The sequence below is a fragment of the Gordionus sp. m RMFG-2023 genome, chromosome 1 (assembly GCF_954871325.1).
Source record: "Gordionus sp. m RMFG-2023 chromosome 1, tfGorSpeb1-WG-v2, whole genome shotgun sequence".
NCBI lineage: Eukaryota > Metazoa > Nematomorpha > Gordioida > Chordodea > Parachordodidae > Gordionus > Gordionus sp. m RMFG-2023.
The window spans coordinates 89,528,309-89,672,487 of record NC_088775.1 but is presented as its reverse complement, the minus strand read 5'-3'; the positions used below and the strand labels follow the sequence as shown (position 1 = coordinate 89,672,487).

The window sequence follows — 144,179 nt, the reverse complement described above, 5'->3', positions numbered from 1 at the left end:
TTTAATTTACCCTTCTAATGATTTAACCAATTTAATTCTACTTCTATTCATTAGAATTCTAAATAACTGTCTAAATAGAATGAGATTTTCAAAAATATCTTGAGCCAATTTTTTTTAAATTATCATCTTATCGAAATCTTTTAAGTAAGCTTTACTGTATGTTATACCAATTTTATTTTTTAAGAATTGATGATAAATTTTTCAATCAAAGGATTTAAGCCAAAATTATAAATTTTATATAATAATTTATAATACAATAAATTTGAATATTACAAACAATTTATTTCTAAAACTGATAACTTTTGTAGAGACAGCTATATTTTAAATATTAAATTATGTTTAGGTTGATAAAGAAGCCGAAAGGGCAGCTAAATGGCAATACTGTGCTAGTAGCCAGGAAGAATTAAAACAACCTATTGTAGCTTGTCAGTTAGGAAAGTAAAAAAAATATTATCAAACTATATACAACTTACTTATATTAGATTATACAACAAAGAAATTATCTTAAATCATCTTATTACCAAAACTCTCATTCCAAATGCTCCTCACATTAAAAGTTTAAAGCATGTTAAAAATTTGAATCTAACCTTAAATCCAAAATATTTAATTAATGATGTTGCTGCAACTAGTTCCACATTAGATACAAAAATGGCAACAAAAGGCATTAAAAGTAATTATTCTGCAAGATATATATGCCCAGTCTTAGGTCTAGACATGAATGGCACCCACAAGTAATTCGTTTTTAAAATATTAAAATTAAATTTAAAAAAAATAAATAAACTTGCTTTTGATTGCATTATAGCATTTTTATATTTTTAATTTAAAAAAAATTAGATTTTGCTATATAATAACATGTGGCTGTGTTATATCTGAGAAGGCACTCAAAGAGATCAAGGAAGCAAGATGTCCTAAGGTTAAATCAAAATTTTTGCACTAAAATCATTCATGTATAGTTATAAGGGGCTCAATATTTATTTTGGTTACCAAACTTAATATTCCAAATTTGTTTCTATAAAAAAAACCTTTTGGAAACTATTGTTCCCCAAATAAACCTTTGCCCTTCTCAAATAAAGTTTCCTGGCTATGGGCATGACTAAAGTCCCAAGAAAATTTTTACCCACTTAAATGAGCTGAGAGTGTAAAACTTTAATTATCAAAAAGATAACATTTATTTATTTTGCTTGCTATTGATTATCAAATAAAACAAATTTGCTTGAAATGAATATAACCTTTTGTCATCAAGACCTTGAATATTTGTTTTAAAATATTTTAGAATATAATTTTTTTCTTCTCATAAATATTTTATAATTATAGTGCAATACAGTTTATTCCCGAGATCTAGATATAATTACTTTGAATCCAGATGAAGCTGAGTTGGAAGCCCTGAAAGTGAAAATTGTACAACGGTTAGCCAACACAAAGCTAAAAAATGGTCAAACACTGGTTTGCCAAAATGGAGATGAAATATCGAAACATAAAAAAACAAACGAAATTTCAAAAACCTTTAAAAAAAGTTTTTATGACATTTTTTTTTCTTGCCATTTATCCTCTATTTTTTCTCTTATTATCCTGTATAAAACTGTTAATCCTTCTCTTTTCTGACGCTTTGATTTAAAAATATTCCTGTCAAAATTTAAACCATTTATTTTTGTTTTACCTATAAGAAAAATGTAAAAATTAACGATAAATAGTTACTAAAATGGTCAATGGTGGATCATATAATAATATAGTGTTGTTAAACGACTCGATTTGAGTCGATTTTTATGATTTATTCAGAAAAATATTACGTGAGTCTAAGGATTTTGCTAATAGATGACATGACACAAAGGTTTGGGCATCTATTAGCGAAATCTCAAGGCTTAGGCCATATTGTTATGGCTAAAATATTGAGTTAGCCGTTTAATGATAACAAGGATTACAAATTTGGATGGGCGATCTCTAGCTAATTTGATTTGTAAATCCAATTAATTAAAATGAATAAATTATTTAATTTCATTTATGACCAGTGGTGTTGCTAAACGGTCCGATATGGGTCGATTTTTTAAAGAAGGCCTTATTAATATTTTAGCTAAAATTTCACCAAACCTTTCTGCCATCTATGATGATATTATTTTGGATAAAATCTTAATAGGGCCATTTTTTAAGAATCGACAGGAATCGGGCCGTTTAACAACAGTAATGACCAAAGACCTGGAATTAAACCAGAGACCAACTAAATCGGTTATTTTGTCCTGGTCCTTTATAAAAAAAATAGGGTTAGGGGAAATATATTTAAAGAGCCGCCAAATTTATTTTTCCTCTGGGCAGTCAAAAACCTTTCTACAGCCTATCTAACCAATACTTGTCACATTTATTTGCCCCCAGTTACATTGAGGACAATTATAACATTTATGACCACCATGTTTAAAAACAAATGAAACACGTATTTGATTAAATGGGTTGTAAATTTTACCTGAATCAGCATTTTACAGCTTATAGCTCACTTAGATTCGGAATTAGAGGTCTTCAGGGTAAGATCTTTATTTAACGTATTTATTTATCGAAAATTCGCAAGTAATATAGAATAGTCCCTAAAATTCTCTCTTGGAAAATATAATTTTAAAAGAATATATTATAAATAGGAAAAAAATTTGAGAAGGTTTCTTTTAAAATCTTGCTTGAGTTTTTTTTTACATTTTGAGATTAAAAAAATGCCATATAGATCGCGCTATTTGTTTTAATTTTATTTTTAACCTTAATATGGACAGGGTCGCGATCGCATGTTGGGATCAGACCTCAAATTATGCACCCTCCCCAACAGGCCTAATTAATGTTCTTACTATCAGTATTTCTTCTCCCTTACTTTAAAATTATCGTTCGCGAATTATATAAATTAGTTATTTTCTAACATTATTCTCTCAATAATAAATACGAAATTACTGAATAAATTTGGCCATCTTAAAAGATCTCTCAAAAATGGCTTAAAAAATTCCTTGCATTGACCTTGAATATAGGTTAGTAATTTAGGGAAAAAATTTACTCGTAGTCTGACATTTTATGCTTAAAAAGAAATCTCGAAAAATTTTAAAATAAAGGATGTTTTTTTAGAATGACATGATTTTTGATCAAATTTTTTCTATAATTCCAAATCATTTATAAGTAAAAATTTCGTGATTATTATTCATAAAAAAATCTTTCGTGTGATGAAATCACAAATTTTTTATTTTTACCATAATACGATATTTTTAACTCACTTTTATTAATTGATTTTTATTTTATCTATTAATCTTTTTTTATTATAAAAATATCAATTCTTGATCTTCATTATTTGATTAGCTAGATTTTACGAGTTCTAAATTATGAACAACTAATAAAAAATTATAAATATATTTTTATATTATTTATATAGCCAAAAGATTACTCGCTGAAGCCAATGACGTACCATCGCCTACCTTATCAACATCGGCAAATACAAATAATATAGTGAAAGCAGCTGTTTTAGAGAGCCACAAGAAATTGTGCAGAGAAGATTTTTTTGCTTCTAAAGCTTACAAATCTATATTCAGCTCATCCACCCAGGCCCCTTCTTCTTGATATGGCACCAACATTATTTAGTACAACACTTAAAATTTACGTACAAATGATTTTTCTTATTATATACCATTGGGAATTTCATTAATTTAATATTTTTGAAAATGTATTTTTTTTAAAATTATGTAATATATTTATATATAAATACACAATTATTATATTTGCGACTAAAATTGACACAAATTACTATTTTAGTTAAATATAGTTATTCAAAGCAATATTTCACTGTGATATTTATTTGCCTATAAGAGATGATATGTTAAGATAATAATTATTCATTTGCCCTTTTAATTAAAATATATGCTTGATTTTTTAAAATGAATAAAAGTAAAATCAAGGTATAGCGAAAAATAAATTAAATAAGAACATTAGCATAATATACACATGCATTCTATTTAAAAAAATTAACCCTAAGTCATAAGGATCAAATTGGGTAAATGACTTGCTTTGCTTCCATTTAGTTTAGTAATCTTAACTTCACCTGCCATTTAAATATTAATGATTCGTGAATATATCATAATATTGAGGCCATGTATATATTTATTTACCTTAGAATGCATCGCATCCTATACATTAGAGGTCTGCATTGGGCAGGATTTCGGTCCACTCGCCCGCAAAATTTTTTTTAAGAATGGGCAGACGGGCGGGTGGGTTAAAAAATTTAAAATCATTCAAGTAAATATTTATAAAAAATTGTTCCTATGAACTTTTTTGGACAAATTAAAATGTCCTTTTTTGGTATCATAATAAACACCTTTTTCTTAAAATAAATAAACTTTTTTGTATATTTAAAACTACTTTGGTGCAAACGACAAGAAAGATTTGCCAAAGCTATCAAGATTAGCAAGAAAATTATTGGTAATTCCTGCAACTAGTGCTTCTTCTGAACGAGGATTTAGCATTGCTGGAAGGTTTTTGGAACAAAGAAGAACGCGTTTGAATCCAGAAAATGTCGATTCATTATTATTTTTGCATTATTAATTACATATAATATCAATTATATATTTATATTAATTGCATATATATTATTTGATCAAATAAATTATCCATAATTTAAATTGAATATTTTTTTATGCTTAATATAGTAATTTTCTAAAAACTTTTTGTAGCGGTGTAATATTTTTTTTTAATTAGATGCTTAAAAAATTGATAGAATTGTCATAATTAAATTTTATAATAGCTGGCTTGGGTTAAAAAATTTTTTATAAATAAGTGTTGAGTTTGGACCGATGGGTCCCCCAGTCTGAAGGGGAATAATACAGTCCGTGATCGGGGGTCCGGGATGGTCAATGACTGGATCCAGGGGGCCGGGTTTTATCGATTTAGTCATGGAATCACTTGGACAACGTAAGTTTTAAAGTTTATTCGAATCAGAGAAATTACAATTAAAAAAAAGAAATTCTATTACAAAAAAAAATATTAATAATGGTGTTTTGTTTTCCACCTTTATAATTTTTAAAACAAAGGGGGAAAGAAAAAGTTGTTATTTAATCGCGATATAATCATTCATGAAACTGGTAAGAACCAGTTTCAAATGCAATATAAAAATAAGGTATAATATATTAATTTCATAACAAAATAAAAGAAGATGGGAAAACAAAGAAACAAGGAGAAATAAAAATAAAAGAAATAAGGGGGGGATAGAACATGGGCTGGTAAAAATTTTTAGACTAATGGGCGGGCGGGTTAAATTTAAAACATTAGACGGGCAAATTTATGGTTCAAAAATCCGCCCAATGCGGACCTCTACTATACATTACTAAAATGATTATACAAATTGAAGCAGTTTTTTAATGGCAAATATAGTTCAAAAGTTTTATTTGCTTGTTCATATTAGATCTTGGTTTAATCTTGATCAGTGATCATTTTGAAGAAAACAGATCAATTTAATTTTTTTAAATATTAATTTTTAAAATGTTACATTACCCGATGATCTAGACCGAAACATAGATATGGGTTAGAGAATAGGTATAATAAAGTAAGGGTTAAAAGACAATAGAAGCATCATCACTTGCTATATTGCAGAGAAATTTGCGGATGCCAGCCTCGACACAAAGCAATTAATAACAATATTGCTTATATACCATTAACCTTCGCCAATTGATCTCCTCAATGATAGTTTATATATACCAGATGGTATTGCTTCAATACCCTGTAACGAACTTCCTAACTAAGACTATATTTGTAACATTTCTCGGTTAACGCAAATAATTCGTACTTTGCTTTGGCACATTCCTATATCTAAAAAATATATATTTCTATTTTCAAAATTTAATACGTGCCCATAGTTAATGGCAAACACCCTTGGGAGTCGTAAGTGAAGAAAAATTTATAAATAAAAGCAAAGAGTATAGAAATTTTCTAAAAGATTAGCTAATATTATGAGGGTTAGTTATCTACGACAACAGTAGGATGTTTTTTAGAGATCTGTTCATCTTACTTCCTAATCATCAATTCTTGTATAACCTAACCTAACAAATTTTTAAAAAATATTTATTTAGCTTCTCCTTTTTAGGACAATTTTTCAGTTATCTTCTTTTTTTTTAGCTAATCTTTTAGAAAATTTCTATACTCATTCCTTTTATTTAAAAATTTTTCTTTTGTATACAATATTTAATAATTTTTAATATTAATTTTTCAATCATGTTTTCCAAATTATAATATTTGAAACTTCGTTTAAAAAGGGGTTTGGCTCCGGTTTATAAATTTAACATGGGTCCTAGAATTCCGGGTTTTATTCGATTTTTCCAGACACAGTTGAGGTAATCAATCTTTAAAGTATCTAGACAGAAAATAAACTCCTAAAATTCATCACACAATAACAGAGTCTTATATGCTCTTCAAAATTAAAATAATTTTTGGCCTCTGTAGATAATTTAAATAAAGATTTTTTTCAAGAATGCACACTTAAACAGAATTTTTTTTCAAATAATTTTTTTGAAAAATACCAAATTTTTTTAGAAAAATTTTTATCCTCTGTTAAAAAATAATTTTTAAATTTGTGATCTTCGATGATTTTTAGATTAAAGCTTTGGGTAAAAAAAATATTCAAAAACGATATTTTTTAAAAATTGCACAAAAATATAATCAAACATAAATGATTTGCACTATTGTTATAAAACATTTCTGGAACCAGATTCGATAAATTGTCTTAATCGGTTCTGATTCCGGATACTAAGATTTGTCTTCTATCCGGTTTCAAATTCTGATTAGTAATAATTTTTTACCGATTATATTGTTTTTATACATGTGTTATTATGTTTCTCTTTATTATACATTTTATAAACCATTTGAATTAGCTTCATCATAGCCTTTATTAAACATAAGTTTTATATTGATGTTTATAAATATTATTATTTTTATCATTTTTTGTTTTTATTGTTGAGATTATTACAAATATTTTTGTTAATCATTTCTTTCTCAAGAATTCAGAATTTATTGAAATATCCAAATAAATTAGATTGTTAATTAATTATTTTCTTTGTTAAAACCCTTGGGATAGAGACTTCAAAGATTATTTCCAACCTTGGAACTTACATAACAACCATGAATTAATAAAGTAAACGCTCGTCAATATTTTTAAGCAACGCTTGCTAATTGTCCATTTTTTATCAGCAAATTCATTCATGGTTTTAGTGGTCATTCTGTATTTGAAATATCGAATTTAGGCATAAAAAAAATTGTCATCAGTATTGATATCTTAAGCATATCGACATATCCCTGAAATTTAATGTTTCTGTCAATGTTGATAACATACATTTTTACTTGTTCCATCTTTATTGTACCAAAAAAAGTTAAAGAGAGGTTCTTGTATTTGTATTCGGTGTCACTTTTTTTAAAACGTAAACTGGCTTCTCAAGTAGAAAAGTAGTAATGCGATATAGATCTTTCTCGATCGAAATGATCAAACTCAACAGCTGATAAGTCCGCTTAATTTCTAATATTCTCTTTATTTTTACTTTTATTAGATAATGAGCAAATTATTTTTGAAATATCTGTCGGATCTTTACCAATTATCGTTAAAATTTCTATATAAATATTTTTTTTAAACTATCGCCAATAGAAAGTAAAAATCTTTAAGGATAATATATTTTTTATATTTAAGAAAATCACTAATTTACCAGTTTTTTTCCATCATGGTATAATGTACCTTTTATTTTAACTACATTACCAAAAAAATCAGAGCCATATAAGATCAATCATTGGTCAATTTTATTTTGTGGGCTCTCTATCAACATGTAATAATTTCTTTAGGGATTATATTTTCATATAAACATCTAACATGGAATGAAAATGTTTGAAATATACGTATGAATTCCACTCCAAATGATAGTATATCAGATGCCCTTTATAGCTTAGAAAAAAAAAATAATTTTAGGGTTAATAAGATATTGAGGCAAAATTATATCATCATAAAAATTATTATTGGTTTGTATATAATAGATGAAGTAATTTTATTTATTCTTATCTATATATATTAAGATATAGTAAAATCCAAAAAACCTTTTTTAAAATAAACATTAAATGAACTAAATTTTAGTCTTACAAATATCAATTCAAATTATGAAAATATGAATGTTACTGAGAATAATAAATGCCCAATAATATATTCAATAAAGACTTCTAGCAATAGTGATTTTATAAATAATACATTCAAAAATTCATACAAATTTATTAATCAGAAAATGTTAAAGATACCTCTGACTAATGATATGAACCTTTATAATGACAAGGAGCTATACTCGCATAAGCATATTCATGGATATATTGAACAGGGTGATGATAATGTAATTAATGATAGAAAATTGACATCATTGGTCCTGGAGACTCCTAAAATTAATTTACAAAATGTTTATGATAGTAATAAAACTTTACTAAAAACAAAATTATCAGGATCATCACATGTTACTCGCCATAATAAGAAAAGTTCTAAAGATTTATCATTACTTGATAACTTAAAAAAGGGTATATATATATATGTATAATTTGAAAGAAATTTAAATATAATATATATTTTCAAACATTATTTTTTAATTCACTTATTATAACAAACATATGATATATAGTATTTTTGGAATGATATTTATATTAAAGTCACTTGAAAATAAGTTTATTTTATATTTTTCTTTCTTTCTGATTAAATATCACAATTAAAAGATTTTAAAACATTTTAAATAATTGAGAAAAAGTTCATGTAATTTTTAAGTGTTTCATTTTTATACCCTATTTTGTAATAAATAGAAATAAATAAATATAAACATCATAAATGTATTAAGCTGACTTCTGAATATTTAAAGTAAATGTTCTAGTTGGGCCAATTTTTTTTTTACACCTATGGATTTTATTTAGGACATATTTTAATTTTGTAGGACTCTAATTTACATCTTGATTTATTAGGAGTTTCATCCATATGTTATTTTATTACTATATATATGGATTCAATAAAATTAACTAAATAGGGTTATGCCAATATTAAATATTGTATTCAAATGTTGAAAAAAAACATCCAATCTATTATTATCATGGTTTTTGTTTTATTATTTTAAATTTTATATTGTTATATATTTTACATAATTTCTCAATAAAATAAATGAATAAACCAAAATTTAATTTACAATGTTTTAAAAAAGAAATGGTATTTTAAAAGGAAGTAGCCATAAATTACATTTTTTTAAATGAGATGCTGATTTTTATTTTAGGGATGAAAAAAAAAGTTATGCACATAATCATTCATAATAATTTGCCAAATATCATCTTGACCATAAAAAACACAAAATTTCAAAGTATTTTTTGCTTTGTTCCTAGGATTGCACAGTTAAATATTTTTTTGTGTAGAATTGATTGATTTTTTTAATGTAAATAAATATTGGATTGGATTAGGGAAAAACTTGTGGATTAGCACAACAAATCTTAAGTTAATTATAGGTATTTCTTTGTTGGATGTTTTTTCTTAGAAAACAAACAAAATAAGGTGATGTTCCTATCAGTAATATTATAACTTTGTTGTGTGATTATAATACCAAAGTTATCCATTCAAAAATGGAGAATATGCTATATGAGAAAATGATGTAAATTTTAAAGGATTAGGATATGAAGGAAATCTCCCCCTAAATAGAAATGATTATAGGGGAAAAAAATGTGATAATCTGGAAGTAATTGATTGTTATTTTTTTTTTAAATCATGTTTCAAAAATTCTTTCTTTGGCTGCTACACTGTTTGCATCAAAAAAATTATTTGCCCTTTTTAATTTTTTTTCTCCAAGTTTTTATTAAATTATATTATCGTCTGCCTTTTTTATTTGAGCCACATTCTTATCTTATAAATATAACTGGACGATGTATACGAAATAGTTCAATGACATTTATAACACAAAATATTTAAACTATCAAAATATTTAAATTATCAAAAAATTTAATTATTAAATGACCTTTTATTAACGCTCAGAAAATCGAACCATAATTTTGTAAATTAAAAAGATATTAGTCGTGTATCATAAAGACGGCGCAGAAATTTTTTAAAAGTAAATTCTTATATTCTTATTCCAATGAGATCGCTCAATATCAATATCTTCGCTCCAGTGGCGTATCCAGGATTTTCTTATAGGGGGGAAATAATTTTTCCCGGCCTTCGGCCGGGTCTTATTTAGCTATTCTATTAAATTATGAATAATTTAATAATAATTATATTTCTATTTTTAACTATTATTTACTAATTCGTGCTTATGGATAGGATATTACAAGCCTCTTTTTTATTATTTCAAGTTAGGTATATTATATTTAATAAAGTTTTTTTAAATGTAAAGGTTTTTTTAAATGTAAAGTTGAAATAAAGTGTAATGTCATTTTTTTTATAAAATTTGCTTTAAAAACTAGCCTCAGCTTAAATTCTCATACAATATAAGTAGAATATACTTTTTTTATTGAAAATACTAATAGTAGTTTAAAATATTGACTAGAAAATAATTAAATTAACAAGTTTTTTTAACTTCTTATCAAATACAAGATTTTTAATTATTTCGTTTGTCGTTGGAACCAAATCTCTGTGTATATTTAACAGAGCTAACCCATTTAGCCGAGATTCAGTACTTCGTATATATGTTTTCAACCTTCTCAAGTTAGAAAAAGTCCTTTCATTCGTACATGTTGTAATAGGCAAACATGCAAGAATATAAAACAACTTCGAAATATTAGGAAATTGAGCCAAGGTTTCTTTACACCGATTGAGCGCATCAATAGCATGCTCAGGTAAAATAGCTAAACGTATAAATATTTGTACCACAATTCGAATTCACTGATTAAATTTATTTCAGTATCAATCTCATAGGAATAAAATTTTTCTAAATATTTAATTTTACCAATAGTGGCATTTGAAAATGAAGAAGGATCTTTGGGTAATAAAACTTGAAGATTGCTAAAGACTTGTTTTTTATCTAAAACCCGTACTTTTATTTGCGATAAAAAAGTATCTAAGAATGGGATGAAAATGGATATTTTATAATATTCTTCAGTTGAGCCAATATTTATCTTCATCTCAATAATGGCCTAGGTGCTAGACGAGGTTTAATTAGTATTATATCATAAAATTTAGCCTTCGATTCAACGTCTAGATAAATATTATGAAAATATTTATCTATATTTATCTACATTCAATCTTATTGTATCTACCTGTTCATGTATATTTTCCGCCAAATCAATAACCTGAACCAAATCTAAATTTGGTTTTTGTAAATTTCTACAAAGTAGTGAGCTAAAAATAATTTATTGATGCAACTAGCAGCAATGATAAACTCTGATTGATCAATTGAATTCAATAATGATATTGCTGCTAACGACACATTACTTTTTTTCATGCTCAGCCTTATTTATAAATTATCGTTTGATTTCAATCTCTTTGACTAAATATTTTTCCATTTTATTAATATTTTTGAATAATATGTTGGAAAATTGATATTTAAATATTTGTAAAATTTTGATTGGTGGGGGGGGGGGGTTCTGGAGGGTGGGGGTAAAATTTTTATTAGCTTAAAATGATATTTATAAAAATAGTCAAATTTGCGATGGGGGGGGAAATTTCCCCCTTTCCCCCCCATTGGTTACGCGCCTGCTTCGTTTATTTAAAAATGTCATCAAAGTAAATCCTAAATACAATTGATCTAACATCGGATATTCTAGATATTGATAGCTCACTGTTCCATATTCTGATACCCGTTTTCAAATTGGATTCCAATGATGATACATGCCACTCAAATGAGAACATTTAAATTAAATGTCCCAAATTAATTATGCTCGAGAGCATATCTGGGAGCCAGTCTAATTATCTAATATTTTGAAAATAATTGTAATCTCAAATATGTATTTTGATAATTCTAATGTTCAAATGCACCTCTCGGAGTATGTACGCTTGTGTTTTGCGTTATAATGCATGATTAAGGGGAAAAATATGTCGACGATCAGGTTAGAATCCTGCTAATGATGTATATACTACTTGATGGCTTATGGTTTGACACGCCGACTAATTGTCTTATAGATCATTGTATAAATAAACACTCGTGTCATTTAATCGAACGAAACCGAAAAATGGCACTAAAGCTGAATTCAAATGTATCTAAGACTTAATATATTTCGAGACACCCTGGTATATTTAAAATAACTATTCTTTTTTCTTTTTCTAAAAATTTTTCCACAATAGATTTGCTCGACCCATCTTCCCAAATTCAGCCTTTCATCATCGAAGCGGCGCACGACAAGTTTGATCGCATCAAGAATAGAAAGAGGTCCAAATTACCCCAAGGCGATCTTCCTATCACGGGCACATTAACTCTCGATAAGCTCCCATTAATTAATCGTTCTCCGAAATCCCTCACGAATAAGGTGAGCACGGATAGCAAGGTTATATCCGCGGAGATGATAACCCCTCCTAATCCTCTCCCTCGGTTAAAATCCGTCAATACGAAGCCCAAATGTCGCAACGCCTTGAAAAGACGAGAGCCCGCCAGGTTCAGGAACCTACCGGTGGGCCTTAATTTAAAAGTGAGTTTTTTTTAAAAAATATATAATTTTTCTTCTACTTTGCGTTTAAAAACATCACCAATAAAGGGTAATTTTTAAACGATCCACAACTAATTTTATGTCAGTTCGTATAATGATTGGCATATTATGGTCTCCCGAATTATTGGTGCGATATGAGGATGTTTATAGTAAAAACAATTAAATCGCGAGGCTCATTACATTGATTGAACGTTTAAAGATTGTAAAAGGTTTAGTTTATTTTAACCTTACCTAAGCTAGCTAGGCCCATTTGACAGATGATGTTAAATTGTGCCACAAATTAGAAATTATTGAAAGCAAAATAATATAATTATTTTAACGAATTTTCGATATATTATATTATATATATATTTTTTAAAGTAGTTTCTGATGCGTTGCTACAAACGTCAATTACCCCTTATTCATGGTTAACGCTACTTTGCCGCGAATTTGCGTTAACTGTGAATGCAGGGTTATGCGTTTTTAATTAGGATTTCAGCCAATCAAATATTGCCTAACCTTCGAGGAAATTTCCTAAAATAAGGAAGAAATGTTTGGACTTCTTTCCATCAAATCTCGAGGTTTAGGTAATATCGGTTAATGACAGAACATCTTGTTTTAGCCCATTTTTTTAAAGAGCGCAATGTTTATTAATCAATATATAATCTTAAATATTTTAAGACCCTGATAAACTTGACCACGTGGCACAGACTCGATAGCCTCGGTCACGATATGAATCCGCTTGTATCGTTGCTGCCTCTTTTGGATAGAGCAGCTTTCGAGACGAAAACAGGTTCTAACCGGCGTAACTTGGAACCGGGCTTAAATCCCCCATCGCCACTTTCGGTCTTGAATAACGAGTTTTTGAGTGCATCCTTATCTGAGTACCACAAACGAAGAAGGTTTTTATCACCCTCAGGTTTATATATATATTTAATTACGTTTTTCTATTGTTAAATTTTACGCTTGTAGAACAGCTATAACCTTAACTGTAGGGTTATTAAAGTATATAGTAATATAGTCTAGTAGAGGCCACGTTGCTTCTTTTTAAAAAAATATCGAAATTACTCTAATTCCCTTATTTTTTTTTAAAAAAAAGGTAACTGTAACATTTACTTTTTTGAATGAGATAACTTATAAGTTATAACTCGCATGAAAAAAAATATTTATTATTAATTTGATTTTTTTTACTTAGTCATCAGAAGCCGATCGATCAAAAGGAAACACCCGATATTAGCCACTTCAAAGAATTTGGATCTAGATTCCAATAAGAACCAGGTAACTGCTACCAATAAAGGTCATAAAAATGATGTTGGCTTGGATAGAGCATCATCTAAACATGTCGGAAGGCCTTGTAAGGGAGAAGGGAGGAGTGTGTCACGGGAATTGCTAGATAATCAAATACTTTGTTCTCCCAAAACTGATTTAAAGGTTAAAATTTAATTTAATTTTTCTTTTTTTTTAACTATTCATTTTGATTTAAAAATGACCCGGCACAAGCTGGGAAGAGGAAAATTCCTTCTGTAGAATCCACGGGGTATTGGAATTTGAATTTTGAATCGTTTAGAGAGCTTATAAATGGCTCTCAACAGTATAATTAGATATTTGAATCCTCAATACATTTCCTATCCTAATACGAACTACTATGTATATAAACTTTTATTAAAACGATGAATATTTAGCAATCACACTCTGTCCATGTCTCGTAACATCCCAAAATTATCTGTCTTATGAAGGGATAAATCATAATTATATTTTATTTTTTATATCGCAGGCCCTGATAAACACGCACGCGTGGGAGAAGCTAGAAAAGTGTGGGCAAAATATGACCCATCTGACATCCCTTCTGCCTTCAACGGATCGAGCGCTATTCGCCGCCGCTCAAAAACCCAAAGATACCATAAACAAGTCTTCGGTCCTAAACAACGCATTCCTAAGCTCATCGTTGGTCCAGTGGAAGTCTAATCGCGCAAGTAAAAAAATGGCCGTTAAAAATTTATTATTTACAAAAAAAGATATGTTTTTCCGAATAAATTCTCATCGGGTATTTAATGAGACAAGGTTTTGGAAAAGTTTCAACTTATCGATTAAAAAGTCAAAAAATTATTTGATGGATGAAACATTTCTTCTCTTGTTTAAAAAAGTTATTTAAAAAATGAAAAATATATTTTTTAAAAATCCGGGCTCGACTATAAAAAATAAAATAAATATTCCGGGCTGGGCTATACCGGAAATGATTTTGAATACCTCTGAAGGTCTTTTACAGGCACGGACTGTGAAATCAAATTAGGGTTCAGGCATTTATGATTGTTTGGTTGCACATATAGACCTAAAGTAGGTTCAGACTCCTTTCAGAAAATTGGTCTCGATTTTGCTTTTGTCATCAAACTCCGCTAAATTGAGTTTAAAATTTTGAGCTCAGATTAGGGATCTCAGCTCTGTTGAAAAGTGATGATTACAACACTTATTATATACCTCCTTTTTTAAAATGCCTCCTTCTTGGTTTAGGACTAGAGGACAAGATCAAGATGTCTCCCAACAACAAGGAACGCCGTTGCCATACTACAACTTCTTTTCCTTCTCAAAAAACGAACTTACCTAATGATCACAAAAATATTGTTGCTCAAGTAACATTTAAAAAATTTGATTCCTTTCCGTTATTTTAATTCTCGAAGGCGCCGAGGGGCGGGGTGGGGTTAGGTAGGTAGGATCACTGTGCCTCCGGAAATTTAAATATTTATATTTCTGCTAGTTTGGAATTTCTACTCAAAAAAAGAGATTAGTTTTATATTTCCACGCGGTTTATAGGTTTTTTAATTAGAAAAGAGTAAAAAAATCTAAAATAATCTATGAAATAAAATCAAACAACATTTTGAATGACGTTTCACTTTTATTACAAGCGATTTCGGGTCTTAGAAATTTTAAAATGACTCCCCTATCTTTAGATAATTTAACAGGAAGGGGTTCTGATTCCTAAACCTTTTGTTCCTGTTCCAAAATGATTTCTATGAAGTTTCGTGCGCCTTAATTTAACGGCTCCTAAGATTTATAAACGTTTTTTCTTGGAGGGCAGAAAAGTACATTCTAATTTAAATATTTCATTTTTGAAGCGTTATTTAAGAAAAAAGTTTACATACTTTTTACAATATTGCGTGTCTTAATTAAAGTAATTGCTTGCAAAATGGAAATAAAACGTTTATCATGAACAAAAAAAAATTGATTTTTTTTTAGATCTCTCTTAAAGAAGTGGATACGTTTTGTAGGGTAGTCATAAAGGATTCGGCAGGGGATCAATTCGCCGAAAACAAGACTTTCGAAGGTTTAACGACGGAAAACGCTTCGCCTTTTAAAGGGACTGATTCCATTGGTGAACAGGGAAGAAGCATGTTTACGCGCAGGCTAAAAAAGTTTATCATATATAATATTATTATCTGTTTTACTTTTTATTTACATTCGAGCATCATTATTTCCCTCTTATAATTTTCGGCCATTTTATTATCATGATATAATGACAATCTACTTACAGTAAAGTTGTTAGAAAATGTATTTGTGGTATTATATTTACTCCTTAATTTTTGTTCAAAGTTTATGATAAATATTTACTAGTTGAATTTTCCAAAACTAATTTTTTGTAAAAAAAATAGCTTTCAACACCTATTTTTTTACATCTAGATTTGATTGGTAAAAGAAAAAAAATGAAAAGCCTTAATTAAGTTGGGATAGTTCTATCTTACTGTGTTGGGAATAAAAAAAACCAGGAACAACCGGTATTTTTTATCGAACCCGAACCTGTAAATAATTTTCTACCCAAACCCGAACTGAACCGCTAAAAATGCTTGTAAACCGGTTCGAACCTCATGTTAAGAAAGTTATGATAAGTCCTAATTGTTTGAAAAATTGATTGATAAGTTATCGGTTAAAGTTTTTTATTATTAATGTTTGTATATTGTTATTATGTGACATTTTTTTAAAAATATTTTTAATTTCCATATTTTATAAAAATATTTGATGAAATAAATATTTTAAAAAAATGTGCCGCTTTCTATATACTTCTATATATAAATTTGTATACAAGAGTTCAAACCGACCCCATATTTTATTTTTTAAAACGAATCTTAACCGTTTAATTCTGAATCCGAACCGATATTCGTTTCGGTGTGGACCCCCTGGTAAAAACAAAAAAAGGTCAAATTTGGACGTATTCTTAAAATAAAAATGACCATTAGTACACAAAATATCGATTACAATTTTTTACATTTTTTTTTAAACCTAACTTCGAAAAAAGGAAATACGACGCCGAGAGACAAAAAGGATGCTTACTAGCAACGACAGATCCCTTTGCCGGGAAAGTGGACGGCAATTTAGGGGAAGAAATCAACATTTCAGACAGCGACCAGGAAAAATGTTCGACATTTTTAATAGGAAATTCTGTCCCTGCACAAAATAGTTCCTCCTACGATAACGACATAGCTATTAAACCACCCTCTAAAAAAGTCCACAAGTCCTGCCGCCCCGCTTCTCATCAACGCCACAATTCTCCTCATATTAGACATACCGATCATAATTACAACGTTTTCAAAGTAAAAAAACCGGTCAAAAGTATTAAAACCCCCGTTAAAAAAATTATGAAAGATGATGACAAAAATCTCGACATCGCGGAAAAGTCGGAAGAAGAAAAGGAAATTGAAATTATTGCCCATATAGAACGTAAAGCTATCGACGAAACGCTTCTTCGGCAGACGTCTCTCCTGACTTTCCCCGATAACATAGTGTCTTCCAATAACGAAACCGACACATATTATTGTAATAGTAATACGGTCTGGAATGGACTCCTTACACCCTCCACCATCTTTATTCCCACGATATCTACCGTTCCGAAGGTTGTTATGGCAAAGCCACCCCAAAACGATAATGATAGCACGTTATTTAGCGATAAAATAGCAAATTTTCAATTCATCATTCCCAAAATTTTATTGTCGCACCACCCCGAGTTGGCAGGGCAAAGCGGTGCCTCGATGGTTAAACTGAAACCTATCCCGACAGTTGACAAGGTTGATTTACCATCGTTGACACCTGTTAAAAGTAAAACGACTAAGAAATCGGCCAGCGACGACAAGAACCCTAAGAAATCTAAATCAAAACCTAAACTCAAGGGCAAGGAATTATCGGCGAAACCTATTTCTACGAATCATGCCAACACCACCAAATCGTACGATTTGCTTAGGGCCATCAAACCTAATTTCATAACGAATACGCTAAACCTTCTCGAGCCGATATCACTAGCCCCGGGAGTTACTAGTTCCCATCCGGCCCACAATGTACCCTCTTACGAAACGCTCCCCATACGCTTAGTTTTCGCGCCCAAACAAAACGTCCTAACTACCGCAAACTCATCTCCGTCAATCATTAGCATTAATAATGGTTCCCTCTCCCACAGTGATAATTCCAATACTGTCCACGGTACTAACGACGCTGTTAGCCACGGACCAAGTTTCTGTGCAAACGGCCCTTCTATCATCACCACCTCCGTCTTTTCAGAAAATAATAAGTCCCGACGCTACACCTACAACAGATCTAACACCGTTTCCTCTCGTCGTTAACAGCAGAAAACCGAATTATTTTGAGACCTTCCTGAACAACCTCAGTCCCGAACTAAGGAGTAATTTCCTTTCCTCCGTGTCCAGCACGCTAATGGAGGACCATTGCAAAGTCTTCGAAATTGTAAAGCCCCACGATGTCAAGAAGACGGCTAAACCTTTATCGACCGACAGCCTTATAATACCACCTGGAGGTTTTTTAATGGATGCAAACGAGATGATTGTCATTCCTCCTTTATCTTCAGTAAGCCCGATTAATGTAGTTTCTCGGATGAAATCCGATCCAAAAAAGGATAGCCTCGTCAAGCTCAACAAGATAAATAATACCGCTCCAACTACAAAAGTAAATAATATAGCGCCCAAGCCTTTTGGCCCGAATAACCTTTCTCCCTGCCGCCCGGTTATTCACGCCTCCAGAAATCAATGCGCCACTTTAGCCGCCATGATCAAATGCCGTTCCTGCGGGGCTTTCAACCATTCGTCCTGCCTATTTAGCCAAATCAAAACCGCTAATAATTCTGCCGTATCTGTCAGAAGAATTAACGCGTGCTTGAATTGTTCTCAAAGCGTATGACCCTCGAGTCTTCGAATCAATCTGGAAGATAGCTTCAATTTTTTTTAAAAATAAAAACCCCATTTTTTTTCATTTTTTTTTTAAAAAATAAAAAAAATTATTTATTGATAATATATCTTAAAATGATTTATAATAATATTTAATATTTAAAGAAGATTTACAGAAAAAATAACATGGGTAGATTGTTTTTTTTTAAAAAAAATTAATTTATATTATATTTTTTTTAGAATAAAATATAATGTTATATGAGTAATGATGCATGGCGATAAACTTTATTGATTTTTTACGTGTTACGTCATATTAAGCGCACTAGCCCTAAACGTCATATATATAACAGTTATATATACAACAGAGCAACGTTTGGTTCTCTCATGAAAAGCCCCATCAAACTGGGATAAAAGATAGGAAATAATTAAGAGGACCACCCACTGCGCGCAAGAGGTCAAAACCGCTTGCTTAGACGCCCATGGGAAATGAGAGGGGAGGATAAAAGCCCGTGCCCGATTAGATAAAAATTTGATTATGAAAGGGTTAAATTGGTTATGCTAATTTTTACTTTTAATTTATTGTGCGAGCCTAGAAATGAAGATATGGTTAAATAAAATACCAGTACAAATACAATTGCAAGCGTTTATCAATAATACTAGATCCTTATATCCAACTTTGAAGATAATCCTTCATCATACCGGAAAAACCGAACCCCAAGACTTTGAAATAGACATGATTTTTTTTCCCCAATATTATTAAAATATCGGATAACAATTGTAATTTTATCCTTATATATCTTACAATGTGTTATTTTTTTTTCAACTTTAAATCATTTTTGAGCGCGTTTTTAAGAATTTAAAATTCTGATTTTGCCGGAAATGTATATACCGTTATGTTCGGGATACCTACCCTATGAATTTCTGACAATATTTCTACGAACTTCTAAATTTAACATAATTTTTATATTATATTTTTTTTATATAAATTATAAATGACTCAAAGGTAAACAGCAAAATTGTGTACAATTCATAAGTATCCAAATATGACAGAATATATTTCAGGTAAAATCCGATTTTTTCAAATTTAAAAAAAACGCGCTCAAAAAATGATTTGAAAAAATAACACATTGCCGGTAAGAAGATATTGACGCAAACATATAGGAAAAAATTTGACCATAAGTCGGTTCAGTATTTGTATAACCCAAATGGTTTTGTGTTCGAATCCAGTAAGGGTCATTTTTTTTATTCTTAAGCCAACTTGATGGTTCCATCCTTGGGGGGGGGGGTGATATATAGTAGATCGGACTCAACCACGTGATTCCGTCAATATATATATATATGTATATTAAAATAAAATATTTCTTATCGCATTTTAATAAATTTTGGTCGTTGTTTAGCAAGTGGTCTAGCTTCATATATTGTTTCCCATATTATATCGTTAAAAAACGTCAATCATCTTCTTGCCAATTTCTAATCAAATTTTTCGAAATATTTTCCCATTTCAGTTGCTCCTTTCCTCCAATAATTATAAATATTCCACAATAATATTTATTACATTAATATTTTTGGCATCGGAATTCGATATCGACCGATTCCTTGTTATTACCGGTTTTGGCTTTGGTATTCGATAGAACGATACCGTGCTAGTACCGGTTTTGGTGCATATCTACTCATCTTTTGAGCTAAAATTTTTCTGGCAGCCTCTGACCAGTTTAGGGAAGGTTTAAATAGAATTCATAATTTCATTTGAATAATACCATTTAAAAAAGATTTTATTATCTCACCTGTTTCAACACGTGACTAAGCAATGTCGCTACCACATGTGCTTTAGGTGGGGGAGGGGGGTGGAAGGAATTATTTTGCTAAATAAAGTACAGTAAATACTAATTGAAACTGACGGTACATTTATTAAGCTGTAAGCAATGACATTGGCTTGTTGTAGTGGACGCCATTGTAAATGCCTTAAGATTGGTGGTCTTCAATGTTATGCAAACATTTAAATGCATTTTTGATGAAGTAATCATAAGCTTAGGATAGTATATTATATGTTTTTGACATGATTTAATGATAATTTATTTATGAGGATCTTTTTAATAATGTGCTTTGCATGAAAGGAGTCGAAATTCGGTGTTATAGGGTGAAAATTTCGGACACATAAATTTTTATTTATATTGAAGCTTTTAGTATATTATTTATATATATACCAACTATATATATATATACTATTAATTTATCATTATATGAATGCACATTAATGTCATTAATAGACGTGCAAGCCACAAAATGGCGCTACAGATGACTCCCATCTTATGGACACTTTTATAACTGCATTTAATAAATGCATCGCTAATCTACTAGTAAATATATATATCATTGACATATACACACCGATATAAAAAAAAGTCGTTTATTTTTAATCTATAGTTATTCTGTAACAAAATTTAAGTTAATAAATCTGCATCTCAGGCTTAATTTTACCAGCCTTGGCCCGAAATTTTTTTTAAAAAATTAATTTGACCGGTCTGATCTTGAACGAATTAATTTTTGATTTTGTCCTGGAAAAACCCGACTCGGCCCAAAGTCATATGTCCGACCGGCCCGAATGACGCCTTGTTACTTCCAAAAAATTTAATATTATTATCAATTTATTTGACAAAATTAAATAATATTATATTTTAAAAAAATTTAATCCCGGTCCGAAATTCTGAAAAATATTATGGCCCCGACCTGCTTATCGCAAACATTTTACTCTTATCTACGAAATTTTCCGTAAGTAAGCTATTTTTATTCGCGATTTCTCTTCGTAAAATCATGTTGACAGAGTAGATTTAAGATATATTATATATTCGCACCATACATTAATAGACGAGAATTCTTCCAAATGAATAACAAATACTATAGAAAAACGCTATAAATAGCCGGTTTTTATTCGCGATTTCTCTTCGTAAAATCACGTTGACAGAGTAGATTTAAGATATATTCGCACCATACATTAATAGACGAGAATTCTTCCAAATGAATATCAAATACTATAGAAAAACGCTATAAATTGCCAGCAAAAATAAAACGCTAACACTTAAAATATCTAAATTTATTTTGGAAAATTTCCATTTTTGGCTTGCTAAACGTGCCCTCAAACCCTTGAAACACGAACACTAAAATGCTAAAGATGTGAACCCACTTAAAAAGAATAAAATAATATTTTCATTTTTTAATTAACTTTTTAAAAATTATTTTTTACACAAACTGAACAAATATTTTATTTTCCAAAAAAAAAAAATTTTTTTTTATTTTTTATTTGAGCCTGAAGACGGGCGAGTTATTTGAAAATTAATTTCCATGTATAAAAATAAAAGACCAATGTCTATTAATCCTGCACTCACAGTTAGCGCGAATTCGCAGCGTTTTTCGCGCTTGGAATGCTGAGTAAAGGTTTATTTACTTTTAAGCTATAATGCGTGATTGGATTCTCCGTCGGACAGGTTTTTGTTATATGTATTTATCCCCATTTTAAAATATCTAAACAACACGTGATTTATTTATTCAAGTTTTAATCCCAAAATATTTATCGCTTAAAAGCGTATTGAGTGGCCTAGTTGGGATCAGCTATATCGCCAATTGCATAGATCTGAGTTCGAATGAGCGTCAACATGACAGGATATTCACTGAAAGCAACTCCCCCCCCCCGCCAGAAACCTATACCTACCCTACTCAACACATCTTTCGCCGCCTTAGGCTGCTATACTCCCACATTATTAATAGCAAGTTTTTAATTAGAATGCTCCTACATATATTATAAAAATAATTTAAATTACATATACTCTAAAAGGAATATAAAAAGAGTTATTTTTATAGAAGCATTAATTAAATTCCATTTATAATGAATATAGCATATTGTTTGTCATGAATATGAGTTATCTTATAGAATGTCTACCCTTCTAAGTTACATTTTAAGAAGATAGCAGGAAATTATTCAGGAAAAATTAATGAGTATGTCCAATCGATTTATATAATAATAGGTCTATAATTAATTTATAAATTATTATGGTAATATATTATCCACAAATCATCCAAAATAACACTAAATAATTATACTCTACCCCCCCCCCCCCCCACCAATTATCCCCGACAATCTTTTAAAATATTTTGATGCGAACTGTTCCCCCATCCTCACCCCACTTATGTATGCGCTTAGATTAATTTAAATATGTATAATTGTAATTTTTACTGCTTAATAACTAGTGTTGTTAAACGGCTCTAAGTTAAAAAAAAAGACTAACCCAATATTTTAGTCAAAAATGCTTAAGCATTGAGATTTGACTCATAGATTTCAGAAAGGTTTGAACATCTATTAACAAAATTTTCAGGGCTAAAATTTTAATTTAATTGGTTAAATCAAACCGTTTAACAATCACTATTTATGACAATAATGATGATTTTTTTTATATAATTGTGATTTTCTAAGTTTTTATATTATTTTATTGATTCGAAGTTTCGAACAATTAAAAAAATTAAAAATATTTTTAAAATAAATTTTCTGAGCCGAAGAAAAAGTATTATGGAATAAAAAGGGTAACAGGGCGATGACCATGTGTGCCTACCTTTTATCGATTGTTATATATAAAAACTGTTAAAAGAATTCCTAGATGTGATCAATCTGATAAAATGAGATAATGATCCTTTAATAGGATTTTGGCGGACGAGTGGCCGAATTAATAAAAAGAGTGATCTATAGGTGCCCATAAACTTTATTTAAGGAGAGGGTATTAGAAGTGCTCAGGAACTTAATTTCAGAAGAAGGTGTACAGTGGAGTAGAGTTTTGGGCTCTATTGAAAATATTATAAGAATTACCCTCCTCCTTAGAATCTTCGAATCCTTAATTAATAAGAAAATTTATTTCTTCCATCTTAAAAAGTGGGTGAATAAATTATATGAACCAAATAATACCAAATTCTCTAAATCAAGGCTTTGAGCCTGGGTTTTTAAAATAATTTTTGATGGGCTTGGGCCGGGTTTAGAAATTTAATTTTTACTACGGGTCTAGACCGAGCCTTATCAAAATTCTAGGCCACAAAAATTCCTGATTGGAATATTGGGCCCACCAGGTTTCGGAGTATTTCTGCTTTAAATCATTAGCGCGCCTAATTTAGCATTGATCGAAACATTCTCAGCTCTGTAACAGTGAAGGTTTTCACCCTCTTCACTGCCGATTCTTAAAAAACCGCCATCCACACCACCAAGAAGAGAAATTCAATTATTGCTAGAACTCTCCGCAGCCAATATTCAATCAACTTAGGAATACGTAAGTCTTAATTTCGGGGACAATATCAAGCCTAATGACACTTATTCCAGGGAACAGTGGAATCGCGCTAACCTGTTCATGTGTTGATCGAGACACTTTAACCCTCATTGTTTCTGACTCAATCGGTGAGCCAAGGATTTTCAAAGCAATCGGCCAAATAATGTGCTAGGGTGATCCGCAATAAGGTTTTTACCCATATCAACGAATTTAAATGAATTTTTAGGGCACATAGTAGTATATTAATTCCCGGTGCCATAACCTTGAGGCACCTCCTTACGCTCTTCTAACTTAAAAAAAAAATTCTATGAGGAGGTCAGACAAAATGATTCACTTACTCTCGACATCCTATAGGAAGAACAACGTAAATGAAATGGCCCTTATTTAGCCATCCATTTAAGAGAGTCATTATTAATTTTATTGTATCTGCACATCCTTTCCATATAGTATTATAAAAATTTATCTCATTGAGAAACAAATATATCTTAAAAAAATAATTTCTTTGTAGGGTATTATTTTCTTATTTTATTAATAGTTTTTTTTTTAAAAAAAATGTCTTTTAACCAAAGGTTCATGTTACCCCACCTTCCCTCACCCCATCTTATATTTATCGTTTAGTATAATATTTCTATTATTTTTCTTTATCATATGAGTATATCCCATCCCTTTCCTATGGTTTATCATTTAAGAAATTTTTAAACTATTACCTTGATTTTTAGCTAACTAACACACACACACCAAACACCCCCCACCCCCCTTCCCACCCATAGTTTAGAGTTTAATAATTATTCTCAAAGATAATTAATTTTTTTATGAACTGTTACCCTATTCTCTTCTCTTCTCTTCTCTTCTCTTCTCTTCTCTTCTCTTCTCTTCTCTTCTCTTCTCTTCTCTTCTCTTCTCTTCTCTTCTCTTCTCTTCTCTTCTCTTCTCTTCTCTTCCTCTACCCATAGTTAAGAGTTTAATAATTATTCTCAAAGATAATTAATTTTCTTATTTTTATCTAACTAACATAAACACCTAAAAAAATACATTTAAATTTTCTAAATTAAACCAATGGTTTTCTTTTTTTTAATTTAAAAAAATATATTTTTTTTAAACATTATTTTTGAACGAAAAATTATGAGGAAAAAGATAATTAAAATTCGAAAAATCACCAAAGTCCCAACTGAACAAATAAATTTTTTCTTTTTAAATTGAGGGGTTATTTATTTCTATTCCTCACTTTAAATATTTTTCTTAACTTAATATTTTAAAAATAAAAATTAAATTTATAAATTTATAAATTATTTTTTTTTAAGAAAAGAAATTCCCCAAAAATTGTTCAATTCTGTTTTTTATTTTTTTTGAAAAAAACACATATTTTTATGATAGTATAAAATAAAACAAACAATGTCTAACCCTTTGAAAATGTTATCCTTAGTTGCCATTTTGATAGCTGCTATATGCCATATAGAAAGTAATGGAAATAATCATATATATATGTATGTTAGAGTCAATGTGTTTTTTTCCGACAAGGCGCAATGTGTTATTTTTACAAACTTCAAATCATTTTTTGAGCGCGGTTTTTTTTTTGTAATTTAAAAATTGGATTTTACCGGAAATATATTTTATCATGTTTGGAAATATCTATCTTACGAATTCTAGAACAATTTTGATGTTAACCTTTGAGTTCACATATAATTTATATATATAAAATATAATGGAAAATCGAATATAAATTATATTAAATATAAAAGCTCCTAGAAATATTGTCCGAAATTCATAGGATAGGGTATTCCAAACATGACGGCACACATTGCCGGTAAAATCAGATTTTTATATTAAAAATAACACATTGCTGAAAAAAAACACAGTTGAACTAATTTATTGTGTAATTTCTTTAAAATAATTTTAGGCGGTATTATAGTTGGCTACGTACCAAATTGGCCTACCCTCGATTTGTCATACGTAGATCCAGAATCGGTAACGCATTTACTTTACGCCTTCGTGGGTATCAAACAAGACGGAAGCGTGGATTATAAGAAAGGTAAAGAAAATTTTTTGTACACGTTTGAGGAATTCTAAAAACAAATACGGACATTTTTGATTATAAAAATAAATATTTCAGAGTTATTGAAGGGGTAGAAATTGTACAGCCCAGGCTCGAACCAGCCCCGCCCAGAATAATTTAATAAAGATTTTTTTAACCCCGCCTGGTTAGGGTGTATTTCCTTTAGGTCTTGGAATATATAATCCAGAAATTTCACATTTTTTAAATTATATTACCCTAAAGGGCAATCTTTCAAATTTAAAAAAAAAAGAAATATAATTTGACCGGAAATTCAATTCCAAGCATGGAAAAAAAAACCTTACCCTAGGAATTTAGGCACAATTTTTCGACGGATGAGTTTCTGGCGTTATTTTGTTTTGAAAACTCATAGTGTTCGAGAATTCCTATATAGATGATGAGTATAACGATTTTGGCCAAATCTAATTTTTTTTCGAGTGATTCCGAATTCTTAAATCCTAGTGGTGTTAAACACCCCGATGTGAGCCAATTTTTTTTAAAAACGGCTAACTCAATATTTTGTCACCCCTCAATAAAAATATTACACAAAACGCTGAATATTTTGCTCATAGATGGCGCAAAGATTCATGGGAACATCTATTAGCGAAATCTCGAGGCTTAGGAAAATATTTTATTCTGACATAAAATATAGAGTCAGCTGTTTTTTTTAAAAAAAATTGGCTTAAATTGGGGCCCTTTAGCAACAATATACCCGATAGAGAATAGATAAAAAAAAATTATAATCTAATTTTGGTTTTGATATTATTTATTTAAAATATTTCTTAAGATCACTTTCAGATGTTAATGGAATTCAAAAATAAAAATTTGGGGATCAAAATATTACCCAGCATTGGTGGGGCCACATATACCTGGATGTTTAAGTAAAATTTTGAAATATTTGAATGAACCACCTTTTTATTTTTGTTGAAAGGAAGGAGGGAAGGAAGGAAGGAAGGAAAAAAGAAAGAAACAGAGAAAGAGACAGAGAAAGAAAGAAAGAAAGAAAAACAAACAAACAAACAAAAAATTTACCTATAAAAGATCCTTTTTATATAAATATTTTTTGGGGGAATTTTAGGTAAAAATTTGATCAAAAAATCAAAGATCCGAAATTTCTGAATATTTTTATTTTTTAAGAACATTACAGTGTGTAACAAGAAATAAAATTTTTTGAACTTTACCATTTTCTTGTAAATATGTATACATTGGTTTTTTTTTCTCTTCGATTATCATAATTTCTTCTCTTTTTTGATAGTTCTTTAGCTTCCCTTGGCCAATTGCAGAAATTTGTTAGCAGCTGCGCACAATTAGTTTCCCAGTATAATTTAGACGGCATCGATATAGATTGGGAATACCCACAAGGAACTGCTCAAAGGACCATATATGCTAATATTTTGAAGGTAAAAATAATAAAGATTAGATTTTAGCACACTTCCCTCATGTCGGGGTGGTTCATTAAAAAATTAATATTTATATATCTTATATTTTGGAGGGAAATGCAAATGTAATCATGTTTTATTGTAAACCAATACAGTAATGATATGATTTTTTTTATTACGCCAGGAACTCAGAAAAGCGCTTCCTGATAAACTACTAATGTCCGCAGTGCCTGCTGGGAATCAAAATTTTGGCGGCTTCGATACTGCTGCTATGAATAAGTTATTTTTTTTTTTTTTAAATAAAATATATTATTTATTTATACATATATTTTTCCCTGTTTTATACTAAACTTTCAGTATTCCATACTAAATTTTTAGTATTTTGCACTAATTTATCAGTATTTTATATTAAATTTTCAGTTATTTTATACTAAATTTTCAATATTTTATACTAAATTTATTCAATATTTTATACTAAATTTAAATTTACAATATTTTATACGAAATTTATAGTATTTTTTATAAATATATAAAATATCAGTATAATATCATAGGGCTTTACTATTAGGTAAAAAAAATCGTTCTATAAATATATATCCTCACTTATTTTTCTCAGTGCGGAGGCTAAGTAAATATATCTTCAGAAATATTAAAAATTGTTTGATTGAACATTCTGAGAGAAACTCGGGGTAATATGGACCGGGGAAAAAATGAGTTCAAACCGACCCCTTTTAAAAAATTGGTTCCTCTTATCAAAACTTTCGCCAAATAGAGCTAAAAACTCCTGAACTCATTACTGGTTCCCAGCCCGAAAAAAATTATTTAAAAAGTGTGTAATTTAGATATGTCGTTTTATGTAATCTCAGGTATTTAGATTACGCGGCCATTATGTCGTACGATTACCATGCCGCAAGTTGGGACTCTCGAACTGGTCATAATTCTCCGCTTTATGGATCGGGAGCCTTCACGACTGTAAAACGTTCCGCTTACCCTTATAATTTAGATCATTAATTTTTATGTTTTCCTGCATTTTATAGAAAGGTTCGATTGATGAGTGGGAAAAAGTTGGGTTGAATCGAAATATTATGGTAGTTGGCTTAGCATTTTACGGAAGAACTTGGCGTTTGTCCACTTCCAATTCTGGCGTGGGCGCACCTACCTCAGGAGTGGGTTCTGGTACAGAAGGAATCCTGACTTACGACCAAGTTGAGCTTACAATCTCAAAATTATAATTTATTATCAATATACCCATCTCAAAGATTCTCTCCCCCTCCCCACTCCCTTAACTGTAAAATACCGCCAATCAGTATATAATCTTTAAATATATTGAAAAGAAAACCTTTAAAATAAGGTAAATGAATGTTACTAGCGTAGTTATGTTTTAATCATCAATCTTCATGTTGAGAGCTCAGAGACCATTAAACTATCTAACTTTAGTTTAGGCTAAAACAGCGCAGTTATGACTTGGTCATCAATCTTTAGAGATGAGACTCAAAGGCTATGGTCAATTTAACAACACTAAATAAGAGCCACCTAATAAAAATTTGTTAAACAAAACTCAATGTAGGCCGTACACCCTTGGCTAGTTAATCCCCAATTGAGAATCCATATATCTTCTTTTTTTTATTAAAAAATTATTTGTAATAATTGGTCGATTCATGATAGATACGTGGTAACAAATGGCAAGAGAAGTGGGACGATATAGCGCAAGTACCATATGGCCTCAGGGGATCTGAATGGTTAAGCTACGATAACGAAAAAAGTCTGACCAATAAAGTAAGAATATTCCATCATTTATTGGATATTAGAAAAATCTGAAATTTACACTCTTTAAAAATGAAATTTTAACGGAGGGCCTATGACATATAATATTACCTAGACTGACGAGGCATACATTAAAAGTGTACATCAATGAAAAACAGCTGGGGTCGCCATTTTGGTTATCCGTTCCTTTTAAAAAAATAACATATTTTTCAAATAACATCAATCTGGATCATAGAATTAGGATAATATATTCTTTGTTATAGTAGTTTTTAACATGAGAATAATTACTAAATGGGTTACCAAAATTGCGGGTCCAGCTAATTTGCATTCAACCACGCTATCAAATGCATTATTATGAATGCATCTCAGTCTATGTACATTATTATGCGTTATTGGCTGGGGTAATCGATTATCTATGAGAGTAATTGCTTTATTTTTCTAATTTTTAAACACAAAACAAACTAAGAATTTGAATTTATGAGTGATATCTTATTAACAACACTTGTAAAATTTTGTTTAAATCAAAAAAACAAATGAAAAAGAGACGGATGTTGTAACTAGTATTGTTAAATGGCTCGTTTTGAGCCGATTTTTAAAGACGGCTAACTCAATATTTTATCCAGATATTACGCGAGCAGTAAGATTTTGCTCATAGAAGGTTAGGGGTTTAGACATATATTATCAAAATCTCACGGCTTAAGCAATATTTTTCTGGCTAAAATATTGAGTTAGCCCTTTTGAAAAATCGGCTCAAAACGAGCCGTTTAACAACACTAGTTGTAACGCTTATAAGATATTTTCTTTGAGTTCGAACTTACAACGCATAAAATGGTTTAAAAAAAATGTATAGAATATTATGGGGGAAAAGAGAATTTGATAAAGCATTTGCTACGTATCATCCTTTCCCGTCCCCTTGTAACTGTCTATTATATTTTATTCTGAACAATTTACCCCCAACACATGTATTTTAATCTATTTCATAAAGAGGAATTGCGAAATCTTGATAATATTTCTTTTCCTTTTTTTAAAAAAATAGGTGTGATTTTAAAAAACGCAATTATCCCCGAAGCGTGAAAAAAAAACGCTGCGACCCAATTTAATTTTAGACATTTTTATTATTTTTGTATAAGATTGTCCAAATTAAATCCCTTTTTTTATGTATAATAGGTAAAATGGTCGTGCGATAACAAAATGGCGGGCGTTATGGTATGGGAATTATCTCAAGATAAGAGTAAAACTTTGATCCACGCCATCAGCGATACCATGAAACAATGCGGGGGAGGAAATCCGATTAAACCCTCAAAAGGTACGACACCTCATCCATATTGGGATACTACCACTCCGGATACTGCTCCTCCAGATTACGGCGACAACGGTTGTCTAAGCGATACCAACGAGATTTGCAACCGGTCCGGGCCAGTTTTAGCTGCTTACCCGCCGGATTGCGGGTTTGACCGAATTGGCAATCTTTATAAATATATATATTCTTTAAAATGAATTTTTTTTAAAAAAATATTATTATATACGAAAATCCTGATCAATAATTTATAGCAAATACGTGAATTGCAATCCCGAGGCTAACCAGGCCATCATGCCCTGTCCAGCGACTTTAGTGTTTAACCCCAGTGTCCAAACATGTGATTACGATTACAACTATAATTGTCAATCTTGTTGAGAAGAATCGTTTTCTCCAAATCATTTTTTTATTATTAATCTTCAAATTATTGTTCAAAAAAATAAAATAAAATAAAAATCAATAGCTGTTGTTTATGGGATAAAAGGTTTTTTTTTTATGGGATGTGGATATTAATAATTTTTGTCAATTATATAAATTTACATTTTTTTTTATGTTAAATTTCTTTGAATAATTTAATAAATTTTTAGTTTTGGGATCCAATTTCATCATATTAAACTAAATCGATAAGATTTATAAAAAATAAAATTACGATTATATTTGCTGGTTTATATATATCAGATAGCTGCAGGTCCGGCCCTATGCCTGGGCCAGGTGCAAGGGCTGGGCCGTACTTTAATATTTTTAAATACACACGGGCCGCGCAAATGCGTACCTTTGTAGGTCTCTGTTATATATGTACAAAAAAAATCAAATTTGCAGTTTCCACTAGGAGTGTTCCTGTATCAGCATTTAACAACTGATCGATCTTTGAAGAATCCCAAGTTCTATTTAATTCCCAAACACTAATTATAATATGAATTATATATATGTATATATAAATGGCTTTTCCATTAAAAAAAGTCTTCTCAAAAAATCTATCAGCTGTTAAATCGAATAATTTAGAAACCCCTTATGATTCCGCTCTGCAAACGGATTCGGGTAATTACTTTATCTAAGGTCGCATTCAAAATCTATTTCAAAAATTTTGCGCATGTTTTAGCCACATTTGTTATTTTTTCTATTTAAAAGTCAAAGGGGCTTATTTCGGGTTTATCGATAGAGATTTTTTGGGCTTCTGAATCAAGTTTATCGATGTTTTGGACTCATGCTGAGAAAAAGCAAAAACATTTCTGTTTTTTCTTTTTTTTGCATTTATAATGATTATACTTTCCCAGCGCATGCGCTAAAAGGGGAAAGGCTGTGTTAAAAAAAAGACAAAAAAAAATTAACAATAAAATTATTTATTTGATGTTATTATATTTTAATAATTTCAAATTGTCTCATCAAGCAGTGCTTATATATATTTATAAAAAAGGATAGTATATAAATGATATATCCCATAGAAATATAGAACCCAAATTAATGAAATTAATATTATTCCCATTAAAAAGACTTTTTAATAAAAAGCGATCAGCTTTTAAACGAATCGTATTTAGAAACCCCTTTTGATTCCGGCTTCCAAAAGAATTCGAATAATTTGGCACAATCAACAGTATCATTAGGAAAAGAAAATACCCAAGTTAATCTAGATGTGATACTAAATTTTTTTTTTAAAAAAGCCAATGGATTTAAAACTCTAATCAGAGCGAATGGTTAGAGGGTGGATATGGTCTTCGGGTTAGAGGGGGCATCCGCAGAAATATTTATAAGGGTAGTGTGGTAAAGTGGCCATTGTTGCCAATGGTTTACCGTCTTTGCAGACAGATGCTGATATATTATATTAGAGATGATGAATTTCTGATTTTGGAAGAAATAATATACCTGTTTATTTTGGCGTTCAACAAACCTAAGTGGCAACCTTAGTGAAAAATTGAAACTTGGTCTAGTAGGGCAGAGACAATATTCTCACTGAGCGGAGTGAAGGGGGGTTTAATTGTTGATATATTCCTCGCTCAAAATTTTGCCATCTGCCAGGCCTCTATATATTACTAAGATCGAAGTGGATGGCATCAGAAATTATATCTTTATTATGGTAAACGAAGAAACGCCAATGATACAATTAGGGATTGGTTTTAAGTAATTTGTAGAAGTTTTAAGGCTTTAAACAAAAACAATTGAGTCATAGACTAACATCGTGTTGGCGGTTAGAAGTAATCTATGATAGTGAAAACAACATGAGCACCTCAGTCTCTTTATAAGTGTAAAGGTAAATCTAAGATGAGCTTGGAAAATTTAATTACAGGTGACTGGAATTAGAATTAAATCCTTATACAGATAATGCTAAAAGATTTTGAATTCTATCGGACGAACCGTTCAATGGCAATTAAGCAAAAATAGTTTGCCTACTATAATCGCTACAAAAATTTAACGTGATATTTTATGAGGTTGGTCATAAGATCTCAATTTTTATAAAAGAGGAGAGGATATAGTCGCACTCGCATTAAATATTTTAAAAATTGGAGGGAAGAAAAATTAAACTTGGATGATCAAAAAGAACGATTTAAAAGGGAGTTAAAATTTAAATCTTCACATATTCGAATTGAAAACTATAATACCTCCTTTCTTCAGTCCTATTGGCTAAACGAATGAAAAGAAGAAAAATATTTCTACGTTTAATATTGCATACAATTGTTTTGACCTATGTTATAAATAACCCTTTAAGAAATTATATCAATTATCTAATTGTGTTTTAAACGGGTTTTACAACTTAAGTTAAAGTTATTGCAATTAAAATTGAAAATTATTAGTTGATAAGCTGATATGCTATTGGCATTTGAAGAAATTTATTTATAGGTGTTTTCTAACATATGACTAGTTTTTTGTCTTAATGGGACTCATCATATATGTGTTTGACTGGGGGATTGAATTTGGTACCATTGGCATTTACATTCATAAGGTTGATTGGAATGAGTCGGGGATAAGTGAAGAAGTAGAAAAAAGAGATCATATACAGGCATTCAGAATTGATTGTGTCGGTGAAGCAGATTATTCGATTAATTCTGGAAACAGACATAATGGTTGAGATTGAAACAATTCCATAGCATAAATATAACAGGAATAGATAATTCATATTTATATTAAAAAAATATATATTTCGGAAACCTTGGCATACAAAATAAAAGAGGTCATAGTTCACCCTTTAAGATTACCTTGTTTATATTATAAAATATTATCGTTACTATGCTCTACCAAAGATGATGTAAATAGTATATTTTTAAGAAAAGAGTAGGAAGAGGGGGGGGGGGGGGTGTAAAGTAAACTGGGGCAAAAAGATCTCTTTTATTGGTATTTAAAGCAAATCACATATACTATATATAATTTATTTTTTTTAAACTAAAATTTAATACTTTTATTGTATCAATTACATTTTTAATATATATATTTTTTTAAAACTCATCAATTAGGGTAACGCCTTCCCCATTTCTCTCAACCGGATATTAGCATTCAAGAAATAGAGATTTGAACTACATAGCTCTTAATTTTTTAAAAATATTCACAAAAATAAGGGTATTTTATTTTTTTTTAAATAGGATATTTTGAATATTATGGTTTTTATCATTTTTGCTAATTTTTATATTTTATTTTTTGAATAATTTTTATTTATATGTTATATTCAAATTAGTGAAGAAAGAATATTCATTTTTTTTTCTCAAATAATTATTTTGGGGGGAAATCGCCGTACTATATAAATGTAGGGAGATATCTCCATGTTTATTAGAATCTTAATTTATTTTTTATTAAAAAAAATAATATTAGAACCTTAAAACTATTTTAATGAATTCAATAAACATGATTTTTATATCTTTAGTGGTTTTCATGGCTTCTTGCCTGGTTAACGAAGTCAGGTCTCAGATTACTCTCCCGCCACTTACGATTCCTCCTATAAGTAATTTTATTTCGATATTTTTTATTTAAATACAGATACTTTACCCTTTTTAATTAACATTTAATTATTTTGCTCATAATAAAATACGCCTTTTAGCTACCGCCCCTCCCCCTTCACTCACTTTTTTGATTTTATAATAATTAATGTATATTTCAAAAAAAAATGCGGCTATGAACAGTTTGCGGTATCGTGTGCGGTATTTTTTGCCCATATGGTAACGTGCTCGACGCAAATGGGTGCGCGTTATGCCAATGCAAACCCAATCCAAGTAACACTTATTTGTTAACTGAAATATCTGATTGATTGTCAATCAGCGGAATATATTTATAGGATTCTATTCTATTATATTATTATTTAAACAAATATCCAGTTTGTGGGCCGGTGTGTTTAATATATTGCCCTTACGGAAACGAGATTGATCAAAATGGCTGCCCCACATGTAAATGTAAACCCAAACCAGGTAATTAATATTTTTGGATTTGAATTATCTTTGTTTCTTGAATTATTTTAACAACTCCAAAAAAGATATTCAATTTACACACTTTTTTTGATGAAACGTATAGGTTGTGGACCATTGTGTGCCATGTATTGCCAGTGGGGCAACGCGGTCGATGCTAGCGGTTGCCCAATATGCAAATGTTTGCCTAACCCAGGTATAGGCGCTATAAATATTCCGATATTAGGATTTTTTTTTTCGTTTTTTGCATAATATATTTTATTAATTTGGGCTCTATTTATAATAATTAAGCTTGCATTCCCGTGAGTTGCACATTAAGTTGTCAATACGGTTTTGTCGAAGATGCGAATGGTTGTGCCATTTGTCAATGCAAACCCCGCCCACCTTTCTACTGTTATTGTTACGCAACAGATCCCTTATTAGGGAGCGGTCACGGCCACGGTCACGGTCATGGTCATGGTCATGGTCATGGTCATGGTAACGAGCTTGAGCCCGGCAAATAATTCCATGTTGTATAATTTGAAAAATGTTTTTATTGAACTCGTATTTGTCTTTATATTTTTATGATGATTTATATATATTTTAATAAATAGATAATTTTATTGTAAATGATTTCATCTAATGTATACATATTGATTAAATAATAAAGTAAAATTGACAAAAATTTGTAAATATTATTTCATTTCGCCTCAATTTTGATACTTATTGCTAGTTAACCTACTATTTTGAATTGTTTTTTTTTCGTTTTTTTTAAATTCTAAGCGCATATACTCAACAAAATTAATAATTCCAGATTAAACATAAATTCGAGGCATAATTTTTTTCTTTCTGCGATTCTGCAAAAGTAGGGCTGGCCCGTACCCGGCACGGCCCGAACGGGCCTCGGACCGGGCCGGGCTCGAATATATTTTAAGAAAATTCGGGCCGGGCCGGGTCGGGTCGGGTCGGGCCTTAATTTTTTTTTAAAATATATCTAAATTTATCAATTTTATGTTGAATTTTTTATGTAAAATAAAAATATGTGATTTTATTTATAGAAAGTAGACGCCATATAACATCGTTTATCTTGAGTAATTATAATAATTAATTTCTATATTTAAATAAATTCTAACCGGACCGCTGGCTATTTTAAAAAAAATTTCTGTTTCGGGCAGGGCAAAACTTTATAAAAAAAATTTCGGGCCGAGCTTAAAAAATTAGGCCCGATGTAGATCACTATTTAAAACAATCGCCACACGTAGGTTATTTCTTTTGCAATTACTTATAATCTTTGAAGAAAAATCGGAAAATTTTTCTCGACATCGCTAAGGATTTTTGACACATAAATCATAAGCGATTTACTTTTAAAATATTTTTTTTTTACTACATAATATTTGGAATTTCAGGTAAAATTTGATCAAATAAAATCACTTTAAAAAACATTTCAAACTGGTTTTACCATCTATTTAAAACAAATATGACAATGGCGTAGCTATAAATTTTCAATTTTCCTTGGTGGGGGGGGGGAGCATATCTCAAAATTTGACATTTCATAATGTTTATTTCATAGATTAATAAATTAATTATAAAATATTAAATTTATATAAATGAATCATAAAAATAAATGTCTCAAAAAAAGAACTTCTCTAAAATAAATATAAAATTGTGAGACCTGCAGGCCCAGCCCTTAACCCCTCAAGGGCCGCCCTAATTTTGGGCCGACCTAAAAATCAAAACCTTGGGGGCCGAAGAAAGATTTTGAAAAAAATCCGGGCCTGTCGTTTTAACTATTGTTCCTTTTTAGGAAACTCAATTATGTTTTTTCTTAAAATTAAATTATTATTATTTTTTAAAGATTTACATCTTTTTATAGATATTATATATATAATGGTTTTATTAATAATATACAAAATCGTAAAAATTTGATATATAAATTGAAATTATATGTTTTTTAAACAAAATATACTGGAAATATATAGATTAATGCGCGAAAATATTCTTAAAATATTGCATGTATATAGGTTAGTGGCAATGTGGTGTTTGGATCATCCACCCTATGTAATTTCAGATAATTTTGCCATGAACTCATAAACTTTAATATAATTTATATCAGTTTCTACATATATTTTCTATACAAATTATAAATGAGTCAAAGGTTAACGGGCTATATTGTCTACAATTCGTAAGATAGATATTCTTAACATGCTGGGATGCATTTCCGGTAATATGAGATTTTTAAATTGTAAGAAAGAAAGAAAGAAAGAAAGAAAGAAGAAAGAAAGAAAGAAAGAAAGGAAAGAAAGAAACGCATCGCCGCTAACATATATAAACTTACAAAGTTATTCATGGGAATATATTTTTTAAAAATGACTGGATTAAGATTTTTAACCAAAATAACATTCTTTAAGTTTGGAGACTTTGCTCATAGATGGCCGAAGGGTCTGAACCTCAATTTTCTTAATCTTGGGGGGGTGGGGGAGGCTTACATAATGTGGTTAAGATCTTAATCGGGCCTTTTTTAAAAAACCACCTAAATCGGGTCGTTTAACAACACTAGTTTTAGCTAATTTCTCAATTTATTACCGCTTGGTGGTAACTTCTTATTTATATTAAGAAGGGCTTAGCATTCATTCAATTGCTTGAACTACTCCGATATAATTTTGGGCGATTAGTTATATGTTTATACCCGTAAATTTAGGCACATACAATATAAGAATTAGCATAATAAAGTTATGTTAACCGTTTTATTGTAACAAAAATCTTAATGTATATAAAAGAATATATCAAATTAACTAAAAAAAACATAATAATAAATTAATGCTTAAATATAATAATAAAAAAAATGAATGAATGTCTGTAATTTTCCCAATTCCCATCTCTCTTTTCTTTCTATTTATCACCTCATATACTGTTATATATGACAATTACTTCCATATTTCATTATTTATTTAATAAATTTATTTACAAAAAGGTATCAAAATATAAACCAAATATATCTCAATAATTTTTAGAAATTAATGAAGATTCAATATTAGCATTTTTCACAAAAATATAAAAAGAAAAACATAGCCTATTCGCCATCTTATTTTATATTGTTATTACCGCGATTGTCGTTTATCGCGAAGAAATTTTAGAGCGAAGGAAATATCCCGAAACCGACTCCGTGAATTTTTCCAAAATATTTTCAGCAAGTACAGTATGGAGAACCCATTTTCGAGAATTTATTTTCATAAAACCTGAACAGAAAACATTTTGGAGCAACATTTTAACTAAAATTTTTTCAAGAATCGATTATAGGGGTACCTTTATAACTTAACCCTTTAGTGTGACGTCATTATCACGAGAACATTACCGCTAAACATTGAATATATTGCGAATGCATATTTTAAAAAAAGCTATATAATTAACGGCATAGGTTATAAAATCATAAATGCTAAATGTTTTGAGCTTGGTAAATTTTTAAATAAAAATTATATATGTTATAGCATACATTAAGGTTGTTTAAAATTCAATATATATTCATTTTTGGGCTGATTTTTGAAAAAAATTTACATAAGATTAACAGGTGTATCATTTTTAGCTAACAAAAATATCCCCTACACACCTCCCACACCCTCCCTTAAATGTATGCAATATATAACAATAAATAATAACATTTTAAAACAACGAAAAAAATTCAAAATTTTTAGAAAAAAAAGTCATTTTTATATTATAAAAAAAGGTGAAATCTCAAAATAATTTTTATAAAAATCTAATATAGCCAAAGGCCTACAATAAGCCTAAATAAATCCTATCTACAAAAATTTATAGAGAAAAAATAGTGCCCCCCTCCCACCCCCTTCCCTATAACTAGCTAATCTGGCTACGCCTATGGTTGTTTAAATTAATTTAATATTCTTCTTTTAACTAATCGCATTTTCATTCTGGAAAAAGTGCAAAATCAAAAAGCGAACTTTATACTATTTTTTAACGTTTTGATAAGAATATCGAAAAACTTTTAGAATCGGGTATGAGCCGAATGGTAATCAAATGTGTCTAATGTAGAAGAGATTATAAATATAATAATCTATTCATTGGATATTCCAAATATTTATGGATGGGGGAGGGGGATAAATTATATATAGTTTAAAAAATATAGACAATTTTTTAAAAATATGTAGGCAACTTTTGGCATTCCTTTTTGTAAAAGGTTAACGATGCCCCTGTTTTATATATGTCCCTGCAATAACCTATTTCTAAAATTTGGTCTCAGTAAACAAACATTCTATACGATCGTTTTATGTATGTGATATTATATTGAACAACTAGTAATATTAAACTTAGGAAGTCATCAAAGAAAAATAAAATGATATATATATTAATTAACATATTTAAAAATAACTTAATTTTTAAATATAACATGTTACTTATCAACTATACTTTAGCCGTTGCATTTTAATAATTAAATTTTAACTAGTTACAACAGTGATTTTTCACAAAAATCATAACGTTGTTACTTTAAAAACACTAATCATAATCATAGAAGAGAAGTTTATATTAAATTTATAATATTTATAGAGGTCTATTTATATAATGTAAATTCAACATAGTTATAATAAAAAATAAGATAAATACCATGGATTCTATATAATATTTTAATATAAATTTTTTCTTTTTAAAAAAAACATTTTTTTAAAAAATCATATGTGTACTCATTCGCATTATAGACATTTACAATAATTTTTTTTTAAAAAAATGTGATTCTCTAGTCGTATTTAAAAAAAATCTTATTTTTGTAAACATGAGCCGAATTCTCACATACCTATTTTTATTAATATGCTTCTTGATGTCCAGCTTGCTGAGTATATATTGGCACTTATATTCCCCCCATATTAATGCGCGTAAGAAAAAGATATATAATTTTGACCAATAATATAATTATTATTATCGCTACGGGGGAGAGGGGTTAACCCTCGCTTTAAAAAAAAATACCCTCCACCTCCACCATTTTATATTTATAGAATGAGTCATCCAGAAATATTTTTTTAAAAATTAATATAAGTGTTTAATAGTGTTGTTAAACGGCTCGTTTTGAGCCGTTTTTTAAAAACGGCTAACTCAATATTTTATCCAGAAAAATATTACGTAACTCTGAAGATTCTGCTCATAGAAAGAACAAAGGTCTCTAGACATATATCGTTTATGGCTAAAATTAGCTGTTTTTAAAAATCGGTTCAAAAAGATCTGTTTATTTAATATTCCTTATTTTAAAAAAATATAGTTTTAACTAATATTAGCCTTTATCTACTATAGACAAAACAAAAGTAATGCTAGCCCTAATAATGTCTAAATATGCACACCTTTGACCTCCCCCCAATTAATCATGGGTATGAGCACAAAATAGCTAAAAATTGAGAATCTCGCTTACATCCCCCTAAAAAAATTTTATAGTAAATTTGAAATTGATATTAATAGATGTTAGGGAAGTAAAATACATCTATTTAAATTAACTTTTTAAAAAAAAACATCTCCAAAAATGGACGAAATATTCTCCATTTTCCCAATTTGGGAATCGTCCATTTTATTTACAGATATTTTTTACAATCAGATTTCCCATTTTTTAATAAAAATGGTTTAAATTATTGAGAAACTACTATGCTTTTATCTCTGTCATACATTCTTTTTCCGTTTTTTTGTAGTACATACTAGTGTTGTTAAATGACTCTTTTTGAGCCGATTATTAAAGATGGCTAACTCAATATTTTAGCCAGAAAAATATTGCCTGAGCCTCGAGATGTCGCTAATAGATGTACAAACCTTTGTTTCTTTTACAAGCAAACTCTTCTGGCTTGCGTAATATTATTCTAGATGAAATATTGAGTAATCCGTTTTTGAAAATGACATACAATCTATTTATTTCCATATTTTCGTTTGTAAATGTTTAATGAGTAACAAATTACGAAACAATCATTTTTTTTCCTTTAAAATTGATCAATCAGAAATCCTCTAAACCGGTAGGTACAAAAATTATGTTTTATTTTAAAAAAATTAACAAAAAAACAAACACATGATTCCCAAAAATAGATAGTAAAAAAAATGCCTTTGGGGAAAGCGAAATTATAAAACGTTTTTATCAAAGAAATATAAAGTAAAATTATTTAAATGCATAAATTGGGTTTGGCTTTGGATAAAGCTTTAAAAAAAGTTAAAACAATAAGGTTCTATCTACTTACTAAAATATAAAACGCCAGATCCCCGAGGGAAGGACCGTTAACTTCTCGGTATTTGAAACCGCTCTTAATGTCGCCCTCCTGATTTGAGCAGATTTGCCCTGGCGAGTCTCAAATTAGACAAGTCGGGAAAATGTAATTCGATATTTTTTGAATTTCAAAAAAAAATAATTTCAAGATGTTTATAAATTTTTTTTTAATCCTTTCCTATTTCTTTTACCCAAAAATGTTTTCTTTATAAATAAAATGATCTGATTATTTAAAAAATTATATATATAATATTTAAATGGCGAGGAAAAAAACCTTTTAATTTGAGCAGGATTGATTGATATTTAATTTACCGTTCGCAAAAAAATGCGAAAATTCGTTTAAAAATTTTTTTTAAAAATATTTGTTTCGTGAATTTACAATGGGATTTAGTTAATAAATAATTTAATATTTTATAAGATGAACTCGAATTAAGGCGTACCATTTCGTTCCTCTAAAAAAAATTAATTTTTTTTATTAGAAAATAATAAGATATATACTTGTTAGTTTTTTACAATTAATTTTTTTTTTATTTAAAATAGGAGAAAGCGTTTAAACTATTATTAAACCGGTTTAGGACCCTCGGGGATTTAACCGGCTACATTGGTTTCGTCGCCATAATTTTTTTTTATAAAAGATTGATTGGGTTGGGTATACGGGGCAATATGGTCTGGATTTATATAAAATGCGGTATTTTCTTTGTTTATAATGCCTGACCCATTTTTTCAAGCATTTATTGAAATGAACAAAAATAGAATACCAGACCTATTACCAAAATCGTTAGTCGGATCGGGTCCAAAAACCCGAATCAGGGCATAATATTATATTTTTAAACCAATCCTGGCTTGGTCCAAAAATAGGAGTCCCTTCCCTCCCTCATAAAAACCCTACCGCCGCCCTCTACGACTCCACCCGTATTTCATATGTAGTTACAATATTTTGAAAGTATTAAGCGCATATAATACGGTTCTTCGGCTGTTAGCTTATCGCTTCGGCACTCTGCAAAAGTCGGTCATTGCAAAATCTCTTAAATCACATTTTTCAAAATACGGTTATGTCCTCTATCATTCTCTTAAAATATACTTTACGGAGAATGGGCATAACACATCCATATTATATTTTATTCTTATAATATGTTTATAATAATGATCTCTGAAAACAATTTTAGAAAGATAGACTAACGAGATAAGACAGTGTGACAGATGACACGAGCCAACAGCTGTTTTGGACGATTCTCTTTTAAAATAAGAAACGTGCGACTTATTTATATCGTAACATTAATAAGAATTCAAATTTTAGAGCGGCACTGGCTCAAATTTAAAAAGGTTATGTTTATAAAAATAAGTCAGAAAATTTCCTTATTTCCTGTAAAACTTTCAAAAAAAAGAGGAATTGAGATGGGAATTTTTTTATGCGTGTTGAATCTCTCCGGGAATTATGATCATCTCTTTTTAATTTTTTTTGAATAAAGATATCTAAGATGACACTATTTTTAAAGATAACCTGTAAGTGAGATTTATTTTTAGTAATTCGATTATTGTCTGGACATATTTGAGGCTCTATATCCAACCAATCTCTGATCAGCGCTCGAAACTTTGGCGCCTATTTTTTCAAGTCGGTTCCAAGAATCAATCCGACTCTGACAATCCTAGCCTGACAGAATAAGTTTGAGTCTCACCGGAAATAAAAAATTTAATGTATTTTTGAAAAATATTTCATCGTAATTACAATATGAAGATATAAGCGCAGGCATAAACAAAAAAAAATGAGGAAAATTTAGAAAGCGAACTGAACAATACCAAAACAAAAAGAGTTAATAAATCGGTGTCAATCATGAATTGGACTTTGATGTAGCCGCTAGGTGAGTGGCATTTATCGTCTACAATCCATAGAATAGATTTACGCGATGGTCCTAGCGCTCTCCATTTCAGGAACTCTGTAAAATGTCTGCGATATTTCCTGTGCTTAAGTATTATGAAATCAAAATTATGATCACAATTCGAAGACTTAAATTTGCTCCTTGACGATATCAGGATTTTTCACGGGTATTTATAATAATTTTTTGGTGGTTACTCCGAAGTATTTGATATGTTAATTTTTTTTAACGTGCTTAAATAATAATTATTGAACAATTCTACGGGCTGCTGCCTCCTGAAAAGAATGACAATCTTAGGATGAAAAATCGTATGGGAATAGATATTTTATGATTTCTATTTACGGTATTTGTGGAGGGCGACATTCTTTGAATGTTTGAATATTAAAAATGTCAAGATATTTTTTTGAAGAGAAATTTTAATCAATTTTTTTCTAAAAATGTCAAAATCTTTTCCACATTTTATGCATAAAATTTTTTGAAGATTTTTTTTTTCAAATTCTGAGTCTCATTGGTTACTCAAATATTTAATTTTAATTTTACCGGAAATATAAAAAAAAATGCCACGAATATTTTAATTTTTAAATTAATTTTTTTTATATGTGGAATATTAAGATAAAAAAATGATTATAATATATATTTATTATTTAATGACTCTAGCATATACATATTAGCTTCAAGTATTTTTTCCTGCAATGTGTTATTTTTTCAACTTTAAATCATTTTTTTGAGCGCGTTTTTTCAAAATTTAAAAATCTGAATTTACCGCTAATGTATGCCATCATGTTTAGAGTGCACCTACCATATGAATTTCGGACAATTTTCCCATGAACTTGTAAACTCGAATATAATTTATATTAAATTTTCCATATATTTTTCGTAGTGTTGTTAAATTACCTATCTCTGAGTGGCTCATGAATTAAGCTTCTAAGTTGAGTATCAACTTGAAGATTGATTGGAAGATTTTCGATTCAATACATGGCTACACTGTTATATAGTTGACTAAAGTTAGGTAGTTTAATTGTATAAATAATAATGACTCAAAGGTTTATAACAAAATTGTTTACAGTTCATAAGATAGGTCCGGTAAAATCAGATTTTTAAATTTAAAAAAAACGCGCTCAAAAAAAATGATTTAAAATTTCAAATAATAACACATTACCGGAAAAAATACATTGACGATTTAAATTGGGGTCGTCCGAAAATCTCGTTTTTATTTTTGATTTGCTTTTATCGATGATAATGGCACAAATTTCTCCCTTTTTATCAGCTGATTCAAATTCGAAATTTCGTAACTCCTAATTCTGGCGGAAAATACTTATAGCCAGGGCGCCTCTTACATTATATTTTTTTGAATATAATATTATAATCGGATACACCTTATTTTGACAATGCCACATTTAAAATATAGTTCGTTTTCGTAAAGCGTCTGTGGCCTAGTTTGTAAGAACTTAAAGATCATTAATCCTAAGATCTTCTGAAGCCATAGGTGGTTCCGTGCTAGGTGAAGGGGGGGGGGTGATATATAGAATATCGGAGGCGATCATATGATTCCACCTCTTAATATATATATATAAATCGATTTATTACAATTTATAAAATAATTGGTTGTTGTTTTAGAATTAGGCTATTGTTTAGGAAAATTGCTATAAGTTGACTTGGCAGTAACCAAACATTAACATTTTATTAACTATAATTCGAACATCCAATTTGAAATTTGTTTATATTTCAACTGAATAATCATTTTTTCTTCACGCCATTTTGATTTAATTATATGCTTAATACTTTTACGATTACCAGAAATTTAATAATGTATTTTACTTACTAATAAATTGTCTAAAATAATTATTTGGCTCCACGAAAAAAATAAATTATGAATTTCGATTTTAAAACTATTTAAAAATAATTTTTCGTTAAAAATATAAAAAAAAATAAATAAATTGACCATTCAAGGACAAAGATGGGATGATTCAATTTTTGGAGGTCGCGATTCGTGGACCTTTGTAGACGAGGTAAATGCATAACTTTGTCAGTCACGACATTTGCTTAACATTCATTTATTAAACCCTTATCTACTTTGACACCTAATCGTGTTATAATGGAAAAACATTATTTGATTATTTTTATTTTACCTGACAAAAATCTTTTACACCTCAGTCATCCTTTTGTGTCTTTTGATTTTCTTATTTGACTATAAAATCAGAGTTTGTTTTGATCATTTTTTTAAAAATGTTCAGTTATCCGGATGTAAAGGATGGGATTGAGAAGGAATGAAGATAAAAATATTGTTTCTATAATCACTTTTAGAAAAGAATGAAAGAATGAAAGAAGGAAGGAAGGAAAGAGAAAGAAAGAAAAAAAGGAAATTTTTTTAAATTTTACAATGACAAGGTTAAAAAAAATCGCCATTTTAAAATAAATTATTTTTATAAAAAGAATTTTTTAAATTATTTATCAAATTAATTCAAAAATTATGAGAAAAAAATATTTAAATCAACAAATAAAAAAGGTCCAATAAAAAAAGGGGATTGTTCTATTCGACGAAGTTCGGAGGTGGGGGGGGGAGTTCAAATTGGGCACATATTTTTCAAGGACTAGATTGGACGGATCTATGCTTTGTAATATATTTCAGATCGGGCTTGGACTTGCTTCTAATATAAATCTTGAATAGGATAGGATTCGGATCTTTAACAACACGCAAAATATAATTATTTTTAAATGTCAATGGTAGCTCAGAAGGAACTGAGCCGCGCAAGTTCTTCCTAAAGGCTCATCATGTTAGAGGCATGTTTCACCTAATCGCCTTTATAACTTATGATCTGTCTGTATACCCATGGGAGGAATACACCCAAAGAATCGCCACCTTAATGCGGTTTATACGATTGTATGACGATTCATTGAACCGTTTAACTCCAAATCGCCATTGAGTCATACATTGCCTATATAATTTATTCGCGGCTGTAAAAAACAAATGACAAGATGGTCTAACTGACATTTATATACATGGTGCGGTTTATCATATCAGGTAATGGAATAGAACGTTTCAATGGGGAAAATGATGGGACGCTTATATCGGAAAATATTCTTAATTTATTACATAATTATTATTATAAATATTAAGTTTATAATAGCATTTTTCCCCTTTTCTTTTATTCCAGTTCGCTTTCACGTAAAAATATTCTTATACACGTTAGCGGAAATGTGTTATTTTCTCAACTGTTTAAAATCATTTCTTGAGAGCGTTATTTTTTTTAAAAAAAATTTATAAATCTGATTTTAACAAAAATGTATTCCAACATGTTTGGAATACCTATCCTGCGAATTTCAGACAACGTTGCCCTAGAAACTTTGAACTTATAGCGCGCTCAAATTGAACATTTCAAACGCTGCAACTCGTTTCAAATGGCATCGGGCAAATTAGTAAAATTACCGTTTGGCTTTATCCACCATTTTTTTAAAAACAATTTTTTGTCTACCATTTTGTTATATTATATAAAATTTAAAAATAGAAAAATAACTTACCCTAATCAAATGGAATATTTACAAGCGCAAATTTAATTTCGAAACATTTCCATATTTTTTAATCAGTTTGTAAATAAAATTATTTAACAAATTGCAAGTCAAATAATTTTATTTTCAAATAAATCAATAAATATGGAAATGTTTTGAATTAAATCTGCACAACACTGCAGAAATTTTAAAGAAATAAAAAAGCAGACGATAACCCGGCCCGAACCCGATTATTTTAAATAGAATTAGGCCCGAAACCCGTTCGAGCCGGGTACGGGCCGGGCCTAACTTTGCAGATCTCTAATATTAATATTTAAAAAAGGCAATAAATTATAAGCGACTCAAAGGTTAACTGGCGAAATTATCCAAAATTCCACATTGTAGGCATTCTAAACTTGCTGCTGGAATAACGTTTCCGGCAAAATCAAATTTCAAATCTTTAAATTTTAACAAAACACGCTCGAAAAAAAATGTTTTAAAGAAAATAACACAATTGCTACTAAAAAACACATTCCTGCTAACGTACTCATTAAAGATTTATTATGTAATTTTAATTCTTTCATTTTTTTTAAGGAATATAAATTAAATTTGAAAAATAATTTTAATTGTTATGAAATTTGAATTAAATATAAATATAAGCATAAATTTTAAATTTATAATGGATAATGGATAATTTAGTTAGTAAGTGTTGAAAGATGTTTTTTTTTAAAAAATTTATATAAATAAATCATAGTTGTTAAAAGATACTTTATCAAATGGATGGATCCAGATATATTGAATACATTTTTTAACGAATGTATTTAGATACCGATACAATTTTTATTATACTCATTTAAGGTGTGCGTAATGCTTAATTTAGGATTCTATTGCTAAAATTCAAATTTTGAAGTGAGCTTAAAAAAAATTTAAATATATAGAATATATAATTAAATTGCTAAATTTTGATTTAAAAAAAGAAGACATCTCATATTATGAGTAAGGAACCTCTATATCTGTGAAGAAATTTTTAGCCACATGGCTGAATGATTGTTAAATTTTAATGAATAAGATCAAATTAAAATACTATAAAAACTATATAATTAAAAATAATTGGTATATCATTAATTATTAGTGCTGTATACCTCTAGAAGAAGGTAACGAATGGCGTTCCTTTTCTTCAAAAAAGTAACGAAGTTAGTAATGACGTTACTTTTCAGCACTATTAAATATATTAAAATGCCGACACTGAAAAAAAATTAGCCAAAATTAATATCCGCTAAGGGGAACCCAAAAAATCTAGCATTCAATAATTTAATTTCTTTTTAGAGATTGTTCAGAGAAATATTGGCCTAAAAATTATGAGATATATATTTTTGAAAGTAAAATATAAATTAAATAAATTATAATCTAGATTGCGTGTCTGGTTTGTTTTTCGGTAATGAATTAAACTTGGACATATTATTAAAATGGAATTTAATTAAATATTCTTATTTTTAATATGTATATTAATTTTGAATATATTTTTTTAATAATTTTTTTTTTATGATAAAATATTATTATTTATGTCATATATCAGTTTAAGTTAAAAAAAAAGAAGATTGATACAAATGTATATTTTTACAAAAAGAAAAAAATATCAAATGGCGAGGTCGGGCCATGATGTTTTAAATAAATATTTGATAATTAGATCGAATTATAGATATGGCCATTTTCTGCTTGAGTTTGTAAAATGGAGAAAGGTATGATTTTTTTATTGATTTGGATATTGTTTTGAATAGATCTAAAGTCCAAAAGAGCAGGTTGATGTAGCTGCTATAGGAACAAAGTGGTTATCACACATTAGGTGTGAGTATTTTATATTTTTTAGAGATTCGGCTCTGTTAAGGGGATCATGGGAATTATTAGATGAAGCCATGGGATCAATGCAGGTAAAATCCCACAGTAAAGGCTTTCCCATGAAAAAAGGTACGACGGTTTTGCCGTCAGGGCTTCTAAAAAGGATGTAGGTTCATATCGGATAAATTGGCTTTATTTAAAAAAGAAGCTATTATTGCATTTATTTTATCATGTCGGCTGATTTTTGATATAAATTTACAGTGGAGAGCGTGTCTCCCATACGCGTCTGCCGATTGATTGCATTAAATGCAAATATAATGGTTTAGGAAAGGTACGCCCAAGCGTAAATTGATTGCATAACGAAAAGCGTCGTTATCTATTAGCTGGTTATTTAAAATACTGGGATATGAATCTAACCATTCATGGCCAGATTTGTTGAAATTAAGAAATCTTAGGAGGGATTTATATTGGTGATCATCGCTCAAGTTGAGGTAAGTTAAGGAACGAGATACCAATCCTTGATCCCAATCTTTTTGTTCCGTTGAATCTGGTGGGGTTGTGTTTGGTAAGACATTAATATTCCAACAACGTAAGGCTTCATCTAATAAATTGTTTTTATCGATGGTAATAATTTGAGAGGTAATATTTTTATCGATAAGGTTGATGAGATGAAGGAAACAATTGGGCTATACTTAATGCCGATCTTAGGCCTAGTCCTCCGGATTTACAAGGGAGAGTTGCTTGAAGTCATGAGTTAAAATCGAGTTTGATGTTTAATAACAATTCTGTCATCATTTGTAGTATCTTTTGTTCATATTCTTTTAAAAGAATTTCAAAAGAGAAGGCACCAGAAGTTTTTAAACAATACTGGATTTGTGGTATTAAAAGGGCGTTTTTGAGAATGTAATATGCTTGATGGATACGTAATTTTTTTAAGTTTATATATAACGTAAAATAAAATTATAAAAAAATTCGTCTGAAACTGAAAAGTAAGCAAAACAGATACAGATCTTTTTTATAAAAGTACATGTATATACAGATACCACATTTTGTATCGGGATACTCTAACTAAAACATTTAGCCAAAAGGATGTGAAACTTTACTTTATTACGTGATACGTACATTATTTAAAATTAATTTTTTCGGGCTTTTTATATTAATATTTGAGGGGGACCTCTAAGAATAATATTTCGGCTTACTCAAATTCGATCAAAAGCAGACACGAAACCCTATAATAATCAAGCAATCTTGTATATATAACAACTCACTTCAAAATATAGTTTGGGGAGTAATCGCCATTTTTTAGCGGGCAATCAAACCGGGCCGCCAAATTATTTCAAATATTTTTACAGAACCGGTTTGAAACTATTCGGGCCCTCGCATCAACTCGATATCGGGTGTAACACCTGTTCCTGCCAATTTATGATTTATTTTATTTCGAATAAAATTCTTCTGTCCCCCATGAATATATAATTTTATCATAATTTTTTTTTTTTAATACATATCAAATAAATTTTATCGATTTATATATAAAATATAATTAATTATTAGAAATTTTTGTAATTTATATTATTTATTTTCTTTCCCCCAATCGCCGACTTCCCTAAAATGCCCCCCCCCCCCACCCATAAATTTTTTAAGAAAAAAAAATATATTTTGGAAAATGATAGAAAAAATTATGATTTTGGGAATAAGACGGGTGGATGAACTAAATCCATATTTTTTTTAAAAAAAAAAATTTTTTGTTATCGTAATTTAATTTGAGATAAATGATGAAAACGTGGTTTATCATATAAACTATTTTATAATACAATGTATCAGAGCCTTTGTTTCTGGTGTTGTTCCAGGATGGTTTATCGTAGAATCTATTTTACAAATACAATGTATCAGAGCCTTAGAATCTGGAATCCCTCGAAAATACTGCAGTTAGAAATCCTCAAATCCCTGTTTCCCCGATAAGGATTTTCCATCCTCCTGGCTATTTTAAAAGCGTAAATTAATCCTGGCATTGATTCCATTACTAAACTCTGTTAATAAACTATTTTTTTTAAAACAGTTAATCACAAAAAGTGACTAAACGTTTCTAGAAGCAATGTATACATTCACGCACCTGCGCGGCCTGAAAGCCCGCGGTCTGGTTCGGGCAAAAAGATTTTTGGCTAGATCGGATAACTTGCACAAAATAAATCAGATAAAAAAAATTCCAAGACGGTTTCGGTTCAAAATTAAAGAGGGGGTTCGAGTTTCAAGTTTTTACCAATTCTATAAGAGGAAGTTCTAGGGTTACGTTCTTTAGTTATTACCAAGTTTTCTGGGTTCCTGGTTTCGATAGCCGTATTTTTTTTCTATGCCCTATCCTAGCTCAAACGAAATTCCTTATTATTTCTGGCCGAAATTTAGGTATCATTGTTATCAAATGCGCATTGTCTAGGATGCGTTACTAAAATTTGTAATCCAACCAATTGGCGCCGAATAACGTTAACTCACATTCGAAAATTCGGCTAGAAAATTAGTGGTTAATTCTATCGCGGATAGTATTAGAAAGTAGAGATTTGAAGAAAGACATATTATTTAGGCTGGAGTCGAAGGGATAAAAGCATTAACCCGACCCAATCCATGGGTTCGGGTTTTCTGGACCTCCATTAAAAAAAGAACAATTAAAATATTAAACTCGAGATACCTGGTGCACATAGTTTTCATTTTCACCATTCAATATCATAAATCAATATCGTCTTATAATTTTTAAAAAAAATATCCTTAGTGAGAGAGCAAAAGAATAGCAAGCAATAGTTATTAAAAAATATATATCACGTGTGAATTTGAATAAAGGCGCTAAATTGAGTATGTTTCAAATCAATGACATATAATAATACTTAGACTGTCTATGCATTCATTAAAAATTTACATCAATGAAAACATCTGGGGACGCCATTTTGATTACCCATATCATTATTAAAAATTTTAAACGAGTGGCCAATTTATTCCTATGTCTGACGCAAACTTTATTAAAGAATTGCCCGATCATCGCGAGATAATAAGGAAGCAAGTTATCAATTTTAATAGTAGTTTTTAAGATGAGAATAATTTATACATATATGGGTTACCAAAATGGCGGGTCCAGCTGATGTGCATTCAACGACGCTTTCAGATGCATTATTATGAATGCATCGTCAGTCTAGCTTATATGGCATTGCTTTGCTTTCTATTTTTTCAAAAAAATAGGGTTAAATTGCACTTCTTAATGAATTTTTCTTTATTTTCTTCTTTTCTTTTCTTTTTAATTAAAAATTATATTATTTATTAGAAAATATATTTTTTTTTGTAATAAGAATGTCACAATCGATCAACCCTATATTAAAAAAAAAATTTATAAAATGTTTTTAATTAAATATATTTAAAAAAATTGCTCTATACGAGATCCTGTCAATCAAATCGAGCAATGGGAATTATGGCTGGTCGATAATTTTGTGATTGATGAGATAATTATATAACCACAAAATCCGCAATTACTATTAGTGACATTTCTAGGATTATTTGGTGATATTACTAATATCCAGTAAAAGAAAGAAAGAAAGAAAGAAAGAATATTTTAGAGACAGATTTTTTTAAATAAATGTTTAATTTGATTTTTAGAAAATCAAATTATATATAGGGGAAAATAAAAGGTATCACAAAATAAAATCGTTTTCTAAGATACTTTTAATTTTGTATCTTTGTTTGAATTTTGCTGTTTCTATTGGTTCCATGATCTATTACAATATTTAAATAAATAAATTATGTTAGCGTCTATGTGGACAATGTATTACTTTTTTTTCAACTTCAAATCACTTTTTGAGCTCGTTTTTTTTTTAAATTTAAAAATCCTATTTTATCGGAAATGTATTCCATCATATTTGGAATACCTACTCTATGAATTTCAGACAATTTTATATGTGAACTTGTAAAACTTAATTTATACATAGATTTTCCATGTATTTTTTGTATAAATGATAGATGACTCAAGGGTTAACAGCAAAATTTTCTACGATTCATAAGATAGGTATTCCAAACATGATAGAACATATTTTCGGTTAAATCCGATTTTTTAAATTTAAAAAAAGGCGCTAAAAAAATGATTGAAAGTTGTAAAAATAACTCATTGTCGGAAAAAACATATTTCTCGCTAACACATATATATTTCATTTTTAGTATTTGGTACAAAAGAATTATAAAATTGAAAAACATATTACGATTTAAATAATGGTAAAAAAGATATATCAGCCGAATCCGAACTAACGGATAGCATCTATCCATAAAAATAATTTGTAAATGTAAAAATATAAATCATATCATAACAAAATGGACGCTAGTCAGAAAATGAATGCGTGCTTAAAAATATTTCGAAGAATACCGGCGAGTTTTATTTTTTTTAAAAAATTCGGATTATTTATAAACATATAATGACTTAAATTTGAATAAACGTCACACGCGTTCTCTTTAAGCGCGTTCTTTTACAAACATAAGCGCGATGCGAAATTATTTAAATGCTTAATTTACAAAAGCGAGCCAATAGTAGGTATATAAATTTATAAATATAAGAAACCAAATTGATGAGATCGCGACAGCTGTTTAACGTAATATACCAAAAATGTATTATAGCCGTCGTGATTGAATCACGTGATTTCACTAGCGATTAATTTTGCGTCACTCGAGAAAATCGCGCTTATTATAAATGCCGCGTAACCCTTTTTTTTACGGCGAGTCTGAATTTAGCTCGAAGCATACGCCTTAAAATATTTTTTTTTCCATGAAGATTTAGGCCTGTAATCATACTGGACAAGATCAAGCAGCTGATCGATTTCCTTTTGCTATACATTTCTTATCAACTTTCGAGTATGTGGTTGGGGGATGAAAGTAATGGGTGGCAAAATGAATATAAGGAGATTTGGGGGGGGGAAGGGTGATGATGACATATGATGACGACGCTTGAATAAATATATTGAAATTTATTAAACCCCCAAATAAAGAAATAATCAATTCTAACTAAACCAGTATGGCGCAGTTTCTCGATCATTGTATCTAACCTCTAAGCCACTCATGTCACTCTAAAATAATAGAAATTTTTGTAAAAAATCGACTAAATAAAAACTTGATAATATTTCGACGCGAACTGATATTACCCGGGGATGGAAAAGGGGAACAATGGGAAAGGGAATAATTAGTGGGAAGGGGGGAGCGTTGGAAGGAATGATGGAGCCCCCTTAACACTATTATTCTAATTTAGTCTCGCGCAAAGACTTGAAGGAAGGCACCCAAAATTTTTCGGGAAAAAATCCAACCACCAAAAAAAGAAAAGGAGAGAAGCGGGAGGAAGGGCTCTAATATATCGCCTTTTTTTCGACCGGAAATGGATTCATATTTCTGTTGTCCGCCATTAGCCTATCTCTATCTTACCCCATAAATGAAAATACTTTATAATAGATATAATACTTCGCAAGTTATTATTAATAATTAAATTAACATTTATATATTTATATTTTATTACATAATTGTTGTTGTCTTGTTAGTTTTTATGAAAATTTTTTGGTTTGAAATGGAAGGAATAATCGATATAACGTTTATAATTATATATATTAAAAAATGGTCTAAAAATCAAGAAAAATAAACTTCCTTTTTTATTCCAGGTAAGTGGGAAAGATTAAATTTTTATTATATTGTTGAATCATTTCTGACATTTTAGTCGATAAAATGACCGAACCCACAGGTCTTTGAAAATTTTTGAAATATCGATTCCACGAAGAATCTTTCTTTCTTTTTATCAGTTTCGAGCCCCTTCCATTTTAATGGGATTTTGTAGCCTTCAACCGTCTTTCGAATTAATTTCGAATGGGCGCTTTTAGAAAAATATTACAAAATTGCAAGTTATCGAAAGGTCGAAAGACCGTTCGCCCTTTGTTATTCGCGAAACGCGACTAAAAATGGTACTCACGATTCGGCGCCTAGTGTTGGCGGGTTAAAAATCAAAATGGAAATGTTTTTTTTTAAACGCAATTTCCTATACCCTTTCGGGGAAGCTATTACAGGGTTCTTCCTCTAAATGAGATTAGACTTTTCTAAGATCGTGGTGTTAATAACATTTTCTGGGAAGGGAGGGAGTGAATTCGAATTAGAGCTAAATTAAATAAATTCGAGCCAGGGTCGCACGGACAAATAAATTTTTATTTCCGGTCGGGCTTTTCCGGTCAAATAAATTTTTTTTATATTCTGGATCGGGTCGGGCCGAGCTTGAAAAATTAGGGCTAGATGTAGATCACCGATATAAACACACGATTATCGTGTTAAATTGTAAATTAGGATTAAATCTTGTATCTTAAAAGACCTATAAAAAAAAGATAGAAAGAAAGAATTTTCTATTATTATTAGTTATTACCTTTTTCCAAATCATCTGTTAATTCTTCTTCCATTTTTATATATCTTTTCCTATTACGGAACGATGTATTTATTTTTTTAAAAAAATGTCTTCTCAAAATAAAAATGAATTTATTTTAACTCTTTTTTATATAATTTTTATTTTTTTTTTAATCAAAGATAAATAAATATATTTGGAATTTCTTCTTTTCCTCGCTTTAAAATAAATTGATCATAAATAATTTATAGGTATTTTTTAACTAGTCAACGCCATTTTTTTTATATTTGAAATAATAATGTTTAAAAAAACATAATTTTTTTTTCTTCCTATAACATTTTGACCAAAAAAAACTAAATTCTGGATAGTGAATTGGTTCCATAATTTTCCTTCCCTACAAATCAAATTTTTTTCTGGTAAAATGTTGTCGTTTAACAAAGTTTATCAAAAACTTGAAATCCTAGAAATCGCTAAAAAGGCACCAGAGCCTGGAGGCTACGCGTATCAGAGGTCTATTTTCTTTCTTTCTGACGGTCCATTTTCAACTGGAACTGATAAACTTGGGCCGAATATTTTTACGGGTCAGGTCTAAAGCTCGTAAAAATTTTTTTTAAATTTAATTAGGCAAATTTATATCTGTAACTTAAAAATAAAAATCACGGGCTGGAGGGATAACTTGCGTAAAATAATTTTAAACGCCTTCCGTATCGAACCCTCATTATCAATGTTCAGCTTAGATCGCAAACGTCATAAGGGGTAAAGAGTCTCTTAGAAACACCGAAAGTAAATATAAGAGAAATAGGCTATAGGCCTACCCCTAATTAGAAATGTAGTTAGGCTGATCGTAAAACATATGGGATTTTTTTAAAAATATTCAACAATTTTTGAATGGCAGCTGTATGGCTAGAAGTTTGTTAGATACCTTGACTGAGTCGCATCACAGCACAAGTTCGATTTCCAATTTGATCCACGCTATATATCATTTAGCTAAATAGAAAGATAAGTGATCCATCTGATTTTGGATACAGAAAAAAAAAATCTTTTTTGCTTATCTAAAATAAGAATAAATATTCATTATTCCTCTATTTCCGGTCTTATCCTGAGTTCGAAAAAAAATGGAGTGATTATATTGGTTAAAATTTTGAAAAGAGAGAAGAGAGATATATCTTAGGAGAAACGGAATGTATATTGCCCCAAAAACATTAATTCTTTAAAATAAATAAAAGGAATAATAGAATGAATGAAAGAAAGAAAAGGAAATTACATAAACGAAAGGTAACAAACAGATGTTATGGCGTCAAAAAAAATGGTTTTTTTTTGGTAAAACAATTAATCGTAGGAGGAAGTTTCTGGAAAATTTATAATTTTATGATATTTTTTTCCCATTAAAATCTAAAATTTGAAATCGTTAAAAATTTTGTTGTTTTTTTTTAAAATATACTAATTAGAATGCGTATAATGAATTTTAATTATTTTTTCAAAAAAAATGAATAATTTAAAGTCAGAGACGTACTTACTCGACCTCAGGCTGTTAGACCGGATTTTAAAATCACATTTTTGAAAACCGGTGTAATTCCGGGGAAAAAACCGATTAAGAAATCCGACCGGGTTGATAATAAGTATGCTGGCAGGTGGCATTAATTTTTTTATCGCAATATGGTGCATGGCTGAGTAAAGTATCTGGCCGGTCAAGTTTCTAAATTATGTCTACCCTTTTTATCTGCTTATTTTTAAATCACAACATAGCTTCTCCAATTTGAAGAAAAAAGAAATATATAAATAAAAGAAAGAAAAGAAAGAAATAAAAAAATTTAATAATTTATAAAGATTTTAATATTTTTTTTTTTAGATTTAGATTTCGAGTCTCTCTCACAAAATATCTTTATAATTATAACAAATTTTTCTATATTTTAAACTTTTAAGACAAAATAAATTTTTTGTCTTTTTTTTACAAAAATTTTTCTAAAAAAATTTAAAATACGAAATAAATAAATCTTTTTTAAATATCATTATTATTCTTCCGTTAAAATATTCCTTTAATAATTTATGAAACTATAAATCGATTATATTAAAAATTAAATCCTTTGTGTTGTCCTGGAAAGAGCCTAAATAAATGCGAAAAATGAAAATGCCGCCAAACGCTTTAAAGCAATCAGCTGTTTCGCCTCTTAGGCTAAATTTAGAAATAAGTATCGAAATTCTGAGTAGCCCGGAGATCGACATCCGGTTTAGGTGCGCGGTTGGTTCCCTGGCTCGATTTTCCGGTCTTTGAGACAATTTTTCTTCCCGTTAACCTACCTCTTTGGGCGATGTTAGGGTTAAGGTTTCGAAGTGTTCCCAGGGTTCCATTTTGACTCCTCTTATTTCTAAACAGAAATCTGTAAAGCCAAAGAGATTATTTAGAATTAGTAACTGACACTTTTAAAATAGAAGAATGTGTATGTGTAGGGTGTCTAAAGAGCGATAAGTTTCTAAAGAGTGAGAACGAACCAGGATCACAGTCTCAGTGTTTAATTTTAGATGGTGTATAAACGAAGTCGTCTGAATGACCGCCTTTTTTGTAAATTGCATCCTCGTTAGTAGAGGAGCTTCATATATTTAACAGTAGGAGAGCAAAAGTATATTTTAGGAACTAAGATAACTTTCACTCTCGCTATGATGTAAACCCTGTGTGGCATCGATACTTAGCTCATATCGATAATACATTAATGCATTAAGAAGCGTGCATAACATCGAAGCTCACCATTGAAAAGTATTTAGATGAAAAAAGCCTTTCAATGGGCGTCTAACTTTCAGCCAATGACATTGGTTACATGGATCTATGGTTTATGTTATAATTAAAGTCATTGGTCGAATCCGAAACTTGAAGGTAAATCTTAAAATCTTTACTAGTGGTGCTTTTTTTCCCCGGTCCAGTATTGCATTGCCGCTCCTTTAACATTCGAAGAAAAAAAATGTATATAATCTTTGTTGGTAAACAAATTTTTCGTAATGGGTTATTAGAGTACAAACCAAAACTATGAGCTAATAAATGCCAATCAATATTTCCTTCGCTAACATTATTTCCAATTAATGTTCCTGGAAATACCGGTTTAAAACCGTTTTCCGGCTTAAACCTCGATAGTTGAACGAATAGTTTTTCTGCTAAAAACAACTAAGTGGGTTGGAATATTGTTCATTGAAATTCCCCCATCTGCCTTTATCACTTTTTTTTTCGTCCTCATTCCACACGTAACTCTAATGTACCCTATTTTAAATGTCATTATTTAAAAGCCACCACGCCCCGCCAAATAATCAATGTTAAACAACCCATCGCGGCGTCATCTAGTCAACACCTTTCTCCGTGTCCCGTTGTAACATTCGACGATCCTCTACTCTTGAGGGCTGCGGCGCTGTCCCATAATTTTTCCATCGCGCTACCTTCTCAACCGAAAGCGGAGCAAATAATTCAGGAATTTCTGATAAGAATCGACTCCGATATACAGGCCATGCTGATAGCCAAGATGCGGCTCTGGAAAAGGCTAAGTCTCTCTTTTGCGACGGCAGCCAAATCTGACCCGCTAAATTACGGAAGTAAAAATTGGGACATAACGGACGAGAACTTCAAAACCTTGGAGAAGTCCTTGGGGTTTAATAACGATTTGGTAATATATTTAAGTAATTTATAAAATGCGGAAGTTTTTTTCTTACGAAAGAATTTAAAAATTATTTCGTTTCGAAATGATTGGTTTTAAAAAACTCTTCTTTTTTTTCTCTCCACTAAATAAATTTGTGCAAATTTTGGTTCAAAATAACATTGTACATTTTTAAGGCTATCTCCACATCTGAAATTACTTTTGGTAAAGCAATAATATAAAAAGGTATAACTAGGAATGCTATATTAAAAAAAACCTGTTTTTTTTGGGGGGGGGGGGAAATAAAAAACATGCTTATATAATTTTTATAACGAAATATTTTTGTTTTCGAAAAATAAATCAACTTCGGGAAATAATGTATCCCTAGTCTTATTATACGAATTCTCTGGTTTAGACCAATAACATATGATCATGGACTCGAAGCGTATAAAAGTTTTCTGGATTGCGAAAGATTAAAAAAAAAGGTTACGGATCAGCTGCTTAAGTTATAATTGAACTCAGTTAGGTTCAGGGTTTATACAAAAAATAATAATAATAAGATATCTTTTTCGGGTTAGGAAATCTCTGTTACTTATTTGATACCAAATTTGTCTTACTTAAAAAAAAATTAATAAGCAGAGTTTGATATAGGATCATAATAATCTTCAAAGATTTTCTTATTCATTGAGATCCGGGTTGAAAACAAAATGGATTCTACAGTCAGTTAAATCGGTTGGTTGGGTTTTTCAATTTTTGAGAGGTGTAAATTCCAGGGCTAAACGGACATGTCAATTTTGTTGAAAAATTTGAATTTAGCGGAATTATAATATCTTAATCTCTACAATATATACACCTTAGCATTCACTTTCCAGCTTAACTTCGCTTCCCATCGATGATCTGTCTCCACTTCCGGTGATTTTTATCGTCACGTCTACCATACAAAAGCCGCAACAGAAGGCCGACCTGATTCGCCTGAGCCAAACCCTCATGTTGGTCCCCTTTTGCCATTGGATAGTCGTGGAGGATGGAACGGAAAAAAGGCAAGCCATCAAGAATCTATTACAGCTTTCCGGTATCTCTCATACCCATCTGTTCGCCGAAACGCCCGTTAAAATAAAGGTATCGGGGAGATTGCCCAACAAAAAAATTTAGATATAAACGCCATATGATCGAAATAAGGCAGTTAAAGCCATAAATTTCAATTTTGCTCGTAACAGAAGGATATGGGGAATAAAATGCGTTTTTTACGAATACGTTTTCATTGTAGATTTTTAAGCGATCCAGTTAAGGTCAAAAAATAAAAAAGAAGATGGCGGGTTGGGAAAGATTGAAAAGGAAGATAACTTGAAAATATCATTTATTTAAAATTTTTTTTTTACACAATTTGTAAATTTTAACATTTTTATTCATTTTTTTAAAAAAATTTGTCTTTTTATTTTAAATCGCCGCGAGGAACAAAATGGCACAAAAAAATGAATAAATAATTTAAATTTATACTAAAAAAAATAACCAGGTTTACTTAAAAATGAATGAATGAATATTAAAATCCTTATCAATCGTAAATTTTTTTTAGGTATTGTGTAACTAAAGCGTCTGAGAAGAAATTTTTTTGAAGCATCCCCCCCCCCCCATCATTAGAAAGCTGGTTGTGTTTTAACCCCCTTTCCACTTTACGGTTTATGTAGTCACTACCGCTTACTTCTCATTTTTCTTTCGTTAAAACTTTATTTTTTTTTATCCTCCCCTCACCTCCTCGCCCTTTTCTATGTCCATTTTTGGTTCACATTTGGTTTGACCCAAGGAAGGTCTCAAGATCCAGCCCTACAGACCCAGAGGTTCTGTCCAACGGAACCAGGGTATCTATTGGCTCAGGGAGGTATGGTACCGCCTTCGAACCTACGTTCTCAATACACCCTCGGCGCAACTATTGGACCATCTCCCTCGAGAAGAAATACTGGGAAAGGGGGCGGAAGGCGTCGCCGAGTTCGTTTTAACGCGCCTGCGCCAAAAGGTTTTGAGCGATAACAGGAAAATCAATGACAGGGTAGAAGACATGCTGAGGACCGTGCTTTTGGGAAGTCCGGATGTCGTCGTAACAGCCAATGAAACTGGGGAAATGGGGAGGAAGTTATTGGTCACGGATGTGAATGACGAGATGCAGAAGGATAGAGAAGGCAAAGTCAGGAATAATAATAATTATATAACGACGACGAAAGAGTCGGATAAAATAAATACGGAAGGAAGGCGGCTCGTCGAAGAACCCGACGACGAAAGTTTCAGTACGGGCGTCGTGTATTTTGCCGACGACGATAATTCGTACCATTTGCAGATTTTCGAAGAGGTTTAATATAATTTTTTCTTTCTTGTACACCAGGAACGGGTCGAAAAAAAATGGTATCCTAAAAATTAGGGGTCGGGGTCAATAATTTTTTTATGGAAAAATGCATAACATAAACGTATAATAAAATAGCGACATCTTATTATAAATGTTGAAATTATAGGTCTGATTGGTCAGGTTTTTATCCGCCCACCCACCCCACCCACAGTTTTCGTGGGCGGGCGGGCCGAAACCTCGTCCAATGCAGAGTCGGGATCCCAAAAAAATAGGATGGTTTATATTTCGATCATATCAATTTGATTTTTCTTTTTTTTTGCCGTAGAAGGAGAAATTATCTTGGTTCATTAGATAACAGTGAAGTCCTCCATTGTTTGAAAAGTATTTAAATGTAAAAATGCCTTCCAAATGGCCGTTAACTTTCGGTCAGTGACATTGATCATATGAATCTTTCAGTTTAGGTTATTAAGATTAATGTCATTGGATACGGGCCGAAATGATTCAAAATATTATTCACTTTTTTAAAATAATTACAAATAAAATAAAAGAGAGAAGGAAATAAAAGAAAAGAATGAAGGCTTAATTTTTGACATCGGTTAAAAAGCCCTGCATCTTGCCTATCTTTTTTAAGGTTCGGTTTAAACCGTACTCGGAAAAGTTCTTCGCAGAGTTTTAATATAGTATCACCATCATATTCTAAATAAAGTTTATCCCTCGTGCAATCTACTTTTCTTTCGAATGCTTTTTATATATAAATCACGTAGATCTTCTATTCTCACAAAAGGGTCATTCCATGTCAAATCAATCACTTTTCGGCCGACCCCTTTCGATTTCGATAAAAATTCGTAGGCTGGTTATATATGTTCCCATTAGATTATGAACAAAATTTTAGCGCATTAGAAACTATATTAGCGGAGATATTCGGGGTTAAAGGTCCAAAAGACGTCTTTTTTTGCTTTTTACTGATGTTAAATAATTAGTTTTTAATTTAAAACTAAATATGATCAAATATTGAATCTAATATCAATAGCCAAGTTAATAATTGATGATTATGGCCAAAACATCAAAATTAATTTTTGATAAAATATGGGTCATCTTATGGTCAGTTTAAAACTTGAAATTAATATTTCGAAATGTATATGATCTCCGATTTTTAATTTTTTTAAGAATTATTATCCGTTTACTATTTTTTTAATAATTTCTTCGACAATATTATGGCTGAGTATTTATTTAAAAAAATATTGCGATTATTATACTTTAAAAAAAATAGATGGCGCTATATATAATAGTTTTAATATGTTAAAATTTATTTTTTTTATTGATTAAAAATATTTTAATGTATATATATCATACTAAATCGATTACAATGTGCATTATATATATTATTTGTAATTCAGATCATAAATTTTTAAAATCTTCATAAATTTTGCCTAATTAAGATAGTTTATAAATTAATTAAATCTTACTTCATCTAAAGGAATACAAAGCCTGGCTAGCTTGTGAGATTCTTCAGGAGATAATATATATGTTCGACTGGTGGGAGTAGAAGGATTGACCAGCGAGAGAATATGAGATTTAAGCAACACTAAAATATTATCTTTCAGAGGAAATTTAAATGAGGCTGAAGGTCCACAAGGGTGTAAAAATAGGATTTTTACTTCTTCATTTGTATCACTTTTATCGATTATATATCCTAACCACCATTTATCATCATATAAACATGTTATATATCCATTAATATTTTAAAATATAATTTTCTCATTTAAAAACGAAACTTGTTTTATATTATATTTTTTGGAATTAGAATATATTTTGGTTTTTAGTTTATTTTGATCAATGGGAATAATCCCATGAATTTTTTGGGTCCCATGTATGGGCAGTGCAGAATTAAATCTTTTACGAAGGGCTAATTCCTCTTTGATATATTCTTGATTGGATACATATTCAAATTGAATATTAATATTTTCTTTAGCATAATTATATAATTCTAATGGGGTTAGGATTTGATTTTTATTTGGCCTTTGAAGACTAGCTCTGGCAACTAATCTTTTGACAGTTCCTCCGATACCGTCACATGCATTTTTGCCGTGAGCAGTGACAAAGAAATGCCATTCGGCAGGAATATTAAAATCGTATTTATGAAGGCATATGTTCAGAAAATTTTTGCGATTCTTGTATTGAGACGCGGCTTCATCCGAAAAATATATTATTTTTTCTGGTTTAGAATTAAATTTGGCTGTTAAGAATTTAATGAATTTTTTTTGATAAAGGTGGACTGCACTAGTATTATGGCTTAATGATTCGGACAAAATAACAAAATTTATATTTTTTAATTCTTCTCCAGATTTATAATATGCTACAAATGGATGTATAGTGACCTGTACATTGTTCCAATGAAATCCCTGAACTTCATCTTGTAAAATGAAGGAATAATTCTCAGAATAATCTAGAATTGTTAAAAATTCCCCATCTTTTAAATTTTCTTTGGAATTCTTCAAAAATAAACTTTGTTGTTTAGCTATAAACGAGTGACGCAGTAAAATTTGAACTTTTTCTAATAAATAATCGATGAAATCATCAACGGACTTTATAATAGTTTCAAGATTTGCTCTATCCACCGTGATCCATTGTTTAAACATGACATATTCTATACGATTTCTCTGAAACAATTCGTATAATTGGCCCATAAGAGATTCTATACCAGGGCATTGATCACAATTTGTTAAATAACATTTTGGCTGAGATGGATTACTAATAATTTGCGCCAAAAGATTGTTATAAGAATTTATACAGTAATCTTCTCCTGCTGTAATTTAAGGTATTACATTTGTCATTAATTTCACATTCTAATGAATGGCGCAGACACAAACAGTGTGTGTGCCATCCAACTAAAATTCAGTTTTTTGGTCTAAGTTCGCCAAATTTAGAGAATCCAATTGATATACTTGGGTATTCTTCCTTAAACATCTTGAATATTTCTTTAAGATTATTTAATATAAATCTTTGCTGATTCTTTCTCGCCTTTAACAGATAGACAATCTTTTATTCCAGGCATGAGTCGGCTTATTTCATCAGAACTATAATTTTGTTATTTTTATTGCTTAAAAAAATTTTCAAAATCTTTGAAATTTTCTTTATCTCTGGTTATTTTAATAATGTAAGATAATGACAATTTCATAACATTCTTGGTCTTGATGGGTATGACTTAGTCTGGGGGGGGCGTGGATAGGGGGTTGGGGGTAGGCTTGGTAATTAATGTCATTTTCGATTTTTCCCTTAATAATTTTCCTGCACTCCTTTAATACTGCTTTTTTGTTCGTGTGCTAGTCCGATTTTTTAATTATTTTAATTTACATTTGAAATATTAAAAAAATTATTAAAATTTTTTATCTTGCGAATATCTCAGGGGAATAAGGTTTACAAAGTTATATAATCGAATTTTATGATATATTATACATTAAAATATTTTTAATCAATAAAAAAAATGAATTCTAACATATTAAAACTATTATATATAGCGCCATCTATTTTTTTAAATAAATATTTAGCCATGCTAATTGTTAAAGAAATTATTAAAAAAATAGTAAACATATAATATTTCTTAAAAAAATTAAAAATCGGAGATCATATACATTTCGAAATATTAATTTCAAGTTTTCAACTGACCATAAGATGACCCATATTTTTAAAAAAATTATTTTTGATGTTTTCGCCATAATTATCAATTATTAACTTAGCTATTGATATTAGATTCAATATTTGATCATATTTAGTTTTAAATTTAAAACTAATTATTTAACATCAGTAAAAAGGAAAAAAAGGAGTTTTTTGGACCTTTAACCCCGATTATCTCCGCTAATATAGTTGCTAATGCGCTAAAATTTTGTTTATAATCTAATAGAAACATATATAACCAGTCTACAACTTTTTATCAAAATTGAAAGGGGTCGGCCGAAAATCTTGATTTTTTTGCTCATTTGACATGGAATGACCCAAAAATCCCATTTTTATGCTTGTTAGGATCCCCAAGGATTACTTAGCTAGTTAATTATCAGAATCGTTTCTTACGAGATTGTTTTTTTGTTAATAAATATCTTTATTTCTTTACGAATGCGTATATCATACTTACAAGGAAAAAAATATATACATTTCAAATTTTTTGAAAAAGCCTTTAACTCCTCGGGACATGGAAAAATCTAGGAACCGAAACCAGAATCTGAAATCCCATTTTAAGATTCTAGGGACCAAAATATATTTTGGAAGGAATGTTTCTTAAACCGGTTTCAAAATGTTCCCCGATTTATTAAGTGTTTGATTTTTTTTAGCATTTTTAAGTTTGAGAACGGAACGGAAGCTTAGCCTATCAGAACCCCGGAAAATCTAAGAATTAGAACTCCCCCCCCTTTCGTTTTCAAATATTTAGAAACCGGAAACAAATTTTTTCTTTTTACAAATTGCATATATAAGATGCGCTATATTAAACGGGTTGGCGTGTGGCCAGTCGGTCTCGTGGGAGGTCTTTACGTAGAGCGACCTTTGGTGGATCCCAGAACGGGTCGAATTTCGAAATTTCAGGTTTTTTTCGGTCCTAATCGGCCTTTTCCTTTGGACATGGCAGGTTTTGCTGTAAACACGGATCTGTTGCTAAGCGTACCCGAAGCCGAATTCAAGGTGGAAACTAATGTAGGTTGGTTTTTTTTGTATTGATTCATTTTTTTTACAGTCAGAGTTTGGAACCGGAAGTAAAACTTTCTCTTAGAAATTCCAGGGATTTTAACAGAAGTACAACTAAATTTATAATTATATGTGTGGGGTAAGGATTTCTGGAATGACGGCTGATCCGAAATCTTCCCGTGAGGATACCTAATCCAGCGAGGATTGAAATACCGAAAATGAGTTTCCACTATAACTACCAGAGGTCTGCAATGGGCCATTTTTATCTCACTCGTTCACGCTCGCTTATTCTCCGGCAGGCGTGGGCGTTTTTTTAATTTTAAATATTGGGCAGGCGCGGGCCGGTGAATTCTTGATATTTTTTCCGGAGAAATCTGATCATCAGAAATCCTAAATTTATTTTCTAAATATTGCATATTAAAATGTTTAATTGGAGATTATTAACGTTCATATTGAATACTATATAATTGCCAAGTTACAAAACATCATCCTTTTTATTTTCGGTCTCGTCCGCCTACCCTAGCCGCCCGCTCATTTATCCAAAAAATTTGTTTAACACGCCCTCTATATGTTTAAAAATTTATTTTAATGGTTGGTGTGGCTCTTTGTTTATTTATTTAAACTATTTTTCTAGAAAGGCTATTATATCAATATTTTAACAGTAATATATTACGTAAGCCTGAAGATTTTTCTCGTGGAACGAAGATTTGGACATCAGTGAAATCTCAAGACTTAGGCAATTTACTTCTGGCTAAAATATTGAGTTAGCCGTTTGTAAAAATCGGCTCAAATAGAACTGTTTAACAACACTACCATAGACTTCTAATAACTTACCTTGCGAATTTCTAAAAAAAAGAAGAAAGTACCTCCAACTTTTGAACTAATATCTAATTTGTAAATATCAAAAATATTTGGCAAAAATTGTCTCGAGATTTATGGGGTAAGAGATAGAGTCTAGTTATACACGGTGGAATACATTTTCGGTAAAATCATAAGAAAGTTAGAAAGAAAAAAGAAAGAAAGGAAGAAAGAAAGATTAAAAATTGGCCTCTTCGTAAATGATTCAAATTTGAGAGATTACTTAATCCTCGCGGGAAGGGATGATTCCTAAATTAGGCGATCTCGGAAAAAAAACTTTATAAAATATTGTTTTAAGTTAATCCTTTTTTTTAAGAAAAATATTTATTTATTTAGTTTGTCTATATATTTTTTTTCCGAACTAAACGAAACCGGGTTCAAAACCGAAATTTTATAAGAATATTGGTAGTTAGTTATTAGTATTAAACCGGCGTGATTCAAGCCGGGTTATTAAACCGGGGCGATTCTAACCAATTTCTTAAACCGGCGCGAATCTAACCAATTTTGGCACGATTCTAGCCTATTTTTAAAAACGTCACGATTCTAATAGACTATTTTTTAAAAAGGGCGCGATTTTAGCCTATTTTTAAAAACGGCGGAAATATAGTCCATTTTTAAAACCTGCACGATTCTAAGCCGATTTTTGAAAAAATTTATCTAGAAAAATGTTTCTCAAAAGCCGGAAGATTTTGCTCATAAATGGCGCGAAATATTTTAACGTCTATTAGCAAAAAAAATTGAGGCTTAAGAGTATAATTCGGCTCATAATTTTCGCCTCAACAACACTAGAGTTACTAAAAAATAACAAATGCAAAAATAAATAAGCCAAAAATTAAGAAGGGAGAGAATGCGCTAATATTAATCAGCTGTAGGCGCCATTTTATTTGTCTACATGTAGACTTACTGGCATTTGTATTGTTTTATATATACAATACATATATATTTAAAAAAATTTAAAGCAAAGTAGTATAACTATATTAACAATTTAGATTAAAATTTTACGAATTATGGTATATCGAAACCAAAATGGCGCTCTCCAGCTGATTTTTATACAGCGACGCTTCGTCCCTCCAAGCTTTATATGTCTGGGTGGTTTATCCATATAATTTCACTATTTGTTTTTACAAAATATATTGTCCGTACATAAAATAGGACTCGTAGAGACGTCCTTATTGAAACACCTCGTGACCAGAGATCAGCTGGAACCTTTAGCCGACAATTGTACCAAGGTTTTATTTTTTAATTTACTACTCTTATTTTATTCTATAAATTTAGGCAAATAGTTTTTTAAATGCTCGAGAAAAATCTGTTGTACCATTTTTAAAAAATTTAGGTTATAAAACAGCTGATTTAACTAAAGCCCCTTATAAAATCCTTCCCATCGGAGCTTTAGTAGGGTTGTTTACTTATCATTGATCCTCCGATTTCAGGTAAGCTTTTATTTGTTAGCCGTGAGTGAGATAATTCTCGAAAGGTTTCTGCATAACTCAGATCGTTAGGACTTAGACAGACATTCTTTAGAGTCGATCAATACGGAAATTTCCATTCCCACCAGATCCTGATCTAATTAAAACTATTTTTTTTTCTCCTTTTTATAATTTATAAAAATATTCTTTTTCAAATAATTTTTTTTTTTTACTTTCCTTCGGCACCTATAAACTTTTTTCTTTTCCCTTAATGAAAAACTAAAAATAACAGTATGGTATCTGATGCGGCTTTCTTCTAGTTTACACCCCATCGGGTTATGGCTTTGATAAGACCGAGGAATAGGTTTTGCTAAGGGCGGGGGAAAGTTTTTTTTTTATTGTGATTCGATGAGTTTTGTTTGCTCTCGTATAGAAAGAAAGAAAGAAGAGAAAGGAAAGAAAGAATGGAGAAGAGAAGATAATCCGAAGGAATGATTCTTTTTGAAAGTTGATTTTTAAAATTCATTTTCAATCTTCGTTTTTTTTTGTTAGGTTTACGTTTGGCACACTAAAACCCAAACGCCGGAGTTGCAATACGAAAAGTCCTATCAAAAATACAAGAACGCGCCATCGAATTTAGGAATCGAAGTGTAAAAAATTGTTTAAAAAAAAATAAATAAAATAAGTGACACCTTAATAGCTCGTGCCCAGCCCCAATTTACCCCGCACTTAAAAAATAAAAACGTTAAAAATTAGCAAATATAGAATTTTTTTTTCGAGAGACAAAAACATCGAAATTTAATTTTTTTTAAAATCTCCATTTTGAGACAAAATGAAAAAAAAAATTGTAAATAAATTTTGTTAAATATATTATTTTTTTCCCATTTCAAATTTTGTTTCATTTCTTCTAATTTTAAAATTTCAATTTTTTTTTTATGTACAAAATAACAAAATAATTTTCCACTAAAAATCATGTATTAATTATTATTGTTTTAAGTTATCCTTGTCATTGGTCAGTTTTGTTAAACGGCTCGATTTGAGTGATTTTTAAAAACAGCTGACTCAATATTTAATCCAGAAAAATATAGCCTAAGCGTCGAGATTTCGCCAATAGATGTTCCTTCCTATGTGCCATCTATGAGCAAAATCTTAATTTTTTTTTTCTGGATAAAATTTTGAGTCAGCTGTTTTAAAAAATCCGCTCAAATGGAGTCGTTTAACAACACTAGAACAAAACCCCTATTGTATATTCAACCCCGGTGCAACTAACTTTGTCAAATAATTCGTAATATTTTAAATAGAATGATTTGAAGATAAAGCGTCAAATAACCAAAGCAAAAACCCTTAATTATTATATGAATGAATGAATTAAAATATGTTTTATGATTTATTAAATTCCTTATTCCTATTGGATCAAACCACAAATTTCCGATATTTTTTAAATATATTTCGCATTTTTTTCTAAAATAAAAAACATTCGTTTATTAACATTTTCGACAAAATTGTGTCCCCCTCCCCCTTTTTTTTATATTCGTATTTCGTACTATATAATATTGCATTTTTATTTTATTTATATAAATTTTCTTTTAAATTTTATCCACCATTTTAAAAAAATATATTATGAAATTCTGTTTTAAAATGCTAAACCCTCCTCGACTGAGTTACGTTTCTGAAAAAGCAACGCGGAAATTACAATACTCAGTCGGCTATGATGAAAACAGGAAAAAGGACTGTTGTATTCGTTTTTTTATTTGTTTACGTAGTTTATTTTTTTCATAAAAAAATCTTACAAATATTGTCGAGCGCGTGCGCGAAACAACTAGCAAATGCAAATAAATTAATAAAAAATTGCGATTTGTTTTCTTGGATTTGTTACCTTGCTTATTAGCTAGGCCTCGAATCGAAATTAAATTTTTTTTTATTAACGCCATTTCTGAAAATAAAAATCTTATTACTTTTCCTAATGATACCAGGCTCTATTTCACCCAGCTTCTCATTTAATTAATTTCCCTTCCCATGCCTCCCATTAGCTTCCATTCTATGAGACCCATCTCTGCCCCGTTATCGTCTTTATTCTTCGTATATTACATTTACCACCGAAGTTTGTTGATCAAACCCCATTTTAAAAAAAAATTCAGCCATCTTATATTTGGTTATCTGACCATCAGGCACAATATCATCTGCAACAAGCTAATACCTAGAAATTAGAAATGTGAACCCAAATTTGTTAGACATTCTGAGACCGCAGACCAAACAAGGATCGATTTATGAGCAACCAATCGAACACAGGGTAATAAAGAGTCGGGATGGGTTTCAGACCTCTTCCAGAAAATATGCTCCGATTAAGTTCCTGTTAACAAAATTTTGGCTAAATAAATTTAAAATTCGCGAACCCTAATTTGGATTAAAGGCCCTGCCTAGAAAGGGGTCATTTATTGCTCCGCATCTCGTTTAGTAACGTGTTACATCCTCCGTGAAAATCTTGAAATCAAATTTATTTAAATGAAGGAACTTCATCTCAATTTTATAAGAGGGTTTTTTTCTAGATCAAAATAACCCGAATCTAATCTTTTTTGTTATTCACTATATTTTTTTTATTAAATTTACTGGCTTTACCACGTATAAACGTAAATGGTTTGTCAATTTTAACCATTCAAGGACAAAATTATATTAAAATGCAATAAGAGTCCTGTTATTTCACGATATATATATTAACGGAATCACGAGGTTGCAGCCTACATTTTATATTATATAACCTCATAGCAAACAACTATCTGGTTAGATTCATGGGGGGGGGGAACCCCGTTCCTTTTCCAGATACATGTGGAAAAGTGATATAGCCACATATGCTACTTAATAGAAATTCTTTTTTTTTGTATAAAAGGATAATTGATATCTGATTTTTCAATTTTAAAAAAATTAACATCCCTTCGCTCTTTTTTTCCCAATGAATTTCTCCCATACTTTCTTAACGCTGATATTTTGATACTAAATTATTTTATCCACAAATTTTACAATTTGATAAATTGCTATTTAAATTTAAAAAAAAAGAAAAGTCTAACCGGTCATTTTCGCCAAGAAAGAGTTTTAGAGAAGTAACGATTTTTGTATGCCCAGTCGATACTTATTTTAAATTTTAATTTCGGTAACAATTAGTGTTGTTAAACGGCTCATTTTGAGCCGATTTTTAAATAAGTGCTAACTAAATATTTAATTAGGGAAAAATATTATGCAAGCCTTAAGATTTTGCTCATATGTGGCACAACTGTTTGAACATCTATTAACGAAATCTCCAGGCTTGGACAATATTTTTCTGGCTAAAATGTTGAGTCAGCTGTTTTTAAAGATCGACTCAAATATAGCCGTTTTACAACACTAGTAAAACCATATCTAATCTTAAAAATCCATGAGAATACTAAAACTTTATTTATTTCGTTAAAAAAAAAATTCATATATATTTTTTTATTTTAAATATTATAAATACATACAAACACGTGTTACCTTGCATTTAAGTTTAACGTGAATTAGCGGCGAAGTATACAAAATATGTTGCGTTTTTATCGCCGATAATTCGAGGGAACTGTGAATGCGGGGTTATACGAACAAATGGGGTAGGTTAGCTAAAATATAATAATATATTTTTATTTTTTAAAAAATTCAATTAGGTCAACGTATCTAAATAATTATTTTCATTTTCTTTTTTTAAAAAAAATATACATATATTATTATATAATTTATATAAAGTTAAATATTTATAAATTTTTCGATTATAAAAATGTGATAGATATAAGACTTCCAGCAAATAAAAAAAAAATTGATAAAATTTTAAATAATCATAATTAAAGAAAATAATTTGTATTCTACTACTTATATATAATTCGTGTGACGCTTAAAACGTTCATTTCGAGATAGAAGCGATTGGGGCGTTTTATATAAAAAAATGTAAAAATTTACGATTTGGCTAGAATTTTTATTTTCTAAATAAGATTATATATTGAGGAAAAACTAATGGAATTAAGATTATTTAACCCCCATTCATCGAGTTAGCTATTAGCAAGGGAACCTCTTATGATATTATTTATTAATTAGTATATTTTGTTAGGAACGAGATCTTTCAAATTTATTTCACCCTTCCATGTTCAAAGCTAATATTTCTACTCTACTTTTTTGTAAGTAATAGTTATAAATATATAACTGTATTCGTTGTTTAAAAAAAAATATAAATAATATATTGTAAATCGAAGTAATTAACGTAATTTTTTTTTGCGATCGTAACAAAAATGTTCGTTATAAAATTTTCTAGAGGAAGGGGAGAGGGGACGGGGGGGGGGGTAGTACATCATTTCTGTTGACTATTATTTTTTTAAAAGTTTTGCTTTCATAAAAATGAATCGGGAAAATGAGTATCCGCTTTGATTTTTGATGACAGGTGTGCATCTTCGTCCACAGTCGCGTTGCTATTGGAATGGGGATGTATCAGACCTTTAAAGCTCGGACTGTCCTATAAATATATATTTTTTTAAAAAAGATAAATATTTTTTTAATTAAAAATTGACCAGCCCCGAGTCCAAACATAAAATATCTTATTTGTCAAGCCTGATCCGAAATAAAAATTATTTGTCCGGAAAACCCGACCCTATAAAAATTATTTGTCCGGCCCGGCCCGAATTTATCTAAAATATAGAAGAATTTAAAAAAAAATATTACAATTGCATAAAAATTCAAAAATCTTTACAGAACTTGGCTCTTTTGAAGATCATAAAATATGAAAAATTTTTGCGCATGTTCAAAGAAGATTTGATTTTTGAGCATGATGCTCTAAGAAGATTTTTAAATTGTTTTTTTTTTGTAAAAATAAAATCTATGATTTTGAGCAAATTTTTTGGGAATTTTAAAAATATAATAAAATCTTTTTTGATGATATAAAAATACATTTTTGATCTAAAAAATTTTTCGCGCAAATATTTTGCAATTTTATAAAATTTTTGAAGTGGAAATCTTTTATTTTATGTTTTATTTTTTGATTTTAAATAAAATAATTTTTTTGAATAAGTTGTAAATGTGAGAAATGGTCATAATACCTATTGTGTATATTTTTTTTATATTTGGAATAAGTAATAATGATTATTTAAAAAAATAAATGTTTTGTCGTAATTTTAAATGTTTTATATTTAATGTAAACTATAAAAGTGACAATTGTCATAATACTAAACTCAGAACTTTTAAAAAGAATTTTAGTTAAAATAGGATAGAATATATTTTAAGCATGTTTCGAGATGGATTCAGTGATTTGAGCTTATAAAGGTGACAATTGTCATGATACTTATTTCGCTTATTTTTTTTGATTAAAAATAGGGGAAAATGATTATTTCAAACATTTTTTGACATAATTTAAATGTATTAATATTTAATGTAAACTATAAAAGTGACAATTGTCATAATAATCATCTCAGAACCTTTAATGATAATTTTAGTTAAAATAGCTCAAAAAAAATATTTTGACCTTCGAGATGTTTTCAAGTGATTGCATATAAATTAAAAGTGATAATTGTCATAATACTCAATCTCATAACCTTTAAATATTAATTTAATTTTAATTGAGTCAGCCTCAGCCAATCAAATAAAACCCTTTTTTTATTAAATTTGGGAATACATTTATTTATTTAATGTGTTTTTTAATTGATAATTATAAAAAAAAATCAAATGTTATACTCAGGGTAAAATGGCTAAGCAACAAGTGTAAAAATTGCTTAAAATAAAATAAAAATGCGTACTAAGGAAGGAAGGAAGGAAGGAAGGAAGGAAGGAAGGAAGGAAGGAAGGAAGGAAGGAAGCAATTTTAAAATACATTCATCCACCTTTAGGTACAGACTTATCAATTCAATTACGGGGAATGTAAAAATATTTTATCCAAAATAACATATTTTGTTTTTTTTGAATACATTTTCAATTCCTTCCCTTTCGCGATTATTTTTTAAAGCTGCATTCCAAATAACACGTAAACTATTTAATTAAATGTTTCCCTATTTGCTTAAAAAAATATCTTTTTATATGGTGTATTTTGACCGTTTTACCCATAACTACTTTTACCCCAAGATGTTATATATATTTTACAAATCGTTATTGCTTGACTTCTCTAGTATATAGATAACTTCCGAAAAATTTTATTTTATAGCTATGACATTGAGGAACATCTATACGAAGAAAAACTTAAATTATGAGCCTTAATATATTTCGCGAAAAGCAAAATAAAACTAGATGGTTTATAATTTTTTGGGTAAAAAAACGGTTTTTTTAGCAAATGTTAAACAAGGCAGGAAGGTTAAATATATATGTTCACAATAAATTTAATGTTTTTATACTCAAGAGTTTAAAAGTTATCCAGTCTCCCCTATTATAATATTGATGCATCTTTCTAGCTGAGCTCCATGCAGATTTCTAAATATTTTAACTTATATGATACTAATATCAACACAGAAGATGAAGTATTTACCAAAAATATAATAATGTTAACCCAAATTAAAAATATTGGAAATATTATGAAAATTTTCATCTTTACAAAGGTGTTAATATCAATCAATGAAACCGACTACAAATATGCTCAAAATATATATTCGAGACTATTTTTAACTAAAATTATTTAAAAAAGGTTTGGTGTTATATTTTATTCAATTGTCACTTTTATAGTTTTAAATTATGTCAAAAAATGATGAAAACAACCATTTTTACTTATTTTTAGAGTTAAAAAAAAATAATGTGAAATAGTTGAAATTATATGAAATATGCTTAAAATATTTATACTAGTTTATTTTACTAAAATTATTTTTTAAAGGTTATGAGATGAGTATTATGACAATTATCACTTTTAATTTATATGCAATCACTGAAAAACATCTCGAATGGTCAAAATATTTTTTTTAGCCTATTTTACCTAAAATATTTTTAAGGTTCTGGATGAGTAATATGACAATTGCCACTTTTATAGTTTACATTAAATATTAATACATTTAAATTATGCTAAAAAATGTTTTTGAAATAATCATTTTTCCATATTTTTAATTTAAAAAAAATAATGTAAAATTAGTATCACGACAATTGTCACTTTTATATGCTTTAACAATCACAAACCCATCTCGAAGCATGCTCAACTTAGCCTATTTTAACTAAAATTATTTTTAAAGGTTCTGAGATGATTATTATGCAATGACACATATAATACCTAGACTGACGATTCATTCATTAAAAGTGCACATCAATGCAAATCAGCTGGAGACGCCATCTTTGTTGCACTAATCATTATTAAAATTTTAAACGAGAGCCTAATTTATTCCTATATCTGATGCAAACTTTATTAAAGAATTACCGGATCATCGAGATAATAAGGAAGCAAGTTTTCGATTTAATAGTAGTTTTTAACATGAGAATAATTACTATATGTGTTACCAAAATGGCGGGTCCAGCTGATTTGTATTTAACGACGCTTAAAAATGCATTTTAATGAATGAATCGTCAGTCTAGGTGTCATATATATCAATGTTATTATGACAATTGTCACTTTTATAGTTTACATAATTTTTTTAAGATCAATAAATAGAAATATTTGCCCTATATCATTAATAAAGATTTCATCACAAAAGATTTTATTATATTTATAAATTTCCCAAAATAATTGCTCAAATCATAGAAGATTATTTTTTATTTTGCTCGAAATCTTCGCATTTTTTGATCTTCAAAAGCCAAGATCTGTTGAAGATTTTTGAATTTCGAGAAAATGTTAACCCCTGGTCTCTTTGCGAGAATTTTAAAATATATCAATTTATTTGACAAAATGTAAATGATATCATAATTTAGAAAAACCAGATTCGGCAAGGACCCAAATTTTTTTTAAAAAAATTGGACCCTGCCCGCCCGAAACCATCGGTACGGGCCGTGATTTGCGGATCTCTAGTATCAATATGAGTAAGGGTTAAAAAAAAATATGTGCTTGATATCGAAAATTACAATTATTTTAAATTCTTAACTATATTTTGAAGTTGGATGGAAGATAAGAATTCCGAATCTTCGGAAACCGGATGCTTGGAGATAGCGTTGTTTTCTAGCAAAGTGGCGAAGGAAAGATTGCTTTGCTATTATTAGGAATAATCATATAATATAAATAATAAATAAAATGCCGTTAACTTAAACTCAACATTAGTAATATGGTCGAGCAGTGTTTGGCCAAAATGATGGGAGTGGGAAGTCAATTTACCCCGATATATCTTTCAGGAAGGAAATGTGGTATAGGGAGTTTTAAAAAGTGTGGGGTAAGTTAATCCCATAAAATTAGAGTAATATATAAATTAATGGTGATCACTGACCATCCATTTTATCTTCTATAACTGAATCAAATCCTAAAAAATAATATCAGTATCATAAAATTAATATAAATAATAAACACAAACCTCGCAATAATTTAGCAAAGAGTTATCGTTATTTAAGTACAACGAACTAAACGTATTGCTGTTCTGGTCGTGAGCATGCGCGTCATTTTTGATCCCGAAATGCTTGTAATCGTCATGTGTGAGGGTCACGGGGCACACCATCTTGCACGTGACTTGGCCAAAATTAAAACTGGTAGAAGGAATGAGGGTCTCGTTCGAACTAATATGAATGATATTCGCGTCATCGAGCATATTATTCAAGGAAGTATTTATCGCATTTGCACTGCTGCTATTCACGGAATTGTTATTTACGCGCATGATGGACATCATGTTATTATTGGTTATTGATTCCTCGGAGATTAAAAAGTCATTCGTATTCATGAGGAAATTATCGTCCATTTGGTAATTATTCATATGAGAAGACAGCCCTATTGGAATATATTAAATAAAATTTAGCCCCCCTATAGTTTTTTTTCACCTAACCCCCGAGAACGGTTTGAGACAGTTCAGAGAAATCATTAGGGTTGCTAATGCAACTTGTTAATGCCTTTAGAGAACTTTAAACGTAACTAGATGCATTTGAATTAATTCTACTATATCTTAATACCTTGCCCCAGCTCGACTAATTTAGTATAGTAATTTATTCGTACGTCAGAGCATTTAAAACGAAATTCACATAAATTTAAAAGTTGTTCATCCAAAATATTGCACGAATAACATATGATTCCGAAATTTAGTCATTCCGCTTTACGAAATTCGTACACTAAATTAGTAACTACTTTCTTTCTTTCTATAGTCGAGCTAAGGCGAGGTATAAATAAAAAAAGTGTCCTTCTTTCCCATCAATCATATTTTAAAATCAAATTTTGTGGATAGAAAAAAAATTGTATTTAAAATTTTATAAACAATTTCGTAATTTTATTAATCTATGGCAATTTTTTAAAAAAACACATTTTGATTTTAGATTTAATTTTGTTTTTTTTTTGATAATAAAATTAATTTTATAAATGCAGTTTTTAAGTGTAGGCTAAAATTATATTTGGAAAAAAAACACAGGCTGTTTTTTATGTTTTTTTTTGCCATTCCCCAACTATAAGTATTAAATAACAAATAATTAAACGAAAAATTATACATGAAACATCCCCTAGCGCCATATCTATAAGCTTGTCAGTTTTATTGGCTACCGGCGTCATCGAAGCGTTCCCGCTGACGAGCCTATCTTCGTGGTTCGTTCCTCCAATGAATCTATTCAAATCTACTAGAGGAATGTCGCCAGCGGTTGACATCGTGTAAGGCGAATTTCGTGTAAAGCTCTTCGCGTCATCATCGTCATTGCTTCCGGTGTAGGTGGGGGTTGACATAGCGAGCGGGCGATTCTCGTTTTGCAAAAGGGAAGGATCGGGGAGCATGCAAAAATTGTTTGCCTTTGCAAAACGGGGTTATATTTGGGAAATTATAACAAAGTGTGCATGTATAATATTATATTTTCACCATAGTTTGGAACCGAAAACTTCTCGGAACCGCGCCAAATTTAAAAAAAACGCGAACCGAAAGTCATTTTTCAAAATGCTAAAGAACCAGAATTCAATTTTTAGTAGAATACTAATTTCGACCCTTATATTAAAAAAAAACAATCGGGAAAAAAAAAATTTGTTTAACGTCATCATTTCATTACTCTAAAAATGTCCTCATTTAGAGTGGACATCTGTCCGCACGATCCGGGTGAAGGGGCTTGTTTCGACGATATCATTTCGGATAATTGCAGGAATCGGTCGTTGGTAGTGTAGATCACTTAAAAAATAGAAAAGAAAGTCTAACCATTTGTTATATAAAGATTGATGACAATTAAAGGTCTGCACGGGTTGCCCGAAGCCGGGAGATTGCAGACTCTTTTTCTCGGTCTCAGATGGGGATGTAAGAGGTAGCCCGACCCGAGACCCGACAATTAAATATTAGAAATAAAGCTCATAATCATTTTGTTCCCGTAAAATGTCCAATATCATGTGCTAATTTTAATATTCATTCATTCATTCATGTATGTAATCTCCATTTTTTCCAAATTGACTATTTCCTTATGTCCATTTAATATCTTATTATTATATACAAAAATTAAATTAAATGCTATACTCGGGTTTGCAACTTTAAAGAAGGAATTTGTGGATAAAAACATTGGATAAACTAAAATTCCAAAAATAATTTCAATTTCAGGCGCGGTTAGGACCACAACAAAGAATTGGTGCTGGCTTGGGTTCGGGCCGCGAAAAACCACTTTACACGGCTCTAATGACATTTCACGACGTTTAAAATGCTACTCAAAATTTTAAAAAATCTTAGGAAGGAAGGAAAGGGAGTTTTTTTTTTCAAACGGTGCATTCAAGAGAGCCAGCTTTACAAATTCAATTTTATCGTGGAGCCCGAGCCCATATGATTGATTTCCACGAAAGTAGGGAGTATATTTTTTTTTTGGTAGAAAAAAATTTCTACCATAAAGCGCTGGCAATGAATACCTTCTTATTAATTTTTAAAATATTAATTCGAAAGTAAAATGGAGAGGGGCGATTAGAATAAAAAATGGCCTCCCCGGGGTAAACTTAGAAAAGGATCACTAAACGACGAAGAAAAGGAAGAAAAACATGGCAGAAATACGTGTAGTGGGTGAAATTTTCCTATTTTAGCAATATTAAAACAAATTTGTTTTTAAGGATTACCACATCTCGTATAAATTCATTTTGTAATAATAAAAAAAAATACCGAAAGTAAATGTAAAAATGTTTTCGTTTTAAAACTAGGAAGGATAATTGATGCAAACACTTAAATCTACCCACACCTTTCCAGGCAACTAAACGCTGAATATTTTTATAAACCAATGTATGGCATAATCAAATCATATATTACGTTTGAGAGGTTCGCTTGATGAGGCGTATGATTGAGGGGCGTTAGCGGAGAGAGGAATGATTCTAGGTATTAAAGGGATTTGAGCTCGATCCGTGAAAGGTGCCGAGCGCCTGAGTCTTGCCCTGTAACGTCTAGGTCGGTATTGAGGAACTTGAAAACTTGGTGACACCACTTTTTTTAAAGAAAATATTAACATTATCGTTTCGATTTGAAATTAATATAGATTTAAAAGATGATAATAATTTTCAGCATTTCTTTCATCCCTTTCCCTTCTAGTGTTTGTTAAACAGCTGCTAAATTTGAGCCTTCAATATTTTATTCAGATTACGCAAGCCTGATTGATCGAGCTCATAGGTTCTGGGACATCTATTGTAGAAATCTCGAGGCATAGGAAAATATTTTTTCGAGTTCGCCATTTTTAAAAATCGACCCCAAATCGAGCCGTTTAAACATACTTCTTATCGGTCTTTCCCTCCTCGCGACAAAAAAAACTTAAAAATAATGGGCGCGTTTATTACGATAATTAATCTATTTATTTACGATTAGCCACGGAATGCGGGCTGACAGTATTGATGTAGCCTCCTATACTGTTGACGCTATTGAGGTAACCGCTTCGATTAGCGACGATTTCTTCTATAAGGTTCACGTTGTTAGATTGCACGGCGAAAGGCGACCCGCTTTGGCCGAAATTAGTGACGACGTTCTGGTGATTCAGGATCAGGGACGATGGGTTGATATAATTATCGATCAGGACAAAGTGGGCGTGTTTAGGCTTAGGCAATAATGTTCTAGGGGGTTGTTGCGGGAGGGGAAGTTGCTGTTTTTTCGAGGCTTTTACCTCAGATTCTAACGTTAAATGCGTTGGATCGATTAGATTTGCGGAAGAAATGAGATTATCAGTGTTGGAAGTGTCTTTTTTTTTTAAAAAAAAAATATTTAAAAAAAATGGTTCTACTTCCTGTTCCTAAAACTTTGGGGAAAAAAGTAAGCGGGTTTTGGGTTTCTTAATTTTTGGCGCGTTTACGAGAATTCCGAGGCTCCTAGAATCCCAAAACTATTGCTAACGACAACTCTAAGAAAAATAAGTCACCAAAACATTTTATATTAATATCGCGGTATATAAAAATAACTACCCAACTATTGTTAAAACCGGTTCCAAGAAGAATTTCTAGAGTATTCGAAATAAGTTCTATTCCTACAAAATTTTTAAAAAGAAGGTTCGAAATTCCATTTCCGGTTTATAAATTTGTTCCGATACAAAAAAGTACCACATTTTGGCTACAACTGTTTAAGTTTTTTTTTAAAAATTGAGTTAAATATTTTTTTAAAAAGATCCATATTGTGGAAACCGGTGCTATGGTTGCTTTCCGAAATTTCCTGAGTTTCGACATGTTTGAAATAGGCGCAAGATGGATGGCTATGAGTCGATGTTTTAGTCATGCAGGATTCTGCCAACGCTAGATCGAACAAACTCCTAAACAGGCGCTTATCTTTATCGTGGTAACTCGGAGAGGATTCGGTTGGGTGTTCAACGTCAACGGAAGTAGATGGCGCATATTTCTGTTTTATTTTACAATTACACATTTTTGCATTTTTTTTTATAGATTTCAAAAAAAAAGAATTTTAAAAATACCTCGATTTCGTATTGCAAATGAATTTTAGATGGACGGCCGAAGGCCGAATAAAGTTCGCCGACCGTTTTTTTGTACAAGTTTTTGGCGGCAAATAGATTCCTCAAATCAAAGCGGACCTTATAAGCGCAACACTCGCAAGTTGCGATGTTTTCGAGGACTCCATCGTGGTGACAATTATTGGCGGTAATATTTTTGGTACAATTATTCTTGGCTAAGACGTTCGTGAGTTGGGTCAAGGAATCTAGGAGCTCGTTAGGCAGCCTGAGATGGATCTTGTGAATACTCTCGCCAATTTTCGGCGTTTTGTTGATCGCGTTCGCGCCTCTCGAACCGGGAGAAGGGAAAGGGTTGTTTTCATTTTCCTGGGCTAACTTCGCGAAAAAGTCGACGCCCTCATTGAGGGCGGGATCGGAGCTTTTTTCGTTTCGAATGAACGCGGTGAGGCGTTCATTGTTTGTCAGCAAATCTTTGTAGGCGGAAAACTGTTATATTATTTTTTTTTAAATAAAAATCCGAAGATTATATAAATAATACAGAATGATTAATTAATTTAATCGCATCAGGTCAATTAATGAAACGTTGATCGCGAATGTCGTTTATCGCGAAGGTAATATCGCTAAGCCAATTCCGAGAATTGTTTTTACGCGAAACATCTACGGCGAAGACAATATTGCGAACGCGTCATCGCGAAACCTAAACCGAATGTGGATACTCGGTAAAAGTTTTGCTATAAAATTCGTACGCGATAAGGATTTGGCGGATTTACATCGTAAACAATTTAACAGTGTTATAAAATCATATATATATTAGATAGATTTTCTTAATATAAAATATAGATTGACATTTTATTTTCTCAAAAAACAATAATGTAGCATTTTATTTTTTTCAATGAGGTGAAAATAGAAATAAAATTATTAAGAAAAGAATAAGTTTTTGAAAAGAAATAAAAATTTCAAATCCAATATAACTACAAATGTAATTCATTTTAGTCTTCATATTTAAAATATATGTTAGGAAAGAAAGAAAGAAAGAAAGAAAGACAATGTGTTAATTTTACAACTTTAAATCATTTTTTGATTGAGTTATTTTAAATTTAAAAATCTGATTTTTTCGGAATAGTATTCCATCATGTTTGGAATACCTATCGTATGAATTGTAGACAATTTTGCTGTAAACCTTTGAGTCATTTATAATTTGTATAAAAAATATATGGAAAATGGAATATAAATTATATTAAATTTAATAGTTCATAAGAAAAAATAATTGTCAGAAATTCATAGGGTAGGTATTCTAAACATGATGGAATACATTTCCGGTAAAATCAGATTTTTAAATTTTTTAAAAAAAATGCGCTCAGAAGATGATTAAGAGTTGAAAAAAAATAACACATTGCCGGAAAAAACACAATTTATCTTGAATTTACGCATCGCGCGGTGTCCGTGTGCCCCCATTTATTGAATAGTATACGCGAGATTTCTTCCAGCCTTGTTCCGGGTAACACCTGTGTTTTAAAAAAAGTTAAAATTTTTTAATTTAAAAGTGTATAATTGCGAATAAAGAAATAACCTTGATTTTAACCCTGGGATTCTGCGCCAGGGCTTGTACGAATATCCATTCTTTCCCCCCTCGAGGAGTCAAAAGAACCGAAATAGAGGTGGGCTTTAATAAAGATTCATTCATACGATTGGCGTGATTGTTGTGGTGGACAGTGTTAGCGCTATCGATATTAGAAGACATTTTATTGAGAGAATTGACGGTAGATAAGATAGATGGCATGTTGGCGAGATTTAAATCCTTCCGAGGGAACAAGGGATCCGATGTATGAGTTTTATCGCCGTTTTGAACGCCATTATTCAAATGATGACTGTTTCTGTGATCGGCGGAAATTATGGTACTAGAGTTGGAGTCCAGGATTGATGTGGAAGCGATGGCGTTATTGTTAACTTTTTTGTTAAAAATTATATTAAATTATATAACAATTACGAAGAAAATGTTGATCATATCGCCGGTTGAATCTTATAGTGTTCTATGTACATCTTTTTTTTTGTTTGGTTCAGTATTATATTATTCCAAATTTAAGAATAGTCATTTATTTTGTATTATAACATTTATGATCTCCTATTTTAAAAAAAAAAAAATTAAATGGTCTCTTGAAATTATTTTTAATGTACGCTAAGATGCTGCTGATAACAAATAATTAAATAAAGTGTATAAAATCCTTGCCTCTCAATTCATGGTTTGATAGGATTCGCGGGGAATACGCTGTATTTTTGTATTCTCCGCCGCAAATTCGTGCTAAATGTGAATGAGGGGTTAGGCTGTTGTGACTTAAAAAATTTAGATTCGTTCGCGCTTTTTGTTCTTCTCTATTGCAACCTGTCCAGAATCAAAATTTTATTAACCGAATCTTAACTTTAAGGAGGTGAATACTGCATCCTCTCAAACAGAAATTTATGCAAAAATGTGTCTTTATGTAAATATATAATTTATAAATTTTATATATGATTTTTGGAATCCATTTTAGAAATTTTTTTTTTATTGACTTCTAAATTTTAACTAAAATACCAGAGCCATTTGGCATTTCCGGAATTTGAGAGTAAAATTGCAATCCAAAAAAATCATTCTTCGCAAAATCGATGCGTTTAAATTTTTTGAAAAAAATAATTATCGTCTGCTTACTTGTTTATATTAATTTGGAATCATTTTCCATATTTTTAAGGTTTAATCCTATTTTTTCAAAAGCCATTAGCCTAATTCTTTTAATATTAAACGTTGTTTGTAAGTATATATATATATTGATTTTTTTATCCAATCCTAAGGTTGTGTAGAAGGTTCGGTTTATTTTTAAACATTTAGCCATAAGTATCATAAATAAGTCGTACCAGGAGACGGCCTAAAGATTTAATCTTCGAAAACTTTAAATAGATAAGGAAAGCTTTTACGAACAATATTTGAATTTTTTTTTAAAAAAATTATCGTCTGCTTACTTACTTTGTTTATATTAATTTGGGATAATTTTCCATATTTTTAAGGTTTAATCATATTTTTTAAACGCCATTAGCCTAATTCTTTGAATACTAAATGTTGATTTTTTATCAAATATTGAGTGGGTTCGGCTTATTTTTAAACATTTAGTCATAAGTATCAAAAATAAGTCGCTCCAGGAGAAGGACTAATGAATGATTTGGATAAGGAAGGCCCTTGCACAACAATTATTGCATTTTTAGGAAATGAAATGATATATTTATTAGAAAGTTCGAATCAAATAAGAATAAATGATTAAAAAAATATATATACAAGTATAAACTGTTCTTATAAATAATAATCTCCTTCATTTTAATTTTATCAAATCATTTGCAGAAATGCACTGACACCACCCTTTTCCGAAAACATCTGATATCAAAACCGATATCAAAATCGTAAACGGATACTAATACAGTAACGATCGATACAATCGACATCCGTAACCGATACCAAAAAATTTGAATAAAACTTGTGCCATACTTAAAACACGTTTTATTCGTGTGATATCATTCTAATTCTCCATTCGATATTAATGATTTATTTGATTAAATAGAATTTATTATCGATTTTTTCCACTTTATTTGAAACTTTTTTGTTTGTGCCGCCATGATTTTGCCTATCAAAACAAAAAACGACGTAAAATATAATGTAAAGCTTTAAAAAACAGCTGTTACGGAAATATCAGTTCGCGAAAATAATAAATAATGGCCCAATTGGCTTAGTTTGAATCAGGAGCCAGGCCTTCGGCAATGCCTAATTAGCCGTAAAAATGGTCGTGTTCGTAATTATTCGTATTCAATAGTTTCTAGTGAAGCGCCATTTATTTAATTTTATAATCTATTCATCCTCCCCCCCCCTTTTTAGAACGAATAATAAATTATTCGACTTATACGAATAGTATAATTATTCGATTCGAACCGCGAATATTGTTCCGATTTATAATTTTTCAGTGGCCTAATGTCACGTTAAAAAGCTCCGCAAGTTTCAGCCATTAAAAAACAAAAATCAAACGGCTAGACCCCCAATATTTTGGAGCCTGGGAAATTTTGCTCGTAGGGTGGCGGAATTGGGCATCTATTAACGAAAATTCTCGAAGTTTGATTAATGACATATAATAATACCTAGAATGACGATCGTTCATTAAAAATGTATATCAATGAAAACAGCTGGGACGCAAACTTTATTAAAGAATTGCCTGATCATCGAGATAATAAGGAAGCAAGTTATCGATTTAATAGTAGTATTTAACATGAGCATAATTACTATATGGTGTACTAAAATGGCGGGTCCAGCTAATTTGCATTCAACGACGTTTTCAAAAATGCATTATTATGAACGTCAGTCTAGTATTATTCCAAGTCATTGGGTTTGACTAATATAACTTTGACTAAAATCTTATTGGGCAAAAAAATCTTGCTATTGGCGGTGCCCAAATTAGACAGGTCATGCTGTATATAAATATAAAGAATGTCGAAGAATTTTTTTTACGTAAAATAAAAACTTTTAAATAAGAAGAAGAAAACTTATCTCTCTCATTAAATATTAATATATATTTTAACGTCAAAATAAGAACTTTTTATATATTTTTTATTAATTAAATTATTATGGTATTTTAATTAATTCATTAATTATTTATTTTATATAAATTAAAAATCAAATTTGTCAATGTAATAAAAAAAATAAGAAAATCTATATTAATTATTTATAATATAATAAGATGAGGAGCCCTCCACACGTTTGTGGGCAAGCCGCACGTACTTGTAGGCGCAACATTTCGAAAAATTTTACTCAAACCTCTATAGGCTTATTAAAAAGGAGTGGGACAGAAAAAGAGCCTATACCCAAGAACTGCAGTATAATTTAATTACTTTGAAGATAGGAGCTGGTGAAGAAATCTCTGTGTAATTTGAAATATACCATAAACATCCAGAATTTAAACATATCGTATCCTTTGAAAAAAAAAATTAAATCTACATAGTAAGTTATCTTTGTGATTGAAAGTGACTTGGAATGTGTTTGATAATATAATTTTACAATTTGAGCGAAAGTTTGGGTTGCTAGTTTTCATTTTAAATATATCTCTTTAATGCGAAACAGTTTTTTGATAGATTTCTTACAGTTGTTTAGTTTTTTAAATTGCTTCATATTAATATTTAGTTCCATCACATCTTTTTATAGTTTTGTAGTACCATAGTGACTTGTATTTCTTATACAGTTTCCCTTTGTATGTGTAAAGCCATGTTATGGCATCGTGTACAAGATTGTAATCAGAGTTTCTTATTATATGTGCTAGGAACTGAATTCGACCTTTTTTTAATGTTATGTTAATATGAGTATGACTTGACCTTTTCCCTTCTGTAAACCGTACAGCTTCAAGAAGCCGCCCTATTTAGTTCTAGCGAATGAAAAACTAATCTCGGACCAAGAGGAGCAAATAGCACTATGGCTAGACTACTATATGATGGTCTTAGATTCAAGGAAAGCTTTCTGCCCAACAAACACAAACGAGCACCCAGTTCCGCCCCCGTTGGGTTTCTCCACTGATGAAATTGAAAAAGTAATTAAAAAATTGCGCAATAATAAAGCTCCTGTGCTCGATAAAATAACGGCCGAACATCTCAAAATCACACCTAGAACTGTATCCTCCTTTCTACTATCTCTTTTTAATAAAATCTGGGAAAGTGGTAAAACCCGTATGGAATGGAATAATTCTTTCTTGTGTAATTTTGCCAAGATGAATGACCCAAAGGAATTTAAAGACTATCGTGCGGTAGCTCTTACATCTGCCGTATTTAAGATCTTCATAATCCTACTAAAAAACAGGATTATGCCATCCTTAATTAAAATCGCGGACAAAATAAAGTACTTGGTGTAATGTTAGATAACTAAGGCAGGTTGCAAAGAGGAAATGATGATTAGAATAGAAAAGGCGAGGGGTGCCTTTTATATGTACATGAAAATCTGGAAAGAAAGAAAGAATCGGGATTTACCAGACTGCGGATCTTCAACTCGACAATAATTCCTATATTACTCTATGGTGGGGACATATGGGAAATAAACAAAACAGAAAATAGACGACTCCAATCCTTTTTCAATAATTGCCTCCGGACAACCCAAACTTTCGCTCAAATTGTAAAATTATTATCAAACATATCCCAAGTCAATTTCAATCACTAAGACAACTTACTATATAGATTTAATTTTTATATTACAAACTACGCGCGAACCGATCATCTGAGTCAGACATTCTCACGGGTCTGATGTCAGAATTTAGATCGAGCCAAGAGCAGGCCAGGACAAAATTTTTTGATTATTTTGTTTTTTCTAATCTAATCTTTTTATAAACCAATAAAAACTTGTCTAATTTGTATGGCGGGGGGTCTTGATAGTTGGGGTAACTCCGTAATTTTACCAAAATTTTGAACCCCAATCAAATTCCTACTTAACTACTATTAAAAAATCCTAGATAATCAGGCCATTATCTAATTTGGGATAAAAAATCCTGATGCCCAACGGAGCCCAAATTAGGAAGGTTTGAGTATTATTCAGCAATCTTTTATTTCTTTCCTTTTAGACGCCATTGACTCCCCCCCCCCTCCAAGTTTTCGTTAAAAATGGTCGATGATTAAAATAAATTTTCGGATCGAATTCGGATCTTCGAAAAATAATCGGGATCGGATTGATAAACTCATAAAATTGGCGATCAATTAATTAAAAGTGTCCATACAATAAGAGTCAGCTGCAGCGCCATTTTGTGGTTGGCATTTCTATTAATTGTCTTTATTTATGATTATATGAAAGCATATTAATGTCATTTAATCGACGGGTTAACTAAAAAAATGGCGCTACATCTGACTCCAATGCATGGGGAAGAAAGAAAGAAAGCTTTCTTTCTTTCTTTCTTTTTTAATTTTTTTTTAATATACCCACCGGCCTAAAAAAAAAATTCGGGCCGGGCTGGGTGGTCTGGGTTGGGCAAATGGCACCTTTGCTGGTCTCTGGTATAAAAGCATTATTGAATTTAGATCAAAGACGTAAATTTAGAAGTTATAAATGGTGGGGAAATAAATATATATATTAAACTGTTTATATTTTTCAGGGCTTCACATGCGGGCAGCTTGATTCGTATTTTTCTATCTTTGAATTTGGCCCAACTTGACCTAAATGCATATTTATTAATTTTAAGATTATTAAATATTTATATAAATTAAATTTTTTAAAACTATTTGATTATAAAATAATAATAATGATGAATAAATAAATAATAAAATTAAGAGCTTAATATTGCAAAAAAAAAATGTATCGGTTACCGCTCAGTATAGTCTTAGCGGAATTAAAAAAAAAGGATTAGGTAAAACCCGTTAAACCTAGTATTTAGCCTAATAAAATTCGTTAAACCTAGTTTTTTAGCTGGTCTGGGTAAAACCCGCTACACCAAGTTATTTTAGCTGGGAACCAGTTAACCAAGTTAGCCGGATAATATTGGTGAAACCTAGTTTTTTAGTTGGGTAAACCCCGTTAAAACTAGTTTTTCAGCCAGATAAAAACGGTACTTTTAGGGTAGCGGTAGTGCAAATATAAAAACACCTTTCGGCCTTTGGAGCAACCAGAAAAATATATTAAAACTTTCTTTTTCATGTGTGTGTGAGGAGGAGGTTTTTTAATAAATTTTTTTTGCGCATTTATTTATTTTTTAAAGATTTTTGAAATTATAAATCTTAATCAAATATTTATGTTAGCGGGCAATGCTTATATTTTCTACTTTAGAGTAGTGAAGGTCAACGGTCCCGTCCTATCGGTCTTAGACCGGGACCGGACCGATCTTTTTTTGAAAACCGTGGTTCGGACCGGTTTTTTATCTTTTACGGTCCAGATCATTATTATTTAAGTTTGCTTTACTATTCAATTAATATAATTTTTTTGTATATTTTATTATGATATTTTTCTAGATGAGTTATTTTAAATTTTGTTAATTTTTATTTTACAATATGAAAACCATGAGTGTGTCCAAGAAACATTTTACTTATAGTCACAATAAAAAACATAGAGTAAGTGTTCACTGAAGTACCAAATTTAATGAATCGCCAGCAACAAGTAACAAAATAATTGATTATAATTTTTTAAGCAATAAATTAATCAAAATACGCAATATTATTATTAAAATATTTTGGTTATTATTTATACAGTTCTATTTTTTCTTAAGAAACTGTCTGAATAATTCATTGTAAAAATAACTTAACCTTATTCTTAATAAAATAATTAGACTTCTAATGATGAAAATGAAAATATCTCAAAAACACAATCTACTCTTAATTCTAATATGCCCTCCGCAAGCACAAAATCACTTTATTCAATACCATTGGATAAATTTTATTGTTTATATAATACTCTTATATTTAATAAAATGATAAAACAAATTAAATTAGGTTAAAAAAGTTTTTTATTTAGGACCACGGTCTAGATCGATCTTTTTCTTAAGGACCGTGGTCCGGTCCGAGGATATCGCTATAAAAAAATATACGGAGAAACTAATATAAATTATTTTAAGTTTAAAAGTTCATGGCAAAATTGTCAGAAATTCATGGTGAAGGTATTCTAAACATGATGGAATGCATTTCCGTCAAAATGACATTTTTAAATTTAAAAAAAACGCGCTAAGCGTATCGCCGCTAATATATATATTCCTAACTCTTATATCTATCTTCCTAATATTTATTTCTTGCTCAAATAAATAATATCTCTATATTATTTTTAAAAAAATTTTTTCAATGTTGTATACGTTAGCGTCAAATGTGTTATTTTTTCAACTTTTAAATCAATCTTTGGCGCGTTTCTTTAAATTTAACCATCTGACGGGTGAACTTTTGAACTTAATATAATTTATATTAGATTTTCCATAAATTTTTTTATATACACTATAAATGAATCAAAGGTTAAGAGCAAAATTGTCTACAATATATAAGATAGGTATTCCAAACATGACGGAATATATTTTCGGTAAAATCAGATTTTTAAATTTCAAAAAACGCGCTCGAAAAAATAACACATTGCCGGAAAAAACACCTTGTTGCTAACATATATATTAAAACTAACCACTGTTACTTTTCAATATTTCAACAAATATTTTTTTAAAATATTTATAATAATTTATAAATTTTCAACTTCATTTCACGATAATTTTAGATTTGTTATTAAATACACGGATAATTAACTGGATAAAAGGATCTTTCTTTAGACAACTCATCACCCATTGATTCCAAAGATGATTATGAATCGGATACGGATTATCAAATTAAAAGTGATATTTATGAATAGGATACACGTTATCGAATTTAAAATGATGACAACGACAGTTCGAAACAAGATGTTTATGACCAATCTGTAAACAAACCATAATAATACCATATGGTCCCAAGAAAGTATTGTTCACAACCTGCATTCGAATTTGACAAAATGTATCGGGCCCAATACCATTTTTTATGACCCACTGTATCCAATCAAATATATATATAAAAAACTTATCGATGATTTTCTAATAAATACAGTTACATTTCAATATCAATTTTAATGCTTAACAAAAAAAATATATATTAAATATCAACCAACCAACTAGCTCATATGAAATAAGAAATTTTTTTTTATGTCTTAATATATTTTATTTTTGGAATTATATGGCAAATTATTAGTGGAGTTCTAAGCTAGATTTTCTATGAATATTTCGTTCCGTACATAATGAACGTAAAAAGATGGAATATCTAGAAACCATGATATGAAAAATTATACAAAATAAGGTCATTAATTCACAATATTTAGGCGGAAACATCCATAAAAGGTGTACCTCCTGTAGTCTATTCCTTTCCTGATTTAAATCCTAGAAGAATGAGGTAATGAGGTTGTGGTGCAAAACAAGCAACGTATCACTATGCCTAAATAAAATTGGAAACCGTTTGGTTCCTGCAAGGTGCCACTGATATGAATTTGAAACCACCAGAGAGTTTTTAAGTATATTATATTATATGCACAAATTAATTTTAAAAAATTTAATAAATACCGTGATGCCTTCATAATTATTTTATGAGGGAACTTAATAGGGTTAAACCTATTTTTTTAGCTGGATAAAACGGTTAAACCCTAATTTTAGTCTGGTAAAACCGGTTAACCATAATTGTTATAGTCGAAAACTATCATTTTAAGTCTCAGGAGTTTTTTATTGTTAAATAGCTCAACGAGGAAGGCAAACATAATTTAATTCATAATATTTGTGTGTAGCCAAAGGGTTGCGACAATTCTAAACCCCCGGATTGGCCGGAAAATAATGACTCCCCTCCCTTACCCCATAAATGTTGTGATTGGTTATAGCACGCATAATCGATTTTTAAAAGAGGTATAAAAGGGCTTGATTGTTGGAGGATATCGATCTGCTTCAGATATTTTATAATAAATATTGTTTTTAGTTGTAGATTTAATCTTTTTTTATAATTTTCTACTACGGGTTGGATTGGCCATGTTTGCTATTCAATAGCAACTTGCGTCACTTTTAATTACTGATCAAAATAAATGACAGAAACATGCTATATATTGAAGTGTCTTCATTCGTGTGATTTTTTTAAAGTTTCTCAAACTATACTTGATTACTACTCAAAATAAGGGACAGAAACCCCCACTATTCTGACGTGCGCCTTCCTTAAATTGATGTCCGGTAGCAACATGCACATTCACACCCGGACAGATAGGTATCTTGATTTTGACACGTTCGACACACTATTGTATCGTATTAAACAGGGTTAAAGCATTTTTATAAAAAAAAAGAAGCTGAAATCTAAAATTTACCAGCGGAGCCCAAACTAAGCGGTCAAATTCGGACCAAAAACCCATTTCAAAATCGGTATCCGGTCCGGTCTTAGCAGTCAATTTTTTACCCGGTTTGTTTAATAGAATTTTTCAGTTCGATAAACTATTTAACTTTCAGATGATAAACGATTAACCTCCTTTTATGAGAGAAATATTTTTTTAAAAAAATTGTCAATTCGATTAAAATAAATTTTTCCCGAAAGCACGTATTTCCAAAATTTGGAAATAAAAAATGACGCAACCTGATTGGTTATACTTTTTTTTGCAAATCATATTTTATAACAAAAAAAAATTATTTCATTTATTACATTCATTATATAATATATAAAAACGTTTTCAAAATGTCATCATAACTAATAGGCAGATCTATCTTGTAATCTAATGTACAATTTAAATGAGAAATTTAAGTCGTAAAAAGTTTTAAATAATAAAAAAATAAATAATTTATAAACATGGGAGATAGATAATGGGAAAATAAATGTTACATTTGACAAAGGCAAATGAATTTTGAGTCACAATTTATAAACACTGTAAATATTAACATACGATCCATTACTGGACTGGAATCGTTTTATCTATGATTTAAATTCGAACATTCGATCATTAACCAGATGTGGAACAATGTTTAAAATGATTTTCTAGTCTGTGGATAGATTTTAAATATTATTAGTGATTAGATGCCTGCAAAAAGATATTTAAAAAATTTGACGCAACACGACTCCTGTAGGTAGAAAAGCATTTTTCCGACTCGTCGGTCTACTTAAAAAATATAATTAATTACCTGGATCGGTTTTTTCCAGACATCTATTCGTTATAACCGAAGCCCCAAGCTATATTAACCTAATCTTGCTTAGAAACTATCCGGAATTATAGGTGAGTGACTTTAAACAAAGATGAATGGGGGGGGAGGGTTTCTAAGAGGATGTTCATGCGCGTTTCTTTAATGATGTTTAAAACCGCATACTATATTTTATTGTGTTATAGCTATTCTAAAAAAAAAGAAAAAATTTTACGTTTTATTGCCTTATGAGGCTTAATAATTTTACATATGTATCCAAAATTATAATATTAACGAGAGAGGGAAAAAAATGTTAGCTCGAAAGTACCCTGGAAGTTCCAGCCGAATTCTATAGGTCTGACCGGGCTTATAGTCAAAATATATTCCAACCATACGATAACTTTAGGTTAAACGGCATTTACCGTCTTTTACCCAGAGCTTAATAATAAAAAACCCAGAACGGGTTATAATCTAAGAACTGGAACCTTACATATAATAACAAAATATCTAAGAATTAAATTCTAATTCTGTAAATCATTTTAGAGGGATTTTTTTTTAAACAATTTATTTTTTAAAAATACATTCAGAACAGGAAGCTCTCAAGTTTCAAAACTCCAAAAAAATTTTTAAAATATTATTAATTTCCGATATTTTAAGAATAATTAAGCTGGAGCAAAATATTTCGAAAATATAATTTTATTTTAAAGTATAATTCCTGTACATCTACAATATATATTTCCTTTTTAAAATAATAAAATAGTATTATATAAAAATAAATATTTGAAAAATTTTAATTTTAAAACTTCGTCCAATCAAAATTGTTTTGATTTGGTCAAAAAATTTTTTTTACAAGATCAATCCTTCGAGATTAAAATTAGTTAATCAGAAGCAGAGGTACCATTTGCACGGATTTTTTTTTTGAAAATATATTATATTGATTTTCAATTTACTAATAATGGCGATTTAAAATATTTGGTTTTAAAATATACAGCTCAGCCTGGCTATTTTTTTTAAATAAATTTTTTAGAACTGACCCATGTATTTTAAAATAAAAATTTTTGTTAGGCCCAAGTCCAGGCATATTTTAAAAATATTTAAGTATGGCCCAGCCTTTGTAACTTGGGTGTAGGGCCAGGTTTGTAGGTCTCTGAGTTAAATTTATAAGTATCCATTAAATAAGGAATATTTATTAACAAATAGATTTTAAAAAAATAGTTGGTAATAAAAAAAATGGAAAGGATTCTTGAATATATGTTATAATTATATAAATATAATTGGTTAATATTTGCTATACCTTTGTTATAATATATTAAATAAAAAAAATTAAATATTAGCATAAGCCTAATAATTTCTTATTAAATCGAATTATTTAGTCTTAAATACTATCAAATTATTCAATACTGTGGAAGCATTTTTTAAAAAAAATTTAATTTTACCCACTAATTAAAAATTCTAATGTATTTAACATTATATTATAGCATTAAGATACTCATATATCATGGAGAATCCTGAAATAAAACTTAGTAATAATTAAGTCATATAAAATAAAAAATCAAATATATTAAAAAAGATTGAGTATTGGCTTTGCAATCTCAAAAAAATTGGCATTTAAATCTAACCAACATTTGGATTTTGATATCATAGAATGAATTAAACTTTAAAAAATTGTCTCTTGATAATAATTCTAAGAGTAATTAATAACTGATTTTTTTTATATTGAGTTAATATTATATTTCATTATATTAAAAAAAATGTGTATTACTTGAAATATCATTAAATTAAATTTTAAAATTTTACCCATTAAAAATAAGGTGAGTAAGATGTTCCTTTATTCTCCTTCTAAATTTCTTGTCATCATCTAAAACTAAATTAATATAATTATAATGCAAATTATTAGGTAGATAATAAAATAAAAGCTATTATAATGTATATAGATAAATATATTAACCTGCATTAAACTTTTTCCTAATTTCTCCATAACTGAGCAGGCAATAAAGTTCAATGTGATTTTTCTTAGCAGCTAGTAATTAATGTTATATTTCAAATGTACTATATTAATTTTTTACAATTTTTTTGTGCCTCATTTTTGTATTTGATATATTGAGACATCTTAGCCCATGTCCTATAATAAAAATGTCTAATTTGCTCTTTATTTCTTGTCATATTTTTGCCCAATTTAGTGCCGATATATTTCCAAATGAGATCAAAGTTTTTTCCATGCTGTTATATAAATATTGCTCAAATAAAATACAATCAATCATTTACTATTGACAATGCTTCAAAGAATAAATTTGTTTCTTCTGCACTCCATTGTTCCCAAGTTTTACGTTGTTTTCTAACTACAGCAGATTTTTTTAACACTTGATTTGTTTCTATTGGTTCACTTTTTTCTTTGAATAATTTTTCAGATAGTTATCTTAGAAACAATTCATTAGAATAATAAAAAAAACCTTTGCTGAACGTTTCCTCTGTAGAACTTTCAGTATTTTTTTCTTTATTTTTACCTTCAGCATCGAGGTTTTTCTTTTTGTCTGAGCATCTGGTAGTGTAATGAAAACTTGAAACATGTTCGATTGTTTTAATTTCATTCATCAATATGTTTTGATAAATTTTGAGCTTGATTTAAGGTAGGTTTTAATTGCATTATTTTTTCATTTCATGGTTTTTGTTAAAAAAACAAATCATATGATCGGTGCGGGTGAATAAATACATCATTTCATAAAATTGGAAAATATTTTTTTAAATATTATGTTAATAAGAAATAAGTAAATATGATATATATACCCAATTATGATAGATTCTATTATAATAATATATAACCAGACTCAAACATTAGTTAAGTGGGTGATGTGTTGAGTAGTTAGTAATGACCCGTAAGCGTATCCAGTCTGTACCAATCGGGCTACTCTACCTTCTCAGAATTACCGCCTCTCAAAAATAATTATTGCCTAAACACTTTAGATCTTTCTCTATTATACATACATATTTATAGTTATTAATTTTAAAGGACTGGACACTTTATAAAATATGTACGAATTTCCAACATATATACGCTTTTATATCAAAATAAATTTTATATGTAGTTTCGTATTTTTATTCATATATATTTTTATATGTAATTTCCTATTTTTATTTATATATATCATTTCTATTTTAAGTCAATCCTGAATGCTCTTATATTGCAGGTATAATTATAATATGATATTCAAACTTCTAGGATTTTCAGACAAGTTACATTTAATTAGGAAGTATGAATATTTACATCTAAGGTACAAGATGCTATTATATCTATTTTTGAATATTTTAAATTTTCAAATACCTAATTTATTATATTTAGTTTTAAATAAATAATTTAGTCCGAGTTTTTGTATCATACGTCACGTCATCTCTTTTAATTGCATAATCAATAAACATACACTAGGACATTAATGCAAATAGGGTGGGCCTTGCAATAATAATAATTAGTGGATTGTCGTCGGTAGTAGTATTTTAGAATGTCTTGTTGTCGGTAGGGTTTTTTTTATTAAAATGTATATTTTTTTTCTTTATTAAAAAAAGTGTCTTTTATTGTTAACTATATATATAAAAATTTAATAATTAAAATAACATATATTTTTCACTGAAATAATATGTATATATATCTACAAATAATATTTAATATGTTCAATTTACATAATATCAAAGTTAAATTTAATATATCCCACGATTAACATTATCACCTGTTGAATAATATAATTTTAGTTTTACAAATTGTAACCTTTATTTTAGTTTTATAAATTGTAACCTTTATTTTAGTCGTAACTAGGGGTGGGACCAATACCAATATAATATTGGTTTACAATACCAATACCAATATAAACCAATATATATTTAAATATTGGTATTGCTTTTAAAACCAATACCAATACCAATTACCTAAATATATTGGTTTTGATATATTGTTTAAATACAATTTTAACCAATACCAATACCAATATTAAAAATAACATAATTATTTAATTTTATCGTGGTATTTTTTTTACTTTCATTGCAAAAACTGATTACATCTGTTATTTCTTCCAAATACTACTGTGATATCAATATTTCTGTTATTTATAATTATAGTTTATTTTTATTGTGGAAGTAAATTTTTTACATGATATCTATCAATTTTATCTATTTATTTAGGATATAATAATTAGTGTTGTTAAACGGCTCGTTTTGAGCCGATTTTAAAAAACGGGTAACTCAATATTTTAGCCAGAAAAATATTGCCTAAGCCTCGAGATTTTGTTAATATATGTCTAGACCTTTGTTCCTACTATGAGTAAAATCTTCAGGTTTGAGTAATATTTTTCTGAATGAAATATTGAGTTAGCCGTTTTTAAAAATCGGCTCAAAACGAGCCGTTTAACAACACTAATAATAATAAATGAAGACCAAATAGAGTTAATAAATATAGATGCTGTTGGTACTAATAATAATAGCGATAAGGAACAAGAAGAATTATCAATATCTAATATAATAAAAGACGAAATTCAGCAAAAATCTGGGAATTTTGTACTACTTGTGATAATAAAAAAAGGCAATTTGTAATAAATGTTTAAAAAAAATATCACTTCCCAATTTTGGAACTTCAGGATTATGGACACATCTTAAATCCATCCACCCAACAATATTTAAGAAATGTGAGCAAATAAATATTGGCAGTAAAAAAATTAAGACAATAAAATCATTTTTACTTAATAATATAAATAATAAAGCTAATTTAAATAATTTAATTATAAACTTTTTCATTCAAAATAATTTAGCCTTTTCAATAGTTAAGGAAATCACTTTTAAAAATTTAATAGCATATTTGTAACCCTTCACTAACATTAGTTTCTAGAAAAACACTAAAAATATAAATTATGAAACATTATCATAGTTCTTTTATCAATTTAAAATCTGTACTTTCTAACATTACATAATTTTCCTTAACAATGGACATTTGGTCCTCTCCAAATAAAATACCCTTTATGGGCATAACAATTCATTATATTGATAATGATTTTAAATTAAATAATCATTTATTAGATTTTATTCCTTTTAAATCAGCACATAATTCTATTAATATTTTTAATTCTGTATTAAAAGTAAAATTTGAAATTGATTTTTTTGCATTACATTAGACAATGCAAGTAATAATTTAGCATTTCTAAAAATTTTAAAACAAAAAGATAATTTTGATAATGTGTGCAAATGCTTTTGCCATATTATACATTTGGCTGTCATGGCTGCATTGGAACCCTTAAATACAACTTTAAAAAAAATAAGAAATTTTTTAAAATTTTTAAACTTTCTATATCTAAATTTAATAAACTCGAAAAAATATATCTTAAAAAAATCCACACTTAAAATTTCCCCACCCAATTTTGGATATACCAACACGTTGGAATTCAACATACCAAATGCTTGAAAGAGCAATATTGCTCAAACCCTATTTGACAACATATACCAATCATTTACAAAATACCAATCAAGAAAATTATATTAGTGCCTTAGCCTGGAATAATATAGAAATATACGGAGAATTTCTGGAACCATTTAATTTTTCTACAGAGATGGCCTCATGTGCTAATACTCCAACAATTTCAACAATTATTCCTTTATATTCCAGTATTTTTGAGCATGTGGAGAGTTATAATAATAATAATAATCCTAATGCTATTTTAAAAACAGCTTCTTTAGCTGCCTTAACAAAACTTAATAAATACTATAATTATAATAAACACCTCTTTATTATTTCAACAATGATTGACCCAAGATTTAAACTATCAAGTCATTTATTAAAGCATAATAATATGGAAACTCTTATTGGATATCTTACTAATGAATACAATATTTATAAAATAAATAATAACAATTCAGCGGAACTTACAAATGAAGCACAAAATACAAAAAATTATCCTTTTATGACAAAATTTATCAGGTGAAACCTCATAATAATAACAACTTAGAAATAAGTAAATACGTAGATGAAACCACAATTTCCAATGATACAAATCCATTAGATTGGTGGAAATTAAATAAAAATAGATATCCAGTATTATCAAAAATTGCCAGAGATTATCTAGCAATTCCGGCCACCTCATCTAGCTCTGAAAGGGCATTTTCAGAAGGACGGTATGTTATAACAGACCAACGTTGTTCACTAGATGAGCATACTATACAAGCTTGCCTGTGCCTAAAAAGTTGGATGCGCATGCAAGATTCTTCTTAAATACATAAAATTATTTCCATTTCCTTTTCTTATATTAAAATTATATCATTATTTTGCATTATATTTTGTATAAATAGACAGTTATGTTACATTTTTAGTTTACTTATTTAGCTATGTTCTTTGTGATAAATAAAATGGTTCAAAATCAATACGTTTATTATTGTTGATACAAAAAATACATGATTAAATCAAATTTTTTTATATTCACATCACCTAATAAATTCCTAGTTTAAAAAAAGAATTTGAATTCAGTAAAATTTTGAGAGTTGGTTCTTAGCGGTATCATGATTTTTTTCCCATGTTTATTTAAAATTAGAAATTAAGGGTTTTAACTATTTCTATTCTTTTAATTAGTAATTTGAATTTAAATCAATACCAATATAAACCAATAGTTACCAATATAAACCAATAGTTACCAATATAAACCAATACCAATAGCAATACCAATACAAGAAATAGAAAATATTGTTTAAACCAATACCAATATTTTAGACCCAATACCAATACCAATACAATATTTTGTTAATATTGGGTTTTTACTATTGGTTCCCAGCCCTAGTCGTAACTTATATTTTAGTTTATTTTAAGATTATACTTTCATTTTAGTTATATTTATTCAAATATTACTTTTGTAAAAAATGCGTTAAAAAAAGTGTAATAAAACAGATAATAAAAAATATATTTTTTACCTTTCTCTACATGTTGCCTCGGTTGAGGTTAGCAAAAAATATTCGCCACCATGCAATTTTTTTAAAAAAATTTTTTTTTCTGTTCCATATATTTTTATGGTGAGATGTTATATGTAAAAATATTAATAATAAAGAAACAAATAAATTCTATAAAAGTAGGAAAAAAAAGGTAAAAATTATTTTAAAATTATATTCACAATGTTTTCCTTCAAACTGATTAATATACCTTTCGATGTGTCAATTTATGATATACTTTATGAATTTACTTATGATTGTGATATACAATATTCAAGAGAACCATAGTGATGATGTTATCTTTGAATTTTTTAGTCTCAAATAGATGATTAGATATTTTGAACAACTAAACGGGAAATTTTATGTTTATAATGATTTGGAGTTTATTCAACTCCGGTGTATATTTATAAAAATATAAGGTATCATTTTTATTTTAAATGCTTATATGAAATGTTATAAAAGTTAACAATAAATGGACACTAAACCAGATTTCATATTTTATAAATTTCCAAAACTTATTGGACCACTTACTGAGATTTATTTAGATAGGGTGTTAAGTTACTTTTCGACCAGCACATTACCGAACTCCATTAAAATAAATACTTTACTTAATATTTTATCTGATGATGTGTTTGATAATATTAAATCAATTTCAGATACCGATATATTAGATCTTAAGATAGTGATTAAGAAATTAGCTTGCCTTTAACTGTACAAGATAAAAATATTTTAATAAATAAATTCAATTTATTACAGCAGAATGCGAGTGAGAATTTCATGCAATGGTACATAAGAGTATCTAAGCTGCATAAAAAATGTAACTTTTCAGACGACAATAGATTAAAAGAAAAATTACGTATATCTACCTTAAATGACAAAATAAAATATAAATTTTATAAAAATATTAATTTAACCTTAAGTGAAATGGGGGAGTAAGGAACTAGATTAGATAGTATCAATGATAAACCAGATATTGACAATATAAGTTATATGAATAACGATAAAAAGTCTGATAAAGATAAAAACTTTAACAATAGAAATAGATATGACAATAATAATTATTTTAGACCTGATAATAATTTTAGAAATAATTATGATAATAGAGATAATAATAACAGGCGCGTACGCAGGAATTTGATCTGGGTGGGGGGGGGGGGATAATAAAATTATTTAAGAAATATTATTGTTTTTTTAAAATATCAAGCATAAATTTATCAGGACTAATAACTATTTCTAATACACAATTTTAAATTAATGTGAATTATAAAAAAATTATATGTAAAGAATCACTTAAATGACCCAAAAATAGAAATTTGAATTTTTTGAGTTTTAAAATTTATATATAAAGTATAAAAAATTTAAACGTTAGAAATATAAATTAATACACAAAAAGCCTAGGGAATAATTGTATTTTGTATGTTATATATTTACAATGTAAAATCCAATCTTCGTTAGCATTGAGCTAATTTTCAATTATCTCATCCTTGCTTGTTGTCAAATGCCTATGAATATTCAAAAGATGCTAACCTTTCAATCTACTTTCAAAATATTACTTCTTGGTATGTTTTTCAGAAACCTGCAGGCCCGGCTGCTCCCGGGCTGGACAGTATGGCCGGGCCCGAAATTTTTAAAAATAAACATCCGGGCTGAGCCTGAATTTAAAAAAAAACATCTAGGCCGGGCCTGAAAATTTTTTTAAAAAAAATATCCGGGCCGGACTGTATATTTTAAAACAGACTATATTTGAAACCGTTATTATTCGCTATAACAATCAAAAATAAATATAATTATTTTTTAAAGATCCGGATCGGGCCTGAAAATTTTATTCCGGGCCTGAAAATTGAGCTTAGTTATAAAAATCTTTATAAAAATCTGGGTCGTGCCCTGCAAATGGTACCTCTGCAGGGCTCTGTTATTCTTCTTAAAAAAGAGAATGTTCTCTCATTATTTTACTATTGATAAGAGTTGCTAATATATATAAACCCTTTTAATACATTGGGAATATAATCTAAAATGTGTTTGAAATAATGCAGAGCATCATTAGCATTTTTTGGAACTGTATCAACCATAGTTAATCTTATAAACATAGTTATTCAGCTAATAAGGCATAATTATATACTTTAACATCTTTATGATAAAAATCCAACAAATATTTTTTTTCTATCACCATCTGAAAAAGGTTGGGAAGGCTTTTATGGAAATAATTGTCAATAATCACACCCTTTTTATATAATATTAGAAATGAAAATTTAAAAATGAAAATACAGTAAGGCCTGTCTAATTTGGGGATAATTCGTGAAACTCCCTAATATGAACAAAATTTTGAGTTCTAATCAAATTATTAGTTAAAGTTGGGAGAAAATCTTAGCTACAACGGTACCCAATTCTTAGACCTTTATGGGCCTTAATTTTCTGATCAGGCCCGGTCCAGGCCTGCAGCAATATATTTTTTAATAGGCCTAGGTTCGCCCATATGTAAAATTTCCGGGCCCCGCCCAAGCCCATAATAAACTTCGAAAATTTTCCCCAAACCCATCAAAAATTTAATTAATTATATTTAATGAAAATAAACAATATTTCAGTGGACAATTTCAGAATAATTATTATTTGACTAGAAATTAAAAAATGGTAGATAAATATTACGCCACTAAAAATTTGAAAATAATAAGATAATATTACGCCGGAAAACTTGAAATCGAAATTAATTGATAAACTTAGTGATAAATGTGATAATAAATGTAATTAAATATATATTTAATATGAGATAGGAATAAATATTAATAAATATAAATTAATATAGTACTGTGTAAATTTAATTCAAAACATTTCCATATTTATTAATTTATTTGAAAATAAAATTATTTGACTTGTAAAAAGTTGCTAAAATAACATATTTATATATTCTTATCAATTTTTACAAGTTAAAATTTTTATTTACAAATGAATTAAAAAATATGGAAATGTTTTAAATTAAATCTGCACTAACACTCTAAGCAAAAATATTTTTGAAAAATATATCCGGCATCTGCATTTTTTGGCTTTGGGAGGGGGGGATTTGTCCCCCCGTCCCCCTGCCCCCGCTGCGTACGCCAATGAATAATAGGAATAAAAATAGGAACAATAATAATAATTTTAGATACTATGATAGGAATTACGGTAATAATAATTCTAGATACTAATATAATTATAACTATAACTACAACAACTATCGCTACAACAATAATAATCAATGTAATTATGGTAGAAATAATACATGGCATGATAATAATCAAAGAAAACATACCCAATACGGTGACGGAAATCGTAACAATTACCAATCTTATAGCAACAATTCAAATAATTATAGAGGTAGCGCCAACAGTCACAGAAAGCAAATACAATACAACAACAATGATTACAATATGAATATTGAAGAAATTATCGAAGAGAAAGCCGATTCTACAAAGAACAAAGATGACAGCGATTTTAATGTTAACAACTTATCTGGGGACATGCTCAATGACAAAGATAATGCATTTATGACTACTTTAAAAGTGAACGATATTGTTACGAGTATGCAAGTCGACACAGGCTCCAAACATACTATTATACCTCATGGTCTGGCTAAAAAACATGGTATTAGAGATGTTAAGAAATCCGAGTTACAACTTACCGCTTATGACGGAAATTTAATCAAGATCATCGGCATTACACAAGTTAAAGTGACTTATGAAGGTATCTCAAAATATTTACAAGCGGTAGTCGTTGAATCAAGAAAAAATGCTTTGTTGGGACGTACGTGGATCAACGCTTTCAGAGATATTTTAAATAAATTTATAGCAAATATTGACACTAATTACGAAGATGAAATAAAAAAATTGATTAAACAGTGTGAATCCAAATTGACTAATGGGCCAATCAACAAAGCAAGTTTCAAGTTACATTTAAAAAGAGATGCCCAACCTAAAATTATACCGCCTAGACGTATTCCTTACTCAAAAATTGATCTTGTGAGCAATGAACTTAAAAAATGGATACATGATAAAATTATTGAGCCGGTAAATGATGTCCGATGAGCAAGTCCTATTACCGCCGTCTACAGAGATGATGGGAGCATTAGGCTTTGTGCTGATTTTAAGGACACTGTAAACCCAGCTCTAGAAGATTTCAGATACCCTCTACCACGAATCAATGATCTAATAGCTAAACTTTCAGAAGGGAAAAAATTTACGAAGATTCACTTTAAAAATGCTTTCTTACAGATTCCGATTGATAAAAGTTGCAGAAATATTTTAACTATATCTACGCACAAGGGATATTACCGATTTACTAGACTTCCTTTTGGGCTTAAGACCTCATCTGCAATCTTCCAACAGATCATGGATCAAATCTTAGGTGACATGGATGACGTCATATTTTATATTGATGATTTACTTATAACTGGGAAAAACGTTGAAGCCCACCTTAATAACATAAAAAAAGTGTTTGATAGAATATCACGTTTGGGCTAGTACCTAACTTTAACAAAAGTGTGTTCTTTAAAAACAAAGTGAGGTTCCTGGGTCATGATATTGACGCCAAGGGGATTTATGCTAATCACGACAAAATTGAAGCAATTATTAATATGCCAGAACCAAAATCAGCTGCTGAATTATCAACATTTCTGGAAATGGCTGGCTACTATATAAAATTTTTGAACAATTTTGCAGAAATAGCCGATCCTCTATATAAAATCATCAACTAAGAAAAATGGGCTTGGAACTTAGAACACTCTAAAAGTTTTAATGAACTTAAGAAGTTGATTAGTCTTCCTCCTGCTTTGACATATTTTAACTCTGAATTACCTATAGGGATAGCCACTGACGCATCTAAATGTGGTTTAGGAGCTGTATTATTGCATACTGAAAATAATGGTAATAAAAAACCTATAGCTTTCGCGTCAAGAACTTTATTAAAATCCGAAATGAATTATACTAATATTGAGCGTGAGGCTCTCGCTATTATGTTCGCTATAAAGAGGTTCCAGGAATACTTAATCGGCACGAAATTTACAATTATTACTGACCATAAACCTCTAGTTCACATCTTTATCAAGGGTCTTAAGAATAATAGTACCATGTCCTTAAGAATCCAGAAGTGAATACAACTTTAGGAGGATATGATTTTAATATAAAGTACAAAGCCGGTAAATATAATGTTGTTCCTGATTGTCTCTCGAGTTTACCACAAGTATGTCATGATGAAGCTAGCTGTTGAAAATATCACTATAATAAATGACTATGGGGATTTACCTATTAATTTTAATCAAAATGATGAAACTTTGAAAGATATTGAATTAAAACAAGTCATAAATGATATTAAGAACAACATGCCTATAATGATCAATATCTATAAAAACATTGAATTGAATTAAGTATAATTAAAGATTGTCTTTACAAAAGCAACAGAATCATAATTCCGTCTTCTATGAGAAAAAATGTACTACAGTCATTACATGAAGGTCACTTGGAAGCACGAAAAATCAAATCCTTAGCCAAAGATTAAATGTGGTGGTCTGGTATAAATAATGACAGAAATGGAAGTGAAAAGTTGTGACGATTGTAACGTATATCATGACAATTCCAAAAAGATACAAAAACCATGGGTTTCGGCAACCAAACCGTTTGAAAGGATACACATAGATTATGCGGGCCCGTTCTTTACAATAAATTGGTTGATAATAGTCGATGTCTACAGCAAATTTCCAATTATTGTTCCTGTTAAAAATATTACGACCGATGTTACTAAAAGAAATTATAAAACTATTTCGCTATATGGAATACCTGAAACTATAGTTACTGATAACGGTAATAACTTTACGAGTAACGATTTTGAAAAATTTTGCAATAATTATGGTATAAAACATGTGCTCACATCTGCCTATCACCAGCAATCCAATGGCCAGGTAGAACGCATGGTGAGAACGTTCAAAACACATATGAAAAGAAATATCAAAATTGACTTAAACATCGCACTTCACAAATTTTTATTTAATTACAGAAATACGCGTAATGATACTACAGGAGTTACACCATCTCAGAGAATGTTCAATCGAGATATTAGAATTAAATGGGACTTATTAAAACCGTTGGAGGAGGAGAACAAAATAAACGTTACTTTACCACGAAATAGAACCTTTAATGTAGGAGATTCTGTTTGGTACAAAGTACAAGGTGATGACAAATGGTGTAAATGCATGGTCACACATAGTGTTGTTAAACGGCTTGATTTGAGCCCATTTTTAAAAACGGCTAACTCAACATTATAGCCAGGAAAATATTGTCTAAGCTTCGAGATTTCACCAATATATGTTCAATCCTATGTGCCATCTATGAGCAAAATCTTTAGACTTGCATAATATTTTTCTGGATAAAATATTGAGTTAGCCGTTTTAAAAATCGGCTCAAATTGAGCCGTTTAACAACACTAGTCACACACAAAGAAATTGACATGTTCCAAATTAAGACAGATAAAGGTATTTTGAGGAGACACTTAGATCAATTAAGATTAAGAGACTGTTTTAATACACTTATTAACTATGACTCTAAGGATTCTTTCAAGGAGGGAAATGTGGACAAAAATATAAAAATTACTGATAAAAATGATATAACACCGATTTCTAGACCAATGCGAATTAAACAAATACCTGCTTATTTAAAAGACTACATAACTTAAAATATTAAAATAAATTAAATATTAAAATGCATAAAGTAAATTAAATATTAAAACGCATAAAGTAAATTAAATACTAAAACGCAAAAAATGAAAACTCTTAAAATATTATATAACAATCTTATTGATTTATCATTCTTCATTTATTCTTATATCCAACTTGATGAACTATTATTTCTTATTATTCGCAACTTACTGATGATAATAACAATTTTGAAAATTGATAATAATAACGACTGAGTACTACAAGCAAGCTATATGACAAATTCATGATTTATAAGGACAACTTACGATAAGGATAACAAGCTTACGATTTATACAAACCAACGTGCAAAATCGATTTAAACAAACCAACGATTGGGACAAGCCAGCGATTACTATGACTTATGAAACAACTTGATGGTCAAAACGTTAAAACATTTGGATAACAAACTAACTATGACAACACAATTAAACTTATGTGAAGGCTTCTTTAGAAGAAGGAGAATGTTGAATAATATAATTTTAGTTTTACAAATTGTAACCTTTATTTTAGTCGTAAAATATTATATTTTCATTTTAGTTTTATTTATTCAAATATTACTTTTGTAAAAAAGATATAAATACGTTATAAAAAAGTGTAATAAAACAGATAATAAAAAATATATTTTTACCTTTCTCTACATCGCCTTAAACTGTCATTATTTAAATGGGCAAGTATATTAATGCTTAACAAAATAAAACATAAAATGTTACGAATATGATAGACTTTCTCAATTTTAACTAATGAGCATTAAGGAACAGGTACATCATATGAAACTTAGGAGTCAGGAATCAATTTTGGGGAGGCCGCACTTACCCGTGAGCGCAATAGACAAGCAACTTACTTAGACTGTCACCAAAAGCCTGAAATTTAAAATTGTTAAAAGCCACATTTGATTCGATTTTTAAAACCGCCTTATTTAAATTTTAGCCAAAATAATATAATATAAGCCTAGATATTTCACAAAAAGTAAAATATAATTATAAAACTATTGATAACCCAATTCTAATCTTTATAACGTTGTAATCTATAAATCGAGGCTTACATAATATTATTTTGACATCAAAATCGGGCCGTTTTTAAAAATCGACCCGAATTTGGCCCTCTAACAAGACTATTGAAATTAGAGAAATGCTTTTGCCAAAATTTTCTGACTATTTATTTTGTTGATTTTAAGTTTATGTAGCGTTTTGTTGTGACAAGATTACTTGGAAATGCAATGAAAATACCAATAAGACTTATAATCTATACTTAATAATTCAATGTATATTAGATTTTCTATCGTATTTATGATACCCCCTCTCTGTGTAAATAACATAATAACTGTTGGAACATCCGACCGAGTCGTGGCGAATGGATGCATATTTAATATAAAATATTTATGATTAATGTTATAGCGGTTTAATTAAAAATATTAGAGGATTTTATATAAATGCTGAAATTAATTTCCGATAAAAACAGATTCCACAAATTTAAATATCCCCCTCTGTAAATAGGTTTAAATTGAGAGATTCAGAATCACCAAGGGAAGATCCCGTAAGTCCTCATTCGAGTAAACTTAACTTACCACGTAATATACACATAAAAATCGTTTAATATAAATTCAATAAATATTATGTATTATAGAATTCACAAATTGTTGCCTATAAAGTTCCGCAATTTGTAGCGAGGGAGGTTCCAGAAATTTTAAAAAAAGTAAGACTTAACATTCCTAAAAAACTAAAGATCGTAGAAAGATGCATTTAAAGGCAAATAACCATATCTAGCAACAAGAACATAAAAAAAAATCCAGTTGAACTTCTATAGAGGGCGCTAAACTCTTTATATTATAATAACTATAGTTTGACAGTCGCTCTATTTTTCTATTCCAAAATCGGCTAGTTATTCAACCAAACTTGAAATGATTCGATCTAAGTCGATTCTAAGGCCTGACTCAAACTAGGCGAAATAATCCCAAATTTTTGCGAGATACTTCGCTATAGACATGAATTTAATGTAAAATTTTGGCGTAAACCATAGGCGTAGTCGGGATTTTTCTAGTGGGGGGTGGGAGAGGAGTGGTGGTAAAGGGGTATTTTTTAAGCTTAAAATTATATTTACGAGAACAGAAAAATTTTCCGAAAGGGAGATTTCCCCTCATATGTTTTGTGTTTGAGTTGACAGGTAGAATCAGGTTTATTTCTTCAGGTTGCCAGGCTTAGAATTTAATAAAAAAAATCTAGTCATCAATTTTATTTTAAAAAATATTATATAATTGTTGGAATGTTTCTTTTTAATTGGTGTATAAGTTGATATAAAAATAAATATTTTGATTAATATATTCTTTTTCAAAACAAAAAAATTAACATTATTCCATTAATTATAATATATAAATAAATTGAAAAAAAAATAGAAAATAAAAAAATATATATATATATAAATTTGGTAAAAAAAAATTAATTAAATTCATTAAAACATTTAAAAAAAATACTATAATAAAAATGTAAAAGACAGAAACTAAAATTAAATGTTGTACTTTAAATTGAAACTAAAATTAAATGTTGTACTTCAAATTGTTCTAACAAAATTTCCAACATTATACTTTTGTATTCAAATTTTTTTTAAACTAATTTTCTTTTTGGTAACGTATAGTGATGCAAAATTGTTCCAATTGAGCTATTTTCAAAAACGGCAAAGAATTTTATTCAGAAAAAAATATTATGCAAGCTTGAGGATTTTTGCTCATAAATGATGCAATGGACATCTAATTAGCGAAATCTCGAGACTTAGGCTATATTTTGCTGGCTAAAATATTAAGTTAAATGTTTTTAAAAAATTGGCTCAAATGGAGCAATTTTGCATCACTGTACGCTAGAACCAAATTCGTGATTAGTCAATACACATTTTGACAATCAAATAGGATTAATATCCTATAAATTTGTCCGAAATTTATAAGATACGTATTCTAAATAAATGTGTTGGGAATAGATTTAAGGAAAAAAATTTAAATTTTTATCAAATTTATAAAAAAGTTGGTTGAATAGATTTCTTTAAAATAAACTGATTTTGGGTCAAAAATATTTTCCTGTATAATATGTAGAATATTCTATCCCATAAATTTCGGATAATTTTATCGCGAACATTATAATCGAATTGATTGGTTACATGATTGGAGTGTAAAGTATACAATATAAGAATTAATACACGAAATTTTTAAAAACAATTATATATTATTATAAAAACAGTTTTCTATAAAAAAAAATCTGGTTTGTAGCCAAGATATTTCCTATTAGGTATGGTCCCTTTCTTTAATGCTGCGTTTAAAAAGGCTTGTTAATATTCAAAGAGCACCATTTAAAAAAATTGGGCCAGGCCTTATAATATAGGGATCATCTAAATTTCAGTCCTTTCTTCGCCCATCCGTGAGCCCGCAAACTTTCTGACTAAGGTCCCAGAGCGCGTCGGAGTCTTCGTGTTTCAGAGCCTTGGCGGAGGCCTTAGCAAGCCCGCATTCCGAAAAATAAGCCCCGTTATTATCCGCGTTAGCCTGGGATTTATCGAACAAACAGTAAAGGGTAGTCATGGCTCCCTCTTTGGTAGAAACACTGAAAAATTTGGAGACAATGAACCTAATGGGCAAGGGCACGTGAATGAAAAGATCCGTATCCACCGTTCCAGGGTGGAGAGAAAAGGCTAATAACCTATCGGGGTCGGATCGTCTAGCCAATTCTCGGGTAAAACTGACGAGGCAGAGTTTGGAGTCCCCGTATACGAAATGTTGACGGAAGGGCGGGCAGAATCTGAGAAGAAAAAAAAAGAAAAGAAAGGTAGGGTTGAAAATAGGATTTAAGAACAAGATTAATATTTAAGCGCATGCGCACGTAATATCCATTCATCATCTCCCGTTGGGAAAGTTTAACCGCGCATATATTTTTTTACCCACCCAAATTCTATGCTCTTATTTAAAAAAATTGATTAAATTTAAATGTAAATGACCCGACCCGATTTGGGTAGAATTTTGAAAACGGCCAGATCAAGATATTAGGCAAAATAATATGTAGGCATCGGGATTTGGCAAACAAAGGCCCGAATCTTTCTGCCCATCCATAACCAAAATTTCCAGACTTACATAATATTATTTTGGCTAAGATCTCAATCGCGCCGTTTTTAAAAAGCGACCCAAACTACTAATCTGCACAGTGTACAAGCTTTTAAAATTATGAGAAGATACTTAATATTGGTTTGTAAGACTCATTTTATTAGCCATAAACTGCCCAACAAACAAAACTTTCAAATAGAAAAATGAATATGTAAAACCGGTGCGATGGGCCTTTTTACATATAGTATCACATCTAAAAATATTGTATTTATTCGTGAAAAATATTTTATTATAGGACATGGATTTCTTAAAACACCATTTTCGAATCTGGGAAAATAAATTGCAAAATCTGGTAAAATCTTTAAAAGAAAATGTGCTCGGATTCTTGCATCAAATCGAAAACTTTTTTTCCTAGTATACCAGAACTTTAAAAGAAGATTTTTTTTAAAAAAAAATTCCAAACCGAACCGTAAAAATGTTCAAAATCTTTTAAATATATTATTTACTATTTCATGTTTCCCAATATTTTGCATTCAAAGTTATCATTTAGATTATTTTGCTTGAATAATATGTCGTCATAAAATTTATTTTGAAAGAAAGAAAGAAAGAAAGAAAGAAAGAAAGAAAGAAAGAAAGAAAGAAAGAAAGAAAGAAAGAAAGAAAGAAAGAAAGAAAGAAAGAAAGAGAGAAATAAAGAGAGTCCAACCAACCAGTATTTTAAATCAAGAACAGAAAATGTTTTTCTTTCTTTCTCGTACTTTCTTTCTTACTTTCTTCTTTTCTTTTTTATTATTAGAACATTAAAAGAAGATTTAAAAAATATTCTAAACCGAACCGTAAAAATGTTCAAAATATTATTTTTAAAAAATATCCTTAGATTCTCAAATTTAATCTAAAACTTTTTTTTATCATTACCAGAACTTTAAAAAAAGAATTTTTTAAAAAAAATTCCAAACCGAACCATAAAAATGTGTAAAATTTATATATAAAAAATTCATACCCAATTTAAAAAACCCGAACCGGAATTGGATCGGGTTTGAAATTCTTGAAAAATTATACTTTTGAATGATTCCGAACTGATCCTTCTTCAAATAGGCCGGGTCGAGCGGCAATCGCGTAGGCCCTATAACGTGCGCCCTAGAAGATACGTTGACCACACGGGAGGGACATCCCAATGCCTTAGAGCCGGACTTGAGAGAGGGTAATAGGAGGCTGGTGAGAAGGAAAGGCGAAAAATAGTTCGTTTGAAGGGTCATCTCCAAATTGTCCTCCGTCAAAATTTCCTTCGGTAGCAGCATTACGCCGGCATTATTGACCAAGGCGTATAGATGCGTACCTTATTTTAAGAATAAAAATATTTTTTTTAAATTTTTTTTGGACATGTAAGAGCCATTAGTCGTTCAAATTTTCTTTCTTCATTTCTGTTTCTTTTTTCTTCCTTTCTTTCTTTCTTCTTCCATTCTTTTTTTCTTTTTTTCTTTCTTTCCTTCTTTATATAATAAATTAACATGTTGTTCTCCATCCTTACATTTTACTTAACTACTTAGGAAATAAAACATTTTATAAGATTGAATTCAAATTTGTATAAGGGATAGGTGGGTCAAAGTTATGCATGAGAAGGAAGGGGGGGGGTCAAAATATCCATACAATGTTTTTTTAAACAAAAAAAGGATAAGGTTTAGCAATCGGGCTAAAAATAGAACTCCCCTACTACTCTCCTTATGGAATCAAAAAATAATTTTTAAAATATATTATTATTTTAAAATGATGACAGTTAGACCATTGTAATGCTCTAGCTTCAGGGTGGATTATCGTTTTCAAATGCGTTAAACCTAAGATTTACTGGAAATTTTGATAATGACAAGTACTTATTCGAAATCGATTTCCTAAGAGGGGCCCGAACCTTCCCCAACTCCATATTACCCAGGGTTTAATGAGTTATCCTTAAATCGGTCTCTGTTTGTTCTGTGGTTTCAAAATGCCCAAGCCTTATAAATAATTTTGAATTCAATACTAAACGATGTGGTAAATTAATAAAATATTAATCAAATGAAACTCTTAATACTTTTTTTTATAGTGGCTATCATAAAATTTTAACGCAAATTGTTCGTACGGAAACAACAAAATGGTGGTCCATTGTCACGTTATAGGTATTTAATGTCATTGGGTAGGGAATGTTATTAAATAAAATAAACATCCATTTTATAATATTAAAAAAAACAGTTTTTTGATTTTATTTATTTTTATAATTTATTCAAATTATTTTGATTTTTCAAAGGTTATATAAAATGTGATTTTAATTTTTTTTTTTAAATATAAAGATAAATATATTCACGCATCATTATTTTCTTCCTTTCCTCAAGTTAATAATTATAAAATAAGTGAAAAATTTATTTTTTTAAACATTTACACGTATTATATGTAAAATAGAAAGAATTAATCATTTTGATATTAAATATAATCGCTGTGTCGTTTTCAATTATAATTCGAACATTTATTCAAATCTATTTCTAAACTTGTCTTGGGGTTTTAAAATTATGGTTCGAATTTCATACTAGTTATTATTGGTATTTCAAACCCGATAAGGATTATTTATATGGTGGTAAAACAATGTCCGAAAAAAAACCAACAAGCCCCCAGACCGATTTATATAGGTATCAGGTCCAGCCCCCACCCATCTATACGGAGTATACTTGGTCCGTTTAATGCATTTCTTAGATCGAGTTGGATGATTTTTCTTTTGAAATGGAATGGTCCTGAGACACATTTTATCTATTTTGATGGAGGAGTGAGGGGTATTTTAATTAGCTTATTTATGTATACTTGCAAATTTTGCCAAGAGAAGAAACGCCCACTTTTCCCTTCCTGTTTATGCCCGTAATAAATTATATATAAATAAATACATATTATACCAGAAGAATCAGAGGAAGTTAACAATTTTTTAATAATGTCAGCGACAAAAGTTCTAACGGATTTAAAAGAATTCAGGTCCAAGTGTTTAGCGTACACCAAGGGGTTCCCTGTTTCCTCCCTAAATTATTCATTTTTAAAAAAATTATATCATAAAATTAAATTAAAATAAATTTTTTTGAGCTAACTTAGTCGCAAGCGAAGGTCCATAGTTCGTTCTTTTGTCCAAACTGAAATTCAAAGACCGGAATATACCGCTTCTTATCCCGCACTCACAATTAGCGTAAATTGGCGGCGCCGAGATTGGGTGCTAACTATGAATGCATGGTTATACACGGTCTAATTTTTGTTTGTTTGTATCTTAAAAAAATTCTGCTATAACCTTAAGTATTATACAATGCAAAATTTTCCGCCTAAAGGCCTCGTTTATCGTAACCAGCGATAAAGTTTAAGCCATTGCGAACGAGTAAGCGATATCACAGCTGATCTATGACAGCTGGTTCGTCTCATCGGCACGGCTTCGATACCATTCTAAACGCGTGCTCATTATCTACTCGATTTTATAATTTAATTTTATAATTTAATGAGTCGCGCTGGATAATGAATTCGAGGAATTTAGTGGTTAGTTTATAAACGAGGCCCAATGCAGATAAAACCAAGCTGATTGACCTTCACTAGTTTACATTTTTACTTACAAAAAACCATCTTATAGAAGCTTTTCTTTAAAAGCAATTATGAAAAAATAACTAGCCAGATATTTATTCATATATTATACACGTGACTTCGAATTAAAATAAAAAAATGAGAAAAATTCTTAAATAATCGTCTGGGTGACAAAAAACAGGCAAATTTAATGGGGAAAAATATAAGGGAGATGGGGGGGGGGATCGATCAGACACATTTTTGGGATCGATTTAAGTGGGGACAAGATGGATAAAAAGGTAATCGCCAGAAATAGATGATCATGGTACCCGAATGTTAAAAAATATGCAGATATAAACTTAATTTCTGTCGCCACTTTGTTCCCGGTTTTAAGATTCCTGCAGGCTATAACTATCTCGGCTCCGGTTTTAGCGCACTGAAGAGCCGTTTCTTTGCCTATACCGGCATTGCCGCCCGTTATGATGATCATGCGACCGGCCCATTTGTAATTTTGAGGCTTGAATTTCCAGGAAGGGGCTGGGCTGAATCGCCAGAAGATTGGAATTTTCCCGTGAGCTAGAAAGAAATAATCAAGGAGGGTTATTAATAGGAGCGCGAAAGTTAGCAGGGAAAAGGCCCAGAGCAGTAAATCCGAGCTGAAGGTATGGGTAGTTATTACCATTGTCGTAGCGGAAAAAGGTTAGCAGTATCTACGATATTGTTTAGAAGAAAAAAAAGGAAAAATGCTCGATTAACATGATTAAGATTTAGCAAATTTATGGGTCATTTACATTAGGCAAGGATTTCCGGGTCGGACTCTACTATTCATTCATTTGAAATGCATTTTAAAGCGAATATAAATCAGCTGTTGGACAGGCCATTACCACTTCGGTTTCTCGTAGTAGGATTTTTACAAATACAGTGATGTTCAGATTTGATGGATATATATTATTTGCAAATATGATTATTTAACTTGCAGAAATTGTTAAATTACTTTCTTTATTTCTTTCTTGATGTTATATTAAGTTAAATAATTTTATTTGCAAATAAATTTATCAGGAAATGTTTTCCATTTAATTCTGCACTCTGATTTTTTTTTTTGGGGGGGGGGGGAGTTTCCGCAAGTGTAGATTATTTAAGAACCAAAAAATGGCGTGTCAGCATCTGATTTGTATCAATTGCACATTAAATGAAACGAATGGTGAATCTAAGTAGCATCATTTGTCATCGGGCGGGAATTTTTAAATAATATAATAAATAGAAAATCTGTATAATACCGATGATAAAAGGTAGCGCGGCATGTCCCGAACAGGCCTGCCAAAATATTCTAACGGGATTTTAGACCGATCTGCCTCGTATTCATTTTTATCAGGTCCAACCGGTAAAATATAATCTGTAAAAGTCCCCAGCATGGCCCATAATAATTATTCATGAAGGAAAAAAAAATAAATAACCGACAATAAAGATAAAGAAGTTAAAGGAGAGTTAAATCAAATGACGCCTGCATCAAACACAAATAATTCAAGCAAAATGTAGACCTTACAGGATACTTTTTTTAAAAACAAAAAACCTTAGAAGATCTAAATGACATGTGTCACGTTTTAACTTGGCAATAAAAAAAAAATATCAAAAAAAAGTATGGAAAGGTTTGATGACTAAACGTCTCTTGTATATTCGATTAAAAAGGGGTCGAGAAGTAACCAACGTACCCCAATTCGACAAAACAAAATTACAACATTTAGGGCTCGGGTGGATACTATAAAAATGCCGTCCATTAAAAGGTCACGCGAGCTATCCGGACACGATACCCATATGCTCTTGATAAAGAAGATCTTCGAAAAAATTACGAAGCGATTATATAAGAAAACAACGTTGCAAGATAGAGTGGTAAAGCGTAGCGAAATTTTTTTTTATAATAGTTAAAGAGATTTACATTGGTAAAATAGGATAAAAAAAAGGGGGGAAAAATAACAAATTTTATTAAGGCTTGGCTTTGTGACCTAAATATTAAATATTAAATTCGGAAACTTTCGCAACTAAAAAAAATATATAATCTATTTTTTTAATGTAAAATAAAAACATGTCATAAATATAATTCTAAGAAATTTAACATACGATTTGATTCTAATTTTAAAAAACTTTTGAAAGTTTTTTGCAAATAAACTAGATTTAGAATAATATCAAAAGTGATATTATTCTAAATGTGGAAGAAATCATGAACGAATCTGCCCGAAATGCTCTTTTTTAAAAACCTGGACATTTTTTAAAGAGACACCTATATTACAATAGGTAGATGGAATCAGTATCCATGTATTCCCGGAGGTGAGAACCGTTGTATCCGCGAACAAAAGCGATAGTGGCGCGGGGAAAATGAAATTACGAACTAGGAAATATATTTGGTTCTCGTCATTAATACCAGAAGTATACTTAATTTTGAACTGATTTAGAAAAGGAGAAATTATGCTGATACTCTATGTAAAAATGGTTTCCTCTTGGAACCAGTACTGACTAGCTTAGATATATTCATCAATTAACGAAACTCGCATAATTTATCATCATATTTTGGGGTTTTATAATCACAGTTTGAAACCGGAAGCGAAAACCGCTTTAATAAATTTCCAACGAAAGTCTAGTAATTTATATATATTGTTGTGTGATTTATTTCTAGAGTATTTCTTTATTGTTCAAATTTTTTTTATAACAAAGTTTTGGAATCAGTGTTATCTAAACCGTTCGATTTTATTTTTTTTTAAATGGCTAACTGACTCAATTTATTGGCCAAAATAATATTATACGAAATTCTGGAGATTTCGCTCATAGAATGGAGGAAGGATTTGGACATATTTTATCGAAATTTAGAAACTCTGTCAAATATTTCTTTTAAGCTAAAATAAACCATCAGAAACATAACCCACTTTTTTTAAAAAAAAATTTGGGGAAACTGAAGTTTTTAATTTACATGGACCAGTTTAAGCTGGGCCAACCAAAACCGACCTCTGCTTTGTATACATTTTAGCCTGCTGAGAGTAAATTTTTTAACCTTTACTATCTATCCCCTTTCCTCAAATAATTATTAAAGTTATCTATTTTTTAAATAAAAAGTGAACGTATGGTTATTTTACCCCAAAAAAATAATACGCAAGCTTATAGAATTTGCTATTGATGGCACAATTGTTTGGACATCTATTAGCAAAATCTTGAGGTATCTAAAATGTTAAGGGAATCTTTTTTTTTATCAATAGTCAGCGAATGGACAAATGATAAAAAAAAAACATTACCCGTGGAATTTATAAAAACAATTATATGTGTGCTAAATCATTTTGCCTAGATTTCTAAAAATTTTTAGAGAAAAAATCAAATAATATATTAGAAAAATATGATTTTTAATATGTGAATTATTTATATATAATTGCAATAAAAAAAAATGACTGCTTAAAAAGTGATTAATCCCACGAAAAAAAATATGTCTACTTTTCCAACTATGCAGGATATAAAAATTCTACCCTACCATTAATTTTACTTTTATATTACATATTTTTTAAATATAATTTAAAATTTTAGTCAATTTAAAAATAACAGGCTTTGTCTAGCCCAGAATTTTAATATATTTTTAAGCCCAATCAGCATTTATAATTTTATGCCCTAGTATGGCCTGACTTAGAATTAATTAAAATAGATAATCAAAGACATTTTTTATCTTGAATGAAGTAAAATCACTAATTACTTTGTTTTTATCACAGAGAATAATCATACTTCAATAGATAAAATATAGCAAGTGTTTTAAAATATTTTTAAAGCTCACTTTAAAAAAAAATTAGGTCCAAACTTAGCCCAACTTATTTAAATAGGCCTAAGCTTAACTTTTGGCCCATTTACAGGGATGCTTTAGTGTGAATTAAATTAAATAATTTTCTTAAATTTCCTATCCTATTTGCCAAATATTTATTTAATTCGCATTCTAATATAATATTGAAAACAATTAATTTTAAATATATAAATTATCATATTTTAAAAAGATGGTATGGTAAGCGTCCCGATGGCTCTACCATGATCCCTTGGAAGAGGGGGGATTCCTAACCTGGGATTTCTCATGCCATCGATCCCCTTGCCCCAAATATAAATAGAGATGCTCTAGTAGACGCTGAGACGAATAAACTCGCTATGTATTCGCCATTGCTTCTGGCCAATTACACATTCCTACCACTAATCGCCACGACTCTAACGTCGTTCGGCTCTCATGCCCTGGCCTTCTTTAAAGAGCTGGGGAAACGGATCTCTACTAGGACCAAAGATCCCAACAAGGGTTACTACCTACGCCAAAGATTAGCCCTCAATATAATAAAATCCAATTACCTCAGCTTCATATTCTCAATGACTGATACCCCCCTAATCACAGAATCGGCGATGAGAAGAGCAATTAAGAACAAGAGAGGAATATTCAGATGGAAGTCAACAAAAGAACCAAACCCTAATCACAGAATCGGCGATGAGAAAAGCAATTAAGAACAAGAGAGGAATATTCAGATGGAAGAAGAAAAACTGAAGGGCAAACTATGAAAACTCATAATTCTTTTAAATCATATGCTCAATTTATTATATTAATTTACTATATATTTATTTATATTATTTAAATATATTATTATTTATCCTTAAAAGATATACTAACAAATGTGATTATTTTTTAAATTGACATATTAATGAAATTTACTATTATATTGATCGTTATTATATCATACATTTTATATTAAAACATTTATATATCTTAAGTAATATAATAAAGTATAATATATTATGATTTTAAATTTAGTTAACTAATTTAAATTAAATCCTTATATATTAATTTATTAAAAAAGTATAAAATAAAATATATTTTAAACTTGAAATATGATTGTATAAACGCTGTGGAAATGGATATGCAAAAATACTATGTTGGAAAATTTTAAATTTTACATGTGGCCAAAGGATTAAGAGATATATCCGAAATGTTAAGTGATATTATGTCTTAAATATTTGACGTTGGCTCTATCATATTGTTTTTTTTATCTAAAATTTACTTTTGGGAAGGGTATTATGTCTTTTTTGAATAAATTAAAATTTTTAGTATAATAAAAGCTGGCTAAGGTGTTTTGAACCGTTTTAACAACACCAGCGTCTACATAATAGGATATTCACTAGATGCAAACCCTCTTAAAGACCTATACCAAGCCCCTTAAAAAAATTTTGTTATTTTTGGAGCGATAAACATTATTGATTACCCTTTTTAATTATAATGATACTCTCTTCTTAAATTCTAAAAAGAATAACTTAAGTTAATATTACCCTACTCTACCATTTATCAAAATATTGTGATACGTAAAAGAAAAGTGATATTTTTTAGGACATGAATTTTATTAAAAACCCTTACATTTACAATGAATACTTTATAGTATATTGTTTGGTATGACTAATTTTGCTACAGATCATATCGACAAAGTAATTTGCCTGAAAATGATGATAATATGGAATTTTCCAATCCTGCATTCGTAAATTATTTTAATCTCGATAAAAAATTTGACACAGATATTACGGGCATCCGGTCTTACCTAGCCAAACTGGCTTTTGTCTGCCTATCTAACATCATCGTAGTAGGACTTCGACCAGTTGTACTATGTTTACTTATATACGATATGTCTTAAAAATATTTTCTAAAGTATTTTTAAATTTATTCCATAATCTCGCACAACTCTTTACATTTTCTTAGGTGTGTGAATGGTAAATTGGTCATTCTTCTTATGATGATAAGATGTTGACTTAATAAGAAAAACATTTCTTAATTGTCAAAACAATTGAAATATACTTTAAATGAATTAGGAACAATTGTCGAAAACAAAATAGTCATATCCAGATGCCACCGTAAAACATAATTTAGAATCTAACTTTATAAAATCTGGGATAATGATTTATCTTGTATCACACACTTAAAGCAAGTTTTTTTAAAAACAGGACATCGATTACTTCCGTAATGATTCTATCACACCGTATATATCATTTAATTATCCCTTTTTTATTATATAAAATTTTCTTTTTCTCAAAACTATTATTAACATCTTGGTGTAATTATCATAATTCTTACTAGATTCATTATTACTGTTAACCTCTATCGTAAGTAGAATTTTGCTTTGATACTTTTATGTCTACTTACTCCTTTTCTTTATCTGAAGCAATAGCAAGATTGGGAATATATTCGAAAGAGATGGCTTACTCATCTTTGTCTACACCCTTAGGAATTTTGTGCCCGAAGACAAATCTCCCTAGAAAACCTTGTTTTTCAAGATTTACCAAAACAAGATAAATCTTTTAATTCTGTCTAAGAAAATTTTTTTTTATCAGAATAAACTTTGCCAACATTTAGAATAACGAATGTTATCAGACTTTATTTCATATTTATCGATTTTGATGACTAAAATCATTCTCAACTCGATTCGCGAAATGACCAAGAAAATGGCTTATCACCTTATCAATAATTTACTTTTATTTATATTTTAAAAATTATTAATTTCCAAATATATAAATATTATACTAGGTAAACCTGGAAATGAATCCATAACAGCAAAATCAAATCCATAAAAAAGTAGTAATAAAAGTTTTAGCAACTGACATAATTTTTTTACCCCACCCAGATATAAAAACTATTATCAGAGACCCTCAGATACATTCCCAGATATTTTCTAATAAAAATATTCACCCCTGTTTATATATATTCTTTTAAAATGACGATTTTAAAATACATGGCCCTATATAAACTAATAATTTTTTCATTAATTTCACAAAAAAGCAATATTATTTAATTTATATTAAATTTTTCAGTCAGGTAAATATACATTTCTGATAGTGAGTTTAGAAACTTGTGTTATTAGCAAGGAATATCTCTATGTTCATTATTATCATGAAAAAAAACTTTTCCAATTATTAATATTGACAATATGCTGCAGCTAGTTTCCAATTTAATCCACAAAATGTTGATAACTATATTCATCAAAAGTAGTATTTTAATATGTAAATTTCATACTTTGATTAGTGTCAAAAAGAAATTTATTATTTTGTAAATGAAAGGTATCATATTTTTATTTAAGAACATACATTTTTAGATAAATATTAGCATAAAATTTGTTTCATCATATTATAATGCCAATTATTTTACTATTAAATTTATATCAACTAAACAAATTTTAATTTAATAATTTTATTCAATTGTTTATATAATAATTGATAATATAATAGTAAATGACATATTTTTGTTTATTCCATCACAAGCAAGCACACCTAACAGCACTCCATCACATAAACTAGCATATCTAGAAAAACAATGATTATTAATTATATATTATAAGAACATTAGTTTAATCAGGACGAGAGGAAATCATACATTTTATATTCTGTTAAAAGATTTTCATCATTTTCATTTATATAAGATTTTTATTACCTCATCAATATGGTATCCGAAATTATTCTGATTTAAATATCAAGGGTGATAATCAAATTGGATGAATATAAACTCAAATATCATATCATTTTCTTATCAGCCATGGCAAATTATTGTGTTTATGGAATACCTTATTAATGAATAAAAAAATTTATTATTTTGAATTTTTATTTATTATAAGACACATTAAAATCTACACAATAATAAAATATAAATTTATTTTATCAGGATAAATTAATATTATTATAATTATTAGTAACAAAATAAATTATATAAATTTCTGTTTTATTTTACCATTGGCAGATTTCCATTCCAACAAAGCCTTACCCCGGTGATAGCTGAATGCGGGTTACAGCTCAAATAAGTACAAAATTGCATATTTAAAAAATTCAAGCCAACCTAATTTAGAAATAATAAAAATAATTTTATAAAATTTCAGTACGAGAGGAAATCATTCAAGACCTTTCAGATGAAAATACGTTTCATCAGTAAAAATTTATAAAATTTACTTTTGTCTAAAATGGTATCTCTCCACATTATTTTTGATAAAATGAAAAAAAAACACGGAAATAAATACTTTTCAACGAATGTTAGAATAATTATATCACATAAATCCTTAATACATGTTTATGCTAAACCATGACCTTTCTAGAAATATTGCAAATTGAAATAAATTTGATTCTTAAATTACAACGACTGTTTTATTTCAAAATATATTTCATTGGTCAAATATGACGACCTATTAAAATAGCTTTTGAAGGTTTGGATACCTGGAGAGAATATCTCTTAATTTTTAGAAAGATTTGGAGGCATTAGTGTCGCAAAGGAGAAGTGTAGATAGACACCTAAATTTATTTTAATTTAGAATTAAGGTAGTAAATCTCTCATTTTTATTTATTTAGAAGATTAAGGAAAATCAAGTATTAATTTCAAAGTGCTATATTACTAGAATGAGCAATTCTCAATTATTAAATCTTGTATAATATAATAACATATTCAGTTCTGTTGCATCACTAAAGGAGGAGCTAAAGTGCACATAAGCTCAAGCTCTTTGGTAAATTTGAAGAGCCCTTTTGAATAAAAAAAAATTTATACCTATATAAGTGTATTTTTTTATAAAAATTTGAACACACTGAGATTATAAAGGCCAGTAAAACCCCTGAAAATATTTAAAAGCTTATAACGTAGGATTTAAAAGATGCAAGTGAGATTGTTTCATATTCATGCTGTTAAATTTGCTATTAATTATGAAAATAATTATTTATTAAACTTTATAAATTTGTTGATATGGACTTATATAAAATAAGTTTCTCCAACACCATTTATCATAACAGACTTTTATTAATATCAAAACTGAAATTTAAATATACAATAATATAATACTACAATTACAAATATATTATTTTTCTAAAAGTATAAATGCATGTTTTCTTCAATTAATTTGGATTGAAAATACAATATCAAGTAAATTAACCTTAAATATATTAATTGAAATAACAAATAATGAAGTATTAATGATTAAATTAGATTTAAATATTAATTAGAATAATTGTAATAATAAGATATTTATTATCAAATAATGTTTATTTTGATATAACAAATATAATCTAGAATAGGTGAACATTTACTTTTATTTAACACTAAAACAATTAAAATCTTTGTTTATTATATTTATTTATTAGGATTATATTTTTGTTAGTAATTCGTATAAATTTCATGATAAAATTTATTTAATTGTAAAATAATTCGAATAAATAAAAAAATTTAAAATAAATTCCAAAAAGGTGAAGTAGAAAATTATAATAAAGGGGGCAAGAAATTATAATGACAAAAAAAAGTTGAAAAAAAATCAAATAAAGATAACGGAGAGATAAAAATGATTTAAAAATGAAAATAATTATTATAGGTAAAAAAAATGATTTAAAAAAATAAAATTAAGAATATATGACAAAAAAATCAAAGAAATTACCAAAAAAATAGCAAAAATCATTTTTAAAAAAATAGAAATAGTAATCGTCCTTTTTTGAATGGAAATTTTCTTTTTTTGATAGCTTTCAATTTTTTTTATGAAACTTTTTCTTTACAAAAAAGAATGAGAAAAAAAAATTAAAATTAGATGACAAAATAATGTCAAAAAAATGACACTTACGATGATATAAAATAAATGAAAATTTTCTTTTTTAAAAATTTTATCGACCTTTTTCTATTTTGAATTGAAACCCCTTTTAAGACTAACTTAATTTTAATATTTTGAACAAACTATTTCTTGTTCCATCGAACTTAGCCTTTTTGAATAGGATATCTCCGAACTTAATTTCGTTAAAGAGCCACTTTATTCACTCAAACTCAACCTAGTTGAATTTTTCGCGGTTTTGTTTTCTATTTCAGTTCGGGTTCAGTCTTTGATCTTCACTACCAAATAACTATATTTGATATTCTTAAATTCATTATATATTTAATGTAGGAATGTAACACTTTCGTAAATATATTTATTTAATTAGGAATATATTTATCATTCTTATAAGACCATGTTGGAAATCTCTCCAACTCTAAAACTCGTTTTCAATTAATCTATCGAATGAAGGAATTTATATAATAAAATTTAATTTAAATATTTACTTGAAGATAAATTACTAAATAAAATATTTATTATCTTTCTTTCCTCCGAGTCATTCAATGTAAATTATACTTACTAGATTCTTTAAAAAAAATTCGAACCTCATCGCCTAGAACGGGTTTGGTTTGTCTAGAACAAACCTCATTATAAAAAAAATTTTCATGAAACTTGCCCAGACCTTTGTGAAATAAACCATTTAATTATAAATAATAATTATTTTTTGTATAAAAAATTAACCATTTCTAACAAATCATCAACTCGAATGATTCATGAATATTACCAATTCATCCGGTATAATAGTTTAAAATTTTTTTTTCTTCTGCTCGTATAATGGTCCTCCAGGAAACTTTTAGAACATTTATCAATCAAGTAGCATTTATATATTTTTTAATCCACCCCAAAAATCAAAAAAAAATATGTAAGAAAATAAATACTAAATATTTTCCACCTGCCAAATTGGCCTCAAAGCTGTCGTTTACTTCTATAATATTCAAGGTGTGGGTCATATAATTTACTTAAATTTATTTTAATATTTCTTAAATATTTTTTTAAAATCTCGTTTTTATTTGAAAAATTATTTTGTCAAATTAAAGGCAAAATGCTGATAATTTATAATGTAATTAGAGACCTACAGAGGTGCCATTTGCACAGCTCGGCCCGGTTTTTTTGACTCGGCCCGGGTTGTGTAATTTCCGTACCGGCCCGGATTTAAAAAACAAACTTTTTTTTTAAAAAATATATTATATTTATTTTTAATTTTTATAGCTAATATTTGGCGATTTAAAATATTATGGTTTTAAAATATACGGCTCGGCCCGGGTAATTTTTTTAAAGAAAGTTTTCATGCCTGGCCCAGGTATTTGTGGGTCTCATATATATATAAAAATTTTTAAATATCGACACATTAATTTTAAATATCATTATGTCTCCGGATATATCATTAATTTATTACAAAAATAATGAATTATTATATGAATTAAATTACCCACTTACCTATAATAATCAATTTAGTTTGACTCTAGAAGGATGATATAATACGATTACACATGTTCGGTATATAAGAATGAGAAAACATTAATCGTTTCAGGGGTTCCTATAATTCCGGTTTCAATTGCTTTTCCAATTAAATTTATTATTTCGTTTTCGAATATTTATTTTTTCTTAATTGTTTCTTGAAATTAAACGAAAAAACAAATGTTCTAGAACAATTCAGTTATACCAGTGTAAGATTTATATGGGTAGGGAAGGATGAGAAGCACATGCATGTGTAATCTTAAATAAGAAATTTAAAAAGTATCGTATAATAATATTACAAAAGATTCACTTATAAAATATATTGGAAAACATCTGTTCTACAAAATGGCGAAATTTTTTTTTATAGTTTCCTCATACATCGTGTTATTCTTGTAAACCTTAAATCATTTTTTAAGCGTGTTTTTTTTTAAAAAAATTTTTTTTTAATCTGATTTTAACCGATGAATTCTAGCATGTTTAGAAAAAATTCACTCCAAAAATGAAGGGTAAAATTCTGTGAATATTTATTTATAGGACTATTCTAAACATGCAGGAATGTATTTCCGGTTAAAATCAGATTTTTTAATTAAAAAAAATAAGCATAAAAAAATGACGAAAAAACATTGGCCAATATTAAGAACATGTAAATTTATAAATATAAACCCGGCATATGAACGAATAGAAGAGGGTGAAGACCCGTCAGAAGGGGGTACGAGGCGATATAAACAATGAGAAGGGCTAAATGATGGGGTCACCGTTGCCCTCTGCAACTATATTAGTAAAAAAATCCCTCCCCTCTCATTATCCATTATTGTGGATCCTAGTGTTGTTAAACGGTATTTTTAAAAAAACGTCTAATAATGCGCACAAATTGAGCGTTTACGTTTTGCCGTAATTTTTAAATAAAAAAACCGTCGATTCAAAATTTGAAATAAGTTCTAAAAAAAAAGAAGGATTTGTCTTTGAAAATTATATTATCGTCTGCGTTCTTATTTCTTTAATTTCTATTCTAAATATTTCTTTGGATTATAAGCAAGTTATATTACATTTTTATATATAGTATTACAAAGCGAAGAATAAAAAAAAATGTAATGAAAAAGCAAACCTATTTGCGTTTTGTTCGCACTATAACTCAATATTTTTTAGCCAGAAAAATATTGACTGAAGCCTCGATGTTTCGCTGATAGATGTCCAAATCTTTGCGCCATGTAAGAGGCAAAATTTTCATGCTTCCGTAATGTTTTTCCCGATAAAATATTGAGTTAGCCGTTTTAAAAAAACCGGCCTCAAATCCAGTCATCTTAACAAAAGTGGTTGATCGAACATGACCGCAGTACTCATTTGGGGAGGGGGAGGGGGGGGGTAAGGGGAGTGCAAGATAATTTTTTTTTTATTAGCTCAAAAGGATCTTTATGAAAAATGAATTTTTTATGTAGAGAGGGGGGGGGGTGGAGTGGGAATATCATCTACACCCCTGATTACTTTAAATGTGCTAATTTTTCTCAGTCTTAATTTTCACGATTATATTGTTCGAATATAATATGTTGAAGTATTATACTATATACATTTTCAACCATCCGCCTTCTTTAACCTCGAAGACGTGGAGTGATGAGAATCAATTATTCTCCTTATTTAGTTTTCATTAAATATTCATATGGACATAATATTAGAAGGATTTATATTAGAATGATATTTTTACAAGACACTAGTATTAATTAGGGATTTTTTTTTAAAAAACTGTTTTTTTTTTGTTGGAAAAAAAACAAACATCGTTTATTAAAAAAAAAAATTTATCGTTGCAATATTAAATATAAGCCTTCATTCTTTGCTATCGCTGTCGCTATCAATTAAAAATACCCATATTAGAGCATTTACACTACAAACAAGACTTGAGTTGTCTTATTTTATTTCACGAATTTATAAAAAGGCATTTTTTTTTAAAAAAAAATGTACCTATCCCAATGACATACAATATGATAGCTATACTGACGATACATTCATTAAAAGTGTACATCAGTGAAAACAGCTGGGGACTCCATTTTTATTACCCATATCATTATTAAAAATTTTAAACGAGAGGCCAATTTATTCCTATGTCTGGCATAAACTTTATTATAGAAATGCCTGGTTTATCGAGATAATAAGGAAGCAAGTTTTATCAATTTAATGGTAGTTTTCAACATGAGAATAATTACTATATGGGTTGCCAAAATATCGGATCCAGCTGTTTTGCATTCAACGACACTTTAAAATGCAAATGGCAAATCCAGCTGTTTTGCATTATTATGAATGCATCCTAAGTCTAGGTAGGTCTATACCCCAACATAACTGCACGCGAAGACAAAGGCCCGAAAATAGGTAAAATAAATAATTTAACAAGTTGGATTGATTATTAATATTTATTGATTTTTCCTTAATTAATTAATTATATAAATATTACTTAGTTATCTTCATTATTATTTTTTCATTAAATGATAAATAATTTGTATAAAATTTATAAAAATATCTTCTCTAATTGAAATTTAAAAATTTTTTTGCAAGTTTAAAATATATATAATTTAAAAATTTTAATATATTTTTTTTTATATAAAATGTATTATCACCTACATTTATTTCCCATATTTTTTTTTTATAATTAAAACTCATTTTCCAATTAACTAAGCTAATTTTTTTTTATTATTTTATATTTTGCTTTCTTTTCTTATTTTCCAAGTGGGTTATTTATTACTTGTACTTTATATTATATATTTTTTTATATTCCTAAAGTCAATATTGAGTGAAAGTTAGATCCGAAGAAAAGTAAAAAATAAAGTAGAAAGAAAAAAAATTTTCTCGTGATAATGGGATAAATATAAAAAAGTTTAACTAAATAACGGAAATATATGATTTTGATGAGAGAAGTTTAAAAAATATATAAAAATTAATAAATATATAAAATAATTAAACGAAGATTTATTAATTAAAAAATACATTTTATTTTATTTTTTTTAAAAAAAGTTTCATTTTTTAAACTTTTTGAAAATTTAAATCAATTTTTTTTTTTTGTAATAAAAATATAAAAATAAATTAAAAAAAAAATTCAAATATATTCCCAAGAGTAAAATAAGAAGAAATATAAAATATTAATAATAAGATGTCACGTTCGTTTACTATTTCGGCAGCGGCAATCATATTTCTAATAATGGTAAAAATTCTAATTTTTTTTAAAAAAATTTAAATCATGGAAATTTGATCGAAATCCTTTCTTTCGTTCTTTCTTTCTTTCTTTCTTTCTTTCTTTCTTTCTTTCTTTCTTTCTTTCTTTTCTTTCTTTCTTTCTTTCTTTCTTTCTTTCTTTTTCTTTCTTTCTTTCTTTCTTTCTTTCTTTCTTTCTTTCTTTCTTTCTTTCTTTCTTTCTTTCTTTCTTTCTTTCTTACTTTCTTTCTTAATGATTTTAATTTATAGTTCGCGCTTTTTAAATTTAATTTAAAAATAAATTTGATTTTGCCAGAATCGTATTTAATCCTAGAAAAGCGTATAGATGGTATATAACTTCGACGACCCAGCCCAAAGTCCGAAAGCCCTACAGGGCAAAAAAGATTTTTGGGCAGGGCCGGATAAATTTTTGTTAGAAAAATATTTTTTCGGGCCTGGTCGGGCTGAAATTTTGAAAATGTTTTTTTTTAAAGCTGATAATTAAAACAGAATTATGCGATTTCCCCTTCATTTAAAAATGATGATAGCTGTCAATTTGAACAAAATTTATTTTACGGGCAAAGGGCTATGACGATCTCTAATACTTATTCTCTATGAGATTACTAGCAATTTTGCCCATAAAATTTTGAAATTTAATTTTGAGTTTAAATTTTTTTTCTTCTTTTCTATAAATCTTTTTATCTATGAATATATTAATTTTAAAATAACTCGACGAAATTGCCTGACGTGATGGAATACGATCAAAGCCAAAATGAGGTTTCTCGCAAAACTCCTAAATCCATTACTAACAATTTAGGAATATTTATTTATCAGAAGTTCCTGCCATTGGCCTATAGTTGTTGTAGCGGCTCAATTTTGGGTAAACCCGTTACTTCAGCCAAAAATATTACGCAAACCCTGGAGATTTTACGCGTAGATACCAATAGGAGGTTTGGGAATCTATTAACGGAATCTCGAGGATTGCCTTATTTTCTTGGCTGAAATCAGAGACCCGCATATGTACCCTCTGCACAGCCCAGCCCGGATTGCAAAAAATTTTATTGGGTTTTATATTTTCAGGCCCGGTCCGGATTTTTTTTTAAATTATGTTATATTCATTTTTGATTATTATAGCTAATTTTGAAATATTTGGTTTTAACCAGGACCGTGTCGGGTTTAGGGTCGGGCCCGCAGGTCTCTGGCTAAAATATTGAGTTAAATCGAGAGCCTTTTAACAACACTATTGCCGTAGGTCATTTCCAATGAAATACGCGCGAAATCAAATGTTCCATCTCTTTTATCAAAAAAATATTTAAAAAAAAAGGCAATAAAACAGATATTGGCTCGTTACAGATTTCACAATTACTTAAATAATATTTACTACAACGACAATATGGATTATTCCGTAAATTATCCCATATCGGATATATACGAATTTTACAAAGGGTGGGATCAGTACTACCAACCCCCGAAATCGAAGGTGACAGACATCCCGGATGTACCGGAACCGTACTACAACTTCGATGACCAGTTCATAACACCGGGTAATTAACGAGTTCATTTTATAGCATTTTAAACTTTATTACGATATGTGTTGTGTGTGTATATGTTTTTTTTCCCAAACCAGAATGAGCTATTTATTAAAAAGGGGGCTGATTGGAGCGGGGTTGCAAGAAACTTTTATTATGCATATTATATAGATATTTCTTTTCCACGGAGTGATAATATTATGATTAATATTTTAATGTCATTCATTAATATGTTAATCTAGTTTAAAACTGTGATTCTTCTTTTTTTTTTTGAATTATCAGCTCATTATAATTTTTCAAAAATTATGTATAAGTTTTTCATATCAGGATAAGGGGCGGAAAATTTTCGGGAATTTTAATTGCAGTAACTTTTCCATTGAAATTTTGAGATCAAACGAGAATTTATGGGAGTAAATGGGAATTTACGTAAATTTATGGTGAAGTGATTTTGTTTAAATTTTTATAACTATATTTTTTATTAATATCAGGTAATAACATATAAATAATGAAGGCAAATTATGAGTATAATAAGATTATACATTAAAAGTTTAGTATAAAAAAAATATACTATCAAAACTCAATACCACCAGTACTATCATTAACTCTTTCAACAATATTACCACCTGAATCTCTGATATTTTCCAAAATTCTATTTTTTCAAGATTGAGTTTCTAATAAGGACAATTGCTTATTTTTTAAGTAAAGGTAATGCTGAATCGATTACCAACATTTCTACCTTTTTATTTTCTAAGAAAGAATGAATGAATGAAAGAAAAAAAAAGAATGAAAGAATGAATGAATGAAAGAATTTTAAAAAAAATTAAATTTAATTATACTTTTTTTGAAAGGGGAGGATACATCCTATTATAAGTTTGAAAATGACAATTATTCACAAAAAAAGATTGTAGATTATGCGCCAATAGTTTTGCCATTCCAAATTCCATTTGCGGGGTCAAGGGTGGAATCCAATGCCCAACCGGGTTCTTCTGTGATAAGAGGGAAACCAAATATGCTTACGATGAATATGGATGCTGTTGTCCACTCCCATTCAAACGTTATTTATTTTATTTTATATATATATTTTTTTACAAAACCCAGACCGGGACACCAAGAATCTTCTTTTTAACTCCTTAGTATTATAAGAGAGAGCCGGGGCTAATCGGCTCAAGGGGCTTGTCGGTCCAGCGGATTTTGTTTTAAAACTGGTAACTGCAATTTATATATTAAAATCTCGTTTTCTAAAATAAGAATGTTATGATGTTTCATATTTGGGGTATAATATATAATGATTTAGCTATTTAAATTTTTTTTTTAAATTTGTTTATGACATGTTTTTGACATGAAAATTTATTTTATTAGTTTTATATTTTTAACACTAAATATTTATTTCATTCATATCATTTTTCATCAACAATAATATCAAATTAAGAAATTTAAAAGCAAAAAGTATGAATGAATGTATTCACAATTTCTTTTTTCGCAGGATTCTCTTGGTTTTCCTCCTTTACTAAACGTCACCTCATATATTACTATATATATATATATATATGACAATTTAGATTTTATTTTAAAAAAAATTTAAATTTTAAAAATGACAAAATGGACAATATATGTAAGTTAAAACACTAATTTTAATATTTAGGAAAGTTTCGGATTGATATGTAAAGACATAAATATAATGTTAAGGAAAAATTTTCACCATAAAGGATTATGAAGAAACAATAAAATTATATGAAAATGATATGTAATCAAGAAAAGTTTATTATAGGTTAAAATATAATATTTTTTGTAAATTTAATATATAAAATGATAATTATTATATAAATTTATCACTAATTTTTTTTATAATACTTTTCAATTTAATATAATATCATACCTAAATAAATATCTTGCAAACTAAAATCTTCATATATAAAAATATATATGTATTGTCATTAACATATTTTTAGATAAAATTCAAATTATTATAATTATATTTAATCAATCAGATATGAACACCTATTTACCATATATAAATATTGGCCTGATAATAGGATCAATTATTTTAAATAAATTATATATAGGAAACAAAGATTTACATATATATTATATATATATATCTATTGTAATTAACAATATAATATAATTTAAATAATATTTATTATATATTTAAATATAGATAAATAATGAAGATATAAAATAGCTGACACTATGCCCATGAATAGGTCAAGATAATAAACAAAAAATATTTGATGATGAAGAGGAAAATAAAATAAGTAAAACTTTTTATGGTTTATCTGTTAAAATAGCCCAGCTTTTTTTACCTCATCCCCATTCATGTAGCAGCTTCTATTAAAACAGCAGAATAAAAATATCAAAAAAAAAAACCACATTGTTAAAATGAATTATAAAAGATGTTTGTATTATATGTAAGGACTAAATTTTCATAATTTTGAAGATTAGTTTCAATGCAGAGTATGTATGGGTTGGGCTCCATAGGTTCCTGTGCAGTCAAAATATTTGTTATAATTGTAAATAATATTATATCTATAAAGCATAGAGAAAACGTAAAAGAGGAAGACCAAAACTTTAATGGGTCCATAAAGTTTGAGCCAATATGAAGAAGTATAAATTAGATAAAAGAGATAGCCTGAATAACATAAAGTGGAGATTGAAGGAGCTTACCACCAGAAAAGGTGAAAGTTAAAGAGAAGAAAAAAAAGAAAAGAAGAAACATATATAAAAATTTGAAGAAAATTTTTCTTGTGCGTCTCATAAGAAGCCTAAATAAACCATTTGATTCACTAGCCCCATCGATGATCCAACTAACTACGGGTTTTGGGGTCTATTAGGTTCAAAAAATCATTTTTTACTAAACCTTTTTTTTGGAGAAAATATTAAATATTTTAAAAAATATAACAGCGTATATTTTATAGGTAAATGTTTAAGATGTCGATTGGTATTTAGCGAGATCTTATACGATTATTATTTTTGGAGGTATGATGATTTTGACAAAAATGGCGCCGACTAGCCTTGTTCTCCTCTCTACAATGTTTTTTTTGTAATAAACATTAAATCCTCAAGGATCTCAAGAATTATAGAGTTATATATAGTATATCTTGTTTTTTTTATTCATTCTTATAAATCTTATAACATATATATTTGTTTATTTTTTAAAAAACAGGCGAATTTTTAACTACCCCGGTCTCAACTTTCCCACCTTTAACGAATCCTCCCACTACAATTTCGACGATGTCAACCGCCAGTATATTGCCACCGGCGACCTTAGCGGTCAACATTGTTGGAACGGAGACTTGCCCGTTCCCTCAAACCGCGGTACCCGGATGTTCTCCCTGCACGAACATTATTGCCTGCGCGGATGGCGCCATAGCCGTGACCTGTACCGTACGAAATTGCTTCAACGTGTGCGAAGGGGAGTTTGCTAACGCTGTCACCGGTAGATTGACAACTTGCATCAAACCCTAAATCAATCATTTTTTTTTCTAATATATACACGAATTCCCAAACTTATTATAAAACATTGATCTATGATTTTTAATTATCCTTTTTTTTCGGACATGCGCAATTAGCATTGAACTATCTGTTGTTTTAAACATATACTATGTAACTTAGAACAAAACTTTATAATAAATAGCATTAATTGTCGCCATTTTAACTATGGATAAAATTTATCCCCATTTTGTTATTTTTTTCTTCCTTCTTCTTCGATATTACTTATATTTTTTATACCATTTTTTTTATCATATGTTATATTTTTGTCATCCATTTATACACTCATGTTTTATCTTTATAGTGTTATTGAGATTCCATCAATAGAAATTCATCTTAAAATCATTATTATAAAATCTTTGTGGGGATTATATTTATGAGCGGCTGTTTTTTAATATGCAAAATCTATTTCCGTTTTGTTCGCTTATTTGCAACTATATTATTAAAAAAAATAAAAAAAATATAATGTTTAAAATGCATGATTAAATGATATTGAGGAGAAAAAAGGGAGATATATGAAGATTAATTATTATTTTGAATATGACTATCGATGAATTGAATTTAAAAAAATATCTACACTTCAATCAGATGATTTTAAATAATGAGAATGTAAACAGAACCAATTCTTGGGATATTATGAATTGTAGAAATTAGAAAACACCGCTCTCCCTACTGGTTCCTTATATCTTTGAGATGAGACCTAGGATTTAAAGAAATAGAAAGGAGAGTTTTAATGGAATTAAGGATTTTGAAATGAGAAAAAAGGGAAGTGAAAATATGACTTCACTCAGCATGAATGGTGTGAATAGATAGTAAAAAGATGGAGAAAAAAAATGCTGAACATCTGCTTGAAATGGAGATCAGAGTAAATAAAAATTATAAGAAGAAGTGTTAATGATTTGATAAAGATGAGCTGATTATGGTAACCTTTAGACCCAGGGGTAGTACTTTTGATTTAAAATTGTCCAATAAAACTGAAAATAATTTTTTTTGCCTAAATGAAATATAAACATATATATATATATATGAAAAGAATGTGTAAAGTTATCAATTAGAGAGATAATTTTTAAGGTATTTTCCGGGTGTCAATCATCATATGTATATCTCTTTGGACGTTTTGTTTGATGCCTACCTTCTTTTAAATATGACGTAAACTTCCATATCAGGTCAATTCAGCGAAACTTTTATCTCGAAGGAATTTTATGGCTAAATTAAGATGGCGAAACCAATTCTAACGAATTTTTTTCCCTCGAAACATTTAAAACGAAAACAATAATTCGAACCAATTGTTACGAATTTATTTCGTCTAAACCTTATTAACAGTGAATAATTTATAGCGAAACTTTTATCGCTAACCCTTTATTTCGAAATTTTCCGCCTCGAATGTGTTTGTGCGAAGTCATTATAACGAATGGCATTACCAGGAAAAAAAAATTAATATATCGCGAATACATGTATTTTAAGAAAAACAATATATTCAATATTAATATACCTATAATAAGTTCCTTAAATCATAAACGCGAAATGTTTTATGGATATTTTGTCACTTATTTATTAGTTTAAGCATTTGTCTGATGTGTAAAAATCGTCTCTTCTCATTCATGGTTGTAAGTACTTAGGCGGTGTGTTGTCAAATTGGTTAAATGTATATTTTATTTTATGATAATATTTTTTTTAGTTGTCGAATATAGTGGGTTTAGTCATTATGGCAAGTTATCACTTTTTGATCCTTCAATAATATCTATTTTATTTGTTTTAAAATTTGAAAAAAATTTATTTATTAATGTTAATATAAAATAAAAAAATTAATGAATCTTAAATGTAACTATAATATTCTTTTTTTTTATCATCAAATAATTGAGCGCCATCTATTATATAATTAATTATTTATAATCTTTATTTGAGTCATTTATCATTATATAATTAGAATTGTAAAGTAACGTCGTTTACTGATGGCGTTGCTTTTTTTTGACGAAAAGGAATGTCATTAGTTACTTGTTTCAAAAAATAAGGTATAAGATGTAACGCGTTTCTTGTTTTTAAGTAACGGTGACTCAAAATGTTACTTATAACTTTTTCTTAAAAAATGGAAAAAATAAATTTTATTTTTTTAAAAAAATTTTATAAATAATTTTAGCCGAGTTTTTCATTTCATTTCAGATCTGCCATCAAAATTCTTTATTTTAATGGGATCCTTGCAGAACTCTGGAAGATAGATGTTGATCTAAGTTTTAGTCTACTGCTTCCCCTTTTTAATGAGATATGGAATATTGGCAACTTCCCAGAAGAATAGATGACCTCGATAATACTGAATTTTACCAAAAATAAGAACCCAACTAGCCTGAAGGACTACAGAGGTATTGCACTGATCCCGGTTGCCCTAAAAATGTTCACGTATATTATAGCAGTCAGGATCAGACTAATCATCGATAGGAACCTCTCAAACGTCATCACATCGTATAGGAAGGGTAGAAACACGACGGAACTAACCATGGCACTTAAGTTTAATCTGAAGAAAGCTAAATGCATAAGTTCCCTACATTTGCCTTAGAATGATTTATGTTAAGCCCTTGACTCCATTATACAGCATAATCACCTATGTTATTGTAATAATTAATGATATTCTGAATAAATCCTTCAAACAAGAATATGCTCTTAACCCTCGCTATCTGGATCAACAACGCGATAATAACATAGACAACTATCTGAATTTTCTATGCTATGCCGATGATGTATGCATATTAGCGATCTGTGAGTATAAACTAAGAAATCTACTGTCATTGTTTATTAATAATTGCTATGAATACAGATTAAAACTAAAACTAGTTTAATCGCGTCCAATACATTTGCATCTAACACAGACCCCTTTAACTTTAATGATAATATGGTAGAAACGGTTTCAGATTTTAAATACCTAGGAACCAGGATAATGTCATTAGGCACCACAATATTGGATACGAAGTCGAGGACAAACAAAGCCATATCCCGATAACATCAGCTGACGAAATTATGGTAGTCCAACCAGATATTAATGAACCAAAAGATTAGACTCTTCAAATCCATAATTCTACCCATCTTAACATACGGATTAGAGACGTGGCAGGACACCAAAAGCAATATTAACATATCCCAGACCTTTGTAAACAAATGTCTAAGAAGTATTACTAAATCATACTACCCATAAAACTAAATTCCCTGGTATAGGTGCGACATCCTACCTATCAATCGACTCATTCCTTTGAGGAGATTAGAATTACTTGGTCATTGCTTAAGACATTCACAAAAAAATATGATATTTTGATCCATGAAGTGGACTCCAGATTACCAGAGGCAGATAACTCCCAAATTCTACTGGCTAGCAAAATGTCTGAAGGACATCGACTTGATAAATTTTCCTTTTAAGATTTTTTGGCACTCAGCAAGAACCAAAAACATTTATAGAAACATCTACAATGCATGCCTCAACAAGATCTAAACTAGAGCAGAAATCGTTAGGTATTAGACTAATCTGGCATCGGCTTATTTCCAATCCTCTTCTCCCGGGTTGAATGACATTATATGTTTCAAGGTTATATTGGAATTATGGATAGAATGAAATAATATGTGATAATAATTTTTTGTTGATGTTATTTACTCCCCCCCCCCTCCTTATAACTACTTCCTTGTCTTTTTCCTTTCTCTACTAGTTGAACGATATTGACGAAAGCAATGATAATCACAGAACCGTGAATATTTGATAACGATTCCCGTTCGCTATAATAAAGATAATGTGATAAATATAATGAGGATCCCGAGCATCGCTTGCTTAGTAAAAACAAGGATTTATGGGGACACACGATATTGACTTTAGTGAATGACAAAATTAATGAAGGTTAAAAGAGGAAGAAAACAGAAAAAATAAACAAAACGATATTAGGCTCTTTAGGATAATGGGTTTCAAGGATCGAGGTTACAATTACAGGGAAGTTAATGCCTCTGGAATACGACACGCTGTATAGACATAGCGTTATCTTCCATTACAAATAGTATACTTAATTTCTTCAGGTGAAGATTATTTAACTCTACCCTCCAAGAAAGGTCTGAAACATTTTTTTTACATACATAAGAAGATTAAGGCAATATTTTTCTGGTAAAAATAATTGAAAAGTTTCAAAGAAGATTGAATTTGACATATTAATTTTATAATATGCTTAAATTATAATTAAAAAAATTTTTTTTTTTAAAACACAATATTTTCTTATCATGAGAAATTTGTAAGTTTATATACAAGCATAATTATTAATTATATTTTAGCCCATGGATCTTGTTGTGGTGATCAGGGGATTATGCTTTGATGGTTTGCTTAGATATGATTACGAATAATTTATGTTGTGGATTATTCTAATTTTTTTTTTAATTTATAATTTTAGTTTTATATTTTGAATAATTTGGATGAATATTTAAATGTTGATAAAAAGATTATAATATATAATGTTCGTTTCGTATATAAAGGAACATTATTAGACTTTCCTATTTTGAGGGGAAAGAATATTTTTTATTATTTTTACTTTTTGTTGCTTTAGTATATTTTTTATTCTTTTTTTAATGTTTTATTATTTTTAAATTATGTTGATCATGTAATAAAGTGATAGTATTTATATCTATTCTGTTTATTATTTTTCATATCTTTCCATTTCAATATATTCTTCAATTGTTACCTCAATTTTGGTTACAAAGATCTGATTTAACTTTCAAATATAATTTAATCTCATATATTAAACTATAAATGCTTTGGAAATATAGATATTTTTTACAGACATTGATTTTTATAAGATGTTTAATGTTAGTAGATAATAATGATAGACATGGCATTGCCTTTCTTGATTTCATAAATTATTATCGAGCTATAGGATTTTCAATGCTTAATAATTTACATCTAGAGAGAGTCACTCTAAATATTTGGCATAGTGAGAGACGATTCATATGAGATTATTCAGGGTGTTTCATTCCACGTTAAATATGGATCGTATCAACTTACTCAAAATAAATTAATTAAAAATTTTTTTTTTAATTTATAGGTCAAAAATTAAATATCCTATAAGACCTAAATCAAACTTTTTTTTCAAAAAAAAATCAATGGGAAATTTATATGTTTTTTAAATATTTTCCTTTAGAGCCCATCATACACACACTAACAAAACATCTTGACCCCTTACTCCTATAGGCAATTGATCTATGGAAGTCCTTTTCATTAGTCGGTCCTCCATGGTCGGCACTAGAGAAGGATTAGGATAAACCTCTAGTTGGCAACTCCGTTGCATACCTTAAAGAACTACGTCACGCCATCTGTATCCTCTGTCAAATGTCGGTCAACTCCAAAGGCCGTCACTTTCTATACTGCAAGCGCTATAGAGCCAAATTCATTAGGCATTCAAAATGTAATGATACCATTGCCAGGGTCTTAAAATATGCCGGCATATCATCAACCCTCGAACCTACTGGCCTTTACAATTCCGATGGTAAGCGGCTCGATGATTTGACTATGATCCCTTGGAAGAGGAGGGAATTCCTAACATGGGATTACTCATGCATCGATCCTCTCAATATAAATAAAGATGCAATAATAGATACCGAGGCGAATAAACTAGCTAAATATTCGCCATCGCTTCCCGCCAATTATACATTCCTACCATTAATCGCCACGATTCTAACGTTGTTCGGCTCTCATACCCTGACCTTCTTTAAAGAGCTGGGAAAACGGATCTCTGCTAGGACCGAGGATCCCAACGAGGGATTCCACCTGCGCCAAAGATTAGCCATAAACATAATAAAATACAACTATCTCAGCTTTATTCATTCAATGTCCGAAGCCCCTAATTGAACATTTTATGCATAGGTTAGACTTTGACTATTTTGCTACCAATTATAATGGTAACGCTAAAAGGGAACTTGACTCTTAATCAATAAAAGATAGTAAGAATTAATAACTATATATAATTATGATTTACATATTATTTATTTTTCTTTCCAATAATTATGTATAATTGTAAATTTCTTATTCGTACAAATGGGAATATTTGGAATTATATGTTTTTTTTAAATTTATTAAAAATTATTAGATTAAATATTTTATCGTAGTTTTATAAATATTAAGTGTTAATTTATTGTTTAAATATTTATTAGAATTCGAATAAAAATAACTAACATTTAAAAAAAAATGGGTAAATCACTGAAATTCGGGGAAATTTTTTATATTATTTTATTTTATTTATTTATTTTTTTTTAAAATATTTTATTTTTATTAAAAAATATTAACTATGCGATGGCACAAATCTTAAAATTTAATATTTTTTCAAGTTATAACAATCTTAATAAAAATGGATAAATCTAAAAAGCTCAACAGGTTTGATAGTTTTCATGGTTCAGGTTTCTCTTTTTTTAATTTTATTATAAGATTGGATTATAGATTCAGAAAATTATAACTGTTTATTTAGGTTTCACTATTCAATTTGATTCAATACCTGGCTGTGATATTAAATATATAAATATACTAACTGTCCATTGGCTTTGCCGCAATTACCCCGGGTAATAAATAAGTGGCATCACTGGCTCGATCATTTTTGGGTTGATTTAAAACTATTTTTCTTTAATTTAAAGTTGCTCAAAATTTTTAGAAAATATGGACGCTAAAAGACCCAAATGATATATCGACCCATATTTAACGTATTGAGCATATATGGAGGGATCTCAAGGAGAGCATCCCGCAGAATTGGAAGAAAATTTTACTCCCATTTATATATATGTGAATATTCTTATTTTCTTAATCAAATTTAAGTAAATTTATTAATTTAATTGATATATGTAAATATATTTAGAACTAATTATGTTTTTCCTTTAAATTATATATATAAATATCCATATTTATCAGTTTATATATATTATGTTTATTCAAATAAATTGCTTAATTATCTAGTATTAGATTAAATAGTTCTACCTATAGTAGCATCCAGTATAGCATACACGCATTTTTAAAAATTTTAAATGGTATACTCTATTTTTAAAGTAAAATTAAAAAATTGTGAAAATTTTCACAAAAAAAAAAGTATACGGTGAAACATTTTATCCAGAAAAATATTGTCTAATCTAGATTTCTCTAATAGATGTCCAAACCTTTGTGTCAACTATGAGCAAAATCTTTAGGCTCTTGCATAATATTTTTCAGAATAATACATTGAGTTAGCCGTTCTTAACACTAAATATAGCACATGCCTTTTCCATTTTTATAAAATTTTTAATATTTATCACATTAGAAGTAATGAGACTTTGAATTATTATTAAATCAAAATTCCACCCATATTATCCTCACGATGGCATATTTATTATTATTTAATAATAAAAAAATTATATTAAGAATTTCCCCTAGTTACAGAGTGACTTACCCAAAAATTTTAAAAAGGGGAAAATTTTTATTTAATATAAATTGGTGAAAAGGTTAAAAATATTAGCTTCAGTAATTTCTTATTTTTTATAATTTTAATATTCAAATATTACCATTAGTCAAGTTTCAGATTCGAAAATATTATTTTTCATTTCATATAATTGTATATTTGTAAAATAATTTTGCATAATTTTTTTTAAATAATTTATCGTAAAAACGTTATCAAAATGTATTTCCATCTTCATAAGGTGCAAAAAAATAAAACTATAATATATTAAAATTTAATTTTTTAAAAAAAAATATGAATGGTATACATAAAATTAGTCATTTACAAAGACGTATAGGCCAATATTTGATACCTTGATTACTCCTATGTTTTATATTTTTAGTGAATGAGAATCGTTGTTAAAATTTTATTAAAAGTTGTCTCTGGTTCGTTTATTTGTCATTACGAATTTTTCTTGTCTATCACATGTTTAATGTTTATAAATGTAGTTATATCTATATGTCACTCTATTTCTATGATAACCGTTTTAAAAAATTAATTATGTTTGATATCCATATTGTGCGTATTTGTAAAATTGGATCATATCGTATTAAAAAAACTTGTTCACATTTTTGGAATTTACTATATTATTATTTATAGATTTAGTGTTTTTAGTTGGACAGCTCTTAAAAAAATAAAGAAATAATCGTATGTAATTTTTTTCGTATAGTATTTTCTTTCTTTCTTTCTTTCTTTCTTTCTTTCTTTCTTTCTTTCTTTCTTTCTTTCTTTCTTTCTTTCTTTCTTTCTTTCTTTCTTTCTTTCTTTCTTTCTTTCTTTCTTTCTTTCTTTCTTTCTTTCTTTCTTTCTTTCTTTCTTTCTTTCTTTCTTTCTTTCTTTCTTTCTTTCTTTCTTTCTTTCTTTCTTTCTTTCTTTCTTTCTTTCTTTCTTTCTTTCTTTCTTTCTTTCTTTCTTTCTTTCTTTCCTTCTTTCCTTCTTTCCTTCTTTCTTGCTTTCTTCAAAATATTAGCTTAAAATTAAAAAATAAAAAAAATATCAAAATTTAGAAAAATCAGAAATTTGCTATTTTGCTAATAGACGTCAGAAACCTTTGTTCCTTCTACAAACAAAATCTTCAGGCTTTCGTAATATTCTAGATTAAATATTGAGCTAGCAGCTTTTAAAAATCGGCTCAAAACGAGCTATTTAACAACACTACAATTTAGTCTAAAAGTGGGTATGAAATATAGTGTCTTATCTAAATAATAAATCACATTGATATATGTATATATTATTTTTAAAATTATTTTTGTTTAACAGCTATTAAAAAGTCAATTATTCATTATTGTGATAATATCCCTTTATTGCTATATTTCAACATTAAAAAATATATCTCTATTGCTCAGCTCTTATTCTTTGTTATGTAAAGAAAAATCAATTTCTTCTAGCGTTAATACACAGCGAAACTTTACAAATAGAACATTCCCAGGATGTCCTAGAGCATTCTAAAGATATCCTAATATATTTTCCCAAGGGATTCCGAATCACTAACAAGAATTTTTATAGAAATATGATCCAATACCTTTTTCCTGTGACATATTTTTATGAAATTTTGAAGGAGTCGGTTCGATATTGGATTGCTTTGCAAGGATGATGATACATCCAAGTATAGAATCTTTTGAGATAGAAGATTTTAGATAATCTTTAATCGAAATAGAGACCACAGAGCCCTAATCTGATATAAAACTTGGTGGGGGTATTGTAATTGCCCTCCAGTTTAATTCAATTAGGTTGTCCTCGACTTCCTTTGAGTATATTTCAAAAGAAGATTCCGAATCAGTTAAATATCAGACAAGAAATTTTTTTTTGAAAAATTTATGAAAATATAATATTTTTAAAATATAAACGTAAAATAAGCATTGTTGCACAGTGAGACATAAAATAACCGGATACATTTTTTGTAACTGCCAAAAAAATAAATGATCATTTTTAAAAATATTGATATTTATGATAAATATTTAGAATATATGAATGTTTCTTATAATTTTTTATATCAAATACACCAGAATTTTGCTAAAGTAGAAAATTTTATAAAAAATATTTTGCATAAAATAAAATAAAAAGGCGGGATTGAAAAAATCAAGCCGGGTTAAATATGTCCCACCATGTATTAAAGGTCCTTCTTTAGGTGGGACAAATTTCAACCGGCTGTGTAATAAAGAGATATTCAAGCAAAGATAATGTTTTATTGAAATTATTACTCTCTAGACTATGCAAATGAGATGAAAACGCATGATAATTGTAGATTTTTTCATACTTTAAGAGTTTAACGATTGGAATTCACTTTTTTATTTTTCACTTTTTACTATTCGCATATAATTTTCTTAATTTTTTAATCTTTTCTTTTTCTTGTATTAATTTTTATTTTTTTGTTACTCTTCCCTTTATATTAATTTATAATTGATTATTTATAATAAATAATTATTTAATAAAGAATTAGAATTTATATTATGGTTTAATCTTCTTTCTATTTTATTTTTAGGTTCAAAAATCATGTTTACTACAATTTAAATAGTTACAAAAGTTTTAGCGAACCAATATTTCTTTTTGAGTGACTCTTAAATATGAATATATATAAAAAAAACAAAAACACATTTGATTTAGGCAAAACGACTCAGAAGAAATGTATAACCATCCAACCTAATAATCCCTTCAACTCAAAATAACGATGGGCTCCTATCAGCAACGTAATTAAAATATATCACACGTGGACCAAAGAAACGGGAAAATATAGATCTGTAAAAAATATAACGGTTAAGATAAAAATTTTATATTGTTCGAAATGAGAAACTTCAGCCACAGACGTGCGTGGGCCTGGCTGGCACCTGTGGCCTAAAAAAAATGTCATATTACAAATAAACAATACGGGTTATATTTGAGATTCAACTAATATAAGCATTTTTTTTTAGACCGTGGACCAGACCGGACCTAGATTTTTGACATATCTTTATTGTTAAATAATAATATAGAAAAATGAAACATTAATGATTAATTTTTTAATGACGGTCTTGCTCGTAAAAAAATTTTTTTTATAGGTAAACAAAGGTGAAACTTGGGTATCCTACGATTTTAACAGAGTCGGTTTTAACAAGGTAGTTATCGGGAAGTGCGAAACAATATTCGGTAAATTTTACCCAATATTTTTTTATCTTTTGTAGCCTAAAAACATGTGTTGTTTTAAAAAAGGCTAACTCAACGTTATAGCCAGGAAAATATTGGCCAAACGACGAAATTTCGTCAATATAGATGTTCAATCCTATGTGCCATTTTATGAGCAAAATCTTTAGGCTTGCATAATAATATTCTGGATAAAATATTGAGTTAGCCGTTTTTATGAATCGGCTCAAATTGAGCCGTTTAATAACACTACTAAAAACTACTATTCATTTTTTTTTCTTCCTTTCTTTCCTCTCAGAGAATTATGAAAAATTCATCGACATGATGGATCTTACATATTTCAATATCAACCTCTTTAATTTATTTTAATTATAAACGCTAGCGTCCGTCCCGAATTTCGCGTTTTTACAACAAAGTCAGAATAAATTCCAGTTTTACTGGCCAGATTTGAAATGCTCGCCAACGATTAATGCCGTGTTTAAGGATACGATGTCAGGAGTTCTCATAAATAAAACGATCGCCATAAAAGTTTATTAATAAATAGAAAAAACGGTATTAAACCCCCATTTTACCCAGTGTGGTTAAAGGTTGCGAAACGCGATCAAATGGGGTCGAAATTCTATTTAATAAATATTATGATACCGGCTAAATTCAATCTTTGAAGCCTTTAAAATAAATTTTTATTATTAATGGTTTTTTATATGTTTTGACCAGAGTTATTGAACGCTACTTAAGTAGCGCGCTACCGCTATCGCTATTTGTTAAAAAATGTAGCGCGCTACCGCTATCGCTATTTGTCAAAAAACTCGCTAA

At 29.2% G+C, this 144,179-nt stretch overlaps 5 protein-coding genes and 1 long non-coding RNA gene across 11 annotated transcripts in view; 3 read left to right on the top strand and 3 right to left on the bottom strand.

The window, feature by feature from the left end:
- The window catches only part of LOC135931575 (replication termination factor 2-like), a 3,917-nt gene extending 155 nt beyond the window's left edge, over window positions 1-3,762 (top strand). Inside the window, exons 2-6 of the mRNA XM_065468797.1 lie at window positions 344-438; window positions 483-731; window positions 835-913; window positions 1,315-1,513; window positions 3,389-3,762. Coding sequence (XP_065324869.1) covers window positions 344-438; window positions 483-731; window positions 835-913; window positions 1,315-1,513; window positions 3,389-3,573 — 807 coding nt within the window. The 3' untranslated portion in view covers window positions 3,574-3,762. The remainder of the gene's footprint in view (window positions 1-343; window positions 439-482; window positions 732-834; window positions 914-1,314; window positions 1,514-3,388) is intronic.
- A 4,259-nt stretch (window positions 3,763-8,021) lies between these two features.
- LOC135931488 (uncharacterized) lies at window positions 8,022-18,198 on the top strand. Of its 2 annotated transcripts, XM_065468629.1 has the most exons (9): window positions 8,022-8,202; window positions 8,253-8,535; window positions 12,260-12,600; window positions 13,279-13,516; window positions 13,793-14,028; window positions 14,372-14,570; window positions 15,106-15,224; window positions 15,829-16,004; window positions 16,883-18,198. In XM_065468629.1, exons 2-9 carry the CDS (start codon window positions 8,256-8,258, stop codon window positions 18,195-18,197), a joined length of 2,904 nt encoding a protein of 967 aa, XP_065324701.1. In that variant the 5' UTR covers window positions 8,022-8,202; window positions 8,253-8,255; the 3' UTR covers window position 18,198. The 2 variants fall into 2 exon arrangements, with proteins under 2 accessions (XP_065324701.1, XP_065324702.1); XM_065468630.1 differs by lacking the exon at window positions 8,022-8,202 and having other exon boundaries at window positions 8,229-8,535.
- A 21,425-nt stretch (window positions 18,199-39,623) lies between these two features.
- Window positions 39,624-68,349, top strand: LOC135931408 (uncharacterized). 2 transcript variants are annotated; one of them, XR_010573034.1, is made up of 7 exons: window positions 39,624-39,786; window positions 57,999-58,369; window positions 59,198-59,458; window positions 60,141-60,680; window positions 65,142-65,357; window positions 67,359-67,435; window positions 68,165-68,237. XR_010573034.1 is itself a non-coding variant. In XM_065468492.1 (7 exons), exons 1-7 carry the CDS (start codon window positions 39,687-39,689, stop codon window positions 68,264-68,266), a joined length of 1,671 nt encoding a protein of 556 aa, XP_065324564.1. In that variant the 5' UTR covers window positions 39,625-39,686; the 3' UTR covers window positions 68,267-68,349. The 2 variants fall into 2 exon arrangements, 1 of the variants encoding a protein (XP_065324564.1); XM_065468492.1 differs by having other exon boundaries at window positions 39,625-39,786; window positions 65,142-65,361; window positions 68,165-68,349.
- Window positions 68,350-71,707: 3,358 nt separating this feature from the next.
- Window positions 71,708-94,858, bottom strand: LOC135922753 (uncharacterized). 2 transcript variants are annotated; one of them, XM_065457205.1, is made up of 17 exons: window positions 94,665-94,858; window positions 94,480-94,604; window positions 94,281-94,434; window positions 94,163-94,234; window positions 94,012-94,078; window positions 87,669-87,745; window positions 82,128-82,504; window positions 81,985-82,062; window positions 80,561-81,043; window positions 80,277-80,487; window positions 79,468-79,839; window positions 78,928-79,098; window positions 77,708-77,823; window positions 77,165-77,456; window positions 76,054-76,460; window positions 75,634-75,738; window positions 71,708-72,113 (listed from the first exon to the last, which is right to left on the bottom strand). In XM_065457205.1, exons 1-17 carry the CDS (start codon window positions 94,804-94,806, stop codon window positions 71,991-71,993), a joined length of 3,372 nt encoding a protein of 1,123 aa, XP_065313277.1. In that variant the 5' UTR covers window positions 94,807-94,858; the 3' UTR covers window positions 71,708-71,990. The 2 variants fall into 2 exon arrangements, with proteins under 2 accessions (XP_065313277.1, XP_065313278.1); XM_065457206.1 differs by having other exon boundaries at window positions 94,719-94,855.
- A 14,203-nt stretch (window positions 94,859-109,061) lies between these two features.
- On the bottom strand, window positions 109,062-118,455 carry LOC135931536 (retinol dehydrogenase 11-like). The gene is made up of 5 exons (XM_065468727.1): window positions 118,379-118,455; window positions 113,861-114,211; window positions 112,862-112,980; window positions 111,009-111,285; window positions 109,062-109,650 (listed from the first exon to the last, which is right to left on the bottom strand). Exons 2-5 carry the CDS (start codon window positions 114,181-114,183, stop codon window positions 109,251-109,253), a joined length of 1,119 nt encoding a protein of 372 aa, XP_065324799.1. The 5' UTR covers window positions 114,184-114,211; window positions 118,379-118,455; the 3' UTR covers window positions 109,062-109,250.
- A 2,172-nt stretch (window positions 118,456-120,627) lies between these two features.
- Window positions 120,628-121,564, bottom strand: LOC135922096 (uncharacterized). Of its 3 annotated transcripts, none has more exons than XR_010570735.1 (5): window positions 121,406-121,539; window positions 121,258-121,362; window positions 120,964-121,093; window positions 120,875-120,916; window positions 120,628-120,835 (listed from the first exon to the last, which is right to left on the bottom strand). It is a non-coding gene; the product is annotated as an uncharacterized LOC135922096 (long non-coding RNA). The 3 variants fall into 3 exon arrangements; XR_010570734.1 differs by lacking the exon at window positions 120,875-120,916 and having other exon boundaries at window positions 120,632-120,835; window positions 121,406-121,425; window positions 121,473-121,564; XR_010570733.1 differs by lacking the exon at window positions 120,875-120,916 and having other exon boundaries at window positions 120,632-120,835.
- Between the last annotated feature and the right edge of the window lie 22,615 nt (window positions 121,565-144,179).

Bases quoted from the DNA above. Each gene is read 5' to 3' on its own strand.
- LOC135922753 (XM_065457205.1), bottom strand. From the start codon at position 94,806: ATGAATGAAATTAAAACAATCGAACATGTTTCAAGTTTTCATTACACT. The intron at 82,063-82,127 runs GTTATTTCTTTA...TTTAAAACACAG, and splicing joins ATCCCAGGGTTAAAATCAAG to GTGTTACCCGGAACAAGGCT. The intron at 72,114-75,633 runs GTTAAGAATTTA...ATATATTTATAG, and splicing joins CCATCCAACTTCAAAATATA to GACAGTCCGAGCTTTAAAGG.
- LOC135931408 (XM_065468492.1), top strand. From the start codon at position 39,687: ATGAGCCGAATTCTCACATACCTATTTTTATTAATATGCTTCTTGATG. The intron at 39,787-57,998 runs GTAAGAAAAAGA...ATTATTTAAAAG, and splicing joins TTCCCCCCATATTAATGCGC to CCACCACGCCCCGCCAAATA. The intron at 65,362-67,358 runs GTTGGTTTTTTT...TACATAAAATAG, and splicing joins CAAGGTGGAAACTAATGTAG to GACTCGTAGAGACGTCCTTA.
- LOC135931536 (XM_065468727.1), bottom strand. From the start codon at position 114,183: ATGGTAATAACTACCCATACCTTCAGCTCGGATTTACTGCTCTGGGCC. The intron at 112,981-113,860 runs GTTTATATCTGC...TGAATAATTTAG, and splicing joins AAAGTGGCGACAGAAATTAA to GGAGGAAACAGGGAACCCCT. The intron at 109,651-111,008 runs GTATAATTTTTC...TTTTCTTCTCAG, and splicing joins CAGTTCGGAATCATTCAAAA to ATTCTGCCCGCCCTTCCGTC.
- LOC135931488 (XM_065468629.1), top strand. From the start codon at position 8,256: ATGTTAAAGATACCTCTGACTAATGATATGAACCTTTATAATGACAAG. The intron at 13,517-13,792 runs GTTTATATATAT...TTTTTTACTTAG, and splicing joins AAGGTTTTTATCACCCTCAG to TCATCAGAAGCCGATCGATC. The intron at 14,029-14,371 runs GTTAAAATTTAA...TTTATATCGCAG, and splicing joins CTCCCAAAACTGATTTAAAG to GCCCTGATAAACACGCACGC.